This window comes from Anolis sagrei, chromosome 6 (assembly GCF_037176765.1).
Source record: "Anolis sagrei isolate rAnoSag1 chromosome 6, rAnoSag1.mat, whole genome shotgun sequence".
NCBI lineage: Eukaryota > Metazoa > Chordata > Lepidosauria > Squamata > Dactyloidae > Anolis > Anolis sagrei.
The window spans coordinates 93,210,710-93,325,756 of record NC_090026.1 but is presented as its reverse complement, the minus strand read 5'-3'; the positions used below and the strand labels follow the sequence as shown (position 1 = coordinate 93,325,756).

The following is a 115,047-nucleotide window of genomic DNA, read 5'->3' as shown; positions in this document are numbered from 1 at the left end:
TCAATGGCATTTGTGCTACTGCTCCTTTTCAAATGTCTGAAGGTAAAGCAAGTGAAATGAGGACAGTGACATCTCTATCAGGGCAAGATACTCTTTTCTGTTTATTTTTGCTCCAAGAATATAAAATGCCACATTGATGTTAATGTCTATTGCCGTTGTTTTGCTTTTTACAAGGAAAAATTGTTTGAGTCAAAAATGGCATGGAATGAGTGGGATGCTTGTCACCTGCCAAGATACATTTTGTGCTACTGAGCACATAGCTCAGGGGTCGTGGCAACCATCACTAATCATTTATTATCCATTTCTCTTCTTGAATCATTTCTCTACTTTGAAAATGGAAACAGGTTTCATATTACAGTATAAACATTTTGTATTAACTGCTGTCAAGTTGTTGTCGAAGGCTTGTCGAACTGCTGTTAAGTTGACTTCAACTTATTGCATCCCCATGAACATGAGGCTTCCAGATCTATCTTCAACAGCCCTGATCAGATCTTGCAAACTCAAGACCATGGCTTCCTGAGTTGAATTTATTCATCTGGAATATGGTCCTCCTCTTTTCTTACTGCCTTCAAGTTACCAAGCGTGATGGTCTTTTCTGGTGAGTCATGTCTGCTCATGATATGGTCAAAGCACAAAGGTCTCAGCTTCATCATCTTGGTTTCAAGGGAAAATTCATGCTTCATTTGCTCTAGGACCTATTCATTTCTTGTTGTTGTTGTTTGTAGCCTATGGTATCCATGAAGCCTTCTTCAGCATTATATTTCAAATGTTAATTTTCTTCCTATCAGGTTTCTTCATTGTTCAGCTTCCACAACTATGCATTGGCGCAATGTGAATCTACCACTGTCTATCTCCATGATACACAGCAACTCACAGTGAGTATCCCAGGTTTTCTTATCCAGAGACAGAGGATGCATCTACACTGCAGAATTAATGCATTTTGACACCACTTTAACTGCCATGACTCAGTGTTAAGGAATCATGGGAGTTGTAGTTTGATGATACACTAGAATTTTTGGTGGAGAAGGCTAAAGACTTTAAAAAACTACAATCTCTGTAATTCCATAGCATTGAGCGATGACAGCAAAATTGGTATCAAACTGCATTAATGTCACAATGTAGATGAACCCTTAGTCTCTTTTACATCTCATTTTGCATGAAATGTTTTGTAAAACAAATTTTAAGTACTTTTGCTGATTAAAAGTCCCATATTGTGGGTCTGAAGTGCACTGAAAAAGAGGGTCCTTTTCCGATTAACCTTTATGTTGTATGATTCCACTTTAACTGCTTTGCCATTCAAGAAGGTGTATTTAGACATCTCATCTAGATAATAATAATAATAATAATAATAATAATAATAATAATACACTTTATTTATATTCCACCCTTCTCCCCTAAGGAACTCAGAGTGGATTACCGCATTTACATACATAGGCAAACACTCAATGCCTTTACAATCATATACAATGGAACAGACAAATACAAACAAAGGCAGAGGCTTCTCCTTTCATTTCCAGCTTCTGGAGGCGATACTCATCTCTGACTCTGGGAGGTGCTTTTTTTCTCTATTTTCAAACCGAGGAGCCTGTGTTGTTACCTCCTGGTTGTGTGGTTGGCAAGATTGCTTGGAGCATTTCTGGCTTTTCCCACCAAAGCGGTACCTATTTATTTACTCACATTTGCATGTTTTCGAACTGCTAGATTGGCAGGAGCTACAGCGTACAGACTGGAGTTCACCCTGTCTCGCGGATTTGATCTGCCAACCTTCAGAACAGCAGTTCAGCCAACCTTAAAGTCAGCAGTTCAGCAGCACAAGGGTTTAACCCATTGCGTCACCGCAGCCCCTAGAGAACTATAGAGTTGCATTAACCCAAAAAAACCCCTATCTGGAACAGCCCTTTGTCCACACTGACATATAATCCAGTTCAATGTGGAATTTAAACAGTACAGCTGTGTGGAAGGGGCCTTTGTCCTCCCTTTAAAAACCGGGCTCTCGGGAAGTAACCTAAGGCTCGATCTACAATGCCAAAGAATGCAGTTTGAACTACATTGAACTGCATTATATGTGTCTACACTACACTACTTCAAATTTCACAATGTAGATCCAGCCTAAATCTGCAACTATCACAGCCAATACTAACTGATTTTGTGGTCCTGATTTTACCATAATTTCTCTTTCTTGTTCTTCTTCCATTCCCTCTAACTATCCTGACTGGGCATGGACAAACTCAATTAATCTTCTGTCACATAATTTTTCAGTTTCTTTTAAACGTCCTCTGGCTTCCCCCCCTCCCCTTGACCTCAGCCTACTTCAATTGCTGCAAGTTATATTTAAAGTGCAAAAATAACCCAGAAAGGACAGGAGATGGCAAAGCCGTGTCCTCCCCAATAAGCTATAGCAAAAGCAAAGTGCTGCAGTCTCTCCTACCTTTTGTTTTTCCTCATTAATAACTTTTTCATCTTGAGCAAACTGTGATGTTACCTGACCACATGTGTCCCACTATTCATCCATGAAATGTTGGAGGGTGTGATATTCGGTGATGTTGCCTTCAAGTTATTTCTGACCTATGGCAACCCTAAGGTGAAACTATCACAGGATTTTCTGAGGCTGAGAGAGTGCAACTTGCTCAAGGTGAACCCCAGTAGGTTTTCATTGCCAAATGGCAATTCAAGTCCTGTTCTCCAGAGACACCGTTCAACACTCAAAGTCTGTATCAAATTATAATAGGAATAAACAGACCCTAATGGCATCCTTTTTCTGAGTCCCTTGCTATCATAGGAGGCAGCCACAAGTGGCAAGAGATAGCTGTCACATGAATCCATTTTTCGATTGCATGTCTCCTCTGGAAACCAAAACATATAGAAATATACAACTATTGTTTTGCCAAATACTGTAAATCGAAAACTGCATGAAGCTGACAAACCATAAAGAGCACATGTTGAACAAATAGGTTGCTTAGCAACCTCCATCAATGGCCACCTACATATATGTACTTACTGGAGAGAGAGAGGGGCGAATGACTCCTTCCCTTTTATTTCACATCAATATACAATTCAATATACAATAACTACCAAAGTCTGGTGCTGAACTGATAAGCCTTTTCTGCAAACAATTCACTATTCAGGCTTACCTAAGTACTGCCATGTTTTTGTAGTTACTTCTTTGCAGAGGGCAGTGCCTTCTATTGAGAGATTAAGAGTGGCTAACTTCAACAATGGCCCCATCTTCACTGCCATATAATGCGATTTTGAAACAGCATTATATGGTCAGTGTGTAGTTGGAGCCAGATGTATAGTGTCATGGAAGACCAATGCATTGTGAAATTGTATTGTATTGTATTGTGTTGTGTTGTTATGCTCCAATACAGGAAATGGTTCTTGTGGGATTTTCTGCCTTAAATAACAGAGACTAGAAGAAAGGAAGGAGGGAGGGATCTGAGACCCTCTGCTCATATATATCACTAGCTGTAACCGCCACGCGTGGCCAAACTTCTCTCCCTCTTTCTCTCCTCCTTTCATTTTCTCCTTCTTTCCCTCCATCCCTCTTTCCTTCCTTCCCTGCCTATTTTTGGACTGCGACTCCTAGCGATCCTGAAGTTGATAGGAACTTTAGAAGGGTCTACCCCAGGAGGAGAGACCCTGTGGCTCCACCAAGCAAAGAGAAGCGAGCAAAGAGAAGCCTAATTTTAAGCAATTTATTTTCCCTAAGTTCCCAAAAAGAATCTCACAAAAGTTGAAGAAAGTGCCACCGAGGTGATTTATTAGCGATTCAGCTGAAAAGGATGCAAAGCGGCAATCATTCGCCAAGCTTAGCATATATGTACACAAATAAATGTCATTTTTATAGAAAAAACAGAGTGTGTGGTTTGAATCTCCCCCCCCCCCCCCCGGCCTGGCTTAAAGGTGATTGGCTGGCGCCTCAACAGCTGGGAGGAGGCTTGTCTGCCCCTTGAGCGCCTGGGCCAATCACAGGGCTTCTGCCACCTTGGCGTGTCGATGAATCAGGAGGGAGGGAGGTGGGACAAGGGAATACAATGGATTCTTGAATGGATTATGGAACTCAGGAACTCAGCGAGTCCTAAATGGCCTTCAAGCGAAACCTGTCTATTGTGTTGTGGTTGATCTGAGATAAGCATTGACTACTTAATCCGGGTTTTCCTCTTGCGGTCAAACAGGGGCACAAAGGAGGAAACTTTGGTGAATGTCTTCAGTGGAAAGGCTTGAAAGGAAACAGTTTGGGGGGGGGGAGGACTTTCCAAAGGCCCTCTTTCCTCCTATTGTAATGTGATAAAAGAAGTCTGCCAAGCGATTATCCCCTTGATGGCCAGCCTCCGAAGTCAAGGAGATATTTCTTTGTTATTTTTCCATGCAAGAGATGTCCTTAGATAAGGGTTTCCACAATCGCTAATTGCTTTTCTTTTCAGAGGCAAGGCAACTTCCTTATACATTTTTCCAACAAAGGGAATGGGGCAGAAAGGGTCAGGAGAAGGTTACATACACAGGAGAAAATATGAAAATATAGAAATCATAATACAGAGAGTAAACCCAACTACCCTCCCCCAGTGTCCATAGTTCGTATTATTCATAGGAAGGTCCATAAAGGGAAATATATCCATGAGGGGGAAAGAGAGTCCCTTGTTTGTGAGATGGGGGACCATCAGGAGCCCAGGTGTGTCTCGGATGGAAAAAGTCAAATACTTTTGTGGCATGATTTTCAGTAATAAATTGGTTACCTTCTGCTATAAAAATATGAAAATAGGGCATAAAGCCTTGATTAAATGATATACACCAAACTGACCAAGGCTTAACCCTTATTATCCAGTCTGGTGTCCTTGCCCTTACTATCTCTTATGGGGGGGGGGGGGTCATGTTCAACTTCAATCCTCTCTATCAATCTATCTAACTACCTACCTATTTATCTATCTTTCTTATCTATCTGGAGGATTGCTGGGAGTTGCAGTCCAGGAAAAAAAATTGGAAATATGCAGGGACTGGGATGCTCTCAAAGAAATCCAAGGAGAAGAAAGCTTGCAACTTGGAAGCAGTGGATTTGGATCATCCTCCTCTACTAAAGGGCCTGGTCTAGGGGATGCTGGAAGCTGTAGTCCAGAAGTGATATGCTATTGGGTGTTTTGTTTGCCGGGGGGGGGGGGTTCTTTTGTGCATGCGCTGTAGCATCTTTTTGCTTTTTTGGCCTTTTACACCCCTTCCACTGTGTTTTTCAGTGTTTTTATGAGTGATGGTCACTCGTTGGCCTGATAGGTGTATTGTGTCCAAATTTGGTGTCAATTTGTCCAGTGGTTTTTGAGTTATGTTAATCCCAGAAACTAACATTACATTTTTATTCATATAGATACACACGCACACAGAGGCAGTCCCCAAGTTACAAACAAGATAAGTTCTGTAGATTTAAGTTGAATTTGTTTGTATGTCAGAACATGTACCTTTTAAAAGTGTAACTCCAGCTAAAATACAGTATATACAAGGGCTATCCAGAAAGTAAGGTTACAAGGCACGTAGCTCACGCAGGGAATTTTCTCAAGGGAAGTTGACAAAATGTATTGAACTGAATGGTGATTATTTGGAAAAATAATGTAAAACCTATGCTACAATAGATGTATGTTTTATTAAAATATATCCATGCTTTGTATTTTTTAAAAAATATTGTAACCTTACTTTCCAGATAATCCTCGTATATTCTTAGCTTTGGATAGCATAGAGAAGGGTCAATACCCCAGTGGTGTTTGTTTTGCTGCCTGTACCCTTGTTCAGAAGATTTCACCTCGTTTTCTGTCCCTGTGATAATTGGATTTTGAAAAATTTGGCTTGCTACGGAAACAAGGATTGATGATAAACCTTCAGTGAAGACACCTTTTCCCCACGATAACTCTTTTGGGAATGAATCTCCCTTCCTGGGGATAGATTTCTTCCTGTTCTCTCACCCCCGTTCTTATCTATGAGTCATTTGTAAGTCTGATATTTGTAACTCTGGAACTGCCCATATATTACCATGTATATATACACTGTAATATACACAAAGAGAAGGGGCTCATGGATGATAGGAACTGTAGTTCAATGATATCTGGAGAATCCAACAACAGCTTGTCCTTGTTCCTGCAGTAATATATATCATTGGCCCTCCACATTTGAAAGTTTAATTTTTGTTAATTTGGTCTCTTTAGGAATCTCATTGTGACTCTTAAGATCTGCCATGAAGTTGTACTGGAAGGCCTAGCCATTCCTAGGCAAAGCATTTCTTTGGACATTTGTAGTCCCTCCAGTGTGGTTATATGGTCAACTTCTTCTAGATGTTGACTATTGGAGGACTTACATGGTTTTATGGTCAACTTCTACTAGACATTGACTATTGGAGCACTATTGGAGAAACCATTTATCTGGGCATTTGTAGTTCATTCAGTGTGAATCTATGGTTGTCTTTGTCAGTATATTCATTAATTTGCCAGAAGTTGCCTTTTTAAAAGAAAGGACACAAGACTAAATTCTTGGCAATCCTTGTTAAAGCAGACAGCTCAAGGAAGAGAAATCAGTTCTATAAATAAGATTCCAAGGAAAATATCTATTTCCTCCCACAGACCATTATAAAGAAAATATTTGTGGTTCTGTTTGCAATAGAATATGGACAAATAATTCCAGTGTGCACGTACCAGATACCTAAAATAAGCTTGATCATATGGGTTGTGATTCAACTGTCTGGAGCTCCTGATGGCACAATGGTTAAACCCTTGAGCCAGCAGGACAGAAGACTGACAGGTCAGAGGTTCAAATCCAGGGAGAGCGCAGATGAGTTCCCTCTGTCAGCTCCAGCTCCCCATGCAGGGACATGAGAGAAGCTTCCCACAAGGATGGTAAAACATCAAAACATCCGGGCGTCCCCTGGGCAACATCCTTGCAGACAGCCAATTCTCTCACACCAGAAGCAACTTGCAGTTTCTCAAGTTGCTCCTGACATGAAAAAATAAGCTGTCTTAAAAAAGGAAGATATGTGTTTTAATAAATTTACCTGTGCAGATGTAGAGACACAAACTTAGAATTAATTAGTATCAAACAAATAGAAATTTAGTATATTTCTCCATGGTAGAGCAAACTGGAGCCAGTTGATCAGTTTGTTTTCTCAATCTACTTTTGGGATATTGTATTCCCTTGCTGGGCAAATTCAAGAACCATGGTCTCCCTTCTTAAGCTTCTTTATTTTAAATGAAACTTTGCCAGCAGAGACTGACTTCTGAAAACTAGACAAAGGCCTCGTCTTTGCATTATATGGTCAGTGTAGACCCAGCATGGGCAAACTTTGGTCGTCCAGGTATTTTGGACTTCAACTCCCACAATTTCTAACAGCCTGAGGCCCCTTCTTTTATCCCCTCAACTACTTAAGGAAAAGGAAAGGTCCTGAGGCTGTTAGGAATTGTGGGAGTTGCAGTTCAAAATACCTGGAGAACCAAAGTTTGCCCATGCCTGGTGTAGACTCATATAATGGAGTTTAACTACTTTGAACTGTGTTATAGGAATTTACACTGGCTCTATCTGCAAGGACATTGCCCAGGGGATGCCCGGATGTTTTACGATCATGGGAAGCTGGAGCTGACAGATGGGAGCTCACCCCATCTCGCAGATTTGAACCGATGACCTTCAAGTCAGCAGTTCAGCCAGCACAGGGATTGAACCCATTGCGCCACCGCTAGGTGGTATGGGGAATTAGTTTTTTGAGTGGAATTCTCTATGAACAGCAAAAAATAGAACAGTAGCATTAGAGGCCTTAAAAACGAACAAATATTTTATTGTAAGAGTTTTCTTTGATGACAGCAAACCACATCAGAGGAATCTTACAACATCTAATGTAATGAGCTCTCATGCATGAAGGAACAGTGGTTTGAATGTTGGACTAAAACTCTGGGAGACCGGAGTTCAAATTCCTTCTCTGCTATGGAAACCAGTCAGGTGGCCTTAAACAAGTCAAATGAGTTTTTAATATTTTCATTTTTATTTTTAGTGCATTTCAACAGGATTTTGGTATTTTTGATGCTTTTATTTGTTGTTATTTTGTTCGTTAAGTTATATTAGGTTGTTATATTGTTGAATGTGTTTATTTGATGGAATTGTCTGTATGGTTTTCTTGAATGTCACATAAATTGAATGTTTGCCTTCGATGTTGGAAACTGCCCATGAGTCTCTTCGGGGAGATAGGGCAGTATACAAATTAAATTATTATTATTATTATATTTCTCTCAGTATCAAAGGAAGACAATGGCAAAATCTCTTTACTTATTTTACCAAGAAAATCCCATGATAGATAGATAGATAGATATTCCTTTTTGGTGTTAACTGACATCAAGTCAATGTCAACTTATGATGACTTTATAAGAGACCTCCAAGTCACCCCATCTTCAATTATCAAGCCAACCTGCTGCTTTAGCCAAGCACCAACATGTGCCTTATAGATGTCAGCTTCAAGATTTTTTTGGAAATGTGATTAGGTCATATTGATGTACATGTCTTGTGCATATTGATATTGTGTTCAATTCTCTGCTTTCTTCTTTCTTCTTCTTCTTTTCCTCCCATCAACCTGTTTTGGAAATGTGTTTCTAATAAAAATTAATGGAATACCAGCATATGCAGTGCTGATGCAAAAATATACAACATAATAACACATTTTAAACTACATAGAAAATTATCACAAGCAGTTTTTGTTGAACATAATCAACTATACACACATAACCTTTAATAAACCTGCAATATTGTGGTAGCTAGGTCAAATGTACACACATTGAACTGGATTATTTGGCAGTGTGGACTCAGATAGTCCAATTCAAAGCCGATATTGTGGATTATAAACCTTGATATTCTGGGTTATACAGCTGTGTGGAAGAGCCCTGAGTCTACACTACATTATATGGCAATGTAGATAGGGTCTTAGTTTGGACCAACTGACTTAAATAAAGGATCCAGATAGCAGTGGTTCTCAAACTTCCTAATGCCGTGGCCCCTTAATGCAATTCTTCATGTTGTGGTGACCACCAACCATAACATTATTTCTGTTGCTACTTCATAACAGTAATTTTGCTACTGTTATTAATCGTCATGTAAATCTCTAATATGCAGGATGTATTTTCATTCACTGCACCAAATTTGTCACAAATACCCAATACACCCAAATTTGAATACTGGTGGGGTTGGGGGAGAGTGATTTTGCCATTTGGGAGTTATAGTTGTTGGGATTTATAGTTAATCTACAACCAAAGAGCATTCTGAACATCAATGATAGAATTGAACCAAACATGGCACACAGAACTCCCATGACCAACAGAAAATAGTGGAAGGGTTTGGTGGGCATTGACCTGGGGTTTGGGAGTTGTAGTTCACCTTCATCCAGAGAACACTATGGACTCAAACAATGATGGATCTGGACCAAACTTGACATGGATCCCCAATGTGCCCAAATGTGAACACTGGTGGAGTATGGGTAAAACAGACCTTGACATTTGGGAGTTGTAGTTGCTGGGATTTATAGTTCACCTGAGAGCATTCTGAATCCCATCAATGATAGAATGGGCCACACCTTATGAAAGTGATGCCTTGAAATGTCTTACTCTAGAGGAAGTTGGGCATTTGTAACCTCTGGCTGTCATTCTCTTTCCTCAGCATATTCTCATTTATCTTTTGTCATTTAAAAAAACTATTTCCTCTGGGGAAATTATTTTCGGAACTCTAATAACAAGAAGGAAATGTAGTTACTTTCCCCAAAATAAGAGTTGCTGACTATTTTTATCCTGGGCACTTGAAGCAACTAACAGCTATACTTCCTACTGAAATTATGAAATAGCAAAACTCATATGCTTTACGCAGGAATATTGGAGTGTTGAATCTGGGCATGGGAAATCCTGATTTAAATATTTCCTTAAAATAATGATGCAATGAAGGCCATGACAAGTACATGCTGCATTTACACAATAAGGTAGAAAGAAAGAAACAACACCCTTAGCATGGAAGTTTCCATTTTAATGTATTTTATCTTTTGCATGTGTTTTAACTGTAGTTCCTTTTAAGTTGTGAGATGCTTTGGGTCCCAATACTGGAGGGAAAGGGGTTATAAATACAAGAGCAGAGGAGGAGAAAAAGAAAAACGAATTGAAAGATGTATAGAATAAACATATAAGCTGATCTGTAAGGAGTCCTCTTGGATTTGTTGCTAAGCCTGGAACCCCAGGTTTCAGTAATAGCCAAAGGTGCTTTCGCACAATTAAAACATGTGTGCCAGTTGCACCCTTACTTTGAGAAGCCAGACTTGACCACGGTAGTCCATGATCTTGTTACATCCCGAATAGACTACTGCAACGTGCCCTATGTGGGGTTGTCTTTGAAGACTGTTCGGAAGCAGCCAGATTGCTCACCGGAGCGATGTACAACATACAACTCTCCTGTTGCGTCAGCTCCACTGGCTGCCCAGTGGAGCACAATTCAAAGCACTGGCTTTAGCCTATAAAGCCCTAAACCATTGGTTCTCAACCTTCCTAATGCTGCGACCCCCTTAATACAGTTCTTCATGCTGTGGTGACCACCTAACCATAAAATTATTTTTGTTGCTGCTGGTGGGGTTGGGGGAGGATTGATTTTGACATTTGGGATTTATAGTTCACCTACAATCAAAGAGCATGCTGAACTCTACCAGCGATGGAATTGAACCAAACCTGGCACACAGAACTCGCATGACCAACAGAAAATACTGGAATGGTTTGGTGGGCATTGTCCTTGAGTTTGGGAATTGTAGTTCACCTACATCCAGAGAGCACTGTGGACTCAAACAATGATGGATCTGGACCAAACTATGCCTACATGTCAACACTGGTGAAATTTGGGGAAAATAGACTTGACATGTGGGAGTTGTAGTTGCTGGGATTTATTGTTCACCTACAATCAAAGAGCATTCTGAACTCCAGTAACAATGGAATTGAACCAAGCTTGGCACACAGAGTTCCCATGCCCAACAGAAAATACTGGCAGGGTTTAGTGGACATTGACCTTGAGTTTGGGAGTTGTAGTTCAACTACATCCAGAGAGCACTGTGGAATCAAACAATGATGGATCTGGACCAAACTTGGCACAAACACTCAATATGCCCACATGTCAACCCTGGTGGAATTTGGGAAAAATAGACTTGACATTTGGGAATTGTAGCTGCTGGGATTTATAGTTCACCTACAATCAAAGAGTACTCTGAACCCCACCAATGGTAGAATTGGGCCAAACTTCCCACACAGAGACCCCCATGAGCAACAGATAATACTGTGTTTTCTGATGGTCTTCGGCGACCCCTCTGACACCCCCTCGTGACCCCCCCTCCAGGGGTTCCGACCCACAGGTTGAGAAACGCTGCCCTAAATAGCTCCAGGTCAACTTACCTGTCCAAACGTATCTCTCCGTAAGAACCGGTTAGAGTGTTAAGATCTGCCGGGGAGGCCCTGCTCTCAGTCCCACCCCTTCACAAGTGTAACTGGTGGGGATGAAACACAGGTACTTCTCAGAGGTGGCCCCTTGCCTATGGAACTCCCTCCCCAGTGATGTGACTGGACCCTCCCTCCTAGTTTTCAGCGGGGGAAAGTGAAGACCTGACTATGAAATCATGCGTTTGGGTAGTGCAATATGGATTTGGAATAATGTAGCAAAATGAATTATGACTGCAAGACTAGACATCATGTTTTAACAGTTTTATGGTATGTATATGTTTTTATCTTTTGTATGATGCATTGTATTGTATATTTGTTTGAATATGCAGTATTGAATTTTGCCAAACTGTAAGCCGCTTTGAGTCCCCTTCAGGATGCGAGAGAGTGAGATAAAAATACAGTAGAGTCTCACTTATCCAAAATAAAGGCCGGCAGAACATTGGATAAGCGAAAATGTTGGATAATAAGGAGGGATTAAGAAAAAGACTATTAAATGTCAAATTATGTTATGATTTTACAAATTAAGCACCAAAACATCATATTTTACAACAAATGGACAGAAAAAGCAGTTCAATACATGGTGACGTTATGAAGTAACTACTGTATTTATGAATTTAGCACCAAAACATCGCAATGTATCGAAACAGCTGTGGATCTGGATGGGAGTCAGACTGCACTGGATAATACAGAACATTGGATGAGCAAAGGTCGGATAAACGAGACTCTACTGTACAGTAAATAAATAAATTCCAGCATGACACAGAGGACTGAGCTTGTTTGGTTGATAATCTCCCAATCCCGTCTCTTGATTATATGAAATGGCCAAACATGAAGGGGGGAAACATCATGACATAAATGAAAACTATGCATTTAAGCATGGGAAACGACAAAGCAATAAACATAGGCAAAGGGAAACCATTCCTACCTACAATGGCCAGTATAACAGCTTTAGCACACTGGATGGGCTTTGCAAATATAAACCAGTTGGATATATTCAAGAGGACTAGTTCCATCCTTGATTATACTGAAAGAAAAACCATTGAATTGACTGAGACAAGTTAAGCACAACTAACTGATGCCATATTGATTTCAGTGGGCATACTCTGACTGTCATATAATTCAGATTATCGAAGGAGATAATCCACATTATCTGCTTTGAACTGGATTATATGAGCCAATACTGCCAAATAATCCAGTTCAAAGTAGATTTTATATGACAGTGTAAATGGACCCCTACACTGCCATATAATCCACTTTCAGAATTCAGATTAACGGCATTGAAGTGGATTATATGGCAGTGTAGACTCATAGTCCAGTTCAATGTGGTTCAATCTGCATTATATCAGGCCCCATGTACACTGCCATATAGCATCCAGGTTATCTGCGTTGAACTGGATTATATGACAGTGTAGACTCATATAATCCACTCAAAGCAGATAATGTGGATTATCTGATTTTATCATCTTGATTATATAGCAGTGTAGAAGGGCCCAGAATCTACACTGACCATTATAATGCAGTTCAAAGTGGTAGTGTTGATGGGGCCTTAGTCCCAATTAAAGTAGACCCAATGAAATTAATGGGAATTAATTAAATACTAATGTTTATGTAAATGGGTCTACCTTGTATTTAACTCTATAACTGTTATTTTTATATTTAATGATTGGAAGAAGAGGAAGAAAAAAAGTTTCTTTCACTGCAGGAATTTTGGATCTTTTGAGATGTTGCCATTTCAGGTATTGGAGCAATTGCAGCCTTAAAGCACCAGTTATTAGATCAGCATTTCTCAACCTGGGGGTGGGGCCCCTGGGAGGGGGGTTGCAGGGGGGTGTCAGAGGGATCTCCAAAGACCATCAGAAAACACAGTATTTTCTGTTGGTCATGGAGGTTCTGTGTGGGAAGTTTGGCCCAATGCTAGCATTGGTGGGGTTCAGAATGCTCTTTGTAGGTAAACTATAAATATTAGCGACAACTCCCAAATATCAAGGTCTATTTTCCTCAAACTCTACCAGTGTTCTCATTTAGGAATATTGAGTATTCATACCAAGTTTGGTTCAGATTCATCATTGTTTGAGTCCACAGTATTCTCTGGATGTAGATGAACTACAACTCCAAAACTCAAGGTCTGTTGGTATTTTCTGTGTGCCAGGTTTGGTTCAATTCCATCATTGGTGGAGTTCTGAATGCTCTTTGATTGTAAGTGAAATCCCAGCAACTGGAACCCCCAAATGACAAAATCAATCCCCCTCCCAGCCCCACCAGTATTCAAATTTGGGTGTATTGAGTATTTGTGCCAAATTTGGTCCAGTGAATGAAAATACATCCTGCATATCAGATATTTATATTAAGGTTCATAACAGTAGCAAAATTACAGTTATGAAATAGCAATGAAAGTTATTTTATGTTTGGGGGTCTCCACAATATGAGGAACCATATTATGGGGCTGTGGCATTAGGAAGGTTGAGAACCACTGTATTTGATGCAACCTCCCTTTTCTCCTGACCATCTTAAGTGATGGGAGTTAGAGTTTGACAGATGTGGAACAGCATGGGTTCCTGGTCTTTCCTTTACTTTGCATTGGATCTGTGGCAATTCCAATATCAAAAGTACTTCATGTCTCTGATAGAATTGCACAGTTCCTTATTCAGCTATTTCATAAGAACAAGATTCTCACTATGGCTTCAGACATGCTGACGTTTGGCAACCTCAGGCTGTAATATTAAAAATATGCAGCTGCTCACTCAGAGCTTGACCCAGTCTCTAGGGGGATTACAGTAGAAAAAAATAAAACAAATACTAAAACAAATCCACAGCAAAAGTCATTTTGCAATACAGAGACTTCCTCCTGATATCACTGACAGGGACATCTGAGCAATTTGCATAGATGGGTGGTACAACTCTTTGGGCATTTCTAAGCACGCTGCTTAGTAGAGTAGATCCATTGCTGTTATCTCAAGTTTCAAGTGAAAGTAAAATGGGGAGAATAAGGGAGAAAAACATCCTTTTTCAGAGAAATTTCCCGTTCTGGGGTCTTGCGTGGTTTCTGGGCTGTATGGTTGTGTTCAAACAGCATTTTCTCCTGATGTTTTGCCTGCATCTGTGGCTGGCATCTTCAGTGCTTGGAAACCACACAAAACCCCAGTGATGAATCAAAGCAACCAAAAGGTTTTGTCACGCAATCATGCAATAAAAGAAAAACTACTGTTTTGTTATACCAAAACAGTCAACCCTAGATGGTAACTATGGACAGTTTGTGATCTCCATGAGCCCTTCCACACAGCCCTATATCCCAGAATAACAAGGCATAAAATCCCACATTTTCAGCTTTGAACTGGAATATATGGCAGTGTGGACCCCCTGCTTTAACTCAGTTCAAAGCAGATATTGTGGGATTTTCTGCCTTGATATTCCGGAATATAGGGCTGTGTGGAAGGGCCCCATATTGTTGGATCTGAATTTCCTTCAGTCCCAACCAATACAGTCAATAGTTAAGGAATACAGTCAGCCCTCTATATCCACACAGTCTGCACCTGCAGATTCAACCATCCATGGCTTGAAAATATATATATATTTAATTCAAACAGCAAGCCTTGATTTTTCCCATTTTATATAAAGGGTGTTATTTTACTATGCCATTGTATATAATGACTCTTGAACATCTACAGATGTTGATATCCATGGAACCAAACCAAGGGCCCACTGTATAAATGCAGGGCCCTTCAAGACAGGTCTTATATCCCAGGATCTGATCCCAGGTTTTCTGCTTTAAACTGGATTATATGAGTCCACAATGCTAGATAATCTGGGATAAACAGAAAACCTGGGACCAGATCCTGGGATATAGGGCCTGTTTGGAAGGGTCCTCAGTCTGTTTTTGCAGTAAAAACCTCACGATTGCTCTCCCCCTTGGTCCGTTGATACTATTTTCCTTTTTTACATCTATGAGCACAATGTCGGCAATTTTATTTTATTTTTCTATTTTAGAATGTTTACAAAAAGATGGACATGCTATAAAATATTTTACAGAAAAACAACTTTAGAAAGAAAATAGGGTCTTGAGTTGCATGTTCATTGCTTTTAGCATTTACTCCCCCCCCCCCCCCCAAGTGCAATGAAGGCATCCTTTGAACGTCGTATCTCAAACGTTTTTTATTCAGAATTCAGAAAGATGATGACTCAATACCTTTCCCAGTCTCCTATTTTCATGATGGTCATTCTGGTTAGGGATTATGAGTGCTGCACTCCAACTCAACTAGAACAGGGCTTTTGTGAACTTTTACCAGTCACAACCCCTTTCCCCCTATGACCCCAGGTATATAGGTATATTTTAAAAAGCATCAAAATAAAACATTTAAATTTGTAAGGCATGTTTACCTTTTTGTGAAGTACTACTGAACCATTTTCTGCAGTCCATTGTAAAACCTATTGGTGCTAACAGGTTTGTGCAAATGGGTGGCATTCAGAAACCTCTTACTGCTGCCAAATGTTTTGTGACCCCAGCATTGAGATTTTTTAAAAAAAAAACATGTCAGAAGTGGCTTGAGAAACTGGAAGTTGCTTCTGGTGTGAGAGAATTGGCTGTCTGCAGAGACTTTGCTCAAGGGACGCCTGGATGTGTTACCATCCAATGGAGACGCTTCTCTCATGTCCCTGCATAAGAAGCTGAAGCTGATAGACAGGAGCTCACCTGATTCGCTGATTTGAAGCGCTGACCTTCAGGTAAGCAGCTTGGCCGGCACAAGGCTTTAACCTATTGTGCCACCATGGCTCCTTAGCATTGAGTTAAGGGTGGCAAATTTGGGGTCGGGACCCACAGTTGAAGAAGTAGTGATCTAGAGGTCATCAGGTTAGAAGCTTACAACAATGATTAATGTTTTTAATTATTGCAAGGCTAAAGATACAGAGGGGTAAACATGTGTGTTTGTGAGGCTGAGGACACATCAATATTGTAGAATTAATGCAGTTTGACACCTCTTATACCATATCCCAATGTTATGGGATCCTGTGAGTTGGGAGACCCAAGTTCAAGTTCCTAAGGGGCCATTAAGCTCTTGATGTATGACATTGGACAAATCACTGCCTCTCAGTCAGACTTACCGTTTTTGCTGTTGTTGTTCTTGTTGTTGTTGTTGTGTGCCTCTAAGTTATTTCTGGCCTATGGCGAGCCAAAGGCAAACCTATCACAGTGTTTCCTTGGCAATATTTATTCAGAGGGGCTTTGCCTTTGTCTTCCTCTGAGACTGAGAGAGCATGACTTGCCCAAGGTAACTCAGTGAGTTTCATGGCTGAGTGAGGATTCAATTCTTGGTATCTGGAGTTGTAGTCCAATGCTTATACCACTATACCACACTAGCTCAGGATTTACCTTACAAGGTTGGAGAGGAAGTGAGCCTCTATTGTGCTCTGCTCGATTGTAAGCGTGGTAGCAACCAGTGCAGTGGTAGCACAGCGGGTTAAACCACCAATTGCAGAAAATCTTGCCAACTGGAAGACTGGCAGTTCAAGCCACAGGTTGGGGTGATCCCCTGCCATTAGCCCTAGCTCCTGCCTACCTAGCAGTTCAAAACCAATAATGTGAGTAGATCAATAGGTACTATTTTGGCAGAGAGGAAAAAGGCATCCGGCAATTAGATCAGGAAGGCATCCACAGACAATAAGCTCCTCAGCATGGAAAATGGAACAAGAGCACCTCCCCATGGCTGGGGTTGAGCACAGCCTCCAGATGCCGGAGATGGAAAGGAGGAAGCCTTTGCCTCTCTGTGTACTGTTTGTCTTTGTTGTTAATTGTATAATGTATTAAATGTTTGCCATATATGTATTATGTAATCTGCTCTGAATCCCCTTGGGGAGATAGAGCGGAATATTAAAAAGTATATTATTATTATTATTATTATTATTATTATTATTATTGTTACTTTTTGAACTCACTGAGGAAGGCAGGACAAGATGAAATAAATCAGATATCCATAGATAACAAAAATACATGCCCAAAGGGAGGTAGGGAATAATATGTAGTCATAATCCAAACCTGCAAATGTTGCAAATATAGGTGCAGGGACATATTTTGGAAGTTTCCTGTCCCCTTTAAGAATTATATATTGAAACTGCTGGCATCAAATGTACTTTCCTAAAGTTTTATCAGTTTTGTAAAACCCTGGCATGTGATTTCATAAATGCATGAACACATAAAAATATTTGCAAAATTAGCAAGGGATGGAAGAAGCTAGAAAAGTATATTTCTTTAAATTACTAATGCATCAAGTGATTCTAAAATCAGTTTCATACAAAGTGGTATCAGATTCAATTAATGTGACAACCACAAGCAACACAGTGTGAGAATCCCTATTAGTCCAAATTCAAATTAGGGTGAGCATCCCTGTCACAAGAAAAGACAAACAAATTAACTATCACCACGTCCATATGGTGCCTATTGATTTCTACATGTTCATATTTGAGAATTCCAGCATTAAATCAACTATGAAGGAACCTGTTCTCTGGGCAAGCTCTGCCTCAGCCTCCAGAATCCTATCAAGCAACCAGTTTCTTTTCTTGGAGGGATGTATAGGCCAGTAATAAGATACTGAGAGGCAGTGTGTAGCAGTGATTTCAGTATTGGACTGAAAACCAGGGTCCAAATGCTCTGTCAGCCATGAAAACTCACTGGGTGACTTTGTGCAAGCCACACTTGTCCAGCCTCAGAAGAAGGCAATGGCAAACCCCTCTCTGAACACACATTTTTCAAGAAAACTTTATGATAGGGTTTTCTAGGCTCACCATAACTCAAACATTCCTTGAAGACACACAAGATAATTGTCATTGTATGTGTAGGGCGATCTTGCATACCAAAGCACTTTCCATATCCATCTCATGTACTATTGGATTCTCCAGTATTTACTTGGAGGTGATGAACAAATTTTATCCCTGATGAAATATTTTTTTGAAATATTACAAATATTAAATATTATAATTTTAACATAATAACTGTTTGTATATTTATTTATTTTTATTTTTTCAAACCTTGTGATTGAAATATTACTACTTGATTTAAGAGAAAGGTGGAAAATAAATCTAGCTAAACATTATCTGATTTGGAAGATATCCAGTCATTCTCGTCTCATTGTGTTTTTGTTCACTAGTCATATCCCTGCAGGAGGAAACCCCATAATTTTCAATGGGTTGCTATTCCCACATAAATGTGTGTATATTTATTTATTTATTTATTTTATTTAAGACATTTATATGCTGCCCTTCTCATCCCAAAGGGGACTCAGAGTGGCTATACACACACACACACACACACACACACACACATAAATACAATATATTAAATTATTAGCATAGTACAATATCAGCACCATACATTACTGTATTGTACTACACCATTATGTTGCAATATTATTAGTAATATTACATGTAATATAAAATGTATAATTATAATATTGTAGAATAGTTTATTGATTAGCCCTTAGGCCATATCACAATAAGAAACAGAACAACAAGGCCTGACAAGACCTGATCACACTCCACGTAGAAAGTTAAAATAAGACACTTCTAATAATATAGTAAATACATATGATAAGACATGATAAAACTGATAAACTGATCAACCTGAGTATATACATCATATTTCATTATCACCCCTACAATTTACCCCAATCAGCCCTACATATGTGGTTCTCAGACGTATTGTTTTGCTTAAGTACAGAGCTGTTTTATACGTTATTTTTGGGTCTTGGCCACACATAAAATATGTTGTTCTGATGTGAGAATCCCAATACATTGTCCGTTTGATATATGGACCAAGGTATAATATTGTATTATTATTATTATTATTATTATTATTAGTAGTAGTAGTAGTAGTAGTATAGGGCTGAAGACTAAGGGTGCATCTAGACTGTAGAATAAATGCAGGTTGACCCCACTTTATCTGCTCAAGGTTATAGAATCCTTGGAGTTGAAGTTTGGTGAGGCACCAGCACTCATGGGCAGAGAAGGGTAAAGACCTTATTGAACTACCACTTCCAAAGTGGTAGTTCAATACAAAAGGCCAAAGAAGCAGATGATGAAAACAGAAGGATGGCCTGCCTCAGGGGAATGTGCTTGCTCCATCAATGTTTAACATAAAGGATCAGCCTTTGCCAGAAGGGACAGAGTTTCATCAATGCTGATGATTGTGCCATCACCACTCAAACAGGGAACTTTGAAATGGCTGAAGAGAAGGTCTCCAAAGCTTTAGCGGCTCTTACTGCCTGTTACAGGGAAAACCAGATGATTCCTAATCCATCTAAAATGCAGACGTGTGCTTTTCATTTTAAGAACAGACAAGCATCTTGAGCTCTGAGGATCACCTGCTGGAAGGTAATCCCACTGGAGCACTGCAGCACCCCAAATACCTGGGAATTACCCTTGTCCATGCTCTGACTTATAAGAAGCACTGCTTGAATATCAAGCAAAAAGTGGGTGCTAGAAATAATATCATATGAAAGCTGACTGGCACAATCTAGGGATCACAAGCAGACACGGTGAAGACATCTGCCCTCGTGCTTTACTACTCTGCTGCTGAATATGCATACCCAGTGTGGAAAACATCTCACCACATTAAAACAGTGGATGTGGCTCTTAATGAGACAGGCCACATTATCACAAGATGTCTATGCCCCACACCACTGGAGAAATTACACTGTTTAGTTGGTATTGCACCACCTGACATCCAGCCAGCAATTAAAGGACCAAGGCATTAACACCTTTGGCCCATCCTCTGTTCGGATATCAGCCAGCATGTCAACACCTTAAATGAAGAAAAAGCTCCCTAAGATCAAGAGAGATACTCACACAAACACCTCAGCAAGCAAGAGTCAAAAATTGGCAGGTTAAAACCCAGCACTTCAATCAGTGGCTGATACCAGATGAGTTACTCCCTCCTGGGCACATAGAAGAGTGGACAATCTAGAGTGAACAGGCTACGCTCTGGCACCATGAGATGCAGAGCTAACCTTAAGAAATGGGGCCACAAAGTGGAGTCCATGACATGTGAGTGTGGAGAAGATCAACCACAGACCACTTACTACAATGCAACCTGAGCCCTGCGGCATGCACAATGGAGGACCTTCTCTCAGCGACACCAGAGGCATTCCAAGTGGCCAGCTTCTGGTCAAAGGACATTCAGCATAATGTCAAGGTTTTTAAAACGTTGTGTTTTTAACTGCGTTTTAACTCAACGGTGACAAATGCATGGCAGGAAAAACGAAATGCAAAGATACAAAATGGGGGACGCCTGGCTCGAGAGCAGTATGTGTGAAAAAGATCTTGGAGTCCTCATGGACAACAAGTTAAACATGAGCCAACAATGTGATGTGGTGGCAAAAAAAGCCAATGGGATTTTGGCCTGCATCAATAGGAGCATAGTGTCCAGATCTAGGGAAGTAATGTTACCCCTCTATTCTGCTCTGGTTAGACCACATCTGGAATATTGTGTCCAATTCTGGGCACCACAATTCAAGAGAGATATTGACAAACTGGAATGTGTCCAGAGGAGGGTGACTAAAATGATCAAGGGTCTGGAGAACAAGCCCTATGAGGAGCGGCTTAAGGAGCTGGAGAAGAGAAGGCTGAGAGGAGATATGATAGCCATGTATAAATATGTGAGAGGAAGCCACAGGGAGGAGGGAGCAAGCTTGTTTTCTGCTTCCCTGGAGACTAGGACGCGGAACAATGGCTTCAAACTATAAGAGAGAAGATTCCATCTGAACACGAGGAAGAACTTCCTGACTGTGAGAGCCGTTCAGCAGTGGAACTCTCTGCCCCGGAGTGTGGTGCAGGCTCCTTCTTTGGAAGCTTTTAAACAGAGGCTGGGTGGCTATCTGTCAGGGGTGATTTGAATGCAATATTCCTGCTTCTTGGCAGGGGGTTGGACTGGATGGCCCATGAGGTCTCTTCCAACTCTTTGATTCTATGATTCTATGATTCAACTTGCTTGTGACACGATAAATAAATAAAGTGCCATTAATTCAACAGTGCAGATGCACTCTGAGAGAAGTTCATTAATTAATGTTTTTATTTCGTTTATTGGTGGTAAGATCTCCAGCTATTCCCTCTCTACACACATTTTTCCCCCTCCTTTTTTCACACAAAGGGAAAAGCAATGTATTGATCCTTCCTTCCGTCTTCCATGAGTCACAGCAGCATCTCCTGCAACTTCACTTCTGGAGAGCCAAGTCGATTGAAACCAACGGGCCCGGACTTCTCTAGTGACCTCAGCAGATTTCCCAGCACAGCTGCCTAATAAGCAAGCACCCGTCCCTTGCAATGGAGATGGGGCGGGGGGAGACTTACTTTTTTCATCACCCGGGATTTTCCTCCTAGCAGTAGCCCTATCAAATAAATAGGGTCAGAGATGCCCTACAACTCACTCAGCCTTCTGGTCCCACAAACCACTCAGGGCAAAGAAAAACCAAGGCAAACCCAAAGCCTGAAAAGACACCATGCGCGCTCTGCTCTCCGCATGTAAGTTGGGAGAACTTGGCGCACGGGCTCTCCAAGGACGCGCCTCCAACTTTGGACGCAGAAGTTCAGCATTCATCTTCTCTCTCTCTCTCTTTTTTCCCCCTATCAGGCTTCTGCTTCTGGGCGAGCGCTGCCCTTCTGCTCCGTGTGGACTCGTTCCCCGTGGGCGACTCTTCTGGGGAGGACGAATTAGGAGACGAGCCCCAGGGATATTCACCGCGGCGCGCTTGCACTGGTTTGGTTTGGGGACTCCACTCCACAGCCTCCGGGTGGAAAGACCAGGTGAGATCGCGGTGAAATCCGAGTGCCTCCTACACTGTGAAGGGTCTGGTGCGACTGCCATCTCCCCTGGCTCCCCTGTAACGCCAGAACTCGTTACTTTTTATTTCAAAACGCAAGGAGACACTACTAAACGCGGGGACGCAGAAGCCAACTTTCTCTGCATGGTGCGCCTTTGGCTACTTTACCCAAACTGGTTCTACACTGAGCATATAATGCAGTTTGAAATACATTGAACTGGATTATATGGTCAGTATAGAGCTGTAGTTTGAACTGCATTACATGCTCAGTGTAGAACCAGCCCCAAACTTGGACTTTGGGAAGTTATCAAGAAAGGGGGTTCATCCCTCCCAAAATGCAATCCTAGACTTTTTTTCCCTATGTCAGGAGCAACTTAAGAAACTGCAAGTCGCTTCTGGTGTGAAAGAATTGGCCGTCTGCAAAGACGTTGCCCAGGGGCGCCCAGATGTTTTGATGTTTGACCATCCTTGTGGGAGGCTTCTCTCATGTCCCCACATGGGGAGCGGGAGCTGACAGAGGGAGCTCATCCACACTCTCCTCGGATTTGAACCTGCAACCTATCAGTCTTCAGACCTGCCGGCACAAGGGTTTAACCCACTGCACCACCGTATGCGCCCAGACTGTGCAAATAGGACACTTAAGATACAGAGCCGCCTTAGATGACCACAAGCTGATGTTTGAGGTGACTGGTTCAGCAGGATGGTATGGGTCAAGGTATTCTTCTCCCAAAGATGAAAATACAGACAAGGCGGGGAGTGTAAGGGGTAAGGATAAGAGGTGAACCTGTGATCAGCATCAGGATTTAGGGCAGTGTTTCTCAACCTGAGGGTTGGGACCTCTGGGAGGTTGTGAGGGGGGTTTCAGAGGGGCTGCCAAAAACCATCGGAAAACATATATTTTGGATGGTCTTAGGAGCCCCTTTGACAGCAACTGCAATTCCCAAATGACAAAATCAATCCCCCCGACCCCAGCAGTATTCACATTTTGACATATAAGGTATTTGTGCCATATTTGGGTTCACAGTGCTCAAAGGAAGGTGAACTACACCTCCCCTAAATCATTGTCAATTCCTTCCAAATCTCTCCAGTATTTGTTGGTCATGGGGGTTCTGTGTGGGAAGTTTGGCCCAATTCTATTATTGGTGGGGTTCAAGGAGCTCTTTGATTGTAGGTGAACTCCACCAGTGTTCACATTTGGACATATCGAGTATTTGTGCCAAGTTTGATCCAGATCCATCATTGTTTGAGTTCACAGTGCTCTTTGGATGGAGGTGAACTACAACTCCAAAACTCAAGGTCAATGCCCACCAAACCCTTCCAGTATTTTCTGTTGGTCGTGGGAGTTCTGTGTGCTAATTTCAGTTCAATTCCATCATTGGTGGAGTCCAGAATGCTCTTTGATTGTAGGTGAACTATAAACCCCAGCAACTACAACTCCCAAATGACAAATGAAGCCAGGTTATTAACAGGTGCTGGACCCAGGGAGCATATTACTCCCCTGCTAAAGCACCTGCACTGGCTGGAAATTCCTTTCCGGGTCCAATTCAAGGTGCTGGTTCAGGTTCTACTTAGCTATCTGACCGCATCTCCTCATACCAACCTGCCCAAATGCTAAGATCTTCTAGCAAGACCCTCCTCTTGTTGCTGCCACTATAGCGCAAATGCAGTTGACGGAGATGAGAGAGAGGGCCTTCTCAGTGGCTCCTCCAACTCTTTGGAACTCCCTCCTCATGGAGGTTGAAACAGCCCCTTCCCTGACATCTTTTAAAAAGCAACTAAAGACCTTCCTATTTGCACAAGCTTTGATGAAGACACTTAGCTGTAATGATAAAAAGGCTAACGTTTATTGAGTTGTGCTAATGTTTACCAACTGTCTTGTTGAGTTGCCTGCAACTGCCTTGAGTTGCTGAAACCGCCTTGGGTCACCGAAAGGCTGAGAAAGGCGGTATACAAATACAGCAAATAAATAAACAAAAAAATGTATTAGACAAATGTTTTTAAACATGTTTATTTATTTCTTATTGTTAATTTGTTTTTGTCGGTATTGTTTTACATATGCATATTGTTTTGAGTTGTTTTTTATATAATATTGTAAGCTGCTTTAGGTTCTGTTTAGGGAGAAAAGCAGGATATAAATAAAGATTCATTATATTATATTATATTATATTATATTATATTATATTATATTATATTATATTATATTATTATAATGGGGCTGAATGCATATAGCAATGTCATGTAGACATTGTACAAGAAAGATTTCCACTTACAAGTGGTTTAAAATTGTTTCCATATAATTGAGAAGCATAGAGATTTTACTTTAGAATCCTATAAGGATATGTTAAACTGAAGTTGCAGTTCCGATAAATGTGTCCCACTTGGCTTCATGCCTAATTATTCAGAAACTCACAGCTAAATATTGTGTTGGGAAGTCCTTTATTACTCCAAATGGACAACTAGCACTTCATTACCAGATAATGCCAATCATCTTTTGGGAGAAGATTAAGAAGTCAGAACATCCTCACTGACTATATTTATTGACTGAAGAAGAGGGGATTCCTCCCTTACTAAATGCTGTTTGCATACTCAGTGCTGAAACAAATTAACATTCATATTGAAACCAGCCCTCGTGAATACCTTTTGCAAAAAAAAAAAAAAAAAAAAAAAAGCACTTAAAAAGGATTGTATAGTGAAAATGATTCTCAGATATGAAACCTCATGCTCACATTTTGGAAATTGGGAAATTTCAAGATTTGCTTCTAAACAAATCAAAATTTCAAAATACAGGGCAATGACTCAGTTCATGCAGCAAATGTTCACCATGCATACTGATGTTTTAATACATAACACCAAAGTTATTCCAGATCAAAGGTCTAATTGAATTTTTTATTATGTTTTGTTTTCCTAGCTCTGTAAGGAGCAAAATGCATGTAGAGGTAGCATGGAAATGCTGGTCCAAAATAATCTCCACCTTCCGAAGATCACTCCAGAAGATGGATGTTCTTACACAGGATTCCAAAAGGCAAGAAGATTGTATTTATTTGTATTGGAAGAATGTAACTTTCTAGCCAGCGTTTAAGTTTGAAATGTTAACAGTCTTCCCTCCAAATTTGCGTTTTTGACTGTTTGAGCATTTGATTATTTATGGATTGGTTCTCTATGTCCTGTGGAGTGACTCTATTATCTACTTCCTGTGGTCATGCTGGAGGACCTAGAGATTTCTAGAGAACACCTCTCTAGGAATCTCTAGGTTCTCCAGTACGATTCTGTGGGCAACCTCAATCAGACTTATGCTGGAAATTCCTCTCGTTAAAAAAAAAATGCAACTTCTCAGTTTTTAACTTTCAAAGGAGTGCTATACCTCTAACCCCAGTGAATGCAGAGTGTTGACAATATTTTGGCAAATAGGTATTGCTAACTTTTAAAAAAATAGGATTAATAAGGAAATGACACCATACATTTTTTAAAAATCCTGTTGAAATGCCCTTACAATGTATATTGAGAAATCCTCTTTCAAGGCAACTGTAAATATAGCTAGAAAACATGCTTGTCGCCAGTACGTATCTTTCCAAATATAAGTAATTTGGTTCTTATTGCTTTTGAAATGTAAAATCATTGTGCCCCCATTACCAAAAATGCAACTTGTTTCAGCTAATATTCCAGAAGAATAATTATTCCTTTTTCCACTTCAGGAGACATGTTTGAGAAGACTTTCAAGTGGCCTTTATGCTTATCAAGCATACCTGGAATACATAGATGATACTTTTAGCAAGTCTATACAGAGGAGTGGATCTCTGTGGCCCAGAACACAGCAACTAGCGGATATCTTGAAATCAATGGTAAGCAATGTGTTGTCGAAGGCTTTAATGGCCGGAATCACTGGGTTGCTGTGAGTTTTCCAGGCTGTATGGCCATGTTCCTGAAGCATTCTCTCCTGACGTTTTGCCCACTTCAGTGGCAGGCATCCTCAAAGGTTGCGAGGCCTGTTGGAAACTAGGCAAGTGAGGTTTATATATCTGTGGAATGTCCAGAGTGGTAGAAAGAACTCTTGTCTGTTGGAGGCAAGCGTGATTGTTGCAATTGGCCACCTTGATTTGCATTAGCATTGAATGCATTTATTTTCCTGAATTATAGTAAGGACCCAGATCCATCAGGGGTATGTTCCCAGATGGACTGCAGTTACATGAAACTGTGGATATGACATGCCACCACTGAATTAACCCCATTTCCGGCCCCAGCAAACTACAGAGTTGCATTGGAGAACCTAGAGATTTCTAAAGTACTATTCTCTCTAGGAATTGTTAGGTCCTCCAACACAAGTCTATGGTAACCTCCTGGCATAATTATAGAGGTCTTAATATATGTTCTATATTTCTGCTGTAATAGTTCTCAATTAGTACAGGTAAACTAAATGAAAACTATAATTACAGCATAAAAATGAATCTATTAAAAACAAATTAAGAAAATTAAGAAATAACATTCTCACTTCAACAAATTAGCTTAAAGCCTGTTTGAAAAGAAACATCTTTGCTACCATCAAGACATTTAAAAAAACAAACAAAATATGAAGTTTTTGTTGGAGTAGGACAAAAAACGAGATATATGCATTTAGTGGCAGTTTCTGTATTAATGAAAAAGTGCCCTACACGAGGTTTTAATCCTAACTTTAATCACACCTTCAAAATGTTGACTCAAAATGCAATGGCAATATTAACCATTCTGTGTCTCTTAACTATTTGGAGAAAGAACAGAGGCATAAAGGAAGGGTTAGAAAGTGATTCTTTTTCTTTCTTTTTTTGTCATGTCAGGAGTGACTCCTGATGTGAGAGAATTGGCCGTCTGCAAGGACGTTGCCCAGGGGACGCCTGGATGAGTTTAATGTTTTTATCATCCTTGTGGGAGGCTTCTCTCATGTCCCCACATGAGGAGCTGGAGCTGATAGAGGAAGCTCACCCGCCTCTTCCCGGATTCGAACCTGCGACCTGTTGGTCTTCAGTCCTGCCGGCACAGGGGTTTAACCCACTGCGCCACTGAACAGGGATCTACCAAATGCCAAAAATAGGATTACATGGGGGGGGGGGGGTGTTAATGGTGAAACTGTGCCAGACCAGCAGAACAAAGTGCCAGTTCTAGATAAAATGAAAATGTACCATGATAGAGTTCAAATACCTCTGTAATCTGAAAATTTTATCCACCTCTTCCCTGTAAATGAGTGTAATACATTTGCAGTTGAACAATATTTTTAAAAGACTTTTTTTGAATTTCTAACTTTCACTTTCCCTAACAGATGAACAATCCTGATGTTGTAACTATGCCGCCTCCTATTACTCAAGATATGATTTCAGTAAAACTACGTGAACAAAAAGCTTGGAATGTAACAGTTATCAAGTTCCTTATACTTCAAGATTTTATCTCATTACTGGAGAAAACTGAAAGAGCTTTTTGCCATTTATGAATGGCCAGGATTTTTCTGAATGCTTGAAATCAGGCACATCAGTTCTGAAAATCTGTGTGGTAAAACACATGGCATTGCTGTTCTCTTGAAGAACCTTTTATTCTATATAACAGAGGTTTTGTTCTCTTTGAGAACCTGTTCCTCTTTATGGAGGTGATATTTATAAATCTATTGATAATATTTAATGTATTTATTGAATTTTTAAATATATATATATGTTCAGGCTTTGTAATAATTTAAAATAGTATTGTCTAATTGATTTCGGTATCCAAGAGATTATTTAACTTGAAAATATGGCAAAGGAATGTATATCTATTTTATTTTATAATATTTAAAATAATTATAATAAAATATTTTAATACAAAATTGTGTCCTTAGTTCCTTGTAGTCTTACTGTGCTACCATTCTAGTATGATAATTTACTTCAGATCATTATTCATTTTAGTAGATCAAGATGTTTTTAAGCACCAGGTCTATAGTTGTCTGAAAGAAGCACTCATTTTAAGAATGCTTTAGAAAATGCCACCATCTTCTCAAATGATTTCTGGGAACCTGCAAAATATGTTTGCATGCTACATTGATCAGCTAAATAAAACCATAAAGGCAGTGACAAACTGCTTCCAACTCAAGACATCATAATGGTGACAACTGGAAGGCGCCCATTCTGTAATGTTTCTTGATTGGTCTATCAGGAAACCTTTAAGGACAGAAAGCTTGCCTACCTCGTTCTAAAAGAACCAATCCAATCCAAGAAGCCACTGCAAGACTTTGTCCGAACTAGGAAGCTACTCTTAGTATGTGTGTTTTAGCAATCGGATAACTTACTCCTGTTTATTTAAGGCAGCACAAAAGAAGACATGTCACCAGAGCAGCAATGAGTGTTTTCAAGTATGATGGCAGATAGAAGGAAAAGGAACAAAATCCTACCAGCTCATTGCACTATATCAGTGGTTCCTAACCTGTGAGCCGCAAAACACCAGTGGGCCGTGAGGACAAAAATCTGGTCCGCGAGCCTCCTTCCTCTATATTTTATTTCCGTTCCTTTTGCAGTGCCTGCCACTCTTGTTGACCATGGCATATGTTCTGTATCAGAAACTAGAGCTGTTGTGGTCTATCCGGTGCAATTTTCTGAATCAGCACCCCAAGTCGAATCTAAAGTTGACCAAAAACTGATTCACAACCCTTTTGGTTTTAATGTTGGAGAGTGGTCCCTGGTCAAAGTGGTCCCTGGTCAAAAAAAGGCGGGGAACCACTGCACTATATAGACAGGAGGCCAAGAGCCATTTGAAACTGTTGCAAGATATAATTTTTTTGTTGGAAGCATTCCTGCAACAGATGGGTTGTAGGTAGCATGACCGCAAAACGACATCTACAGATTTCTAAATAACCATGTCCAACTCTGTTCAGTTTGGACCCCCAACCCCCCATCCACAAGGGCATTCACCATGTGACAACAAGAAAGCTTGGTTCCTGCACCAGCTTCAAGACTGCTGCAATAAATGAAGCATAGAAAGGGTCCAACAGAAATGCACTTACTCTTTTATGACCCCACTGCAGAAGAAAGGGGCAATTTCAGGAGAGACAGCAGGTCCTATTTATTTCCCCCAGCTAGACTTCTACCTTTTGGCTTTTTGTTAACTGTTATCATAGAAATAGACTTGGTGACCAACAGGAAGACCAAGCAGCTAATTCCAAATCTTAGAGCACTGTGTTTTTATAGGCTGATTTGCACAGAACCACTTGGTGAAACAGCAACTGATAACACTGACCAATGCACATTTTGGTGCCTCAAATGTTAGACCTGTTTGTGAGTATATTTGACCTCCTGATTAAAAAAAATAGCCCATTTTCCCCTATCAGCTCTAGTTTTCGAGATACAGAACATATGCCATCTACCAGTTACCATCTCCTCACTCATAAAAAATCATGATAACCATATCTAAGAAAGTAGAGCTGATGCTGTCTGTTCAACGCAACTTTCTGAATCAGCGTCCCAAATAACCCGCAGGAACAGGCCTAAATCCCGAGACATCAAGGAATTTTGTTTTTGTTGGGCTATGTAATCAGAAACAAAAAGCTTTCCTTCTTCCATGGACCAAAATGGCACTCAAAGGCTCAGTGTTCAATGAATTGAGGATGACCCATTTCTATAAGGACTCTTCTCCCTCCAGTGTCCTGAAGGAGATCTTCATTCAATGCCTCACCTGGTTTCCCTAGATCTCTTAGCGTGGACGGCAATCCCTCAAAAATGTATGGTATCAACAACCTATTGATGAGATCAGATTTCAGTACTTATTCAGTTTTGAGATGGTGTTCCATTCTATATTTCCAATTAAGCTAACTCAAAGAGATCTGAGATAATAATAATAATGCTTAGAGGATCTTGAGGGAAGTAGAAACATTAAACACAAATTGTGATTTTATGGCCATTCAGTTTTACTTTAGAATTTTCCAAGATAAGATCCTGCCAACCTCATGACTGAAATGAAATCTGAACAATATATATGGTTCCTAATGACTGAAACAATGAAATCCCTCAGTCTAGAAACATTGGGCAGGAGATACCATGTCATAACTTGGAAAAAATGTTTTAATTCACTCAAAAAAAATCAGACTAAATATTTATTCAAATAAAAGTCATTGTAACAAATAAATTAGATTGACAGAATTTTCACTGTGTTGTTAAATACATTCTATACAGCCAGGAAACAACTGGCCAGTAGCACAGTGTCATAACACGTCTCCTTTCCAGCCTCTGGAATGTACACATCTTCAACAGCCACTTCCAATTGGTTAAATTGTTCAGCCCCAAAGCAGACTAAGAAAATGTGGTTAAGGAAGAAGAAAAGAAGAAGAGTATTATTAGCAACATCTCTACTGTAGGAAGCAGCAGTACAGTTTAAAATAAATTAGAGCATGGGTCATTAATAGTGCAATGCATTTGAGTACTACTATGGTTTACAATCAGGACAGGCTTCCAGTCATTCTTATGCTGTAATTCTAAGTAGCCCTCACCAATGGCTATGCTGGCTGAGTTAATGAAGGCTGAAGTTCTATTACATCCTGAGGACCACAGTCTCTTTGCCCGAGTTTTAATATGTTCTCTACACTACTAAAATACTAACAGTGCATTAACCTTGGGAGAACTTCACATTCCACAATATCTTGTATCTTATGAATACAACCTGATTAAGTTCCACAATATTACCTTAGAATTGCAGTGACAATGTCCTACCCATTTACTTTTTGGTTATTCAAATATCACCACAAAAACTAAAAGCGAAGATCACATCAAATTTACATCTCTGTCCTCCAACTGAATGAATTTTTGGATATCCCAAAGCCTGAGAAAAATATGAAAACGGAAACCAGCATGATATAGAGGTTTGAGCCTTGAACTGACTCTGGAGATCATAATTTGAATTTCTGATCAGTCATGGAAACCCAGCAGTTGCCATGACTAAGAGTAGTACACGTTTAAATTAAGAAAGAACCTTTAGGTTTTTACCAATGTATGTTATATATGTGTTTATGCATATATACAACTGTTTATATAACTGTTTGTTGAATTTTATTATTGTTTATCTTATATGAGTGGTATTTTTGCTGTATGCACTTCATTCAGGAACCCATTTATATTATATTACACTGTTTTAAATTACAAACCCTATACACATTTTCCTGGAATTAAGCCCTACTGTGATGTTAATATACTTAATATGCACAGTATGACTTCATACTTGGGAAAAGTAGATGTATACAAGCAAAAACATACAGGCATGTGACAAGATATAGAATTGAATAGATTAATCACATGCAATTAAAAAAAACAGACAATGGGATTTAACATGACACTTTAATTTCAGAACACAAAATGCCTGCCAGGGAACAGGAAAGCTGTAGAGTATTGAAACGTAACATTTAATACAAACTGCCAGATCTCAGGAGTATTCATACAACAAAGTGCCACATAAAATGTGACTGGTGACAAATGCAAAGAAAATTAATGAAAAGCTTCAATTGTTCGTTGCACTGCTAAAATAATTTTAAAATAAAGGAAATGTCTTTTGTTTGCTAAAGTGAACTTCAAGCAAGATATCAGCTTTACAATGGACAAATCCATTGGTAACTTTCATTTCTAAGAATGGAAGAGGTCTCAAGGCTCGTTTTCCTAAGTTCTTGCTGTCTACCTCATTAACTCATTAACATTTAAGCTTCTTTATTGTGCATGTGATCAAATCCTTATCAGTACCATCAGGCAACAAGAAAGCAAGCAAGACAAATTTCCATTTTCTGAATATATCCAAATTACAACCCAATAAATTGGGTTTCTAAACCAGTGGTAAGCAAGGTATAACCCTGCAGGTATTAGTGGACTGCAGTTTGAGTGACCTTAGCCAACATAAATGACAATTATGAATATTGGGAGTTCTAATCTAACAACACCGGGAGGAATATATTTGCCTACACCCAGAATAAACCATAATGTCCTACACCTTACCTGAGGGGGCTACTGGAATTTTAATGCTGCAATTTAAATCTTCTAGTATGCTGTAAGATTATGATTTCAAAATTATCTCCTAGGAAACAAATCTGTCAGCTCAATGGAACTTACTTCCAAATAATCAGGTACATTAGAGGTGTATCCAACTAAATATATTCACATGCAATCCATGGATTTAGTCTTCCAGATTTTGATGAACTTGTACTCATATCATACCTCACCACTGACCATGCTGACCATGGCTGAATGGAAGTACAGTTCAATAACATCTGACAGATTAGATTCCCCAGCTTTGAAATCTATAGTTTAAGACCCAAAAGTGTCATCTCTAAACAATTCACAAAATAATATTATCCATTGTTTTCTTGAGCATTCATCATGGTTAAAGAACTATTGATAACTGAACACATACCTTAAAAGGGTTGGCTCAGGCATTCCAGGATCTGCACCCCTCTTAAAACCTGGTTAAAACAATACAAAATCATGACAAATGTAATGAGTATTTTAATAATACAATGAAAATATTACTTTTTTAGTAATATATGCATTTTCCGAAATATTGCTCAGAAAAAAAGGAAGAAAACCAGACCTCAAATCTACAGAAAGGTTTCTATGGTGAGGGCCATTACTGAAGAGAAAAAATATATTTTACACCATGGTAAAACATATTCAGCAGTTGATAGGGTCTAATAGAGCCGATGAAATGAAGTCATCACTAGAATGAGCATCATCAATGGAACACATATTAAGGTAACCTACATCAACTCTGATGACTGCAGGAGAATAATGCTACCCAACACCTCAGCATCACTGCCGAGTTTGAGATCAAGAGCAGGTCTTTCTCAAAAAGACAAAAAACAAAAGCTAGGAAACTCTAATTCCTAGTATCCCCCAGCACAGCTGATTTGGAAGGGGGGGGGGGTTGCTAGTAATTGAAGTTCAGATATGCAACTTCTCTGAACTTTGTTTTATTGAATGGTTTTAAATCTTGAGTTAAGTCTTGATTGTCCACAACAACAAAATATGCAGGCAGTCCCCGAGATACAAGCATCCAACTTACATACAACTCATAATTAAGAACAGGAATGAGACAACAGGAAGGGAAAGAAATCTACCCCTCAGAAGGGAAATTCACTCCAGAAAGAGGGAAAGGTGTCTCCACTGAAGCTTTATCACCAATACTTGTATACACAAGACAAATTTTTCAAAATCCAATTATTGCAGGGACAGAAAGTGAGGTGAATTCTTCTGAAAAGAGGCACAGACAAGCAAAAAAAAAAAAAAAAAAAAACACCACCACAGGGGTATTAACCCTTCCCTATGCTATTCAAAGTGCCCCCACCCCTCTCTATCCATATACATCTATATCTCTATCTGGAATTACACTTCAAAATGTCCCTGTTCTGACTTACATACAAATTCCACTTAAGAACAAACCTACAGAACCTATCTTGTTTGTAATTTGGGGACTACCTATATTTGAAAGATGTTGCGATAAAGGTTAAGAATGTCTGCTCTATAGGATAATATCACAATGTCACAGTTAAGACACTCTCAAGGTATACTACCCATGTTCACAATGAAGCACAAAGATGTCATATACATTTTAACTACTGAAATCACATTGCTCCTTGTACACAATGAGATACCAAGAGAAGTCATATATAGAGAATAGAATTAATAATTGTAGTCACATGAAAATTTAGGGGAACAGAAGTATACTCAACAAAATTAGGAAGACTGGGGAAATCCCAATAAAGAACATCCTGACAACTACATGCACCCCCAGTAAACCTCCTATTACTCAAATCTGACAAATGCACTTCTCCAGCAAGCCATTTTAGTCATGTTCATCTTTTATGACAACAATAAATAACTTAAAATTCCAGCTGTCTACAAAATACATAACTTAGCAAGGTAAAAAACATACTACCATTTATTTAAATCAGCCATGCAATTAACCTTCATAGACACTGATTCATTCAGTTTTGAGTTCTGCCTCTTCCAAAACTCCCACTAGTTATTTACCAACTATGGACAAGCAGATGTTGAATTTTGATATAAATCTGACCCTTGCAATATCACGAAGAACTGTCTGTCCCCCTTTCTGTAACATGCACCCCTGGAAAGGAAATGGAACGTCTCTTTAGACCTTGTTAGCTTTTGATATTAAAAAAAAACAGATTAAAAAGGTAAGATGTATCCTTCAAAAGAATAAAGGGTGGCAGATTCTAACATCTGGCATGTGAGAAATGTTTGCACATGTTTATTTAAATACTACTTTTTATATTACTTGAATTACGGTAGCAAGTACTGTATTTGACAGAAAACTCCACTGACTTCAGAAAGAGTAGCATCTAAAGAAACATGCATATGATTGAGCTGCAACTATAACTGAGTAGGGAGGAAAATTAGGGACTATCACACTTGAATAACAACTCATTGCTGGTCAAAGATGTTCCTGCATTGTCATTTGAGGAACATCTTAGGCAGAATGGCCATCGCAGAGTAATTTTAATTCAAATCTCGGCAAGCCTGGCTGATTCCACCCAACCACCGTTTGGGGAGAAAGAATACACAACTGAGGCTTGTAACTGATAGAAGGTCAATAAGGGAAAGATGGTGTAGATATTGGAAAATCTGTAATATTGGTAACACAGTCAACTAGGGAAAGAACTGAATAGGGTTTTAGCAGATATGAAGACGATTAAATCGGGGTTATGTACTATCTTCTTAGTATACTTGTTCATTTTTAATCTTTTTTACAACTGCTACTGTTAAATTTTGACAGTCTGGTGGTCATGCTTATCACAGTGAACCCTCATAATACATCTACTGCTCTACACAGTATCTAGTCCAGGAAGAAATTTTGAGATAAGGGGGCAAGGTGAATATTCGCAATCGCTTTTTTTTTTTGGTCATGTCAGAAGTCGCTTCTGGTGTGAGAGAATTGACCGTCTGCAAGGATGTTGCCCAGGGGACGCCTGGATGATTTTGATGGGTTTTTTTTTCATTCTTGTGGGAGGCTTCTCTCATGTCCCCGCATGAGGAGCTGGAGCTGATAGAGGGAGCTCATCCGCCTCTCCCCGGATTCGAACCTGCGACCTGTTGGTCTTCAGTCCTGCTGGCACAGGGGTTTAACCCACTGCGCCACGGGGGGCTCCTTTTGCAATTGATAATAGATTGTAAATACTCCCTCGGGTTACAGGGAATTCATGCTAAGAAACCCTGTCTTAGGCTATCAAACAGCTAACTAGGAGAATTTGCAGAAATGTGCAACTATGGCTTCCAAGTGTCCCTTCTGTCAATGAACACTTCTCATTACAAATGACCTTTCCAGTTACGGATACATAGAACAAGAGGACAGGAACCATTTGAATCAAATCAAATGCCTGGATAATACAATGGCCAACCAAATACCCATAAACAGAACAAGAACATGACATTAACTCGACAAGTTATTAATTTGTACATTTCCTCTAACTTGTTTAGGAATACGCTTTTGTGAAATAATTAGGCGATGGATTTCCCACTGCCACATTAACAAAAGCATAAGCCCTGCTGGATCAGGCACAGGCATGTAGCCGGGGGGGGGGAGGGCCTTGAGGAGCTTCACCCCCCCCCCCCCGAAATTCTCATGGTGGTTCGCGAAAAGGACTTACTGGGACATTATTTATTCATATCATGATCTGATCACCATACTCAATATATCCCATATGAATGGGGGTATTGGGGTAATGATACAAAAGGTTTGCTAGAGTAGACCCTCTTTCACTCAGACTCAGCCCCCCCCCCCGAAACTCAGCCCCCCCAACCCCCCCTGAAAAAAATTTAGCCCCCCCCCCCCGAAACGAAATCCTGGCTACGGGCCTGATCAGGCAAAAATATATTTGAACTGAAGAAAATGTATAACAGGCAGACTGTATAATTTCTTTTAAGAGTCAGCAGAAAGTGGATATTTCTGGAGAATAGCTGGGAATAGCAAAGAAGAAAAAAGGAGGTCTTGGGGGTACAGTGGGTGAATGATTTGTTTGGTTTGCAAAATACCAAGGCCCTCAAGAAGCCAGGGCCTTTTCAGAGCATCAGACCTTTTAGGCTTGAAAGGAAGTTGACAACCCTCACTATGGACCTCTATGGAGGGAAAGTGTATGGAATTTTTCCAAGGGTGTGCTATGACTGTCCTCAGTTCTTTTTTCTATATACAAAAGAAATGGAGGAGATGAAATGAGGTAGTACCTTTAAGATAATTTATTTTAGCATGAACTTTCACATGTTTCAATAATTTATGAAAGTTTCTGCTAAAATAATCCACCTGCGAGATTCCTCCTCACTCTCATTCTATTGTGGACTGGTCAGTTAATCTAGAATGATCTCACTATATTCCAACAATTTCATTCCATATAATATCTTGCTGTATTTCCCTTTTGTTTCACTTTCAAATCTCTAACATTCAACATGGTTGTCATAATTTTCAAAGCTAATTCTCCAAACCCCGAGCAGCTAGTTGACTAGATTTGTCCCCATTCATATAATAGCCAGAATTTTCTCCAAAGAGACTTCTCAATGAATGTTAAGGAAATCTAGTCAGGGATACTGTGTGGTAAAAAAGGAGAAGTTGTATCCTGAACAGAATCAACTGACGAATAACTGACCAACCATGCAAATTAATGGTGCAGCAGGTTAAACACTGAGCTGCTGAACTTGCTAACTGAAAGGTTGGCGGTTCAAACCCAGGAAGTGAGGCGAGTTCCCACTGTTAGCCACACTAAAGTTAAAAAACATGCAAATGTGAGTAGATCAATAGGTGCCCCTTCAGCAGGAAAGTCACAGAGCTCCATGCAGTCATGCTGGCCACATGACCAAGGAGGTGTCTACGGACAACGCCGGCTCTTTGGCTTAAAAACGGAGATGAGCACCATCCCCTAGACTTAATGTCAAGGGAAGCCTTTACCTTTTTAATGCAAATTGAATACTTATAATATTTAAAATATTATAATATAATGCAAAAATATTAATATGATGTTATAATTATATATTTATACTACATGTAATATTACTAATAATATTACAATAGTACAATATAGTAATATTTAATACTGATATTGTACTATGCTAATAATATATTGCATATGTGTGTGTGTGTGTTTATATATATATAAATTTATATAAATATATAGACAGAGGGGAGCAGAAGACATTTCCATCTTGTCTTCTGCCTATATCATCAGTTGGGAGGCCCCTCCCCCTCTGGCACCAACTGCTACTCTGGCCAGAGTGAAGACAGAGGGGAGCAGAAGACAGTTCCATCTTGTAAGCCGCACTGAGTCCCCTTCGGGATGAGAGGGGCGGCATATAAATGCTGTAAATAAATAAATAAATATGCCTTATAAGTCGCTCTGAGTCCCCTTCAGAGTGAGAAGGGCAGCATATAAATGCTGTAAATAAATAAATATGCCTTATAGGTCGCTCTGAGTCCCCTTCAGGGTGAGAAGGGTGGCATATAAATGCTGTAAATAAATAAATATGCCTTATAGGTCGCTCTGAGACCTCCTTCAGAGTGAGAAGGGTGGCATATAAATGCTGTAAATAAATAAATATGCCTTATTGGTCGCTCTGAGTCCCCTTCAGAGTGAGAAGGGCGGCATATAAATGCTGTAAATAAATAAATATGCCTTATAAGTCGCTCTGAGTCCCCTTCAGAGTGAGAAGGGCGGCATATAAATGCTGTAAATAAATAAATATGCCTTATAGGTCGCTCTGAGTCCCCTTCAGAGTGAGAAGGGCGGCATATAAATGCTGTAAATAAATAAATATGCCTTATAAGTCGCTCTGAGTCCCCTTCAGAGTGAGAAGGGCGGCATATAAATGCTGTAAATAAATAAATATGCCTTATAGGTCGCTCTGAGTCCCCTTCAGAGTGAGAAGGGCGGCATATAAATGCTGTAAATAAATAAATATGCCTTATAGGTCGCTCTGAGTCCCCTTCAGAGTGAGAAGGGCGGCATATAAATGCTGTAAATAAATAAATATGCCTTATAGGTCGCTCTGAGTCCCCTTCAGAGTGAGAAGGGTGGCATATAAATGCTGTAAATAAATAAATATGCCTTATAGGTCGCTCTGAGTCCCCTTCAGAGTGAGAAAGGCGGCATATAAATGCTGTAAATAAATAAATATGCCTTATTGGTCGCTCTGAGTCCCCTTCAGAGTGAGAAGGGCGGCATATAAATGCTGTAAATAAATAAATATGCCTTATAAGTCGCTCTGAGTCCCCTTCAGAGTGAGAAGGGCGGCATATAAATGCTGTAAATAAATAAATATGCCTTATAGGTCGCTCTGAGTCCCCTTCAGAGTGAGAAGGGCGACATATAAATGCTGTAAATAAATAAATATGCCTTATAGGTCGCTCTGAGTCCCCTTCAGAGTGAGAAGGGCGGCATATAAATGCTGTAAATAAATAAATATGCCTTATAAGTCGCTCTGAGTCCCCTTCAGAGTGAGAAGGGCGGCATATAAATGCTGTAAATAAATAAATATGCCTTATAGGTCGCTCTGAGTCCCCTTCAGAGTGAGAAGGGCGGCATATAAATGCTGTAAATAAATAAATATGCCTTATAAGTCGCTCTGAGTCCCCTTCAGAGTGAGAAGGGTGGCATATAAATGCTGTAAATAAATAAATATGCCTTATAAGTCGCTCTGAGTCCCCTTCAGAGTGAGAAGGGTGGCATATAAATGCTGTAAATAAATAAATATGCCTTATAGGTCGCTCTGAGTCCCCTTCAGAGTGAGAAGGGTGGCATATAAATGCTGTAAATAAATAAATATGCCTTATAGGTCGCTCTGAGTCCCCTTCACAGTGAGAAGGGTGGCATATAAATGCTGTAAATAAATAAATAAATATGCCTTATAGGTCACTCTGAGTCCCCTTCAGAGTGAGAAGGGCGGCATATAAATGCTGTAAATAAATAAATATGCCTTATAAGTCGTTCTGAGTCCCCTTCAGAGTGAGAAGGGCGGCATATAAATGCTGTAAATAAATAAATATGCCTTATAAGTTGCTCTGAGTCCCCTTCAGGGTGAGAAGGGCGGCATATAAATGTCGTAAGTAAGTAAGTAAACAAAATAAGTGAGCTTTATACATTCGTGGAACGTCCAGGGTGGGAGAAAAAAAGTCTTGTCTGCTTGAGGCAAGTGTGTATGTTGCAATTGATCATCCTGATTAGCATGGAATTGCCTTGCTGCTTCAAGGCTTGGCTGCTTCCTGCCTTAACGAGGATTCCACAGCACTAAGCCATGGCAGTTAAAAGTGGTGTCAACATGCATTAACGCCAGTGTGCAAACGCACCCAAAATGTTTTGGATTTCGTTTCCCGGGAGCCCCAGGTTGCATACCTCAAGGCTGGGATGGAGGATGAATGAATGAATGCTTAAGGACTGGGGGAAATGACGTCCGGAACACATGGAGAACAGCCACTGTACTTGGAAAAGCTCAAAAATCATCGCCCGCCGCAGTCTCCATAGACGATGGGAAACTCCCGGCTGCCCCGAAGGGCTCCTTCCTGTAAATGCTTGGCGCGAGGCTCAACTAGGCCGCAATGGCTTGCTGCTCACGTCACGGGAGGGGAAAAGGTCACGTGACACCACCTCGTGCTCGCACACCCCACCCCCACCCCCACCTGTCCTGTCACAAGCACTCCCAGAATTCCCTGCGCGACCCCGTCTCTTGCTTTTCAAGGCGACGGCTCTTCCCTCACAACTCGAGTCCCTTTCCTCTTTCCCCCCAAATACTGACCTAGATAGAGCACGACAGGAATGAAGCCCCACCGGATGGTGAACTGGGCGCCTTTGAAGATGTTCTGTAGGCGCTGCTTGGCCTCCTTGCTCAGCTTCGGCATGGCGGCGGCGGCAGCAGCAGCGGAGGAGGAGGAGGAGGAGGAGGAGGAGGGAAAAGGCCGGGCCTCTCTCACACACGCACTACTGCGCATGTGCGAGGGGGCCTGTTCTGGGCGGGGCTACATGGAGCTGCTGAAGTGAAAGTGGGAAAGGGCCGGGGCGCGAGACTCTGGCACTACTGCGCACGCGCGAGGGCCTGTTCTGGGCGGGCTTCGCTCCTGAGGCGCGTTTCGTCGGTGAGGCTGGAGTTAGAGGAGGCCTGGGCAAACTTCGCCCCTCCGGGTGTTTTGGACTTCAACTCCCACAGCCCATTTTAAAGCAAAGGCTTTTGTCATATATTGAATTAGAAGTGTCAGGTGTTCAAGCTGAGTTCAGAAATGGAAGCTGCAAAAGAGATCACATTGCAAGCATATGTTAGAGAGCAACAAAGAATTTCAGAAGGAAATCAGCTTGTACTTTTAAAATTACAGCAAAGCCTTTGTGTAGAAAATGAAAAACCTTGAATTGCCCTTTAAGAAATGGGTATAGTACAATATTCAGTTATTCTGATGCATAACCTGCATTCGGGACAAGAGGCTACTGCCAGAAAAGAATGTGTAGGACCAGAATGGAGTCCAGTTAGCAAGGGAGTCATTTCATTTCTCCATCTATTTAAAGCAGGGGTCCTCAAACTACGGGCCAAGGGCCGGATACGGCCCTCCAAGGTCATTTACCCGGCCCTCGCTCAGGGTCAACCTAAGTCTGAAACTACTTGAAAGCACACAACAACAACAATCCTATCTCATCAGCCAAAAGCAGGCCCACACTTCCCATTGAAATACTAATAAGTTTATATTTGGTAAAATTGTTCCTCATTTTAATTACTGTATTTTTTTCAGTGTTTTTGCACTACAAATAAGATATGTGCAGTGTGCATAGGAATTCATTCATATTTTTTTTCAAATTATAATCCGGCCCTCCAACAGTTTGAGGGACTGTGATCTGGCCCTCTGTTTAAAAAGTTTGAGGACCCCTGATTTAAACTATACACTGAACAAATAATGCATACAGTTGGATTAGACATCAGAATTGGAGGAAAGAAAAACTGTTTAAGAGATGCAGGGGACACCATACTAATAAAAGAAAATAGCAGACTTTGAATGACTACAGAAAAATACAAAACCAGTCCTACAGGGGTATATGAACAAAATATAATACCAGAGATTATTTGTATAACTTTAAAGCAGATGATGAAGACACAGACATAGTCAAAAGCTTCATGCACAGTGGCTCAGTTGTTAATCAAAATGGAAACTGCAATCAAGAAATTAAGACTAGGAATTGGAGGTGCAGCTGTGAAGGAACTAGACAAGAGACTAAAGTGCAAAGATATATCACTGAATGCTAAAGTCAAGACTATGGTGTTATATTTCTGATTTCTATGTGTAGTTGTGAAAGCTAGACAATAAAGAAAACTGTTGGGAGGAAAGTCAACTCACTTGAAACACGATGTTGAAGCAAAGTTCTGTGGATACCATGGACAGTTTTTTAAAAACCTAAATATTTGGTTTCTAAAGCAAATCAAACCTGAAATCTCCCTAGAAGCCAGGATGACTAAACAGATATTTGGTTATATCATGAGAATATGTGATTCATTAGAAAACAGTGATGCCTGGCAAGGTAGGAGGGGGTAAACAGAACACATTACAGGTGGCTAGACACCGTCAAAGAGGCCATGGCCCTGAATTCACAAGACCTAAGCAGCTCTGTTGTTGATAAGAAGATGACTTAGAGGTCTCTTGTTCATTGGGTTACCATAAGCCAAAATCAACCTATTGCCAATTAGGAACAACAAACAATGCAATTTGAAAAGATAACTCATTACTAGGTTTCTTAACAGTATGTCCTTTCAGATACTACCTTTTAAAAGCTTGTGTGCCCCATTGTTCAAAACCAGCTTGAGGAAACGAGCTTGATGATCCACTTTCTCCTCTGCTCAGTGTCAATTGCATTTTATGTTTCTTCTGCCCACCTAGCAGTTCGAAAACACACAAATGTGAGTAGATCAATTGGTACCGCTTCTATGGGAAGATAATGGTGCTCCATGCCATCAAGCTGGCCAAATTACCTTAGAGGTGTCTACAGACAATGCTGGCTCTTTGGCTTAGAAATGGAGATGAGCACCACCTCCAGAGTTGGACACAACTAGACTTTATGTCAGGGGGAACTTTTACCGAAACATTCCTAAAGCAACTACCGAGGCTTCAAAAATGATATTTTCTTTTAAAGTCTATTGTATCACACAATGGTGAAACACTCAATTTTATTTAAATTTATAACCTTTGCTTCTTTTTTCTTCATGTAGCTTCTGTAATAGAAGATGCAGATTTAAACCATCATCATGTTGTACTCCAGGAAAAGGTATATAATGCATATCTTATTTTTAAATGAACCGGTTACTAAATATTTTCAGTCTGTGTCATTGTGGAGTTTCTGGCCAAAGATGAAAACTATGAACTGATTGCAGATACTTCTGTAGAGTGTTATGCACAAATCTGATGTTTTAAAGGATTTTCTGAGGCCAGAATTGCAGCACCTACTTCTGCAGTAGATCAGTTTTCTGTATTAGATTTACAGACTCTTGCTCTTCTAGCAGAATGAATTTTATTATAGTCTCCCATTCAAATTAAAAATGTTCAATATCTCCTCGATATTTGCTCAAAAATAGTTGTTATTTGGCAGGATTTTAGCAAAACTTCTACACCAGTTGCCAATCGGTCTCAACAGTGGAAATGTATAGTATTATATCTTGCTACATTCAGTAGGACACATTTCCAAATTAATATGCTTAGACACCCATCCTGACAAACTTAAGATGAGTACAGAAATGTTCAAACTGCTGCAATTGGGAACGAATTGGCCTTCACGGGTACTTTCAGTAGGTATTAAAACTTTTCTAAATATCTGAGAGGTTATAGGTCAATTGTTATTATAAAATTAAGGAGCTGAGTGAGAGATGCTAGAAGGGAAAAGGTCTAAAACAGGGCTTTCCAAACTGTGTGTCGTGACACATATGTGCAAGCCTGTAGCCGGGGGAGGGTGTTAGGGGTTCAAGCTGTTTTAATGTCATTCAGTGTCAGAGTACTCAGAGAAGGCAGAGCTCCTCTGAAAGAAAACCTATGTAGTTTCAGATTCAATGACTTGAATGACGTTAAGACAGCTCTAAAATAATGGGTCACAAAGCAAAACCGTGAATTTTTACAAAATGGTTTTGATGCCTGGGTTAAACAATGGCACAAATGTGTACAAATTTATGGTGACTGTTGAACGGTAGTTTTGTGTAGAAGATAGTTCAGACTATGATCTGTAGCAACTTCTGCCGTTATATGTTCATTTATAATGTTTTTATGACACAGGAGGCAAAACTTTTTGACCCACCTGCATACATTGAGAGCTAAACACTTTAAGATGGAGATATATTCTATATTACTAAAATATTTGTTAAAATCAAAGGTGTCTTACAATTTAGTATGTCTTATCATTGTGCTAGATACAATTCTATTTTTATTTACAGTTATGCAGTGTCCTCGGTATTGGCTAGACAGAGTTTGGGTCCGTGACCCTCCCCCCAAAGGATACCAAAATCCATGGAAGCTCAAGTCCCCTTATATATCTAACAGCATAGTAAAATGGTATCCCTTATGTTGTTGTTGTTCATTCGTTCAGTCGTCTCCGACTCTTCGTGACCCTTATATACAATGGTAAAATTAAGGTTTGCTTTTGATTTTTTAAAAATTATTTTTGGAAGTGAAATGTTTTCAAACCACGGAAAGTTGAAACCTAGATATGGTAGGGCAACTACCATTAATACACTGTACCAACCTTTTTTCAATGAGTCACTAGGGGGCAGACATGAACTCCAGCTTGATTTTCAAGGGAGTTCCAGAAGTTGCTGATTGAACAGTCAAAAATATTTTATTTATTCAAAGTATGCCTACTGTGTCTTCCTTGCCAAGACATTCCCAAATAATTGTTGAAATTATAAATTAAAGAGCAGTAAAATCATAGTATTACCAAAATGAACAAAAATATGAATGAAATTGGGATGGATTTCTTGGAACTGATTATTTTTTTAATCAATTAACAGTACTAAGGTGAAGGGGATGTTTTATTTTAATTGTTATGGCTTTTCTTGTTCTTTATCAGAAAATACCTCCTACAAAACTGACAGATGTTATGCCGTGAAGCATTCTTGAGCAAGCATTGCCTGGGTGTTTTCTGACATGTGTCATTTAGAAAAAAAATGGCTGATAATTGACATGAGCCTGTTTTCTGTTGTGGTGCAGTCATTGTTTCAAGGGTTCCTTGATACAGCAGTCTATATCCTTAAGCTCCTACTGCAAACACTTGTGGATAGCAGCATTACATTTCCCGCTTGTTCTTGAGCGTCTATGTTGTTTATAAACATTTTAAAAATCTAGCCTAAAATCATTAGGCCACCTGCTCATTCTTCCTGAATCTTCACAATTAAAAGAGTGCTTTAGTGGAGTGTTATTGCTAAATATGGCTGTATAGACTACAACATTGTCCGTGAGTAACTAGAACCCCAGTAACTAGACAGTAATGAGAGGGACCTCAGACTGATATATGTTAAGTCCTATCCCACATAGTCAATAGTGAGAACCATTGTGGAGCTGCAGTTGGCATTTGAATGGCCACATTCTTCCCATAGCTATTAAACATTGGGCCATCATTTTGTTATAGTATTGAAGTGATTTATGGGATATGGGAGAAGGGTTATAGCTAAGCATGATTATTTAGTCTCATGGAACATGATTTTCAACAGATTGCATAAGACACCCTCCCCTTTATCTTTTACTACTTAGTGAAGATAATTTCATTTTGACAGGCATTTCTATTCATTTTAATTTAGTTCTGATTATGGAGTATAACTGATTGCTGTGCTGTCTCTAGTTAAAATTAATTAAAATGTTTATTTTGTTTTTTGTATGTTAACTGCCCAGAGCAATCATTTATACTGTAGTATAGAGACAAGATAGGTTTTATCTAAAGAAATACAATTGGATTAAGGTGTTAACACAGTGGGTAATGTGATTTTGCAAGAGAAATTGCATTAAGTTGTTAATCATGTTAAGCACAGGCTTTGTAAGGAAAGAATTAGGAACAGTGTGTCTGTTATTTATTTGTTATATTTATATCCCATCCTCACGCTGTTGAGAGAATGCCTTTAAATAGATTATTATTCTCTTTCCCACCCTCCTCCCCATATTATTTCCACTCAACAACCTTGGGAGGTAAATTGGGCAGAAAAAGTAACAAGGTCAAACAGTAAGTTCCATGGTTCTGTGGAGATCTAAGACTGAATCAGAGAAGTCTCAGTTTTAACACTAATCACTTGCACTACAGTTTGTCTTTCTGTCACCCTCTTATCAACAAGGAAATAAAACCTCCTGTTGGATTGAAATCTGAGAACTGCTTTAATCATTCAAATTAACTTAACACATAGCTGAAGGCATCTTTGCACTTCACACACACACAGCTTTTTATGCAAATAATTTTTTATTTTGTTTTCAAAAAAGAGGGAAAACTCAAAGAAACTATTAAACAAAGAGGGAAATTATTTATTATTCATTTATTTACTATATTTATATCCCGCTCCAAAAGGGGACTCAGAGTGGCTTACAGACTATGTCAAAATTCAATGCCTCATTATTCATACAAATAATAAATATAACATTTCAAACTATACAACATTTAAAACATATATATACAATAAAACAGATTAAAAATAGTTTCCCAATCACCCTCCCCGACAGGCCAAGCATAAGCCTGCTAGTAAAAGTGGTCTTGTGTGCTATTACCATGAGGTAAGGCAATATAAAGTGCTAGTTAGAAGACTACAAAACTAGGGTACAGGTGCCACACTTTTAAAACACAAGGTCTTAAATTTGCAGGAGTGCTAAGGTAGAATGAGGGTTTGGTTGCAGGTCTCCTCATGGGTAAGACCAGGGCCGAGCAAGACAGCAAAGCTGAATAACAAATACTCAAGCCACAGGGTCTCTCCAGTAGAAGGGCCCAACAAAGCTCTCCCAGGCCTCTAGGTCAGTCCTTTTTATGTTCTCTCCTTGGAGGCTGCTGGGTCAGCTGGCTGGAATGCTGGTGTGGCTGTAGGTCTCCTCATGGGTAAGCCCAGGGCCATGCAAGACAGCAAAGCTGGATAGAAAATGCTCAGGTCCCAGGATCTCTCCTGCAGCAGGGTCCAACAAAGCTCAAAAAAGAAGGGAAAGGTGAGAAACATCACAGAATATAGCATGTAGGTTACAGAGCCATGTTAGTTAAATAGTTTTACACATGAGTCTATTGTATTGTCAAAGGCATAGAGGGGGAGGGAGTTTCTTTATACATTTTTTTTAGTATAGGAAGGAAGTGAAAGAAAGAAAATTTCCAACTATGACATCTTCTCTAACAAGAGTAACAGATTATCCTTCAAGATCCATGTTGATTTCTTTTATCTTCTAGTATTGTCCCTTCTTCTCTTCTCTTCCAACTCTGCTTAATATTCCTTCATTAATCCATTAACTAATTTCTACCCTTGATGACAGTCAACTATCTACATATCAAAGTTAATTTCTCTTGTTAGTAAATTAGTAATATACATATAAATATTTATTTTAATTATCATTCACGTAGGATCTACTCATAATAAATCTTCTTATATAAAAATATATATCTATATTATCACCCTTCTGGAAGTTATACATTTTTCTACTTTAACTCAGAAGTATTAACTCATCAATTTTTATGACTTTTTTGCTCATAGATATACAAGTTAATTTATGTATTATTTCGTAATATTTTTAGTTCACAAATTATATTGCAGTCATCTTCTTCAGGTTTTTTAATGAAATCCATAAAAGGTTTCCATTCTTCTAACAGTTTTTGTGTATTATTTTGTTGTAGAATTAAAGTAAATTTGTCCATTTCGGCAATTTCCTTTTTTTAAAATCCATTCATCTGGTGTTGGTGTTTTTGTTGCTTCCATAGTTTCAAATATTCAATTCTTGCTGCTGTAGTTATGTACAGGAAGATTATTTCCTTGTGTTTTAGCATATTCTTATCTAATAGTCCCAATAAAAAGGTTTCTGGTTTCAGTGTTACTTTGTTTGTTTTTTTAATTATGCTTTCAATATCAGTATGCACTTTTATCCAGAAGGCTTTAGCCCAGGCATGGGCAAACTCAAGCCCGTGGTCCAGATGTGGCTCTTTGGGGTCTCAAATTCTGCCCCCATCTGCCTCATCCCTCCTTTCAGCATGCGGAAGTGGCAGCCCACATTCCTAGGCTGAGAGGAGGACAAGGCAACCACGTGTCTCCTCCTCCTCCCCACCTGGGGACATGGTAGGCCGCAGTCTCCCCAGGTGGAGAAGAGTGCAGAGAGGAAGGCAGGCCACTGCTGGAGAGATCTCTGACAATGGCCTGTCCCCTCCTCCTCTTCTCCACCTGGGAAAGTGATGGGCCACCATCTCTCCAGGTGGAGAAGAATGCTGAGGGGAAGGCAGGCCACTGCCAGAGAGGTATTTGGCAATGGTTTGTCTTGTCCTTTCAGCCTGAGAACCCAGTGGGCGCTGCATCCCCAGGCTGGAAGGAGAACTGGGAGGAGGGCTGCAAAGGCCTCTTGGCTGCCACCTGCTTCACCCTTCGCCCCAGAATCAGGACGCGGCGAGAGAAGCATGGCCTGGGGAAGGAGGCAGGTAGCAGCCAAGGGTTCTTTGGAGCCTCCGTGGTCGCCACTGGCCTCACCCTTCTCCCTGCATCAGGCGAGGCCCCATCCTGATGCTGAGAAGCACAGCCTGGGGGAGGAGGCAGGTGATGGCCAAGAGGGCTTTGGAGTGCTATCTTGCTGCTACTTGTGTTGCCCTCCTCCCGGGACAAGGACGGGGTGAGTGGCACTATCCTTATTCCGGGACGACTGCCTCAGGAAGATATGTGGTGGTTGAGAGCCCTCCAAAGCACTCTCAGCTCCCATGTGTCTCACCCTCCTCCCAACATAAGGTTGAAGCGAGCAGCTCCATCCTTAGGCTTGGAGGACAGCCTGAGGATGACCCGCCCCTGCCACTCGTGCCCACACCAGCCCCACATCTTCCTGGGCATGCCTCACCCTCCCTCCTGGCCTAGCCCTGCCCTTCTGGAATCCCGGGGGCCGTACTTTGACATGGTTTTGAGCCTTCTCTGCCAAAGAATGCTGGTGCCTCACCAAACTACAAATCCCAAGATGGCATAGCTTTGAGCTCTGGCCATTTAACTAGAGATGACATCCGAGCTCCAGGTGCAGCTTCTCCTTTGGCTTTGGCTCAGCACTAAGATTACTATATGAGGCAAATTGGAGTACACACCAATTTTAGCAAAGTAATTTAGCCAAAACAAGTGAGCACTAGATTTGAGTAAGTATGGTAAATGATGTGCAGTTATCTCAGTGAGTTAAATAACGTGATGTACAATTTCTATAACAAGCTTATCTAGTCTGTTGATTGGAAAACGGTGTTTACTAGGTGAAATAGCAATTTTAATACATTTTGTATCTTATAGGTCCATCAAACAGGATGAAAGCTTTGAAATGCATTGGTCAAGATCCAGATCCATGTAAACTTCAGATCTCAGTCTTCTTAGATTTTAGCACTCTTAAGATTCATCCATCCAGCTATCATATGCAGTCATTGACTAGGAACAAATCCAGTGGACTTGGTTAAGGATGTAGACTGTTTTCCTATAAATGATTAATTGATATTCTACATATCTGAATAAACTGACAGAATTTTGCCATCTTTGTTCAGACTCACAGTGATACAGAAATCTGGCAAGATGACTATTATGCCTTCTGTACTTCCAAATACATAAACGCTTTCACAGCTCGCTTCTAGCCAGTGAGGCAACATCCCATTTGTTCAAGTGATCTCTTTGTTTAACCTTGATGAAAGAGCTTTTCTAGTAATTAAATTTATACAACTGTAGTGAGCCCAGTTCCAACAGTCTTGTGCATAAATGGAAAGCATCGGTACTTCTGGGAAGGAAGGTTGTATGCATAGGAACAAAGATTAACAACTTAACTTTAGCTACATATTTGTACCCTTCTTAGTTCAGACCTGGAAAAGTCTTGCTTTGTTCATGAGCTGTTTTTCAGGGGTTGAAAGGGAGACTCGAAAACCCCTGTCCTATGCATGGAACACAACTTAAATCTTTGAATTTTAGCAGTGCACTGAAGGTGCATTGTGCAAATTAAGCATTTAGTAGAGATGTAGATTAATCATTCCAAGAATCTCAAATTCTTACCTCAAAGAACAAAAGTTTCAAAATGAAACCAAAAGTTGATGAAATTCAAGACCACTAAAAAGGGACAAAAAAAAGTTACTTTGGGTCAGTGAGCAGTGTTGGTCAGTGATGGCAACAGCAACAACTCTGAAGCAGCTCTGCAGGCTGTCAAGCTGCTGAGGACTAAAAAGGAAAGCATGTCATCGGAGTTGGCCTAAGCAAGGGTGGAAATAGTAGAGTAAACCACTTAAACCAGTGCCGATTTGAATTTGCAATGTATTACAGGTATTACATGCATGCATAGACTTCTTCCAAATAAGAGTGCTTATGCATGTAGGAAATTTTCCAATCCAGAAGCATACATTAGAGAACTAGCTGTCCTGACCTACTTTCAGAACAATGTAGTCCAGAAATAAGATAGTGCCAGTTGTTGCTATTTTGATATTTGTTCTTTGTCATTTAATATTTGCCTTTCGTGGTCTTGTTTTGTGTGTATGTATTTCTACAATGTTGTATCCTGCCTCAAGCTATGAAGAGGCAGATAGCAAATAAAATTTATTGTTGTTACTACTGCTATTGGTGACTCCTGATGAGTGTCCATCTTCCTTAGATTCACCCCACCTAAGTTTTCAATATGATAACCAGAAATCACAATTGCGTTAAACATCTCCTTTTGCCACTTTCAATAGACCTACCACATGCCTTTTTACTTTTTCTCTTTCTTCACCTTACCAGTCTGTTTAGATTCTGCTTCATTTTCTCTGGTGGTACCTGCTACTGAGGAGCCCAGCTCTCATTTTCACTGGATGCCATAAATATTTTAATAGCAACTCTGCTCCTGACTCGGAGACTTGTTGCTCATTTGGCATTTGAATTTTAATATTAGCCACATTATGCTGCTCACATTCCATGACCCGCTGGCTCACAGCCTTGGAAAAGCTCAATGAAATTAAATTATCTTTCGCTCACTGCTTCCTGTTCTCTGAAGGAAAGCGGTATTGTCTTTTAACTCCATCCACTTCATTCTTTCTTCTCTTTTTGCTCATTAAATCAATAGCTGTGACTAACCTAACGGTTCTATTGAGCCTTGTCTCAAGTGTTGTAATTAATTTAAATTATAATTAGGGCAAAGACAGAAAAGGGGAGGCAGAATAACTCAACTAGTTGGCAAAGCAGGATTTAAGAACTGAGGGGAGAGAGTGTTAAGGTGGCAACGGCTGTAATAGGAGTTCTGATGATTCCTGCCTTGATCAGGTTGGTGGGATGTTACCAGTGTATAGTGGATTAAGTTTATCAGAGAATTTATTTCCACTTACCACCAATCTCAGACTTTCTCATCCAACGTTGAGGATAAACAATGAGGCATCCAAATTGTCCACCTCATGATTTGTTTTTGGAGAATTAGTAGTAATTTCAGCTGCTTGGAAGCCTTCAACTGATTTTTTATCTCTTGAAATGGCAAATATTTCAGATATTTTCAGAATAAGAATATCTGACTATACAAAGTTGGGCTACGGATTTTTTTCCTTATACTGGGTAAGGCTGGCTTTTATTTTATTTTCTGTGCATATATGCCTTGTAGCTACATTTCTGTTACTGACAGATTGTTCTTGTTTCCAGGAAGAAACCATACGTGGAAGAAATATCTAAACATAAAGAGATGTTTGTTTTGGAAAGGTAGAATACTGCTTTTTTTAAAAGCATACTATTCTCATGTATTCATCAGCTCAGCTCACATAGCAGTTTATCCTAACCTTGCTTTCTTAAGTCATGTTAGATTTATTTTAGGTCCCAAGCAGATATTATCAGGCGGCATAAGATGCATTATATTTGACTCAAGCCAGTCATGGCTGCAAATGAAAAGTTGGGTGAATTAAAAGGGCGCAGTCTGTGACATGCAAAAGTGCATTGTAAAACTTGATCTGACATCTTTAAAAGGTATTGCAAGTGTAAATGTTTCCTGCAAAAAGAAAGCTAGTACTTTCTGTGCTTCTCATGAGACTACCTGTAGAACAGTTAAGTTGCTCCCACAGAGTCATTTGATACTCCATAAAATTGTGCTCCTGGGGAAACCTTACAAGCAGATTTGCATGATTCTTCCGCCTCTTTAACACAGACAATGACTGCACAGCATAACTCAGTTTGATTTTGACAGGTTTCCAATGGCATTAAAATGTTATGCTTTGTCATTCCATGCAGTTTTCTTTATAACAAGGTATCAATTAAAATCTGTTCACGTGGAATGCACACGTTTCAAAAATGTTAAGAATAAAGGCATCAGGCAAAACTTAGAAAGAAATGGGTCAAATGCTCATGTTTACCCATTTCATATCTCTTTGTGCAGTACTGGACAAAAGGGCGTTCTATGCTCAAAATGTTCTTGAATTGTGCACTAATGGCAGATTTATCAGTATTACTAGAACAAATTTTAGTAATCTATGTAGTAAGCTACTGAACATTTAGACCTAAACCTGTGAGATTTAGCATTATATAGTATCTAATACCCATTAATACCTTAGGCAGCTCTAAATATCAGATTCTATAACCAGGTCGAAATCTCTGTATTTGAAACATTAGAAGATCTTGTTTTAATTTTAATTTCCTTCTGCCTTGCTTTTATCCTCACCTGGCATGTTCATTCTAATCCTAGCTTTGACTCAGAAACGGGATTACCACAAAGGAACATGTGTGTGCTCAAGAAGCTGAAATCTGTAGATCAGCCTGGGAATGTAATATTTGATTGAAGACCCACATCAGGTGCAGTGCCTTGTGAGTCCAGAGCAATGCTATTTCAGTTTAACACAAAATGCTTTTGGAGGCTATGGTCCCCAATCCTCTGCAAAATCCAAGAACACATAAAATTAATATAATGGCTATCCATCCAGTTTTTTATGTAGAGGTTTCTGGGGGGAGTAGTTCAATCTGTAGAAACTCTTAAAGAAAAAGAAGACTTCTGAACATTTTATCTTACCCATTCCTGACAAACAATTATAAATGCAAGCCTCTCCCTACGCCATCCCCAGATTCCAGTGCAGAATCTCCTCTACCTTCATTTGAAACAGCATATCCCATTGAACCACCTAGAAATATACCTATGTTTCCATTCTGCTTTGTTCGTGTTCCTCCTGAGAACTGTCCAATGAACAAAAAAATTGGGAGCTGCGTTATATAAATCAGACCACTGGTCCTTTTATTAGTGTCAAAACTGATTAACAGGAGCTTTCTGGGATTTCAGAATGATACTTTCATATCCCTGCCCAGAGATTCCTTGTAAAGTTTTAGTAATGAACTAAAATGCATGGATAAAGTTTGCTAGACATTCTGAATGAGATATTCATCTTTTGTTCTCTTCTTTCTTCCTTTCTCCCCAAGTTTATAGCACGCATTACAACAAATAGCCCAAGAATAACCCAATCTGTCTGGAAGACACTGTGAAATTCTAATACTTCTAATAAGCCAAGAAGACAGAACTGTAGGGAAATGGGAACTTGACCTGTACCACAGAATAACAAAATAATGATTTAATGAAGGTAACACCTACAAAACCTTATTTATTTCTTCGCTGTATATGCAGTTATGGATAAGTACAAGATTCATACACATTTCATCAGTATAAACTAGCTCTTTGCATTGAATCAATTTATCTCAATTCTTTAAGAAGTTGAACAGTGTTATAACTAACTTTGGTCTGAGATATTGTCTATGAAAGGTAGTATGATTAAATTTGCACTATTGTTAAAACGTGTAATTTTTCCTATATAGCAGAAAGAGCACTACAGAAATCTGACTTGATGCTAACAGTTTTTGTTTTCTTTGTAATCATGATGCTTGATACTAAAGGCTAAATAGATATTACAGAACATGTCATATAAAATAATCTGGATTATTAAATAGGTGGCCTAAAAGAATATTTAAGAGGGTAGCTCTGCTTAGAAATAAGGAAGCCCCCAGCCCACTGGCTCCTTCCACCATGGCCAGCAAATTACATTTGAAACCCTAGTTCCACTGAGACAATATGAGACTATTGTGTATGAGACTCTAAAAAGTTTTCCAGTGGTTTCAGTCAGCAGAATTTTCAAAACTTCTAGGTATATGTGTGTCAGAGAGAAAACATGTTTTCAGAGGTGTGTGAATATGTAAATATATAGTTAAATTGATGATTGTGTATTATGCACACTATAGATCTGTGATTCTTAACCTGAGAACAAAGATCCAGTCCACGAACCTTCTTCCTCTTTTTAATTTTATTTCCGTTCCTTTCTGCAGGGCTGACCAGCCCCACCCCTTTTGGTACTCATGCTGGAGAGTGGGCCCTGGTCAAAAAAAGATTGGTAACCACTGCTATATATGGAGAAATCATGACATTTTGGAGGAAAAGGCAATTATTGCTCTCATGTGGCTCCTAGAAGGCTACCAAATGTAAAAAGCTTTAGCATTCAGGAGGAACATAACCCTGGCCCTCATTGCAAAAGACCATGCAGATCCAGAATAGGTTTCCACAGTCATTTATGGACCTAGTATCAAGAATCTTCCTTTGGAAGACAACCATACTCGGCCATGAGTGATTGCCTCTGTTGGTGAAACACTTAACATGATCCATTCAGATCCCTTGTTTAAGGAATGTGAACTCAAGATAAACAATTAGTTTATTAAACTACACAAAACAAGCATTTGTTGCCCAAACAGAAAGTATTCATAAACATACACTACAAAAATGAAATTGGTACAGTTAAAGGTTCACATTGGTTAAGAAAAGTGTATCAAATGATGTTTAGTTTTCAATGTAATAAGTGAGTTATTAAAAATATACAAATAGGCAATTTTATGTTGTTTTCTGTATTTAGGAGCAGAGCTATGCAAAATATTGTCATTATCAGTTCTCAGAACTCTGTCCACTGAAAGGCCAAAATAATAAAAATAAAATGGTGCCCATTCTCAAAGTTACATTCATAGATCTTTTTTGTTTCAAATGAGATGGTTATTGCAATAAACAATTGTCAAAATATTTTAATATGCAGTCGTGGTCTTCAAATATTTTCATTACTATTAGTTTCTGTTGTAAAAAAAAATCCAACCCCCTAAACCATTTATTATCACAGCAAACCATAATAAAAACATCCCAACTATATTATTTCACTACAGAACAAAATTCACAGACCATCTAACTGGTAAATTCCACTGACTCTGGCTTGACAACTCAGTAAGGAATTACTGAATAAATCATCTTCTGTTGTTAAAATAAATGCAAAGGGGGATAACCAGAATGGTGTTGTTTACATTTCTGAACAGAAAACATTCACAGTGATGCAGGAACAACCCATTCTTAAACATTTTACGGGCTCAGCTAGATAACTTCAAATCTTTTTAAAGCCAAGATACAATTTGCTCAAACTTTATGGATGTTGAAATTCATAAACACTAACACTCAAGCATAATTAGATACCAAAATTGGAATTCACACCACATTCTAGAAAGCTGATGTCATACTTTTTTGAATGCTGCAAAGGTTTCACATGTGCGTGAGCAGCACGGTTATTCCAGAACAAAAACTGTCACCTCCACTAACTAGTGACTCTGTAAGCACATTTGTTCCATGAGTAGCAGTGCACAAGTTTGACCACTGCTTTCAACAAAGTGCTAATTTTTCAGGAATTCAGCAGGCATTCAGCAAGTAGAGAGAAGGAATTCTCCAACAGTTTTAAAAGTTGGATATATGCAGAATGCACAAAATCAAATCAGTATCCCAGACAGGTAGAACTAACCAGATAACACTTTCATACTGTATGCAGAGTTGAATTAGCAAGTGTATGTCACCTTGAGGCTATTCGGCGTTATGAAGGAAGTGTCTTTGAACAAAATGTACTGGAATTTTCTTTGATTTCACACACACCGTAAAAGTTGTTCACAATTTCGTTTCAATTAGGTATACATACAACTGTCTAACTCTACAGAAAGCTCCCGTTCGTATCAAAGGTTATTTCAGTTAACAAGCCTGATTTGCAAACCTACATATGCCAACATTACGGTATTCTAACATTCATTTCAGCATATGAAGAAATTCTAGAACAAGATTACTTGAATGTGCAAAAAGGAGCAGTTCGGTTTTATTAAATCAAAAATACTATTGTCCAAAATCTACAGCAGTGTAAACATTTTAAAAGCCATCTTTTTGAATCTTACAGCGTTTTAAATAGTTAACTATAGGAAAACATAAAACTTTCACTTGTAATGGCTTATATTCCTGTGTAAGTCATTTGCTTTTACCTATACTAATTAAAATTGTATTACAATGCCAAAATGTATAATATGTAGAAAACAGTAAATGTTCTAACTTGTTAAACATCATATTAATACTGTTATTGTAGTATGCATATCAGTGATTTCAGAAAATTAAAGCAACATTTGAAATTTAGGCCCCATCCATTTTAAAATTCAGATTGTGTAGAAAACAAGAGATTTTCCAGCAATCTCTTAGTAAAGAAATCTGTTTAGAAAACTTGAATTTCTGTAAATTCAGTGCAGCTTTTTTTTTTTACTTTCAAGGCATAGATTATAACTAGATGGTGTGAGAGATTTTTTTTTAACTTGACATACCAAGCCATATATTCACAATATCAGGTGCCCGTGACTTTAAGCAAAAAAGCCAACAAAAATGGGGGGTAGGGACCTATACACACTTATGTACCTTTTAAGCATTACTTTAGAAGAACCCAGAATATGAGTCTTGTGTTGGAATGTATTTTAACGGAAAAGTAGCAATACAAGTAGCGAGCAGTAAGGTAGGGATGAGGGTAAATCAACCACCATAACATAGCGGAACTGGTTCGGAACTGATCTAAGTCAGTGTAGATGAGCCCTATGTCTTGGATGAAAGATTCCATAAACAAGAATACTTTTATGCTCATCGTGGGTAAGGTGGTTGACTTTCCCCTCAAATCCACCTCACATGCTCCTGGAGTCCTGGAGTGTCTAAAAACCTCTAAGGCAACATACAAACAATGAGTGAAATGATATTTACCTCCATGAACAAAAACACTTTCTGTCCTAATACTGTGATCTAGATTTAAGCCTATAAAACTGAAACTGGTGAAGCCTCCAATGCTACTTAAGAGACTACTGCATGAAAACAGATTGGTATGTAACTTTCAAACTTCCACATTTTATAAATTTTCTATTTTTTCTGCTGTGACTCACCTAATTGTAAGACATTACATTTTAATTTGATACAGCTTACCAGAAAGGAGTAAAAAGGAAAAAAATAGTTTTTGTACTGTTATGCCACACTTGCTAAAACCTTCAAGATATATTATCCTGTTCTAAATTAGCAACACAGTAGGAAGTGGAAGCCAATGTTATTCCTTGATAACTTAAAGACTCTGAGGTAGACAAAGTTTGTTTCTCACTATCTTAAGCTCACCAGTAATATAAAATCTGAACTGCAGAAATACCCAATGTTTAAATTTTACTTGCAATGGAGGAATTATAATCATCTCCTTGTCTTCATGTTTGTGCACTAACTTTCAGGTTTACATATGGAACCTATAACAGACCACAATCTTTGAATTTCACACTCAGTCAACATTACTACCCAAACATTACATTTTCATGTATTTAATTCATAAGGAGAAAGGGGACTGCACACACTCAACATTGTGCATGTGTGTTCCAAATGTTAGCAAATGGTGTGCTTAAGGTAACTGAACCTTATTTGTTCCCCAGCAAAATAATCAGATACAAGCACTATATTCTAAAATTGTTTCTTCCGGGTGATTTCATGAACATAAAAGCACGGGTATTTATTTTTCATGCAGGTGCAAAAAATGGAGATTTGACCCTGAACACAGTGACTTCTTCAACTTCAAATTGAATTATGGGCATGAGTGCACACAGCTGGATTGTTTCCCCCGGCACAAGCTGCCACTTTCAGCAAAAGTTTAAACTGTTCTCATGAAATGTATACAGCAGTGCTTAGTTTACTCCCTGCTGCAGAAAAGAAGACAGTTACAGCTTTGTATACAGACCATGTACATAAAATCTGGGTTACCGCAATTCATAAATCACATCAGATAGTAAACGCCTTTTACAAACTGGTAGAGGTCCGCAATGTAATAATCTTAATTGTATCACCATCAGGAATTTTCATGAAGTAAAGAATCTCAGAAGCTATAACCTAATTACTGCAGAACACTTACAGGATTATTCCCCTTCCCCTGTTTAAAACACTGCAAGTTTTAAAACTGGAAACTTAAAACCCTACTTTCAAATAAGTATAATCTTCAAAACGACAACTTAATTGTTAGAAAGGGGGAGGAGCTGGCCTCATACTGTATAGTACTAGAATCACCCAAGAACTCATTTATGCCGACCAATTAGTCAAGGACTTGCTAGTCTGTTGACAGTGTAATGCTGATAGTAGGTAGTCGCTGTTGAATTGACTGTTTACTTGGAACGATAAGTTCTGTTTTTTCAGCTCCAAAAATAAAATTTTCCTCTTGCAGACTACACACTGAAAACCTGTTTGCCTCTGTACTGCTGTGATTATTTGGGACCACACCACCACTGACCTGCTCAAAGGATTTACTAAAGAGCGTGGTGCTCGTTCTAGCCAAACTATGACTGCCAGGCTTAGGTAAGGATTGGCTACTAGTCAGAGTCAGTCTCTTTAGAGACAAGAGCTCTAGATTTTCACTCATAGCTCTCTGGCTTTGTTTACGAGACAAGTGTTCTTTATAGGATTCACCAATAGCTTCTTTTTCTTTTGCTCCAACTTTGCTTCCTCCAGACTTCCGCTGACTCTTGCTCAGCAGAGCCTTGTTACTGTTGGTGCTGCTGTTTGATAAAGCAGAGTGACTTGTAGTAGAAGTAGCCCTAGAGTAGAAACCTTCATCAACTTCTGTGACGTCAATTATTTCTTCTTCTGGAATTCCTAGTTCACTGCCTGCATTGAGAAAAAAGCCAGTTAATAAGTGGATGTAGATTACTATTTTGTAGCTGATTGAGTACTATACTATTATATTTTGGCATGTCTCAGTGCAAAGCAAAAGTCTCAGGACCAGCCAGGAAACTTACCCATTATATCAATCTGACAAAAGGAGTACAGTAATTTGTTTTACATGATTAAAGTGTATTTAATAAAACAAAAATCATGCTTCTGTTTTCATTTCATATAGATTTTTTAAATAAAGCACTCCTGTTATTCATGCAAAAGATTGAAAGATTAGATGATTACAGAAAATTAGAAAAAGCTGGGAACCGAAGAATGAGCAAGGTTATCTACATACTGCATAGCAAATTAATCATGGAATGAATAATCAAGGTACCACAATAGCCAGTATGGCATCACCTGCAGGCTCTCACATTTTTAGCAAACCCAACTGTGCTCATCTTTTTAAGAACTAAAGGTCATATTCTGCAGTAGAGAATTATGAACAATGATATGTCTGGAAATCAGACACAGTGGAGTATAAATCCACTTGGCCAAAGTTTTTTTTAATGATAAAATGAATACAACAAATAAAATGAACTGTCATGGAAAGTGTATATTTGGAAGATTAATTTCCTTAACTGAATTTATATAGCTAAAACAAAGGCAATGACTTCCAAATAACCACAAAGGCTATCATAGTTTGCCATTTGAAGTCTCTCAGTGTGGTTTCCCAAACTAAACTAAACTTACTTGCTACCAGCATGCTATTATTAATGTATTTGGCACAGAGAGAAGTTCTTCTGTGTGCAACGCATGCATTTGTGTCTTGTTAAAAGATAACATGCAAATATCATTTACTGTATACTGCAAATCCTTCAAACATGCAGAGATGACCTTTTCAATCAATACCTTTCAGTGTAGCTACACAGTGCTCTGCTAAAACTGCACTCTGCCAGGTGAGCTTATTCCATCCTCCATTATTTTTCTTACAGATTTTTGCCTCCTGATCTCTGGCAAGCTTTTGCTGTCAACTCTAGGATCGGTAGGCGTTTCCTGTACACCCTGTATATGCGGAGCATCACTCTCTGCAGGTGCTCTGCTTTTTTCCCCATTCCCGGTTCTCTCTCCAGCCACATTTGTGACACTTATCTCAGGTATGACAAAACTGCCCGATTCAGTAGTGTCATTAGCATTATCTGGTTGTTCTAGAATTGAAGATGAATAAGACAAAATAATAAAAAAGGATGACTGAAACAAAAATCACGAAGACAAAAGAACCAAAAAGGAAACAAGTCTGACAAAACTAAAAAGCTGGATGTTATGAAGTATGATGTTTTTGCTTGCTGGCCTGTTGTTATTTGGAAATATTAGTAAAGAGGTAATAAATTACTTCTACATTAAGTACATGAATTGACACCACCAAACATTAAAAATGAAACTATAGACATTAATACCAAACCAAAATCTAAGGTAAACTTAACAGCAATACAGAAATGTAAACATACATTCCTGCCAAAGTCAACTTTTAAAGACAATAATAAATTTGGGAACTCCATAAGAAATCACATAGTTGTATGTTAGGAAACCAACCAATTGATAGTTTTGCAGTAGTCATCAGAATTTATGCCTTTCTGCTATAGAAACGTAGGCATTTATCATAAACATGAAGATCTGGAAAGCTAAAGCATGTAAAGGAAATATTTTCTGGAAGTTATGGAATGTGTATATTTTTAAAGTTTAATACTGCATTTACTCAAAAGAAATGCATGCCTTTTTGGCTACACTGCTTAGCCAAAATGGAGATGTGCATTACATTAGATGGTACATTACAATCACACACCAGCCTCAGCCCAATGGAGGGCCTTTGAATGAGGCCAGCTGGGAAGCCATGCCCCTCCACCAAGCCAAAGCTAGCCGGTTCACCAGTCTTGGCATGGAGGGGTGGGGGTGGTACCGCTTTCCTCCAAACCAGCTTCTCCTTCTTCTCCCAGCTAGAAGGAGGAGGAAAAAAAACCTCTCCCCAGCCAGCTTCCCCTTTGTCTGTCATCAACTGAGGGGCAAAGCAGTATTCCCCCCTCCCCCCATCCCCACCATGGCTGCAAGTGGAAGGCTATCGCTGAGAAATCAATTTTTTTAGAAATGTGCATCTCAAAATTTGAGGTGTGCATTATAATCAATGGCATTAGCCTTTTCCTTTTCTTTCAGGGTTTCAAAGCAGGACTACAATAATTCCATATCTGGGCTAGTCACCATCTAAATTGGCTTTTAAATAATAAAATACATTAAAAGAAATGAAAGGCACCCATTATCTTCCTATTCACCAGATTATCTTAGAGTGCTTTCAATGTGATTTTGGAGAAATAGGTGGAGAAAGGGCTGTTTTGAGGCTAAGGAACCAGCCTCTCATGGAAACTATCAACATCATGGAGCATAACCAGTCTTCTATTCAAATTAAACAATAGGAAACACTATACCATCACAGTGCTAATAAGAATATGAGCTGTAGATCAGACAAATCAAAGCATGATTTCCTAACACTCAAACCTTTTGTTCAGTGACACTTTGCAAGTCATTTCAAACACTTATATCCTATTTTAGAAAATGCTTAGAACAGTTTAATAAGATAATTAATATACAATTATCCACTGAATGTAATAAAATGGTGATAAAAATGAATCCAAGCAGTTTTCAGTACAATCATTTTTAGCAAAATGTAAGAAGTGCCTTTTGTTGCTGAATGCCCAACTTGTAATTAGCAACAATTTCAAAGCATCTCAGTTTCCTGTTTCATTTTTCCCTCATTAATATCTGCTCCTTTCATTAACACTTTAATAAATTATGAAGCAGCACTGTATGCACTCCAAGCCAATTGCATTGCACAAATATTTAATATTTATGACAGGTACTTTTCCTTGCATATTTAACTCAATACATAGCAACAGATTCTTCTAAAACTGTCCAATTGGATAGTAACATATTCCAGCTACTAAAGGTTCTGAAATGGCAGCCACATGAAGCTAATGAATGATCAGCTAAGATCACCATGCTTTAAAAAAACACCTACACGTATCTAATCATTTTTATAGAACAAAATGTATGGCATGCTTTCAAAACACATTGTTTCCTGACACTGGACCTCTGTAATATGCAAGTGTACCAGTCTGGATACTGTCCATACAACTGTGCGACATGGTCAGGTTACAGAAGTAGTGCTTTTATACTATGTATAACAGACTTAAGGAGATCACATAGACACTAGTTGTATTCACCATTAATGACATGGAGAAATATAGATGGTATAATTATTGGAAATTATCAACGAAACAGTGACAGAATCTATTATCTGTTCTGAGTCACAGTTCAGACAAACTATTTTGGTGAAAAGATTTAAGTTTACAATCTCATTGATTTTACTTTTTACCTACAAAGGTAAGTTTTCTTCAAGGAGCCAAGCAATAGGTCATTTATCTATAACTAATGCTTTGAGCAGTCATATGTGAAGTCACACAAATGGGATATTGTACCTGCACAGTCTTTTCTAAAACGATTCTACAGCTGAGTAATTTTGATTGGAAGTGTATCCTGACTCCCCCATAATGCATGCTCAAGCATGCCTCATAACTTTTTGCTCAATTCTGTGTTTACCACATTTTAAGCCAATGTGAAAAAAGCGGAGGAAGTGTTTTGTGAATTCACAGATTACCACTTGAAGAAACAGTTACAGGGAAGCAACCTGTTTTTACTTGTGGTCTACTACACACCAATGGCAATTAAGCACACTGGCTCACTGGAGGACAGTTCCATGTCAGGAGAGCAGGGATAATAGGACTGTATGCCCAAAGAAGGCACTGATTCTCACCCACACATCCACATACTAAACAAACAACATTGTAACTTTGCCCAACTCTGGCAACAGAAAATCGTTCAGAAAGGAAGTTGCCACTATCTTTGAATAATGGTCTAAGATTTTTCAGAATAAAAAAAATGGGAGAGCTCACAGGTGAATATGATAGTCTGCACTACCACTTCAAGAATATTTGGAAAGAGACTTGCAGACTGACATTGGGTGCTTATGAAAGGTCACTCTGTGGTTGACAAAAAAGTCAACACCTTTCTCATAACTAAGGAATGTAATGCTCTCTCTAATTGTGTTGAGGTATGGTTGTAGTCACAGTATTTAAGACAACCATCTTAAGGGTAAATAAACACAAATCAATCATCAGCAAAGAATTGCTTCACTGGAGGTCTGATGAGAGGAATCCTTAGCAAGAGCAAACCTAATATTTAGAGCTACTAGATAGGCCAAATGTTCTGAGTGTAGTAGAAAGTACAAAATATGAAGAGTTGAGACGACCAATGAGCAGAAAAGTGTCACAAAAAAGAAAGAGAATTGATTCTACTTTGCTGAGTAAGAGAAAAAGTGGAAAGCTTCTTTATTTCTTATAAAACAGTCTACATGTGTCAAGAGAAAGTATGATTCTCTATGCCATCATGTGCAAAGCTGCTACGTTCGCGAAGATAATAGACATCAATGACTGGAACAACAGCCAATGAGAAAACAGAAAGAGCATGGTGAACCATGGTTGATATAGCCATCATATAGAGTTGTCAAAATACAATCTGACCTATTCCCCTGTGCCTTCGCAGGAGGAAAGCTATACTATTGGACACATAGGAAACACTGTCCATGGACTGAACCTTCATTCCTGCTCTCCTGTAATACTTGGCACATTTCTTGTTCCTCACTGTTGTAAATAGATCTATCTCATGAGAGGAAATGTAGAAATTGCTCTGATGAGAGAAAGGAGACCTAGTATCTTTTTCCATTCACAATCCCAGCCACATCTCAATTCCCAATAGTGGTTAGAACAAACTGAACAAAGTGAACCTTCTTCAAGTATCCATCTGAATTAACTATAACACAATGGAGACTGGTAGTTATCTCAATGCCAAGGTGACTAAGCACAGGAAGGATGTCTGGAGTGTGATATCGAAGCCTCTCCTGACAGAGTGTGAGCAAAGGAGAGTTCTCATTTATTTGAAATGCCTCTTAAATCTCCTACCTTGAACAGGATCCTATACAGAAGTTATCAGGGAATGTCACAGAAATCTATGCCTGCCAATTCCAAATGATACCAATGAAATAAGATCTGTGTCCACAGGTTGTGAATAAATTTTCAGAAGCAACTGTAATGATGATACTAGTACTGATGAAGCAGTCTATGGTTGCTACAATGTCTGAAACAAAATAATAGAAGAGATATCAAAGAGGTCGCTATCAAGAGAAGAGGGGGTTGATGCTTCTAAGAGGGGCATAGACAAAGATCCAGCTTCTGATTTCACTTTCTTTGTCTTAGTAGCCTCCACTTCCTTACTTTGAGAAAGATGTTTTATTGAAACATTGTATTTAAATTCCTGACTGGTGTGTATGTGTATGTGAATGGAAGGGGGGGATGTCCAAGGTTGTAAGCCTCCCTGAGTCTCCCTTCGGGGGTGAGAAGGACAGGATATAAATGTCTGAAACAATAAATAAGGAGAAAGAATGCAGAAACAAGACTGTGACATTGCTGAGGCACCTGTCACTAATCACAAATCATGTGATTAGATACAAGGTTGGATCTAAAGCCATGGCTCAACATAAGAGGGTTTCATCAATAGTGGCAGTGTAATACTTGACCTCTGAGTCCTAAGCCACCAGACATGCTAAGCTCAACTTTTTTACTGGACAGCCAGCCAACTGTAGTAACCTGCCTATGTTCATCAAAACTTTACAAATTGGACAAGACCGAATCTTATGAACCTTCCTAAGCACTCAGTATGTCACTCAAAGTAGTTGTAAATAATGGTGTAGGGAAAAACAAAATAGATTTCTAAACTACATAGAAGAAAACCACGCCGTGTATCTTGACGATTCATTAGTTCATGAGGACATGCTGTTCAATACTTCTAAAGCATTAGAAAAAAAGGAATTGAGAAAAGATAGCTGAGACACACTTCCGCATGAGAGAATGGGAATGGGATTCCTACCAAAATTTCTCATCTCAGAAAAGAGTTCTCTGTGCCAGCACAAAACCTCATTTGTGTAATTCAGAGATGATATCAAAAAGCACAAAGTGTCCCCACATTTTGTCATAACATTATGATATCACCTTTCTGAACAGAAAGCTCAGAACTTATTAGTTACTGAGAAGACTCCAGCCATACTTGCATACCTGGCAAATTATCCTTCTTCTTAATAAAGTTAAGGTTTATCCTTACTGGAGTCAGTTGCTTTACTAAAACTAACAAGCCTCTTGCCTTATTGTTATCTGCTGCAGCAAACACTTGTCCTAATCAATGACTCGCCACATTCAGCACCTGTGTCATCAGGTATGACTCCTGCTGCAAAGCAATATTAAAAAATGGTTTCTGAAATATGCAAGATGTTCATTTTTTCTGAACTATCAATACATTTATAATTATATATAAAGGTAGCAAATTGTATTAGCTAAAAAAGGAGTATTATGATCTGTGACCTTATAGTTCTATATGTTGCTGTATTTAAAAACAATACGCCAACTTTTCCTTAAAAATTTATTATGTGCAAGGCAAAATCAGTAACCACATAAATCAGAGTTTTGTTTTTTTAAAAACTTTTAAGAAAAGTAGCATCTTGCTATTATAGTATCATTTAGGAGATGAGACATTGGTACCTACCTACCATGAATATTAATCCTTAAATAGCAGCAAGATAGTAGCAGATAGCAATTCACTCTGTATGGAGCATCTTTCTATGTTCTAATTTATGAGAACATAACTCACTATTTGCTACCACTGAACTCTGTGCATTAGGCTTTATCCACAGGCCTGAAAACTGAAATACTCTATAAAGCTACAAGCTGGCAGTCAAAAATCATTACTATGCATTTTAAAGTATTGTTGAAAACATTAATATTCACAAAAGAAAATTAGAAAAATTAAGTTATGGACCATCTCATATATAATGTATATACTTGTGCACTCTAACAAACATATATTATATAGGATATATTAACTAATATATAAAGTAAATATAATCCATACACACACACACACACACACACATTTTTCAATTGTAAGAAGCCATTGATTGTAAGACCCATCCTAATTACAGAACCAACAACAAGAAAAATACATAATATACATCTGCAAAGCTAAGATGCACCCCATTTTTAGAGATGTCTATGTAGGGGGAAAGTGCACCTTAAAAGTGAAAAAATACAGCAATCTCCTATACAATAAAACAGAAAACAAAAAGTGACATATTGATAGTGCACGTGCCTTGGTTCCTTTGCCGTTTTACAGCAGTAAATCCACAATCATTACTGTGCTGCACTAAAACACAGCTGAGAATTCTTAACCAAACACATAAGCAATCATCACTTAAGACAAGATAACTGCACTTAAGAGTCTTCTGAAGAATAAGAACATTCGGATCAGTTATATTCAGGTATGTTCGGGATCCATTTAAGCAGTCAAAAACTAATTGTTTCATAGTGACTATCACATGAATAAATACAAATGAGAGACCTTACACTCTAGGAGTGCAATATTCCTTAACAAAAAGCCAACAGTGTAATTTTAACAGCCAGGGAATTACCTTAAAATAAGTAACAATCACTGTTACATAACTTCAGGTGTTTTGTGATGTTGAAGGTCCAGGCAAATATCCACATTAATGTGGTTACTCTGGGAGTTAAAATAATATACCTAAACTGTCAACTGGACTAAGAAGATACTAAGCATGATCATATTCTAGAGGTGGGGAGTTAAGAGATTCAATCTGCAGATGATTATGAAAATGTCAATGCAATGAATGTGAACTGAATAATAAGTACTATGTAATCATTGATATTCATGCACATTAAGGCCAGATCTTAGTTTAAGGGAGAGAAAAGGCCATCAAAATAAGCTCACCAGCAAACTTTGTGATATTCTCTCTTTATCAGATGTTAATAGACCCCCTTTGAATACCCACACTACTCTCACATTTCAACTTTAAGATTCAGTTATAAAAATGTTGCAAAATACAGGACCAGGAGCTTCAACTTTAAGATTCAGTTATAAAAAAAATAATACTTCTCTTACCATGTCTTTTCCATCTATGACCCCGAATAGACATGCTGGTTACTGCATTTCTTGATATTCTAGATGCTGTAGGCGTAATTTCAACCTGAATACCTTCTTTACTAGATTTGATGGCACCTTGAGGCAATGAAGCTTTTATTGCATTAGCAACCTTAAGAAAACAAAAAATAAAACCGAATCAATCTGATTGTGGTACTTTCCATCAGTGTTATATAAAGCAACATTTACACACACACACACTCCATATAGGAGTGCATTTTGTAAAACTGTTACATAAGACAAATGTCAAAACAGGTAATGCTTGGCTTCCATCACTTTATAATTATATTCCTTCAACGGATTAATGAACAATTTAGATTGAGAATGCCTGTTGTATAAGTTGCTAAAGAAATCCTTTTATATTACTGAAAGTAATGTTATTGAAAGTAATGCATATATGAATAACAGGAGACATGCAATTACATAGTCACCACAGTGGCATTGCATTTGTACCAACTGTGAACCACTCATCAAATCCACTTTTCAAAAACTCTTTCATGCATTCCTCTTCACCAGCATCATTGAATCAGCATCCCTGAAGGATTTCCTTTATTCAACCACACAAGTGAAAGTCCAAGAGCATTAGATCACATCTGTAAGTCAGATATGACACCATTTATGCATATCCTCATTATATTTGTGATAAAGCATAGAAACCTCGAAGTTCAGAACAAAGAGCTCATGCCAACAACTCTTAAACAAACTACAAATTTCGTTGAGCCAAATTTTCTTTTTATAGCATGTTGCCTTTTTGTAATATTTTCAATGGCTTGATTAACAGAAAGATGGTATATAAATGTAGCAAAAGCAGCAAACGGATTGTATTACTGTAGACATGCTTTATATGGTCGCTAACCTGTAACTCTGTCATATCAATTACATTGCCTTACAAACACTTTCAAGGGCTATTTCTGACTGTTGGCAGCTTTAAGGTCTTACACAACTGTTGCTGCTGTGCACTTTCATGTGGTTTCTGACTTATGGCAATCCTAAGATGACCCTCCTATCATGGTGTTGTCTATATTGTTTTCCCCTCTTTGTTTTCTCTTTATTTTCCCTGCAAAGGCTAGAAACTGTCTATTTCACTGTTCTATAAATGGTTTATTACAAATACTACCTTAAAATAATAGAATCATAGAGTTGGAAGAGACCTCGTGAACCATCCAGTCCAACCCCCTGCCAAGAAGGAGGAAAGTTGCATTCAAAGCACCCCCAAAAGATGACCTTCCAGCCTCTGTTTAAAAGCTTCCAAAGAAGGAGCCTCCACCACACTCCGGGGCAGAGAGTTCCACTGCTGAACAGCTCTCACAGTCAGGAAATTCTTCCTAATATTCAGATGGAATCTCCTTTCTTGTAGTTTGAAGCCATTGTTCCGCGTCCTAGTCTCCAGGGCAGCAGCAAACAAGCTTGCTCCCTCCTCCCTATGACTTCCCCTTACATATTTATACATGGCTATCATGTCTCCTCTCAGCCTTCTCTTCTTCAGGCTAAACATGCCCAGCTTTTTAACCCGCTCCTCATAGGGCTTGTTCTCCGGACCCTTGATCCTCTGGACACATTCCAACTTGTCAATATCTCTCTTCAATTGTGGTGCCCAGAATTGGACACAATATTCCAGGTGTGGTCTGACCAAGGCAGAATACAGAGGTAGCATGACTTCCCTGGATCTAGACACTTGGTGGTTTATATAAGTATTATTATTTACTTTATTTATACTCCACCTTTCTTCCCCATAGGGACTCTAGGTGTCTAAGAATCCCACACTTCGATCATAGTAGGAGAAAGGTGAGAAGAAAGGATATATTACTATGTAAAATAAAATGCACAAAAATAATTTGATATAAAACACCTACCAACAATGGTTCTGGATACAGCTCCAGTTGCGCTCTGTATAAAACATCATCCATTGCTTTACGGGCCAGATCCCATTCTCCATTATAACTGGAAAAGTTAAAAAAAACTGACTGCAAATCAAAAAATACTAGCTATCGCTACTCCATCATAGCCATATTGTTTGTTCATCCTTAAAAGGTCAGGTAGAATTTTGCAAGATCTTCCTGTTTTGTATTAGATTGTATCAGAACCCCAAGATGCAATGTCAGATCATCTGCTGCCTTTCTCAGCAGTGTGCTCTATGTTGAACAACAAAATACAATTCAATATGCCAGTTAAACCCATGAATTAAATGCTTAGTTATATCTAGCTGAAATCTATGAGTCTCCTGAATAGATTTTAGGAAACTGATGTTTGCAAAGTGTCTCTGCAACAAGAAGAAATTTGCAAGTTTTCCAGAAAGGATTTATCAATGTCATTCATGCACACAGCACAGAACATTAAATCAGATGTGATGCAAGAGGTATGTGATAAGGATCTCCTATTTTCTAGAGTTGTGAAGCATTTTGGTTCTTCTGCCAAAATGCTTAAATAATAGCTCTTAAATACATGTGTCAAACTCAAGGCCCTCGGGCCAATTCCAATTCGCCATGTCCTTTTATGTGGCCTTCAGATGCTGGATTAAAACTCCTGTATTCCTAATTGTTTGACATCATGACTCGAGCTGATGGGAGTTATGATACAATAAGGCTGCAGTTTGTTCTGTTTAGTCAGGATAGTTGGGTTTGAATGTAGATACAAGGCTTGTGGATATGATGTCTGACTTTACACTGTCCTTTAACCTTTCCCCAGTCTGAGAACCACAAGTGCTTTTAGGATGCAATTCCCATTATCCCCAGTCCACATGGTGGAAAATCAAAGGTGATGGGAGTTGTTGTTCAGTAATACCTGAAGATCCAAACTGGGTGAAAACTAAAGATCACTAAACACTATCTAAATATATATGTAGCTGGCCTTCTATATCCATGGATATTTCGCGTCTGTGGATTCAATAGCCATGGACGAAGCTAAAGTAGCCCTCAATGAAAATGAGTTTGACACCCCTCGTATAGGTTTTGAATTATAGAATGCACCAAGTACAGCTTACACGTTTATATGAGTCAGAGACTCAAAGAAGAAATACAGTTCCCAAAGGCTATCCAAATTAAGGATTTACGTGCACAAAATTCACATATAGTTGTTTTACACAGAAAACAGCATTTTATACAAAGAAAAGAATGCAGAAATATTAACACAGAAAATGCTGTTTTCTGCTCACAAGAATCACATGCATATTTTGCACAAAGTCAGTCTCAAACTGTGAAAAGAATACATATCACAGCTTTTCAACACTGGAAAAACAATTTTTTTACCTTTTAAAAATATTTTCAAATTTTTTCCCATTTATACTACCACACATTTTTGTGCATGTTCCAAGTTAGAATAGAAAAAATGTTCATGATCTGAAGTCTGAACACATATGGAGAAGAATAAAACATATTGCAAAACAAATGCATCATTTGAAATTTCAATAAAAATAAAGGCATTTTTAAAAGGAAAGGTTCATTTAGAGGGGCTCAAATCTGCCACGTATGTAGCTTAATATTTAATAGAAATATTTAATATAAATACAAATGTTGATGCTGCTCTATTGTGCAAGCATACTGTACTATACTAAAGGTCCTATTAATTTAATATACAAAGCATTTACTCACAACGCATAATAAATCCCAGTTAACATTTGAACCATGAATTCAGAGGAAACTGGAATCCTGCTGTTTATGCCTCGATATTTCCTCACTTGCTGGCGAGGATATCCACAAACACAGATCCTAAAACAAACAATATTACAATTAGTACAGTTAGTTTAACTTGACTCATTGTGTGTTGTAATTAAACGATTACAACATGAAAACTATTGTGCATTTGCAAGTCAAAAGGATTATCTATAAATGGTGCAATCTAACATTATATGAGTTTGCTTACAGCTAAACAGAGACACTGGTTTTTGCACAAATCCCTATTAAGATCCAATACTTAACTGGTAAATACAACATGTTCAACAGATTCTGACTGATCATTATAAAACATCCAATCTGAAACCTAAGGGGGCATTTACCGTGCTAAAAGCCTTTCAGCATCCATTGAGATAGTACCTATAATACTAAATTGGGAGTCCTACAACTCTTTTTTCTTCCTCTGGCTCTAAATCTGATCTTGCAATTCAGGCAGACAATTGCTGTTCAAGAGTCTCAGCTAGTCCAGAATTCTTGCACTTAGTCAAAATTATTTTCAGTGCAGTCTAAACCCCCGAAGTTTGTTCATTCACTTTGTGTTGAGGCTTAACAAGTAATATTTTTCAAACATGTTTCAAACAAGTACAGTCTTCCTACTTTGTGTTACCATTACTGAGTGATGAACCCAATATTAACTTGACAGCAAACAAAATATGGTTTTCATTACCAGTGATCTCTCCTAACAAATCTATACAAAATACCATAATGTAACCAATGGCCTTCCAAGAGAATCCCCCTTGGTTTGATTTTTAAAGGCTTCTACCTTCAAAAGGTTTCACCTTAACCCTTCAAGAAAAGCAACAGCCCTGCTAAGCATCTTCATCTTTTCTCTTCATCTCTAAAAAAGATGGCATTATTTCAGTCTGTCTCAGACATGAATAGGAATCATCTCTGAAATCTCCCCCAACACAGTTTTTCAGTGCTATGTGGGATACAGGAGACTTGTATACATGAGTAAAATACTGGAAAGGGAAAGATTAATGAGATGCCATAAAACATAATTAGAGGCGCAAACTATTCTCACGTTGCATCACTACTGTCAAAATGATCCCTTCACAGCTTTTATTATCATGATCTACAGTGGCTTCATTTTTTTCCCAGCAATGGGCAAGCAAACTGTAAAAGTGTCAGCGTGAGCATCTTTACTTCTTCAGTTAGGTGGAAGAACCTGGCATGGGGTTCCATACATTAACTATGGGGGAAATAGCAGCCAAGGAATCTATCAAGCTAAACCATAACTATCATAAACCAGTTTGATTTCAAATCTAATACTAGTTAGCAATTAAGAGTTGGAACTGGAGAAAGCCTCCTGCTAGGCCTATTTCCAAATTAGAAACAAAAATGACCCTACATCTGGAGGAAATTTGCCGATTCTTCTGTAAGAGTCAGAGTAAGATTTTTTTTATAGCTCATTAGACTTTATTCACTTCCAAATTGGTTTTTTCTGCGTCATCATTTCTTACACTGTAATGTGATTTCAGTACCTAATTATGCCAAACTGAAAAAGGGTTGCTTTTGCATTTATATTATTTTCTGAAATCTTACGCATTTTCTCTGTGTTCATCATTCTTTTGATCAAAATTAACATGTCTAAAATAGTTAGAAAAATCCAATGAAGTTTGAATTCAGTGCTGTATTCCACTTTTAAAGCACAAGGCTGTTAATGAAGGGAAGAATCTCCTAATAATATCAGTCAAGTCTTCCCAATTGTGATTGAGGACATTATTCATTTGTATGAATCAACAAAATAACATTCAGAGAAAACACCAGGAAACTGTAGAATTGAGTGATTTCCTTCACAGTGATATGTTTCAGAACTGGGAAGTTCTGACCTACAGACACACAGAAGAGGACAGCACAGATTGCTCATCACTTGTTCACTTCCTAACAATGGTTTATTAAACTGAATTTGTCATATAAAAACTAGTCCTATGTGTTCATACCAGGCATCTTAAAATTGAAGAAACTCCATGACAAGAAGTTGGAGTGGATGGTGGTCTCTTCCAGCTCTTTGATTTTCAGCATTTTGGAAGTCCATATAGGCCACGGAGGCTTCAGTGGGTAGAAGATTGACTACAGACCCATCAGATGGACCCCACACTGTTCTATAAAACATTTGATGTTTACTCTGAATTCCTTTTAATGAAGAGAGAGATTGGATTACCTTGAACATATCTGGCATAGTGACTGAAGAGAAACTGCAGGCATATAGCTTAAGGCAGCATTGTATCGCAATAAAAGGAATGTCAACACTTCAAACCTGTAAACATACAAAAAAAGACCTCTGAATAATGGAAGCACTTCAAACCTGTAAACATACAAAAAAAAAGACCTCTGAATAATGGAAACAGACAAGAACTTATATTTACAAGGAGAAAATGCACATTCTGTTAACTCTCATCTTAAAAGCTAGCAACAATATCCAGCTTTTGTTTTTGCAAATGGAGAACATGTAATACTTATGAAAGGGTAGTTCATAGTTCTAGGACTAAAGGTGCACTATGTGCTTTTACCTGTTTTGTGCTGTCAGCATCTCTCTTTGCAAATACGGTCCACTGTACACAACCCTGGATAAGCCATGTTGAGAGAGAGCACCCTCAGTAAGAGCCATGGAACCAATACTGGATGGCTAAAGAAAACAAACACTTGATAAATCATTCAGGAGAAGAATACTGAAAAACGTTTAAATAACTAAAAAACAAAACAAGTAAATAAAGATAGCAAATAGTTTTTCAACAATCATTCCATGCATATCCGCCTCATTAATACATGCTAAAAGACTACATCCATTATGAGTTCAACAGGGAAGTCAAACATGGTAAATGAAATGCAGCTGCACACCATTACAAACTTAATAGATTAAACTCTTGTGCCAGCAGGCTGAAGACTGACAGGTCGCAGATTCGAATCCAGTGAGGGCACGGATGACCTCCCTCTGTCAGCTCCAGCTCCCCATGCAGGGACATGAGAGAAGCCTCCCACAAAGATGGTAAAACATCTGGGCATTCCCTGGGCAAAGTCCTTGCAGACGGCCAATTCTCTCACACCAGAAGCAACTTGCAGTTTCTCAAGTCACTCTTGAGACGAAAAAAGTGAGGAACCATTAAACATTAAACTACTCCTACTCTATTTTCAAAAAATTGCGGGGGGGGGGGGGGCTGTTGCTCTTGAGAAAGAGATTGGTTCCAGCTTTGGAGCACCACCAAGATTAAAGCAAATAGCCAGAAACAGAGGGAAATGTTCCCTTCCATGCATTCTATGCTTCAATGTATTCTTCACTTTGCCAAAGTCATTTTGTTGTTATTTTACAGTAGACCAAGTTTAGCAAATGAGTCTGCTACTACCCTGTACCTTCTGCCTCTAGTCTGCCAGGGGTGCTTTGAATGCGATTTTCTTGTTTCTTGGCAGGGGGTTGAATTGGACGGCCCACGAGGTCTCTTCCAACTCTATGATTCTATGACTATGTATACTGACTTCAAGAATTTGGTTCTTCTAGTATTCCTGTTTCAGCATTATAACCCCCTAATCTAGTTCAAACTGGGCACACAACTGCATTTTCAGAAGGGAAGCTATTCTTATGTAGGATCTCGATGCAATGTACAATCCAGAGCTGCAAACAACACACAACTTGTACAGGTATTGTTGGGTGTTCACTATAAATGATTACCCTGAAGTTTGCAAAAACAGTGCTGGAAAAAGTACAGCAAGTACCCCCACTTTTCCACATACTATTCTATCTGCAAGCGGGATTACAACACTCAAAAGGGAATGATATTAAAAAAAAATTTATTATGCCAATGGTTACTATTTTGAAAAAAAATAATATTCATTAGATTTGTAGATGCAATAACATTTCTCACATAAATTCATGTAATATAATTATAACGCTGAACAATTACATATTTCATGCTTTCATATAAATTATACTTTTATATGTCGGAGGAGGATTTTCAGCTCTGGGGATCCACTACACAACACACCAGCCCCCCCCCCCCCCCCAAGTCTTTTTGAGTACTATAGAGAGAGGAGAGTAAGAGGGCAAAACAAGCTAGAGAGAGTATTACATTATGTTTTCATTACTGATTCTGGAGGCTTCCAAGAGCTAAAACTGCAATCTGTTTAGCCAGGGAGCCCAGAGATCATAAAACTATCCTGGAACTGGGCACATTCCTTGGTGTGCAAGGCACCCACCCATGTTTTAAATGGAGTCACTCTCTCATCTTGCAAAACCCTAGTTCCCATTAAGCCACATCTAGTTTTTTTTTAATTTACAGTACCTAGTTGCATCAACTGCAAATATTTAGGCTGAAGAACTAGGGAGAGCACCTTATGGCCCACCAGCTGCTGTTGTATTTCAGTTCCCATCATCCCTTCAGCCAAAAGTGAAAGATGGGAGCTACACACTAAAAACAGGTTGGAGAATTGCATGTTATCCCTGCATAAGATGACAAGACGGCTACAACAAAAACATGGAAAGTATATTTATTAAACTTACTTCATGATACACTGAAGGTTTTGATAAGGATGGAATTGTGAAACTTAATACCCTACTGTGTCCCTCTTTGTCAACTATTTCCTGTGGGATGTAAAAATGCAAGTTACATGATACTGTGCAAAATATACAAGAACCATTGCTTTATTTAGACTAGAGTTCACTTCAAGAAAAGCTGATATTATCCAACATTACCCAAAGCTGCTGCATGGACACCGTATAATAATTAGCAGTTGTAGAAAGATATATTGTGGAAGCAAGAATATTTTTATTTTTCCTGTTCTGCACCATTTAATCAAAACATTCTACAGATGAAATGTAATAACTTTGATTAATCTATGATTGATAAATTGTTTTATTTCAGAAATAGGAATCAATCAAGCACCCCTCAAGAGATTACTGAACACCAAGTCCAATCAGACCGAGCAAGCATAGCCAATAGTGAGGAATGATGGAAGCTGTCATCAAGTAACCTGTAAAGGATTAGCAGTTGAACCTCCTTTATCCTAAATGTTTGGGACTAAAAACATTTCATTCCCACTGTATTTTTAATAGAAGTAGCATAGCATGTACTGTATTTACAGGGCTGGAGAGACAAAAGAAAGATGTAGATTTGTGCTGAGCACTACATTTGGATTCTTGGCATTTCAAAAATTCTCAGTCTCTCTCTAGCTGTGCATCTCTCATATGTAACACAAGTATCCAACAAATGCAAAGCAAGGCTGGAGAAATATCTGCTGTGAAAAGGTGAGAATCCAAGTGTAATGCTAACAACAAATCTATGCCTTTCACCATTTCACAGATCCTCATGTTTCTCTCAAGCTTCACGTCTTATTCATTTACTATTTATGTTGTGAGTGATACATGAGGTTGGAAAGAGACTGAGAATCCAAGAGACTGCCAAAATTACAGTACCTGTAACTGTACAGATCCACCAGCAACTGCTTCTTTCAGGCAAATGAGGCAGAAGCTGGCAATAGGTAGTAAAATGTTTCAGATTTTGGAAGGTTTTAGATTTTTTGATAAGGGAGGTTCAATTTATATATGACCCCTAACCATGAATAAGACTAATACTTTAACTTTTTCTTACATTATTTCCTATGGAGTACAATTGAATTTCCCAATTTAGCATATAAATTGAACAATTTTCCTTTTCAGTAAGCTGAGGTGTTTACAAAGTTCCATCAATTAGAAATTAGGAGGCCACATTTACAGATACTATCATACATTGCTCTAAAATGGTCAGATGCTAGAAAACTGTTCACAGAACATATGTCACAGAAATTATTATGTACAGGTAACTGTTAGTCTGTTGCTGTAGAACATAAAGGTCCCTGTTGACATATTTTATTTACAACATTGATCTTGCTAGGCTGAGCTACTCTCAATGGCTGCTCATCATAGCTACTTTTACAGCATCTTGTATTTGCTTGCACGTTGTACTGCAGTGCAACTATTTCTGTCACTTGACTTTTTGAGATCCCTTGATATATCATTCTTTTGACTCTTTTCCATGCTCAGGCCTGTTTGTGCAGGCTCTCACAGCTATTTCCTGCATTTGATAAAGTAGCATATGCTACAGAAGAGCACTGTTTTAAGTACTGATAGAAAAATTAGCAATGTCCCTTTCATTTATGCTTTTACAACAATCAAGATATATTTAGTTGCAAATGAATATACTGACTAATGATGCAAATAAACACCACTGTTATCACAAGCATAACATGGTAGTTTTACCATGAATATAGTGCAAGCCACTACTATCTGACTAAGATTTCTCTATTACTATAATTGTTTTTGCTTATGGAACACATCATTAAACTGAAATTCACACCCAGATGCAGTAGTGACAGCTGTCAACACAGGCGGCTTTAAAAGGAATAGGACAAATGAATGATAAATGAGGCAATCATTTGTTATCACCATGACAGATATATGTTCCCTACAGTATCATAAATTATATCTCTCATAAAATTAGTTGCGGGGCGGGGGGTCGAGGTTGCTCTTTCACTAATATCCTATTCATGAGCTTCCCTTGGACAAATAGGTGGAATAACCTCTTCTACACAGAGTTGGTTAAAAGAAGATACAAGCATCACACAATGGTTTGTACTCTGTCTCAAGAAAGTTTTAATACATTTCTGAAATGTGAATACAAACCAAGTTGTAAACTCCAAGTAGAAGTGCTTCTATGCAGCCACTACTCTGTAGGTCTTTGCTGGCAGACACAGCAAGATAGCACCATATCAGTTCTGGAAGAAACTGCAATGTAAACTGCAACAGAAGTTCTTCACCACTGCGATAGAATTCAAACAGCTGGTGACAGACTGGCTCCAGCAGCTGAAACAAAGACCACTCTGAGTGATTTCACATATTATGACAATACAACTTTCTGCTTTACAAGGAAACATAATCTGTCTATTTTCAAAAGCACCACTGTTATGTGTCAAATACTACATATATAGAATGCCGTGTGCCTACTTCTTTTCCTAATGTCTTATTAACCAGCAGTAAAGATTTCTGCCTTTCTCCAGCATGACAAATTCCTTCTCCTTCTGATTTCAATAGCAAACAACCTTCCTGCCAGCTGGTTATTTTTAATGTACATACAAAAATGCAATTAACTTCAAAATCAGATATTTGATGTTTAGGGCATTCTAAAAAGCTGAAACATACACTGATAAATCTAAGAACAAGGAAATCTTAAAAAATGAAACATGATTTTGCATCATACATACTGTATTTTGTACTTCTCATTACTCTGTCCATATGCACACTTTATTACAGTATTTAATCACAGGCCAACTGTATTACTGTATACATTTACATACCTCACTTTGTGGGTCCTGAATAACTTTATAAAGAGATGAAACCAGAGAAATCTTGTCTTTCAGATTTTTAGCATAGCTTGGAATAGATGCTTCCGGCACAGTCTAATACAAAACATGTAACAGACAAAATAAGCCAATGTTTTCATTGCATTTATAGCTAAAAATATGTTCCTCCTTTCTACTGAGAAAGTATTAATCCTAACATTTTAAACTGTATTATTCTAGGATGCAGATGAGCAGAATGCAGGTTGGGATATACTGAGAAATCTCCCAGATTAGCAAGGTTTTCTGTCTAACCATAGTAGGAACAACATCTTCCACTTCAATCAGACTATGTAAAAAAAATTAGGATAACTAGAGGTGCATCCACACAGTAGAATTAATGAAGTTTGAGACCACTGAAACTCCCATGGCTGAATACCATGAAATCAAGAGAGTTGTAGTTTCACAAGGTCTTTAGCCTTCTCTGCTAAAGAGTGCTGGTACCTCACCTAATACAACTCCCATTATTCCATACTATTAAGCCATGGCAGTTAAAGGGCTCTCAACTGCATTGATTCAACCGTATATTATACACTCCAGGAGGGGACTTTGTGAGTTGAGTTCAGATCTAATGCCATCAACAGAGCCCTGGGCAGTGCAGATCTGATTCTGCAAACATATTCCTAAATGCCTGTTTGAATACTCTTGGGATTGTGGGGCAGATAGATCCAGTAAAGTTGAAGTCTTCTCACTCCTGTTTGGATGAGAAATAAACTTCAAATAAAAATTAACAATTTCAAATTTCAGCAAATGTTACAAAATAAAAAAACAATACTCTTGACTTTTTATATTTCTGTGTGTAGGCAGATATTGTTGTACCTTCTGCATTTTTCCTTGCAGATCAGTTTCAAATATCAAATGTTATCCACAAAACTTTAAGAAAATGTAGTTTCCATTCATGGGAAACAATTCATAAAGGCAAGTCTACTAAAATGCCTATATGATTATTGAAATATCAAACATGATTAAGTCAACATCAAAACAATCTTAGGAACTGTAATGAGTCATATGATAATTCAAAGTGACACTATTGTTTCCTGGCATTTTTTAAACATGTATTTTCCCACACAAAGTTACATCAATAGAACCTTGAACTTGCTTTAATCACAATGCAAAACTTCTGAAACAGATAGAAGTATCAGATTTTCTAAACAAACTATTAGGTATTCACAGTCCTATACAACAATAATTATGAATTATTATCAATTATTATTAATAGTATTATTAACTTTGTGTTTTGTCCTGTCGTCCTTCAGACTCCATTTACAATAGAAGTCTGGGCTGTGTGAAAATCAGCCTAGCCAGAAATAATGCAAAAGAATAATCTACCAGAATCAGCTAAAAATTGAATTACAAAGGGACAAGGGAAATAGACATGAAATAGCTGCATTCTAACCAATTTTCCAGCTGTTTCATTTTATTTCATTTCACGCTGTCACCTCTGAAATTTCTTTTGGTTTAATATAGTAATGTAGCAACAACAAGAAAATAAAAAAAATGGCAGACAATGACTTTTAAAGTAAATAAATAAGTTTCCAAATTTCTTAAATTATTCTTTTGATAATTTCTTATCTATAAAAAGGTCACATTTATGTAAAAGCAAGAAGTAATCAAATTGAGTAAAGCATGGTCTATTTGTCAAAATAGGTGCCCTTTCCCTTAATTTCTGATCCTGCACTTCCTATTTTACACAAAGATAACTTCATCAATCTCTAACTCAACATAAAAATAGATAAACCATTAAAAATGTGAAGATAATGAAGTTATCAAAGCCGAAATCTAACTCTTAGACAGGAGAACAACTAGCTCTCCACACATGGATGCTGTATGGCCATGTTCCAGAAGCATTCTCTCCTGACGTTTTGCCTGCATCTATGGCAGGCATCCTCAAAGGTTGTGAGGTCTGTTGGAAACTAGGAAAATTGGGTTTATATATCTGTGGAATGTCCAGGGTGGGAAAAAAAACTCTTGTCTGTTTGAGGTAGGCGTGAATGTAGTAATTGGCAACCTTGATTTGCATTTAATGGCCTAGAAGTTTTCAAGGTCTGACTTCTTACTGCCTGGGGGAATCCTTTGTTGGGAAGTGATTAGTTGGCCCTGATTGTTTCTTGTCTGGAATTCCCCTATTTTTGAGTGTTGTCCTTTATTTACTGTTATGATTTTATAGTTTTTTAATACTGGTCACCAGATTTTGTTCATTTTCATGGTTTTTCCCTTTCTGTTGAAATTGTCCACATGCTTGTGGATTTCAGTGGCTTCTCTGTGTAGTCTGACATGGTAGTTGTTAGAGTGATCCATAATTTCTGTGTTATCAGATAATATGCTGTGTCCTGGATCATAACACTAAATAAAGAACAACACTAAAAAATGGGAATTCCAGCCCAGAAAACACACGACAACCTAGTGATTCTGGCCATGAAAGCCTTCAACAATACATTATCCACATATGGCTAGCAAAGATCTGCTTTCCAAGAAATGAGACCTGCTAACAGAATATTGTAGTGTTGCTGCTGGCTGAAAGGCAAAAGAGGTTCTATTTACAATCCACATTGCTTTATGCAAGCACAATTGGAGGAGTGAGGGCTCAACAGCCTTTAATCACAACCAGCACTGTCTACTGTAGGGCCACTGCATTTGTGTTTAAACTTATCACTTTGAAATACACAATGGATACTGTATGCCTACGTAAGTCAGCTGCTAAATAATTATTCTTTTAAGAGGTTGTGTCCACAGCCAACACTCTAGTAGAGTACATTGTTTTTGTCTACATTTTAATTTTTTTACACTGCTTGGAAGAACATTAGCTGAACACCACATAAATAGCAAAGCAATTTAGCAAACCTTTCAGAATCTTACTATAATTATATAAACATTCTGCAATTTGTTGTCTACAATTTTAGCACAATATTGGATGCTAACCTATATACAGGGGCGGCCCGTCCATTACTCGAAGTAAGCGGTGGCGGAATACTTTTTTTGCCAGGGGGCGCTGTTCTGTCCTTAGGCCACGCCTCCTCCTGCAGGCCCCATGCGCCCTCCACAGCCTTCTTCTAATGGAGAAGCGCAGGCCCCGCCCCCTAGGCGAGAGGGAAGTCCTCCCTCCCTCCACGTGCTACCAGGAGGGAGGCAGCCAGCCAGCCAGGCTCTTTCGCTTTCGCTTTCCTTCCCTGCAGCTGAGCCTGGACCCCTCTCTCAGGGCAGCAAGGAGGCCTGGTCAAAAGGTACTGCAAATGTCATCTTCTGTACATGCCTCCCCCAAACCCCTCTAGTCTTTGGTTATGGAAGTCCTATATGCCAAGCTTGGTTCAATTCTATTGTTGGTGGAGCTCAGAATGTTCTTTGGTGCTTGGTAAACTGCAATTCCCAAATGTCAGGGTCTATTTTTCCCAACCCCCTCTCCAGTATTTTCTGTTAGTCATGAAAGTCCTGTATGCCAAGTTTGGTTCAGTTCTATTATTGGTGGAGTTCAGAATGCTCTTTGGTGCTTGGTGAAGCATTCTCACCTGATGTTTCACCCACATCTATGGCAGGCATCCTCAAGAGGCTGTGAGGTCTGTTTGTAACTAGGCAAGTGGGGTTTGTATATCTGTGGAATGTCCAGGGTGGGAAAAAGAACTCATGTCTGCTTGAGGTAAGTGTGAATGTTGCAATTGGTCATCTTGATGAGTATTTAATGGCCTTGCAGCTTCGAAGCCGAGCTAGTTGCTGCCCAGGAATCCTTTGTTGGGAGCAGTTAACTGGCCCTGATTGCTTTATGTCAGGAATTCCCCCCCCCCTTTTTTTAGTGTTGCTCTTTATTTATTGTTCTGATTTTAGAGGGTTATTTTAGAGGGTACTGGTAGCCAGATTTTGGGCGAGGGGCGAACGAGGCATTCTCTCCTGACGTTTTGCCTGCATCTATGGCAAGCAGCATCCTCAGAGGTAGTGAAGTCTATATTTATAAGGGTTTATATTTATGTGGAATAATGACCAGGGTGGGACAAAGGACTCTTGTCTGCTGGAGCGAGGTGTGAATGTTTCAACTGACCACCTTGATTAGCATTTGATGGCCTGGCAGTGCCTGGAGCAATCTTTTGTTGAGAGGTGATTAGATGTCCCTGATTGGGTTGTTGTAGGTTTTTTCAGGCCATATGGCCATGGCCTAGAGGCATTTTCTCCTGACTTTTCGCCTGCATCTATGGCGAGCGAGAGGGGCGAGCGAGGCATTCTCTCCTGACGTTTTGCCTGCATCTATGGCAAGCAGCATCCTCAGAGGTAGTGAAGTCTATATTTATAAGGGTTTATATTTATGTGGAATAATGACCAGGGTGGGACAAAGGACTCTTGTCTGCTGGAGCGAGGTGTGAATGTTTCAACTGACCACCTTGATTAGCATTTGATGGCCTGGCAGTGCCTGGAGCAATCTTTTGTTGAGAGGTGATTAGATGTCCCTGATTGGGTTGTTGTAGGTTTTTTCAGGCCATATGGCCATGGCCTAGAGGCATTTTCTCCTGACTTTTTGCCTGCATCTATGGCAAGCGAGAGGGGCGAGCGAGGCATTCTCTCCTGACGTTTTGCCTGCATCTATGGCAAGCAGCATCCTCAGAGGTAGTGAAGTCTATATTTATAAGGGTTTATATTTATGTGGAATAATGACCAGGATGGGACAAAGGACTCTTGTCTGCTGGAGCGAGGTGTGAATGTTTCAACTGACCACCTTGATTAGCATTTGATGGCCTGGCAGTGCCTGGAGCAATCTTTTGTTGAGAGGTGATTAGATGTCCCTGATTGGGTTGTTGTAGGTTTTTTCAGGCCATATGGCCATGGCCTAGAGGCATTTTCTCCTGACTTTTCGCCTGCATCTATGGCGAGCGAGAGGGGCGAGTGAGGCATTCTCTCCTGACGTTTTGCCTGCATCTATGGCAAGCAGCATCCTCAGAGGTAGTGAAGTCTATATTTATAAGGGTTTATATTTATGTGGAATAATGACCAGGGTGGGACAAAGGACTCTTGTCTGCTGGAGCGAGGTGTGAATGTTTCAACTGACCACCTTGATTAGCATTTGATGGCCTGGCAGTGCCTGGAGCAATCTTTTGTTGAGAGGTGATTAGATGTCCCTGATTGGGTTGTTGTAGGTTTTTTCAGGCCATATGGCCATGGCCTAGAGGCATTTTCTCCTGACTTTTCGCCTGCATCTATGGCGAGCGAGAGGGGCGAGCGAGGCATTCTCTCCTGACGTTTTGCCTGCATCTATGGCAAGCAGCATCCTCAGAGGTAGTGAAGTCTATATTTATAAGGGTTTATATTTATGTGGAATAATGACCAGGGTGGGACAAAGGACTCTTGTCTGCTGGAGCGAGGTGTGAATGTTTCAACTGACCACCTTGATTAGCATTTGATGGCCTGGCAGTGCCTGGAGCAATCTTTTGTTGAGAGGTGATTAGATGTCCCTGATTGGGTTGTTGTAGGTTTTTTCAGGCCATATGGCCATGGCCTAGAGGCATTTTCTCCTGACTTTTCGCCTGCATCTATGGCGAGCGAGAGGGGCGAGCGAGGCATTCTCTCCTGACGTTTTGCCTGCATCTATGGCAAGCAGCATCCTCAGAGGTAGTGAAGTCTATATTTATAAGGGTTTATATTTATGTGGAATAATGACCAGGGTGGGACAAAGGACTCTTGTCTGCTGGAGCGAGGTGTGAATGTTTCAACTGACCACCTTGATTAGCATTTGATGGCCTGGCAGTGCCTGGAGCAATCTTTTGTTGAGAGGTGATTAGATGTCCCTGATTGGGTTGTTGTAGGTTTTTTCAGGCCATATGGCCATGGCCTAGAGGCATTTTCTCCTGACTTTTTGCCTGCATCTATGGCAAGCGAGAGGGGCGAGCGAGGCATTCTCTCCTGACGTTTTGCCTGCATCTATGGCAAGCAGCATCCTCAGAGGTAGTGAAGTCTATATTTATAAGGGTTTATATTTATGTGGAATAATGACCAGGATGGGACAAAGGACTCTTGTCTGCTGGAGCGAGGTGTGAATGTTTCAACTGACCACCTTGATTAGCATTTGATGGCCTGGCAGTGCCTGGAGCAATCTTTTGTTGAGAGGTGATTAGATGTCCCTGATTGGGTTGTTGTAGGTTTTTTCAGGCCATATGGCCATGGCCTAGAGGCATTTTCTCCTGACTTTTCGCCTGCATCTATGGCGAGCGAGAGGGGCGAGTGAGGCATTCTCTCCTGACGTTTTGCCTGCATCTATGGCAAGCAGCATCCTCAGAGGTAGTGAAGTCTATATTTATAAGGGTTTATATTTATGTGGAATAATGACCAGGGTGGGACAAAGGACTCTTGTCTGCTGGAGCGAGGTGTGAATGTTTCAACTGACCACCTTGATTAGCATTTGATGGCCTGGCAGTGCCTGGAGCAATCTTTTGTTGAGAGGTGATTAGATGTCCCTGATTGGGTTGTTGTAGGTTTTTTCAGGCCATATGGCCATGGCCTAGAGGCATTTTCTCCTGACTTTTCGCCTGCATCTATGGCGAGCGAGAGGGGCGAGCGAGGCATTCTCTCCTGACGTTTTGCCTGCATCTATGGCAAGCAGCATCCTCAGAGGTAGTGAAGTCTATATTTATAAGGGTTTATATTTATGTGGAATAATGACCAGGGTGGGACAAAGGACTCTTGTCTGCTGGAGCGAGGTGTGAATGTTTCAACTGACCACCTTGATTAGCATTTGATGGCCTGGCAGTGCCTGGAGCAATCTTTTGTTGAGAGGTGATTAGATGTCCCTGATTGGGTTGTTGTAGGTTTTTTCAGGCCATATGGCCATGGCCTAGAGGCATTTTCTCCTGACTTTTCGCCTGCATCTATGGCGAGCGAGAGGGGCGAGCGAGGCATTCTCTCCTGACGTTTTGCCTGCATCTATGGCAAGCAGCATCCTCAGAGGTAGTGAAGTCTATATTTATAAGGGTTTATATTTATGTGGAATAATGACCAGGGTGGGACAAAGGACTCTTGTCTGCTGGAGCGAGGTGTGAATGTTTCAACTGACCACCTTGATTAGCATTTGATGGCCTGGCAGTGCCTGGAGCAATCTTTTGTTGAGAGGTGATTAGATGTCCCTGATTGGGTTGTTGTAGGTTTTTTCAGGCCATATGGCCATGGCCTAGAGGCATTTTCTCCTGACTTTTTGCCTGCATCTATGGCAAGCGAGAGGGGCGAGCGAGGCATTCTCTCCTGACGTTTTGCCTGCATCTATGGCAAGCAGCATCCTCAGAGGTAGTGAAGTCTATATTTATAAGGGTTTATATTTATGTGGAATAATGACCAGGATGGGACAAAGGACTCTTGTCTGCTGGAGCGAGGTGTGAATGTTTCAACTGACCACCTTGATTAGCATTTGATGGCCTGGCAGTGCCTGGAGCAATCTTTTGTTGAGAGGTGATTAGATGTCCCTGATTGGGTTGTTGTAGGTTTTTTCAGGCCATATGGCCATGGCCTAGAGGCATTTTCTCCTGACTTTTCGCCTGCATCTATGGCGAGCGAGAGGGGCGAGTAAGGCATTCTCTCCTGACGTTTTGCCTGCATCTATGGCAAGCAGCATCCTCAGAGGTAGTGAAGTCTATATTTATAAGGGTTTATATTTATGTGGAATAATGACCAGGGTGGGACAAAGGACTCTTGTCTGCTGGAGCGAGGTGTGAATGTTTCAACTGACCACCTTGATTAGCATTTGATGGCCTGGCAGTGCCTGGAGCAATCTTTTGTTGAGAGGTGATTAGATGTCCCTGATTGGGTTGTTGTAGGTTTTTTCAGGCCATATGGCCATGGCCTAGAGGCATTTTCTCCTGACTTTTCGCCTGCATCTATGGCGAGCGAGAGGGGCGAGCGAGGCATTCTCTCCTGACGTTTTGCCTGCATCTATGGCAAGCATCCTCTACTAGTGAGGTCTGTTGGAAGTAGGAAAAAGGGTTTATATATTTATGTGGAATAATGACCAGGGTGGGACAAAGGACTCTTGTCTGCTGGAGCGAGGTGTGAATGTTTCAACTGACCACCTTGATTAGAGGGCCCGCCAGAGTGAGTGCCTGCCTTCCCTCCTTAATAATAATTTTAATTTCTCCTCCCTATTCTACTAAATTAATAATTAAATTTAAAAAATATTGAAAAAATATTGAAAAAATATTGAAAAAAAAGGGCGCCATCTTTACAAAATGTTTTGTAAATATTTACGAAATTTCGTAAATACCGAACTTTTTTTTTTGAAAATTTTGTAATTATTTTAAATATCGAAACAAAAAAAAACCCCAATTACAAAACGATTTTAGAAACAAATTTTTGTGTTGTTACCCAGGCCTAATAGATAGATAGATAGTGATTGGTTTTGGGGGGGGGGGGGGGGCCAAAATACTGTTTGCTTACCATTGAAAATTACCTAGGGCCGCCTCTGCCTATATATATTTCAGAAAATAATCTAATACTAATGGGAATTCTGACATTTCATCTTTCCTTCAAACAGCTATTGATAACATAAACCACTTTTACACTGCATTTCATCCTACCAATCATGTGATATAGATTAGGCGTAGAAAGAATGACCGTTTCATCAAAATGTCTTGAGTTTGAGAGCAGAGTTTTAAATAATATGGACTTCAAGAGGCTTGAATTACCTTGAATTCTGATAACCACTCTTCTACAATCCCTGTTTCGGCAGCCAACATCTTCCAACATTTGCTTGGAAAATTTCAAGCCTTAAGATACAAAGAAAAATAAGTTTATTTTTCAATACATTTTTTGCTTTAAAACTGGAACCACTTGAGTGGAGAGAGACAGAGAATGTATACAGAGCAGGCATGAGCAAACTTTGGCCCTCTAGGTATTTTGGACATCAACTCCTACAATTCCTACAATTCCTAACAGGTTGTTAGGAATTATGGAAGTTGAAGTCCAAAACATCTGGAGGGATGAAGTTTGCCCATGCCTGATATAGAGAGAGCAATATGCTGAAATAATTTAGTCTGTTGTCGTAATAACGCACATACTCCTTCTCAAAGAACAGCTAATTAAAAATCAGCAGTTGCCTGGTCTGAATACAATATCTCTAATATTTAAGCTGCTTAGAACAGCATCAATATCAGTTCACCAACACAACACATTTGTTCTAAGATCCAAAAATGAAGATAATGAATACAAATTGTAAACAGAATAATGTATGCGGTATGGCCATAACATTGACCCTACCCCTGCAGAGTCAGAAGGAATAACCTTAGTATTGCCATCTGTCAAGGACAAAGTATTTCATGTTTTGCTGAAAGTAGACGAAAAATGTGCATGTCACCTGGGATGCACTTAGCTTCCCGTTGCACATCAGGGGGGCAATGCCAGCTAGCTTGTAGAGTTTATCAACAGGTGTAGATTTAAGACATCCTGTGATTATTTTTTATGTAAAATAATAACATGAAGAATAAATAAATAAATTATTATTATATTTCTCCTTTTCAGTTTTTGCCTTTTAAAATAATATATAAAAGAATGAAATACAGATCTTATCCTTCCAACCAACATTGCTGAATAAATGAGATATGTGATAGAACATATGCCATGATTTTCATAGGTCCCACACACAGCATGGGACATTCCTTTCAAAGGAAGACACAATCTCCTGACCAGTTTTATTCTCACAAAGACAGAGGAGAAAGGCCATAGGACAAGATGTATTTTTGTAAAGTCCTATCAAACTAAGATATGCATATTTATCTGTTGTTCTTATGTTAGTCCAATTACAGCAATTGTCTGGTGAGAGTGAGAAGGAAAAAGGGAGGCACACCTTTGAGAACCCCAGGGTGCTAGTATTGAGTTGTCAAGATAATGAGGAAAGCAAGATCCCCTGTCTGGACTATATTTATAACTGAAGAGAACAAGTGACTCATTCAAAAACACTACTCTTTAGAATACTTTTCTGTTAAGGGAAATTATATTTTAATAAACTTAAACTAATAAACATAAGAACTAAAAACAATATGAATTTTATCAAGAAGCACCTCAGATGCATTTTGAAATTTCTAAAGCGTTTTTTGCCCTCTCCTCCCACCATTAATATGACATTACACAGATACAAGTTACTTTAAAAGCCACACTATAGGTCCCTCGGTTAAGAAATGAATGCTAGAGAAAGTGTCTCTTTTCAATCAGCACAACTACAATGTGGGTTATAAGAAATATGAGTCACTCAATCAAGACCTTTGAAGGTAATAACACAGTATTATTCAAAGCAGCTGTGCTTTCAAAGTACCACTGTGATACTAAGTTATTGTTTTCTATTGGTTTCTCAAGTGCAAGTTCAAAACAATAAAAGAAAAATATTACTTAGCAACTTTTGTATATATGTTTCTAGGCAATCATCTAGAATGTACCTCAATACTACAATGTCTCTAATTTTCTGTTCTCATTCCACATTCTGCCATACTTATACATTTCAGTTGAATAAATCTAGTATTAACAGTTTGCATCCAGTACTATATGAAAGCTTTTTCTGCATTATTGTATTTTCTATTTGTTTATTTTCATCTATACATCTCTGTGTTATCATACAATGTATCAGGGTATAACATTTTAATTGGATGTTCTCTTATTTGTTATCTGTGATGCAGCAATTTACAGTTATAGCATCAATTTGACAATCAAGACAGCTATCTTTTTTTGTCCCATCCTTATTTCTCCTCTATAAAATCAAGTTCAACCCAAACATATTTCAGTTTGGTGATAATCTGAGAGCCGTTCAGCAGTGGAACTCTCTGCCCCAGAGTGTGGTGGAGGCTCCTTCTTTGGAAGCTTTTAAGCAGAGGCTGGATGGCCATTTGTCAGGGGTGATTTGAATGCAATTTTCCTGCTTCTTGGCAGGGGGTTGGACTGGATGGCCCATGAGGTCTCTTCCAACTCTTTGATTCTATGATTCTATGATTCTATATCAAAAGCGGTCACTCGACAGGCATTGCATTAATTCAGACTATGAAACTAACATAAATTTAACAATTCTGGGTGTGCTGTTCTTGCTTTCTAACAGCAAATTGACCTACACCTATACAGTTTAGACCAAAAAAATGACAATTTAGCATTCCAACTATAAAAATTAACAAATCAGGCTGGCATCCTTGAGCATAAATCTCATAAACTCAGATATTGAATCTGAGGAATGTAGCAATTATTTTATATCTGAAATACTATTGTATTTTGTTCAGTGCAAGACACAAAAAGGAAGACATACCTAAAAGGATTCATCTCCAACTATGTTAAATCTCAGTATTATTTTTGGCAGGTGAATTGTTTATTAACAATCCACAATCAAGACAATTACAGAAGCAAACAGCCAACAACAGATATATCAGATTAGAATAATACATGCAGATTCAAGCCATATGGTATTTTTGATCAAATTTCAACCTTTTGTTTTATTATTTTTAATGTTTTATTTGTTTATTTTTGCAGAAATTACATTTTTATTCAATGTCAAATACAGTACATTGATATTATTGCTTCTTCTCCCTCCCCACTCACAAAATCTACACATATACGTATATGTAAACATATACACTTCTAAACAGTGCCTACAGCAATTGTTCCTCATTAAACTATTCCCTCCTTCCACCCTTCCTGCTTCAGTGACCCCCCATCTTTTGGGTTGAAGACAACCTTGCCCTTCCTTCACAGTAAAACATTCATCTATTCTTCCCTCTAGCATAGTGGTTCTCAATCTGTGGGTCCCCAGATGTTTTGGTCTACAACTCCCAGAAATCCCAGCCAGTTTACCAGCTGTTAGGATTTCTAGGAATTGAAAGCCAAAACATCTGAGGACCCACAGGTTGAGAACCACTGCTCTAGCACAGGAATCATTATCTAAAAATTACAAGCCAAAATTCTAACAAAGACCAAATTATGGAGCCTATCCTACAAACTTCAAAGATAGTTGCCATTCTTCACCAAGTTCTTCTCTATTTCCTCCCTATTCATCATAGCCAATTTATCCACATTCCAATTCCAAAAACTGCCACTATCCATTTTCTTTTTTACTTTTCTTTTTTCTCCAACACAAGCCTCTGTTTTTTTGCTTTCTTCCCTGCCCATCTCTAATGTTGCATCCTCCTCTCTTCTTGCATGTGTAGTAGTTTATCTAGTTGAAATGTGTTCTTCTGCAAAACTCCCTTGTCTTTGTCTCTCTTTGAAATGTAAAGATATACGTGCATGCACTGGAATCCTTCATCATACAGGTTTTAGCAATTCCTGTTTAAAATTGACACATCATACATATAGGAAGCTATTCCACCTCAGACATTCAGATGAGTGTGAGCGTGGCAAGACAAAACAGCTGTAAAACAGAGGCATAATAACATATACAGGCCCACTGGGAAAGGGTTTAAGTGTGCTGTTGTTGGTCCAAATGTTAGTTTCCAATTAATTAGCAAAAAATTGCAGAAGTAGGGGGAGGGAAGGAAGAAAAAACGATACTCTACTCTCATCTTTTTGCAGTAGCTAACAGGCAAAAGATTGCATTACTAGATTATATTTAAAAAAAAAGATAATCTGTGTTGAATATATCAGTAGAAAAGAGGAAATCAAACACAATTTCAAAGTGTAGAACATATACATTAAACTTAAATGCTTTAGATATTTACATTATATCCTTCAGTGTGAAATTGTTTTATTGTAGACTAACAGGTTACGGGTTTTAAAATCCTATTGCAACCAAATTCTGACTTCCTAAAATATGCAAAGATGAGAATAAGACCCATATTGCCTATTATAGTGGTATATTATTGACTTTAAAACAACTAAGAACATTTAAGACTGATCAGCATTACTAGGCAGAAGTCTCCAATCTAGAAGCACAAGTAAAGAATCAGTCCTCTAATACAAATCATCCATTGACAGAATTTCTTCTAGAACAAGAAAACCATTTACCAGACGTATTTCTTTTCCCTAATATAAAAAGAAGGAAAATAAATGTATTACTACAGGACTCTATGACTCACAACAGAGGCTCCATGAACCCAAACTACAATATTTTAAATCTATAAAGTCCTGAGCAAAGGAGTCTGTCTGTCCATGGAGATAATCCTTCTGCCCCTCTAAAACCACACACATTGTATGTTTCTGTGATGATCCAGAGGCCTTCTTCTATAACCTCTGACTCAAGGAATATTTCAAGAACAGTCGTGCCAATTCACAGGAATCACCAGCCTCTACAACACAGCAACAGACACTACATTAATACACAATACAATATCTTCAGGATGCCTCCTGAAGATTAGCGCACAGATCTTGTCCTCTACAAAGAATGCTTCTGTCACTGTGCCCAGAAAGAAATAATCAGTAAGAGATGTAATTTACCACACAATCTCAGCCACAAGGAACAAGAGGCTATACACAGAGTCTCAGGAATCATCATGTAAATATCTGACTGACTACTATACATACAAGAAGCTGAGAGGCAACTGTCCAACATGACATTTCACAGAGCCCAGTCTAATTATCCCACAGATAAATACAAAAAACAATTTACACAGGCTACTGAAGAAATTTACCATGGAGATACAAAACCAAATCTAAATTGACATACCCCATATTGATCTATTACCCAAAATAGATAACAGGGAAATATCGTTAGATATATGCCACCGCCACTCATAGCTATGTGAATGATTTTACAGTCCAACCACAAACTTCCAAGAAAAACTAGCTTAGCCAGAATGGATACAGAATCCCTATATACCAACATTCCACACAAAGATATAAACTGTCAAGAACATCATTCTAGATGAGATCATAACAGTTCACCTCATTGAAGTTTGCCACTCTGATCTCACACACTACTTTATTTCTGGTAATAATATATATCTTCAAGTTAATAGTACTACCATAAGGAAACACATGGCACCATCACAATATGCCAAAATCTTTATGGCTGACATTTATAGCTGATTCCATCTCTGACTTTGATCAAAAAACCTACAAAGGTTTCAACAGAGACAATGGTTTCCTTGCACACTATACATATTATAACACTAATTCCCTAGTCCCAGAAGGGCAATCTTGGCCCATTTATCACATCTCCTTTCTGATTCCTAGACAGCAACACACTACAGTAACTTCATCCACAATTTATATCAAGGCTTAAGGCTACATCTTCTCTTGTTTTCTGCCCCCATCACCATACTCACATATTCTGTCTTTCTATGGGTATTGATACAAACAGTCTGCCTATGAAAATCTGTTCCTAGGAACTTCACTCCATGCACCTGAGAAAGTAGACTTAGTCTCTGAAAACATGTGCTATCAACTTCTTTCTCTCATTCTCTACATTACTACAACAGAGATCCTCAAAAGCAGAGTTGGGGGGGGGGTTCCCACAGTCCCCCAGACTGTTGGAGGCTGGACTATAGTTTGAAAAAACATGAACAAATTCCTATGCACACTGCACATAGTAGTTCCAAAAAAAACATGAAAAAAACAATACAATATTTAAAAAGAATAACAATTTTAACCAACATAAACTTACCTGTATTTCAATGGGGACATGTGGGCTTGTTTTTGGTTGATGATATAGTCAGTTTAATTAAGATTGTTGCTGTTTGACTTCAAGTTGTTTCAGACTTAGTCTAAATTTTAGGGGAGATGTGGGATAAATGACCTTGGATGGCCATATCCACCTGCGGGTCTTACTTTCAGGACCCCTGTACTAGAAGATCCCTTTGAATATCAATATAGCAATGTCTCTGAATCTGAACAGTCAAGAGCAACATATGAAAGTAAAATCCTCACGTGTTTGTAAAACAGCCTTAAAATCTAAGCTGCATGACATTTCAGTAGCAAATGAATCATGTAAAGAGCATGTTTATAAAAGAGCTACTAAAACAGCTGAGTCAAGGACAAAAAAGCAGAAGCTGGGTGTGGTCATCCTTTTCTTTCACAACCCACATTTTTAATAATAATCAAGTCTTTTTTCCACAAACATATAAGCTGAAAAGTTTTTCTATGTACTGATGTAATTTTCACTTAAGACTATAACTATTTCTATCCCTAATTGTCTCTGTTACCTCGTTAAAAGGTCAGTTGTGTAAAGCTCAGATCCATATCACATTATAGTTTACGAATAACAAATTTAACAAGAGTTATGTTAGCCTTACAAATAAGCCAAAATTAATACCAAGTGGTGTTGCAATGTGCCTTTGATTAATCGATTCACTAGATCGGTTCACCCTTCTAGTCATAACTTAATTTTGGCTCTTGCACTTTACTACTGTCCCTGCCCCTATGGTTGTACTACACTAATCTGACTTGGCCCTTCCAGCCTTAATTTATCATCTGCCCCTTGCACTTTGCCATCAGCCCTGTTCTTGCAGTTGTATTGTACAAGCCTCTGCCTCGTCCTTTAGTTCCGAAATGTCCACCATGTTCGGCTACTGGTTGCTGTATGATGAATTATGTTTTTAATTTTGTTTTTATGATGTTTGTATATGTATTTTTATTGTGTTATATTTTAACACTGTTGACTGGGTTTGGTTTTCATGTAAGCCATCCGAGTCCCTTCGGGGAGATTGTGGTGGGATACAAATATAAAGTTGTTGTTGTTATGTTGCCAGAAATATCCAGTGTAATCTTATTCAAATATATATTTTAAACAAAGCTATACCAAAGCTGACCCAACGGTTGGCAGTCCAAATCCGGGGAGCCAGGTGAGCTTCCTAGCAGTTCGAAAACATGCAAATTTTGTAGAGCTGAAAGGAGGATGACACAGCCACCAGCAATCACTGACTCTCCCTGCCTTATTTTTTGTTAGGTTTTTACACAACAGCCCTGTGCTAGCCAGAAACTGCAATGCATTTTCTCCTTGCATTTAATAGCAAATAAGCAGAATAAGTTTTTATAGGCCGTATTTCCACTTAAGCTGCAACAGATATGGGAGAGAGAAAATAGGACTGCTTTGTCTCATCCCTCACATCAACATAACTCAACAGCACTCTTAATGAAAAACAAATTTCTTAAGAAAGGAAAGAAACACTGACCTCAAACAGCAAAGATCACACTTTTGAAAGCAATGCTTTATTAGGAAAATACATTACAAGTTCATTATTCCCTGCTCTGCCCCTACTATTCCAAAAGTGAGTTACAGACAATGTGCCAACAATAGTGACAATATTTCCAATATACTTACAAAGCTCAATTTGTTTTGATTAAGGAAGTCCTCCTATTGGGATGTTTTTCTAGGGCTAAACAAAACGGATTACTGGTCCAAAGTAATAATTTCAATATCTGATAAATATAAGCAAAACTTCTCTACAGTCACCTAGTTTTCCACAGGATTCTTCAGTCATGATCAGAACTTATGCTGAAAATCTTTGATGGAAAAATGAGCAGGTTTTGCTAATTCTTCATATGTAGTGTTTCTACATATACAGCCTTAACATATTCCATTTAACTACTATTGGAAAACCCTAATCAGAAATGCCATTGTGTTTAGCACTTGATTTCCAAAAAGGATTTAATTAATTCACTGAAGTCAGTACACTACTTCCTTTTTTTTCTTTTTGAGAACAAACATTGATTATATTCACAAGTATAACATCAGAAGGAATATATATCCATCAATAACAGGAATAATATGAATCATACATATCACAAGGAAATGAACTTAACATCAAGGTCATTATAAATCAAGCACTTCAGTTTAAAACAAGAAATTAAAATTAAGACATGTGAGCAGCATGGAGCCCTGTAATTATATATAATCTCATTAGAATGAACATATAAATTTATTTTTGGAAAAAAACACCCAGATTTCCCATATGCTTTATTTCAGTGTATTTGGAAAATTAATGTACGAGTTCATATTTCTGATGGTTTCACTTAATGTTACAGTTTGCCTTGCCATATAACTGCAAATTAGCTGACTGAACCTCTATGACAAGATTTTGCTGGAAGAAGTAGAAGAAGAATGCTTTTTAAAGCATTTCAAATGAAGAGTAAATATTCACTAAAACAAAGCCCCACTTTTAATGGCAATTGTTTTTTCAAGAGAAACTTTCAATTACAATTAAGCAACAAATATTTTTCAAAAATAAAGAAAGGTAGTTATAAATATAGACATCCATGTTTTATTGGCAGATTACAATAGTTTAATGTAATGTGATATTACAACAATGGCAGAATGCTTGCAGAAGCTGAAATATTAATTCAGAAGTATCTATAAGAAAGGATTTCTGGACAAAACAAGCAGAAAGCTCTTTTGAATCAGTTATAGTAAAAGATAAAAAAGTTTCACACTGCCATCTTGTGTGGCATCAGCAAATGTTTGAAGAACATTACACACTAAATACTTTAAAATGAGCTTCACTGAAATTGAGACTACTTTAATGTTTTAACTATAAAAGGATTCGGATATATTAGTCCCTTCTGCCTTACAATAAAAATACTCTTTATTACATCAGCATTCTACCATGGTAATGATAACAAGGGCTGGAAATATTTATTCCTTATAGCAATTACTGCAATATATTTAATCTCAGCTATGACAGCTATCAACTAAAGTGATTATTTTTTTAAAAGGAACTTTAATTAAGAGCCTTCCCTCAATAAGTCTATTACAAGTTTGCCACCGCTGTAAAGAAGCAACATTGGTACAAAGCTCAGTGTCACAGAATAAAACAGAAGCCTACATGCAAATTGTTAGCCTCATAAAGATCCTGGGCTGTGTCCTCAATTGGGTGATATGGGGGAAATGGGAAATAGAAACCAACGAACAGTTCACTCTGGAAGACACGTGACATAAAATTATAATACCTCCACTGATCAGACAGAACACATACAGAGCCAGAAGTACTTCAGGGAGGCAGGTCCAAGGCTATGTAATCAACACTTGGAATTTGGCCTAGACACGAAGCAGAAGCCAATATTTTAGATCCATGTTGCATGATTCCAAGTTCTAGATGCTACATGATAGACTAGATTACAAACAATTTTAAGCGACAGGCACAAAATTTCATTGGGCAAGATTGTTTTCAGGAATACCTAAAGACTGCTGATTTGAATGCACTACAAGATCTCTAAACTATCAAATCATATGGTTTAAATTTACTTCAGTAAAAGACTAAAAGGAATAAAATGTTGCCTTTTAAACAGAAACATCAGCATCCGCATTTTGTAACTCTTTGTATAAGTGGAATAACTAAATTTGTCGTTACTAGACCAAGAGCCAACATTATCATGTAATCTATTTCACAAACACTGTTTCCTTTTCTGCACGTGTTTGAACAATGTGTCAAGTAAATTCATGGTTTGAGTGCCAAAACAAACATACATAACTACATCTTGTATACAATTTTAATAAGAGAAAAAACTTGACATTCCATCTGGACAGCCAATTTTAATGCAGAAAATCCCATATGGGAACAGAAAATAACACGTTTTCAAGACTGTACAAAGTGACATTGTGTGAACACTACTGACTGCCTAAACCAGGTATGAAGACTGCAATTCAAAATATGTATGTCTGAACCATTTAAACAGATTAGAAAAATCCATTACAACACATTCCCTCAACTTCCTATCTACATTCAGATCACAAGCCTACACAGGTAGATCTGAATGTAATAAAGAGATTAAGAAAGGTAGTGTACCTACACACAGAACACTGACATCTGGTTTTAAGTGAACACTTATAAATATGGAAAATTAACTACTGTAGTACTTATATCGAAAAGCAAGAATCATGTGTTGCTATGTGAACCTATCACTGGGTTTTCAGGACACGATTTTGTTCACGGGGGTTGGCCTTTGCCTGGGTAAACTTTGAGCAAGTCACAGAAAATGTGACTTGCCCACAATCACCCAGTGGATTTTCAATGGCCAAGGAGGGATTTGAACCTTGGCCACCAGAGCCCAATGCACAAACTGCTACATGATGTTGGCTCTCTAAACGAAAGAGTACTTGAGAACAATGGCCAAGTGCCATTTGAGAAGTTAAATCAGTTTTCATAGAAAGCAATTACCTCTTGACAACTAGACTTTAAAATGCAAGGTAATGTCAATAAAAGGTGGAAATGACCAAATCCACCAGCCTAAGTGAATGCTTATTAATTATGGTGCAAATAGATGGTACAACCCCTGTACAGCTTATCTCTTTGAGAAACTTAATGCTAACTCATTTGCATTCACAGCAATCCATTTTACAAGCATCAAGGGATTTCAAGGGGTGGGGGGAATCCATGTGGCCATTTCCACAACTTTCTATTCTCCTATACAGAAGACAGTACTGTCTATAACTTACAAAAGGGTTCTTGTAGCATCTTTGAGACTGAAAGATTGATAGCATACATTTTACTTGATAACTTGTGCTACCAACATATTTTTCTGTCTCAAAGGTGTGACAAGATCCACTTGCATGCTGATCCAAACTAACATGCCTATGTCTTCTTAAGTGCTGTTTTAATTGTAACTGTGTATTTCAATGTATTCGTTTGGCATCTAATGCTTGCCTGCTGTAACTTGCCCCGAGTCCCCCTCCGGAGGTGAGAAGTTCAGGGTATAAATGCTCTAAATAAATAAATAAATATTCTGCATACAACTCAGTTCATGAATGAAGATTTCCTCAAGCCAAACAACTCTGACTGCCAGATAAAATTATTTTAGGAATGTAATTCCAGACTATGGAAACACATCTTGGCCACGGTAGGCTGGTCAGTGTCATTGTTAAACAAGATCAATTCATAGGCATTTGATGTGTTCTATTTATTATGTCTATACATGGGATAATACTTTTAGGCCACCATTTCATAGAAGATGCCTTTGGAAAGATACAATTCCTTGAAAAGAATGCAATAAACATTTTTAACAAGAAAAATTAACAGGCATTTCAGCGAACAACTGCAATCATCCCATTAAACCCGATTTCTGTACAAATAGATTGAGTTAAAAAATCCTTTTCTGTTCTGTTTAAGTTGCATTGTTCATTTAACTATAACAACATTAACAAAAAAAATTGAATTTTTTCTAGGAATCCAGAATGCCTTCTAACACATTTGCAGTTCATAAAGTACTTTACGTTTGCATGGATTATATAAGGAGCAGGTCACAGCAAAAATGTACACCAGTTTTTGATGTCACAGCCACGTTACATGCGTAAACTTCAAGGGAGGAAAGCTAACATAACTCTGATACAATAACAAGCTTGCTCTAACTTTAAGCGTTAGTGTAAAAATCCCATCTGATCTTGGAACCTAAACAGAATTAGTACATGGAGGAAGACTGTGAGCAACTACCAGGTTCTGCGGGCTATGTTTTAGAGAAAGGAACCTGCTAAACGACCTCTGAGTGTTCCTTACCTAAGAGAAATTCCTTGTGTGCCCTCAAGGCATTTCAGACTTATGGAGGCACTATTACATGACTTTCTTAGCAAGAGTTGTTCAGAAGAGGTTTGTCAATGTGCGCGACTTAAAGTCACCTGATGAGTTTCCATGTTCAAACAGGGTTTCAACCCTGGGCTCCAAAGTCATATGGAGGCATTATACTGGCTCTCTGAAATTCAGGTCAACTTGAAGGTATGTTCACATTTACATACAGTTTTTAATGATAAATCTGCCTTTAATGTTCTTCAAAACTGTTGATTTTACTACAGCTGGCAAACTTACCTATCCCATATAAACTGCCCCAGACACTTAGGTCCTCTGGGGGATGTTTACTCCAACCAGCCAGAACCTGACTGGCAAGGGTCACCCAGAGGACCTTGTCACCTGCCACCTCTATGACTGTGGAATGACCTGCTGGAAGAGGTCTGACAGTTAAACAAGTTTCCAGAATTCAGTACACAACTGAAGATCTCTTCCACCAGCCCTACCCAGTAAATTTCAAACACTGAAATTAAACCTTACATTTTATTAGTACGGGTGTCAGTCTTTATTCTGTGTATTTTAATATATACACTTTAATAGTATTATATTTATAGTTTTTTAAACCCTTTTGGACTCCACCTTGAGCCATGAGGAGAGGAGAGTGGGTTTCTTGGGCTGTATGGCCATGTTCCAATAGCATTCTCTCCTTCATCTTCAGAGGTCTGTTAGAAGTGAGGCAAGTGGAGTGTATATACCTGGTAGAATGTCCAGGGTGGGAGAAATAACCCTTATCTGTTTGAAGCAAGTGTGAATGCTTGAACAGCATTGAGTAGCCATGAAGCTGTAAAGTCAATCGGTGAGGGTATCTGCATAGAAGTAGCTTGGACTTTGTTGCCTGAAGGCATCCTCTGTTTGGGAGGTATTAATTGGTACTTGATTGTTTGCTGTCTGGAGTTCCCCTGTTTCTGAGTGGTGTTCCTTACTTACTGTCTTTATTCTGGTGTCTTTTAATGCTGGTAACCAGATTTTGTTCATTTTCATTGTTTTCTCCTTTCTGTTTAAATTGTTTACGTGCTTGTGGCTTCTCTGTGTGGTCTGACATTGTGGTTGTCAGAGTGGTCCAACATTTCTGTGTTCTCAAATAATAGTTTGTGTCCAGGTTGGTTCATCAAGTGCTCCGCTATAGCTGACTTCTCTGGCTGAATCAGTTTGCAGCACCTTTCCCGTTCTTTGATTAGTTCCTGGACATTCCACAGATATATGTATATACTCTCCATTTGTCTCACTTCTGGACCTCTGAATATGCCAGCCACATATGCAGGCAAAAACATCAGGAGAGAACGCTACCAGTACATAGCCATACAGTCCGAAAAACTCACAGAAACTCAGTGATTCCGGCCGTGAAAGCTTCTTTTTCTTCTTCTTATTCCAAAAGCTCTAGTGTTGGGTCAACGGGTAACTTGAAGACATATTCACACAGATATACTGTCTTCTTAAAATAAATATCCCTTTAAAACACCTTTAGACCAGGGCTTTTTAAAGGTTTTCCCATTCGTGACCCCTTTTCACCCAATAATTGTATATGATCCCAGATATATAGCTATACAAAATGGATATGAAAATCAAACAGTGATAATAAACCAGTATTTGAAAGACTTGCTAAACACGTCCCCTTTTTTATGAAGTACAAATGAAGTATTTTCTGTAAAGTCCACTGTAAACACTTCATGTTGCTACTTACAGATTTCTGTGGCATTTGGAAACCTTTTACAATTGCCATTTTTGTAACCCATCATTGAGCTCAGGGGACCCCATTTGGGATCATGACCCACAGTTTAAGAAGCAGTGCTCTAGACCATGGTTTCTTAAACTTTTTCCACTTATGACCCTCTTTCCGTCAAATTTATTTTTATGTGACCCTGAGCATATAAAAACATAAAAGCTATAAAAATCAAACATTTTCTGAAAATAAATTGGCATTTGCAAAGCTTGCTAAACAGACTGATTTCCCTTTTTTATAGAGTACAGATTAAGCATTTTCTGCATGGTGTTACTACCAGATTTTACTGTAGCCAATTTGTTTCTGACTGCAACATTAAGCATAGGGGACACAATTTGTGGGTCGGGACCCTGTTTAAGAAGCAGTGCTATAGGCTGTTGATTTTACTTCAGCTGAAGAACTTACCCACCCCTTCTAGGACCCAGTATTTGTTTTGTTTTTTACCTTTTAGAAAAAGAGAATCATTCCGTACTTTTGAGGATCTACAATATTCTTGCACCAGCATAAAATTTAATCTCACAGTGACAAAATTCCAAGGCTAAGGCTACATCTTACACTATCGAATTAGTGCAGTTTGTCATCACTTTAATAGCCATGGCTCCATTGAGTGATGGCAGTGAAAGTGGTGTCAAACCACATTACGGTTAGTCCCTGCCCATGAATGTCCAGCCCAGTTTACTGATAAGGTTGTACCCAGCATTTTAGCTCCCACCCTGGCCCCTCAGTCTGGGTTTTTTTTTTTTTTGGCACATATCCATTCCCCCCCCCCTCCCCCAGTTTGATCATATCCATTATACTGGTCACTGGTTGCTGAGTTGATTTGATATTGTTTAAACACTGTTTTATACCTTGTTGTTTAAATTATGTTATAATTGACTGCCATATGTTATTTTTTTAATTGTGTTTTATTTTTTGTTTGTGTCAACAATTTTTGTTGTACGTTTTGGGCCTGGTCCTGCTTGTAAGCTGCCCGGAGTCCCTTCCAGGAGATGCTGGTGGGGTATAAAAAATAAAGTTGTTGTTGAGTGGAGTGAGTGGAGTGGAGTGAAATAACAGGAAGTGAGAGAAATCGACCACTTGATGTTAGAAATAACAACCTTCATCAAGCCTTCTCTAGCAATCTGTTTGTCTATGATCTTGTTGCTTGCTATTTCCTATGTGTATGTTCTGGTGTGTACCTTCCTTTACTCTTTTTTTTTTTAAAAGTAATGTTTTTATTGTAAACAAAGGTAGAATAATATCAAAATCAGAACGTTGTTCTCTTAACATCTTTAACAGCAGGGGAATTCCAGACAAGAATCAATAAGAGCCAGCTAACACCTCCCAACAAAGGATCGCCCCAAGCAGCAACCAGCCAGGCCTTGAAGCTGCAAGCCCATTAAAAACTAATCAAGGTGGCCAATTGCAACATTCACACCTGCCTCAAGTAGTTTGCCTAGTTTCCAAAAGACCCCTCAACCTGTGAGGATGCCTGCCATAGATGTGGCCAAAACGCCAGGAGAAAATGCTTCTGGAACATGGCCATACAGCCTGAAAAACTCATAGCAACCCATTCTTAACATTCCCAATTCCACCTTTATCACCCACTTGTGTCTATCAATATTACTTCCCTCCCTCCCATCCTCCGGTAACAATACATTCCTTTATTCAGATAGCATTTAAAATAGTCAATTGTGGCGAGATAATGGTTTGGTTCCTTTTTCTATCAATCTTCCCCATTTTAGATTCCAGTTCTTCTTGATTCAGCCTGGTATTTGGTTCTCCTTTCAAGAATGTAACCCTGGAGAGTGAAGTTTGCTAGATATTCAAACCATTCTTTTAACTGTATTGTCGAAGGCTTTCATGGCCGGAATCACGGGGTTGTTGTAGGTTTTTCCGGGCTATATGGCCATGTTGTAGAGGCATTCTCTCCTGACGTTTCGCCTGCATCTATGGCAAGCATCCTCAGAGGTAGTGAGGTCTGTTGGAACTAGGAAAAAAAGGGTTTATATATCTGTGGAATGACCAGGGTGGGACAAAGGACTCTTGTCTGTTGGAGCTAGGTGTGAATGTTTCAACTGACCACCTTGATTAGCATTTGATGGCCTGGCAGCAGGCCTGTAGCCAAGATTTTGGGGTTTTTTTTGGGGGGGGGCTGAGTTTGTTTCAGGGGGGCTGAGTCTGAGTGAAAGAGGGTCTGCCCTAGCAAATCTTTTGTATTGTTACCCCAATACCGTCATGCATATGGGATATATTGAGCATGGTGATCAGATCATGATATGATTAAACTTAACAGTTTAAATAATGTACCAGTAAGGCCTTCTCGCGGACCACCATGAGAATTTCAGGGGGGGCTGAAGCCCCCCAAGCCCCCCCCCCCCGGCTACATGCCTGCCTGGCAGTGCCTGGGGCAATTTTTTGATGTGCCTGATTGTTTCCCCTCTGTTGTTTTGCTGTTGTAATTTTAGAGTTTTTTAATACTGGTAGCCAGGTTTTGGTCATTTTCACGGTTTCCTCCTTTCTGTTTTTTTTTTTCAAACTTCCCACTTTCTATGCTCTTCCCAACCCAAGGCCACAGTTGCTTGGGCAGAGACCAGCTTCCTTTACTTTCTGGTTTTCTGAGAAGGGACTGCAGACCACCTGTTCTCTCTTTCTCTCTCCATTTGACTATGTGACCTGTTGGTAGCTGGAGATGGCACAGGGAAAGATATTTCAAACTGGACTAATGAGTTTTGTACCTGTGTATGGTGAATACATGAAAGTTGTGAGTAAAACAAATATGTTACTTCGATCAAAGTCTACTTAATCTTCTCAAACACCTGTATATCTATCAGGCATGGGGAAAGTTGGGCCTTCCAGGTGTTTTGGACTCCAACTCCCATCATTCCTAACAGCCTCAGGCCCTTTCCTTTTCCCCCTCAGCCGCTTAAGCGGCTGAGGGGGAAAAGGAAGGGGCCTGAGGCTGTTAGGAATGATGGGAGTTGGAGTCCAAAACACCTGGAGGGCCCAACTTTCCCCATGCCTGATATTGAGATATATATACACCAGGCTGCCCTCCGCCCCACTCCCCTCCCCTTCGAAGAAGCGCCTTTCCCTCAGACGGCCGTTTACCTCAACCTTCTAACGGCCCCAACTCGAGGAAAGCCTTCCCTCAGGAAGGACGGAAGTTCTCACCTCTTTTCAGGGCACGCTCCCCGCCGGCCTCATTGATTCAGGAAGCGTCTTATCCTAGCTTCGACCAACAAAAGTAGACAAGAGAGAAAGAAAGGCTGAGGGAGCACCAGAGCCAGCGAGCGAGCGACTGACTGACTGACTGCGCTGACTGGCAGGATGCCTACACCGCTTTCTGAGTGGCTGTCCCGAGCAGCCAATGGCGGCGGCGCAACCGTTCCAGCCACCAATGGGCGCTCGGTGAAGGGGCGGGGACGCCAACAAAGTCCCGCCTCCTTCTCCTCCCTTGTTCTTTTTTTGCGGAGAGGGGGCGTGGCGAGAGTTAACAGGCGCGTGGCCGGGGATAATGCCGGAGGGGGCGGGGTTTTCGCTTTGTGTCGTCACTCCTTTGATTGACAGCGGCGAGTACAATGGGGCTCTGCGAGGGTTCAAGGGAGGTGAAGGTCTTCGGCTGCTTTGTCCGCTTTGGGTCATTCAAGCACCCTTTTCCCACCCGGGGCTCTTCCACACAGCCCTAGATCCCAGAATATCAAGGCAGAAAATCCCACAATATCTGCTTTGAACTGGGTTATCTGAGTCCACACTGTCATATATGTATAATATTATAATGTAATGCAATATAATACTAATAATAATAGTGGGTTGTTGTAGGTTTTCCCGGCTATATGGCCATGTTCTAGAGGCATTTTCTCCTGACGTTTCGCCTGCATCTATGGCAAGCATCCTCAGAGGTAGTGAGGTCTGTTGGAACTAGGAAAATGGGTTTATATATCTGTGGAAGGACCAGGGTGGGACAAAGGACTTTTGTCTGCTGCAGCTAGGTGTGAATGTTTCAACTGACCACCTTGATTAGCATTTAATGGCTTGGAGTTTCAGAAAAAAAAAACCATCTATTTCTGTTTTATTGACTGTTCTAAAGCCTTTGACTGTGTGGATCATAATAAATTGTGGCAAGTTCTTGGTGGTATGGGGATACCAAATCACTTTGTCTCTCTCCTGAGGAATCTGTACAAGGACCAAGTAGCAACAGTAAGAACTGACCACGGAACAACAGACTGGTTCAAGATTAGGAAAGGCGTACGGCAGGGTTGTATACTCTCACCCAACCTATTCAACTTGTATGCAGAACACATCATGTGATGTGCGGAGCTTGACGAATGCAAGGCTGGGGTTAAAATTGCTGGAAGAAACATTAACAACCTCAGATATGCAGATGACACCACTTTGATGGCCAAAAGCGAGGAGGAGCTGAGGAGGCTTCTAATCAAGGTGAAAGAAGAAAGTGCAAAAGCTGGGTTACAGTTAAACATAAAACAAAACCAAGATTATGGCAACAAGAATGATTGACAACTGGGAAATAGAGGGAGAAAACGTGGAGGCTATGGCAGGCTTTGTATTTCAAGGAACGAAGATGACTGTAGACAAGACTGGAATCAGGAAATCAAAAGATGTTTACTTCTTGGGAAGTAAATAGTGAAGAGTAGAGACATCACACTGGCAACAAAGATCCGCATAGTTAAAGCAATGGTATTCCCCATAGTCACCTACGGATGTGAGAGCTGGACCAGAGGGAAGGCTAAGCGAAATAAGATAGATGCTTTTGAACTGGAGGTGCTGGAGGAAAGTTCTGAGAGTGCCTTGGACAGTGAGAAGATCCAACCAGTCCATACTTCTGGAAATAAAGCCCGACTGCTCGTTAGAAGGAAGAATAGTTGAGGCAAAGATGAAGTACTTTGGCCACATCATGAGAAGAAAGGAAAGCTTAGAGAAGACAATGATGCTGGGGGAAATGGAAGGAAAAAGGAAGAGGGGGCAACCAAGGGCAAGATGGATGGATGGGATCCTTGAAGTGACTGGATTGACCTTGAAGGAGCTGGGGGTGGTGATGACCGACAGGGAGCTCTGGCGTGGACTGGTCCCATCCATCATGAAGTGTCGGAAATGACTTAGTGAATTAACAACAAATTGTACTATGCTAATAATATAATGTATTGTGTATATATATATATATGTATATCTTGTAAGCCACTCTCAGTCTCCTTCGGGGTGAGAAGGGCAGCATATAAATGTCGTAAATAAATAAATAAATAAATAAATTAACATATTATAATGGAATGGAACATAATACTAATAATTATAATATTATAATATGATAAATGGCAGTGTAGACTCAGATACACCAGTTTAAAGCACATCTGGGATTTTCTCCCTTGATATTCTGGGTTATATAGCTGTGTGGAAGGGCCCAAGGGTGCATCTAAAGTAAACATGGCTGAGGGAGAAAGATTGCTGGGGGAGGCAGTTTTTGGAGTGATGAGGTTATTCAGTACATATATGATGCTCAGAGTGTGGTGGAGTATCCTTCTCTGGAGGTTTTTAAACAGAGCCTGGATGGCCATCTGTCAGAAGGTTTTGATTCTGTGTTCCTGTATGGCAGAGGGTTGAATTGGGTGGCCCTTGGGGTCTCTTCCAACTCTAGATTCTATTATTCTATTCTGCCCAACCATACTAAGTTTTAAATAATAAGTAACAAGAAATCATTGCCACCTCACTTGGGTTATGCTGATTATGTTGCACATGATCCAAAGAGAGGCCAATTTTCCAGTGACCTACTTACTATATCTATGGATAAGAATCATAGGTTCTCCAGATGTTATTGAATTGTCTCTCATACAAACTCCCACATGCAGCATATTACAACATCATATATTGCTAGGCCGTAATATGCGCTGAATCTGATCCAGGCCCTTCCTAAACTAGGATAAGAGATGACTTAGCAATACTTTGCATGCTCTGAACTTCATGTTGAAACAACAGCATACAAAAGATAAAGTAAATAATCTGCACTCTGGTGCTTTGACTGCTTTGGAAAATACGTCTCTCTTTTTTCCTGGATTTCTATTCCCATCCTTTGACCAAGACTCAAATCTTGCTGGAGCATTGTATCTAAACATCTCTGGGTTAAGGCAGCAATTGTATTATTATTATTTTTAACATACTTGCTTAAAGAAAGATTCTGTATCCTGTTATTCAAACCGATTCTCCCATTTGCCTGAAACACAACAGCATGGCATAGAGGCTGGTGTGCCATAGTCTGCCATGGAACAGTTACTGGAATGCCTGGAATGGGCACTGGCTCCTTGCCTGGTGTGACTGCAGGGCTTTACACTCCAGTAGCCATTGGGCAGGAGCTTAGCCTCAAATCTACAAAGCTGCTTACAAAACTAATATGTTGTCAAAATTCATTGCAGAGTAAGTGGACCTGTCATAAAACAATAGCAACACATCGGAAGGAATCTTTCTTCATTAAAATGTTGTTTTAATAAACTTTTAGTTTTGCTACCCAAAACCTTTAAAAAATTCACAAATGACAATCTAACAAGTAGCAGAGGTGTGGGTGATACAGTTCCAGGGCTCAATGCTATGGAATCATGAGAGTTGTAGTTGTACAAGGTTTATAGCCCTTTCTGCCTAAGAAAGCTGGTGCCTCACCAAACTGCAAATCTCAGGGTTCCATATTATTAAGCTATGACAGTTGGTGTCAAACTGCTTTAATTCTGTAGGGTAGATTCTCTGTTAGAGAAACTTAAGTACTAAACCATAATAGGTTGTCTGCTTCCATTGGGGTTTATGGATAAAAGACCCCAATGAAAATGGAAAAACCACAAATTGCAAAAACACCCCTCTTTTTTGCCTGAGAGAGCACTTCTATAGGAATCTTTAGGTCATACAATGGTAGACCCCTTCCACACAGCCCTATATACCAGAATATCAAGGCAGGAAATCCCACAGTATCTGCTTTGAACAGAATTATCAGAGTCCACACTCGGATAATGTGGGATTTTCTCCCTTGATATTCTGGGATATAAGGCTGTGTGGAAGGGATGGAAGAGACCACATGGACCATCTAGTCCAACCCCCTGCCATCCAGGAAAAGTACAATCAAAGGTCTTCCATCATATATCTGTTGCCAGCTTCCACCAATCACACTGGAGGTCCAATAAATGCCTGCAGAAGTAGTTGACAGTGAGTCTCACCAAAGGATCTAGAAAATCCTATTAATCAAATCTGCAAATAATCAAACCTACAAAAATTGAAGGTGGAGGGTTCACTGCATAGACATTTCTATTAAGCTTCATAGCATTATGCAAAAAGTGTATTATTCTAAGAGTTTATTGTGGTAATCGGCTGGATGAATGCAAAGCTGGGGTGAAAATTGCTGGAAGAAACATTAACAACCTCAGATATGCAGATGACACCACTCTGATGGCCGAAAGCGAGGAGGAGCTGAGGAGCCTTCTAATCAAGGTGAAAGAAGAAAGCGCAAAAGCCGGATTGCAGCTAAACGTCAAAAAAACCAAGATTATGGCAACAAGAATGATTGACAACTGGAAAATAGAGGGAGAAACCGTGGAGGCTGTGACAGACTTTGTATTTCTAGGTGCAAAGATTACTGCAGATGCAGACTGTGGCCAGGAAATCAGAAGACGCTTACTTCTTGGGAGGAGAGCAATGTCCAGTCTCGATAAAATAGTAAAGAGTAGAGACATCAGACTGGCAACAAAGATCCGCATAGTCAAAGCCATGGTATTCCCTGTAGTAACCTACGGATGTGAGAGCTGGACCTTAGGGAAGGCTGAGCGAAGGAAGATCGATGCTTTTGAGCTGTGGTGTTGGAGGAAAGTGCTGAGAGTGCCTTGGACTGCGAGAAGATCCAACCAGTCCATCCTCCAGGAAATAAAGCCCGACTGCTCACTGGAGGGAAAGATACTAGAAACAAAGTTGAAGTACTTTGGCCACATCATGAGGAGACAGGAAAGCCTAGAGAAGACAATTATGCTGGGGAAAGTGGAAGGCAAAAGGAAGAGGGGCCGACCAAGGGCAAGATGGATGGATGGCATCCTTGAAGTGACTGGACTGACCTTGAGGGAGCTGGGGGTGGTAACGGCCGACAGGGAGCTCTGGCGTGGGCTGGTCCATGAGGTCACGAAGAGTCGGAGACGACTGAACGAATGAACAACAACATTGTGGTAATCATTTGTATTTAGAGGTCCCTCATCATCCAAAGACTGAAACTATGCAGCAGTGAGAGCCAACAAAAGCAGAACATAGATGTTCTAACTTGTGTAGAGATATGTGACCAGTTTTCTGGACAGTTCTTTTTTTTTCTCCCCCCCCCCCCATCCCCGATGTGTGACATGTGACGCAGTGGCCACTAGAGTGTTGGATTCGAACTGGGGAAACCCAGGCCCCTTTCACATAGCTGAATAACATTTTCTGCTTTGAATTGGTATATATGGCAGTGCAGACTCAGATAACCCACTTCAAAGCAGATATTATGGGATTTCCGCCTTCATATTCTGGTGGCCCTTCAACACAGCCATATAAACCAGAATAACAAGGAAGAAAATCCAACATTGTCTGCTTTGAATTGGGTTATCTGAGTCCACACTGTAATATATTCCAGTTCAAAGTAGATAATGAGGGATTATATTCAGCTAGGTCGAAGGGCCCCCAGGCTCTAATCTACACTCAGATGTCCCCCTCAAATAGATCAGCTTTGGCCAAGCAGTCACTTTGAGTCTCTTTGTGGAGAGAAAAAGCAGACTATAAATAAACATCATAATCATCATCTCCTTGCACAAATTCTCTCACAAAGTGTGAGGACAAACTGAGAGGTGTTTACCAGTTACGCTATCCTTGAATTCTTTAGAAGAAAGGTGACATTTAAATATAATTTAATTCAACTGGACAGTCATTTGACTCCTGTAATACACATTAAGGGCCCTTGAGAGGAATGACAGAGAGAAATTTAATTGACAGTAATCTGGAAATGTCAGAGGAAGTAGATCACCTGGAGATATAAGGAGTATCCAAGCATTAATCAAAAGAAATAACAGGACACACAATACATGTAAGGCTTCACTTATGTCTTCTTCTTCTTTCTTCTTCATCTTCTTATCCTCCAAGTGTAGTATCTTGGTGGTGGGTCCATAGGTGGATGTGGAGCCCTATTCTTGATCCACATGTTCTCCTGCAGTGAGGACATCATTTCCAGGTGGAAGACAATCTTGGTCATGGTTGATGTACCTTCCTCTTGGCACGTTTATCCCTTTCACCTTTCATTGTGCCGCTTCGAATTCTGCAGCACTGCTGGTCACAGCTGACCTCCAGTTAGAGTGTTCAAGGGCCAGGGCTTCCCAGTTCTTGGTGTCTATGGCCATCTTTAAATCTCTTTTCCTGTCCACCAACATTACGTTTCCTGTTCTTGAATTGGGACTATAGTAACTGCTTTGGGAGACGGTGATCGGGCATTCGAACAATGTGGCCAGTCCAGCAGAGTTGATGGTGTAGGAGCACCACTTACATAAAGAGATACACTCTCTGAGTGAAAAGATGTCAGTAAAAAGTTCATTATGAATTGTCAAAACTCCTTGTAAAAGCCCACCTTACACTATCATCCTAAACTATGACCCTAACTTAAATGGAAATTTGGAATAAAATAGCACACTCAGAAGCAATTACAAGCAATTACAAGGTGAAATATTTGTTTCCATGCATCCTCAGCATCTCCGTGCTAAATTGTTAACAAAGGGAAGTAAGTTGTGCCAGATCAGTAAAGGTTTCCTTTATAAACAAAATGATTAAGGCCAACATGTGATTAATTATCTTTCCTTTAATTTTTCTGGATGCTTAGCTCTGACTAAATCCAAACCTCCACTCTAATGCTAACAAACATATATATATACAATCTCTCAGTATCTTGGAAAATGGAAAAAATGTTTTAGATGATTACAGGCTTACTGAATCAATCATCAAGAAAAACCATCTGGCTTCTCCCATCCCAGATTTCATGGTGGTGTTTCTTTTTAAAATATTGGCTGTGATTTAGCATTTTCCGACCAGAGAAAGAATAAAGAAAGGGGCTGATTCCCTGGTGTGTGTGTGTTTGTGTGTGCTTTGTTGGAGAAAAAGATTTTTTTCTTCCTTATTTTCTATCTAAAAAATTCAAAATGTCATGTATTAACATGATTGCCCATAATTCAAAAGTGCTTTTCTATAGCTTCTTATACAAATATGGCATGAAGATTTAAAAGATTATGCATTAATCTCCAGCATACACCTATGTTGCATTTTCAAGGATTAGTAAGGATTGAATGAGTCATTATTCATTCAATTTAATATATAACATAGAAGCAGAAACGTTGCTGTGTGCTTATAACCTTCATCCTGACCTGGGTGGTTCCTTAGTAGGATTAGTCTTTTAAGGCACAGCTCATTCTTCCCATCCCACCTCCCTCTCAAGTTCACATTCAAACACAGAAATAAAAGTGAATAATACACTTGTAATGCTCTGCAGTGAACACACGTAATCTGCATTTATTGTAAAAACCCACAGCCATTTCTATTACTTTTCATTTGCTTTTGATTGCAAGTTAAAATGTGTCATTTGATTTGCTAAACATACTTCCATGGTTATTAACTACCAATATTTCACCCCATAGCGGTTCACCATTTTATTCAGATTTCGGTGGGATTATATTATATAGAAACATATTCATACATTTTTCAAAAGTTGAAAATGCATTCATTATTTTTGTTCCAAAGAAAGATAGTGGATTAACATTTTTGAGCAACTGAGGCATGAAAATGGCAACAAAAGTTTTGACACAACGGACCAGTGTGTCTGTGAATAGGTCACTGGATAACTATGCAACATTATTTTGCTTATTCAAGCTTCCAGCCATAACAGATGGGGCCTTTCAACACAGACTTTAAAAAAAATAGTCCGTGCCTCTCTGTGGAAAAAGAAACCAGGACTTCTCAAGAGACAGTTTTAGAAACATCCAAGGTCAAGAAGGACTGAGTTATATTTAATTAAACTAAAATAGGAATGGTAATTTTGGTACAGTCTTAGCAGGTTTAATTCTCAACGTGTCTGTCTCTCCCACTCGCTCGTTCCCATTTATTAAAGAGATTGAATGCCATTTATTTGCAAGTACTGATTATGACTGCTACCCTGCTAGGCAACAGAAGTGCTGTCATCAAAGCAGACAGGAAACAGGAGATCTTAAATTTATCCATGTAAATGTGCAGAAAGAGGAATGTTACTTTAAAGCAGCTGCAGAAGTTCAACATAAATTGTGAACACAAACTGGCCCCTTCCACACAGCTGTATAAAATCAACATTGAGCTGGGTTATATGGCAGTGTGGACTCAGATAACCCAGTTCAAAGCAGATATTGTGGATTATCTGCCTTGATATTCTGGGTTATATGACTGTGGAAGGCCCACTGTTGTGAAGTTCAGGGAACTGCCAAAATCCCCATAGGACCCATTGCGGGTGCCAAGCCACTGTTTATATTTTCCAGAACCTCCCAGCTTTTCCAAGAAAAGGATCTAAACAACTGGGGTAAGTAGTACTGACAAGAGATATGCCTTACAAACAATTAAAATACAAACAAGTCACTAAGCCTGGATCTACACTAACAATGTAGTTTGAACAGCATTAAATGATCAGTGTAGACCTATATAAGGCAATTCAGTGAAGTTCAAACTGCATTATATGGGTCACCATTGATCATATAATACAGTTCAAACTGCATTACATGACAGTGTAGAGCAGGAGTCCTCAAACCTTTTAAACAGGGGGCCAGATTACTGTCCCCCAGACCATTGGAGGGCCAGACTATAGTTTTTTTTAAAAAACGATGACCAAATTCCTATGCACACTGCACATGTCCTATTTTGCTACTGTTATGAATTGTAATGTAAATATCTGATATGCATGATGTATTTTTATTGTTACAATCTGAACATAAAGCATAGTTTTAGCATTTCTGAAGATAAAATAGTTCCATTTAAAATGAGGGAAACATATTTTCTGTCTTTTTGAAAGTGGTTTTTGGAATATGTAAGCATGAGTCCCCTTTCGGGGGGGGGGAGATGGGCAGGGTATAAATATAGGAAATAAATCTATATAAATAAAAATGTAATGTTCATTTGTGGGATTAACAGAACTCAAAAACCACTGGACACCTAACAACCCAATGTTTGTCCTTCACTCAAAAAAATTGATTTTGTCATTTGGGAGTTGTAGTTGCTGGGATTTATAGTTTACCTATAATCAAAGAACATTCTGAACCCCATCAACGATGGAATTGAACCAAACTTGACACAGAGTTCTCCCATTACCAACAGAAAATACTGGAAGGGTTTGCTGGGCAGTGTCCTTTGGTTTTAGAGTTGTAGTTCACCTACATCCAGAGATCACTGTGGACTCAAACAATGATGGATCTGAACCAAACTTGGCACTGATACTCAATATGCCCAAATGTGAACACTGGTGGCGTTTGGGGGTTGTATTTGCTGGGATTTATAGTTCACCTGCAATCAAAGAGCATTCTAAACTCCACCAATGATGGAATTGAACCAGTCTTGGTACACAGAACTCCCATGAACAACAGAAAATACTGGAAGGGTTTGCTGGGCATTGACCTTGAGTTTTGAAGTTGTAGTTCACCTGCCTCCATAAATCACTGTGGACTCAATGACAGATCTGGACCAAACTTGGCACGAATATTCCATATGCCCAAATGTGAACACTGGTGGAGTATGTGGGAAATAGAATCTTGACATTTGCGAGTTGTAGTTGCTGGGATTTGTAATTCACCTACAATCACAGAGCATTCTGAACCCCATCAACAATAGAATTTGGCCAAACCTTTTCAGAGCAGCGCTGCGGGGACTCCAGGAGCCGCTGCTGGTCCAGATAAGCGCGCACCCATTGCTTGTTCTCCTGGCGTGGCTGGGAGTGGAGCGGGAGGTGCCTCGTGGCCACAGAGAGCGCAGCAGAGCAGACACCATTCTTCTGCAACAGAAGATCCCTGATGGCGAGGAAGGCGTCCGCAAATGGTGGAGGCAGCACCGGGTGGGCGTGGCCAGGCTTCCGGGCCAGGGAAGCCAGCATCGCTTGGCCACGCCCACCCTGCGCCGCCTCCACCATTCGCAGACACCTTCCTCTCCATCAGGGATCTTCTGTTGCAGAGGAATGGTGTCTGCTCTGCTGCGCTTCTCCCTCCACACGGGAGGGAGAAGCCTGTGGAGAGAGAAGCGCTTTCTGCTCTCCCGCGGAGAACAGAGAGTGAAGCAGAGTGGACGCCATTGCTCTGCAACAGAAGATCCCTGGTGGCGAGGAAGGTGTCCGCGATTGACGGAGGCAGCGCCAGGTGGGCGTGGCCAAGTGACGCTGGCTTCTCTGGGCCCGAAGCCTGGCCACGCCCACCCAGCACCGCCTCCACCATTTGCAGACACCTTCCTCGCCACCAGGGATCTTCTGTTGCAGAGCAATGGCGTCCGCTCTGCTTCGCTCTCTGTTCTTCGCGGGAGAGCAGAGAGCGCTTCTCCCTCCACAAGCTTCTCCCTCCCGTGTGGAGGGAGAAGCCTGTGGGGGGAGAAGTGCAGCAGAGCAGACACCATTGGCGGCGGGCCGGATAATTGCCTTTGGCGGGCCGCATGTGGCCCGTGGGCCATAGTTTGGGGTCCCCTGGTGTAGAGCCAACCTAAGGGCCCTTCCACACATCCCTATATACAAGAATATCAAGGCAGAAAATCCCACAATATCCACTTTAAACTGGGCTATCTGAGTCCACACTCAGATAATGTTGGGATTTTCTGCCTTGATATTCTTGTATATAGGGATGTGTGGAAGGGCCCTATGTCCAAATGATTTCTATTCACCCAGAACTCAAATATGAAATCACTTTTCCCTAAAATCAACATCGAGACCTGATAACTGGAAGGCAACCAATGTAACACAAATGTTGACAATGGGATTGGGAGAGTGAGGGGAATGCATACTGAAAATTACAAACTGAATAACAAATGTTGCTGGAGAAGAATTAGAATTGTGCCTGCAGATTGAGGTCTTTTCTCAGGGGGAATTTTCAGGGCCCTTATACACATGCAGTAAAACCCAGAGGTAACCAGAATAAAAGGGGTGTGTGGCTAAACAATGTTTGGAGAAGGTGCAGGGAGAATCAGATTAATAGCTGAAAGCACATGTTTAAAAGGTGTACTACTTAAAACCCAATTCCGCCCAAAAAATGTGCACTTTTGCATGACTGTATATCCCTGCATCCCTTCCCATCCCCCTGTGTAGACTGCTCCAGTGCATGTGGGCTTTTTAAAATAGCTGTTTGGGCTGTCAAAAAACAGAGCTACAGACACACAGGTGGCTAAAGGGAAGCACAATTGTAAAGCTATTAGAACTCTCTGCAACCATTTCTTCCTTTCTTATAATATTAAGCAGAGCTTGAATTAACAGTTGGGTGAAAAAATAAGAAATTTGATTGTGTGCACATTGGGATCTCCACATGTGTGCATATGATGTCCAATGTATGTCAGAGAGATTTTAAAAAACTTCTGCCATATGTCTCCTGATCTGCCTAAAAGGAAGGCATGAGGACAGCGGGGGAGCATTTCCTAGGACTGACAGGTCTGTGTATGGAGTTGCTGTCAGGTCCCAAGATTTTCTGCCCCACTTTTAAAACCCACATTTTGTCGCTGTCTGGAAGCAGGCCCAGTTGTCTAGTAATATCAACAAGAATGTAGTGGTTACAAGGTCAGCCAATACTGTAAAAATAAATGGTCAGTAAATGTTATTTAAAGCCTCCTTAGCATCTAAAATATAGTACTTGACCAATCAGTTGTATCTAAGTTTAGAACTATCTTCCTAACCAATTGACAGTTATGCCTGTTTCATAAATCCTGTGTGGTCACGACTTGCCAAAGATGAAATAGCTTTTTGCAATCCATTAGCTAAATCAGCAGCCAATATTTTGATATCAGCATTAAGTAAGGATATAGGGTGGTAGCACAGTGAGTATGATACACAACAGGTTTAGGTATCAGGGTAAAACACACATAATTTAATTATGTGGACAGAGAGCCAGTTTCTTAGATATGTTTTACTCTTGCCTTCTTGACCACACCCGGATGTACCCACATATACCTTGGTTCTAATTGTGAGCTATTTTTGGAAGGTGTGCTTGCAACACTGTCCTTGGCATTGTTCTTGTGTCCCTGTCTCAGTTCCCAATATCCTTGATCTGAGGAAGACATTCTGAAGACTGCTACTGCCTATGTCCACCTGAATGTAGGGAGACACATCTATGGCCCCTTTTACATTTTCGTATAAAATCCAGATTATCTGCTTTGAACTGGATTATATGGCTGTGTAGACTCATA

At 39.3% G+C, this 115,047-nt stretch overlaps 3 protein-coding genes, 1 long non-coding RNA gene and 1 other non-coding gene across 8 annotated transcripts; 3 read left to right on the top strand and 2 right to left on the bottom strand.

The window, feature by feature from the left end:
• Positions 1–21,940: 21,940 nt before the first annotated feature.
• Positions 21,941–27,743, top strand: IL6 (interleukin 6). The gene is given in 5 exon segments (XM_060782850.2): positions 21,941–21,962; positions 22,072–22,244; positions 25,170–25,283; positions 25,954–26,100; positions 27,549–27,743. Coding segments are annotated over 5 exon segments (651 nt in total).
• Positions 27,744–30,325: 2,582 nt separating this feature from the next.
• Positions 30,326–40,172, bottom strand: TOMM7 (translocase of outer mitochondrial membrane 7). Its single transcript, XM_060782102.2, has 3 exons — positions 40,009–40,172; positions 32,633–32,681; positions 30,326–30,534 (listed from the first exon to the last, which is right to left on the bottom strand). Exons 1-3 carry the CDS (start codon positions 40,109–40,111, stop codon positions 30,519–30,521), a joined length of 168 nt encoding a protein of 55 aa, XP_060638085.2. The 5' UTR covers positions 40,112–40,172; the 3' UTR covers positions 30,326–30,518.
• LOC132778775 (uncharacterized) lies at positions 40,143–54,424 on the top strand. Of its 3 annotated transcripts, none has more exons than XR_010910198.1 (5): positions 40,143–40,345; positions 42,454–42,509; positions 51,034–51,090; positions 52,064–52,182; positions 52,786–54,424. It is a non-coding gene; the product is annotated as an uncharacterized lncRNA (long non-coding RNA). The 3 variants fall into 3 exon arrangements; XR_010910199.1 differs by lacking the exon at positions 40,143–40,345 and having other exon boundaries at positions 41,017–42,509; positions 52,786–52,943; positions 53,680–54,424; XR_010910197.1 differs by lacking the exon at positions 40,143–40,345 and having other exon boundaries at positions 41,017–42,509.
• On the top strand, positions 42,583–42,672 carry LOC132779875 (small nucleolar RNA SNORD93). Its single transcript, XR_009631864.1, has one exon. It is a non-coding gene; the product is annotated as a small nucleolar RNA SNORD93 (small nucleolar RNA).
• On the bottom strand, positions 54,042–102,972 carry HYCC1 (hyccin PI4KA lipid kinase complex subunit 1). 2 transcript variants are annotated; one of them, XM_060782101.2, is made up of 12 exons: positions 102,802–102,972; positions 86,160–86,240; positions 77,476–77,577; positions 76,805–76,984; positions 74,648–74,728; positions 72,666–72,781; positions 72,317–72,412; positions 70,072–70,188; positions 68,338–68,425; positions 66,446–66,596; positions 59,249–59,544; positions 58,268–58,351 (listed from the first exon to the last, which is right to left on the bottom strand). In XM_060782101.2, the coding sequence occupies exons 2-11, from the start codon at positions 86,208–86,210 to the stop codon at positions 59,276–59,278; spliced, it is 1,251 nt and encodes a 416-aa protein (XP_060638084.1). In that variant the 5' UTR covers positions 86,211–86,240; positions 102,802–102,972; the 3' UTR covers positions 58,268–58,351; positions 59,249–59,275. The 2 variants fall into 2 exon arrangements, with proteins under 2 accessions (XP_060638083.2, XP_060638084.1); XM_060782100.2 differs by lacking the exon at positions 59,249–59,544 and having other exon boundaries at positions 54,042–58,351; positions 102,802–102,971.
• Between the last annotated feature and the right edge of the window lie 12,075 nt (positions 102,973–115,047).

Bases quoted from the DNA above. Each gene is read 5' to 3' on its own strand.
- TOMM7 (XM_060782102.2), bottom strand. From the start codon at position 40,111: ATGCCGAAGCTGAGCAAGGAGGCCAAGCAGCGCCTACAGAACATCTTC. The intron at 32,682-40,008 runs GTCAGTATTTGG...TGTTTTAACCAG, and splicing joins TCCTGTCGTGCTCTATCTAG to GTTTTAAGAGGGGTGCAGAT.
- HYCC1 (XM_060782100.2), bottom strand. From the start codon at position 86,210: ATGTTGGCTGCCGAAACAGGGATTGTAGAAGAGTGGTTATCAGAATTC. The intron at 77,578-86,159 runs GTAATTCAAGCC...GTTTTGTATTAG, and splicing joins AGTGGTTATCAGAATTCAAG to ACTGTGCCGGAAGCATCTAT. The intron at 72,782-74,647 runs GTAAGTTTAATA...TGTTTTCTTTAG, and splicing joins AACCTTCAGTGTATCATGAA to CCATCCAGTATTGGTTCCAT.